Below are 144,179 nucleotides of genomic sequence, written 5' to 3' on the forward strand. Positions count from 1 at the left end.
CATACTTAATACCATGGGTAAGGCAGGATGTAAGAAAAAGCCCCCTACTTTTCATACACATGGACATCGTGATCACCAGTATAGTTGCCAGGGTGCCTGGAGTTGACTCACACACATCTGCTCTAAGAAGTGGACTTTGCCCATGGTTTCTAAGGCTTATGTGGATACTATAAGCCTCAGCTTTGCAGCAGCATTCTACATCTCTGGATGGGTGTTAGCCAGAACTACAGACGAGCTTCCAGCTGTTCCTTGCGTGCCCAGTCTTGGCCGCTGCAGTGGAAGAAGCCATACCGCCATGAACTGTACAGGCAAACAGTGTCAGCCTGTTTCCATGAACCAAAGGCTAACACCACCAGAATCCATCTTGTTTTCCTGACTCCATTACAGCAAAGCAAGAGACTCACGTATCCAACAGCTGCTTCAACTTCTGCATAAGGCAATCAAGCTTATCTTAGGCGTGGATCCTCCCAGACCGCCTAAGCCTTTGTCTAACGGAACTCAAGACAAAGACTGGTGCCAAGAAGAAGACTGAAGAGGAAGACCATCTTCAGCCAGAACCAAGTTCCTTTGTTTAAATTGGGTGTTACCTTAGGTAGCAATTTGGCCATCTATTGTCACCTTTTTAGACAAGTTTAATAGTCTTAAGCACACCTCCACTCAGTAATTTCCCACTACCATTCTTTTCCCCAACAGTCATCCTGGAGCCTCCCCCTTGGCCCATTGCTACCTGGACAGCCAATCAGGTAACTAAAGCCAAGTCCACTCATTGGCTAGCTAGGAGCGTCCAATCAGGGGTTGCCAACTAACTGGCTATTGGCTACTGCACTAGTCCAGCCCTTATGGTCACTGCAGAGCCTCCCCTTTTCTGAGGTCATGTACCAGCTGACCACCTGTCATCTACCCCTGTACCTCCCATCCCCTGAGGGTCCAAGGTAGTCTATTTAACCTCTGACCCAGCTGCACTCGTGTGTGCATCTAGCAGTATCCCAGTTCCACTGTCTAGATCCATCCCCGATTCTTGGCCAGTTGAGGGTCCCATTTCTTTCGTTGCCATTGGAGCCTTCCTTGAAGACTACGATCGGTAATTATCACCCTGTTTGTCTACCCATGTGCTGTCTTTATATCTCTCTTTATATCTCTCTATTTTTCTTAGGACTGTATGTATGATTTTATGAGTAGTTTATCTTGTATGTAAGCCTATATTTTTCTGGAATAAATTTTAATTGTTTTACTTAATTAGAGTCCCTATATTTTAAGCATTAATTTCTGGAAGTGGAATCCTGTATACACAGGTAAAAGATCCTGATTAAGCCAGGTGCCCACCTGACAATTCCCCATCCTCGTTTTGAGGGCATTTTGGCTTACAAGGAACATAACAAATCCTGGGGTACTGCTGAGCAAAGTAAAGCTTATTAAAATATTCTACCTTGTTACACCACCTTATACTACACCAAGATTTCTAAAGTAAAACTCTCATACTGTGCTAATTGTCACAGATTTGACCTACAGCCATTATAATGTGTATAATTTTGAGTGTGCGGAGGGGGCTGAAAAATTCAAGTAAAAAATTCAAGTCAAATCCAGGAACAATTTCCATTCCATTCTGTTACCAACAGAATTATCCTACTGCCCAAAGGACAAATCAGGACAGAATTAGCATAGAACTCCAAAAAGAGAATATGTGTTGGTTTCCAGTTAGTTATCTGCACATTAAGCTTCCCTCAACCATTACAAAAGGATGTCATTTTACAGCTTAGAAGCTGCAATAATATAATGGGATTGAGCTAATAATTGTATTACTATGCTTTATGTGTTATACTGAGCCGGTAGTGGGTAATGAACACCCTACCATCACCACTAATTCAATAATAATTCAAACCTTCTCCAACTTCGCTACCAGTGTTCCCTCTAAGCTGAGTTAGTGTGAGCTAGATCACAGATTTTTCGCCTCCAGCTCACACATTTTTGTCTTAGCTCAGGAAGGATGACCCCAGAGCACACTAATTTATGCAGTAACTCCCAAAGTTGAATTTTTGCTCACAAGACTCTGAAGCTTAGAGGGAACATTGTCCACTACCATTCAAAATAAATCCCATTAAAGATGAAACTGCTTCTTGGTGTTATGTTTTATGCCCATAATGGTGTTACTGATTACATGCCATATAGAAGGAAAAAATAAAACTGGGTTTTTAAAAATAAATATTGATCTATCACAGTTGTCAACTGGGTCTTTGCAAGGATGGGAGAGCGGAAGAGGCTCTCCCTCCAACATTGATTTGGATTTGGAAAGGACCGAGAACAGAATTCTGACAAGACTGTTGGACTCACACATATATAGAAATGGAACTAAATCAGACTTTGCTACTAGAAATTAAACTTCCAAAGTCCAGGAAGGCAGCATTCTAAATCTGGCAGTGAGGGTGGTAGCAGACCCAATCACAGAAGTATGAATCTTTGCAGAATGCTACCAAACACTAGCTGTTCTATGAGGATGAAAACTATACATCATCATCTTATGGGCTCAGGTAGACAACACAATCCCATATGTAGTTACGAAAATTAAGTTTCATTTTTCATGGCAATTACAAAGTATTTGCATCCTGATCAGTTCTCTACTTCAGTTATATATAGGAGTTAATGGACTGACTCCTATGCACTAATGAAAAGCAATTACAGATCTCTGTTAATTAAATCTTAGCATTCCACAATTAAGGATACATCTGCCCATCAATCTCCAATTTTGACATATTTATTTCCTTCATTATGTTTTCCCCTGGAATTAAATCCAAACAAATGGTAACCATATAAACTAAGCCTATTATTCTTTTTTGGTCCTTGAATCTGTTAAACAACTTCATTATGCTGTATGCTAATTACTGCTCACCCTCTACCTATACGTATGAACTGGTAACTTCCATTTCTTCGTATCTGAAGAAGTGTGAGTGCACATGAAAGCTTAATTCCTGGAATAAAAAATTGTTGTTCTTAAAGGTGCCACTGGACTCCAACTTGGATCTTTCCCACCTTTACCACCCCCAGCAACAGCTCAGAAAGCAATGCTAGAGGCTTGGGAACTTGTGGACTAAGAGATGTGCAACTGCAGATTGTTGCAGAGAGGACAGGAAACAGGCAAAAGTCACAACTCCTGCCTCTTATTGCAGTGGGGCCTTTTCCACAACAAGGTTCCTTGTGTCAGAGAAAAGCTTCTTACTCCAGAGGAATGGATTCATGAAAACCAATCTATTCAGTGGCACATCATTGTTGAATGGTTATTTGTTTGCCATTGGTGCTGATCTCTGGCAAGCACATATATACAATCAAAGAAATATTACCTGAAATGGGAGACTTCCCCCAGTTGTGACCCTGAAATCAAAATACTTAAGAGTGCTCTTTGGAAGTCATCTCTGAGGAAACCAACACTGTACACAAAACATTAAAATCACTTGAAACCTAGCAACAGAAGAACCAAATGGGAGTAGCAGCTTCTTCTCCAATGGCTGCAGTACAATGAGACAAAGTAGTTAACAGATGAAACTAGTCCCTCTCATTCTATATTAAATAACTGAGTGCTGTCTTCCAAACAGTTCAGAATAACTCAGGGCTTCACTATGTACCACTTGTCACTTGTCCTATGGTGCAAAAGGGCAATTCCCTTTGGGGCTTTGTTGGCATCATGGCTGGTTTCTCATATTCAGTAAGGGTGGCTGCATTCCCCTGTGGTATTTCTCATGTTCCTGCTTGTGTACTATATCATCAAATTAAACTTACACAATACCACACTGCCTGAAATGCACTAGTTAAAGAAGGCAAGAACAGCCCAGGGTAGAGGAACCCAGTCAAGGAAAACCTCTGAAAAAGTTTACCTCTCAAAAGAGAAGAGACAGATGAAGGATGCTGGAGTACTTGAATTTAGCAGCTTTGTACCATCTTTGAAAAATAAGCCACATAATCGAGGAGCCAACAAACATTTCAAAAGAGACTTTTAATCCAGTCCGATGGCAAGTAGATTCAGTTCCTAGCGTTTGAATTCTCCACTGTTCACAGCAGCATTTAGCAACCCACTGTTTTGATTAGTGCAGTTATTCTTCCTCTCCCAAGAGCTGTTTCAGTTGTGTAGCATTTTAGCAGACAGATGTGCAGCTAAGTTCTGAAGGTTCCTGCACAGTTGGTGTCCCCAGTCCTTCTGGTCCATCTGCAATGCTAGGCTCACTGGAACATTGCCTGTGATTTAAGCTGGGCTGCAGGACAAGGCATTTGTCACCATTATCAGGTTCTTCTACTACCATACCCGAGTGCATCATAGAAGCCATGGCCAATAGCTGGATATCTGAATGAGCATTGGCAACAGTATGCCGACGGATGCTTCCACATTTCTCAAGGTATGCCTCACCCTCTTGCTCTGTCAGGGGTGTCAAGGCAGTCTCACTGGTCTGACGAGCTGCCATTGTATGAGAAGACAAGCTCAGTCCATTGGGTCGAGATCTATAGTATCTTCTCTCTGCAGAATAAAAAAGGAAGACATGTGGATTAGTAGAACATGGACAAAGTGCAAATTTTCAGAGAATTTTCCGTGCTATCTCTGGCAATTTTGTTCCAGGTACAGTTTTTCACACTCTCGGTACCGCACACAAGAAAGAATGTTAGTTTCACTAAGCAAGAATGGTCATTTGGGCACGCACACACACCAATTGTGAAAAACAAATTAGATTTAGACCTCTATGCTAGAAAAAAATTGCATTCTGATTATGATGTACCACCTATACCCTTCTATTGTGCTATGTTATATATTTATACAGTTTTCCTAGTGGCTATTGTTCTACAGAAATTTTAGCTACCTGTGTAAGATATTATTGTTTCACTACTCTACCAAGGAATATTATGCAAGAAAATGGACAGAATAAAGAAGGGGCCACTTTCTACTTTTTCTAAAAATGTAATCTCATCTCCAAGTTACTTAGCTGCACAAGGACAGAACTGAAGTGCAGTTATCTATTCTGATATAATTCCAAGTCATTGTTATGTCATCAGACCATTAAATCTGTAGCATTTTCCACATTTCTTTAATGTTTCATTTTCATTCCCTGATGTTAGTGGGGGGGGGGGTCCTTGTGTCCAGACATCCCTATGCTGTCCCAGTCTATTTCCTCTCCCCTGTTCTTTCCTAAACTACTTTTTCCCATACTTTTTCTTTCCATTAAAGAATGAATTTGCAGGAATCAAACAAAAATATGCACTTAACTTGACCAATTGCAGTATGTCTACTATGATATGTTTCTTTTATTTCCATTATGGTCAACATTTCCCTGCAGTCATGCATGTATTTAAAGTTAAATCCAGAACCCATCTATTATATGGTTTTCCCATTTGCATCAGTGTATTTAATCAGTCTGTAGAGAAGATCAACAGCTACCTTTCTGCATTGTAACCTGGGTGGCCCAAACTGTGATGAATATGCAGCCATACATTTGGAAACAGAGCTGGGCCTTTTGGAAACTAAAGGCTTTGAAATTCTGGCTGCACCATTTTTTAAAATTTGATCATCCCAGCCATATGTACACTATATTATCAGACTCCTACTTAAGTAAATGGTCACACATGGTCCAGCAGAAAATTAAACCAACTGAAAATCCTTTTGACTTGATCCTTATGTTAGGGAAAGAACAGGCCTTTAGATTCCTGTGTCAGAGACTGCTGGATATTAAAAGACAAGTTTCGCACTCCCTAGCAAATAGAACATGTTCCCCTATTGCAAATGGTATAGTCCCAGTTTATGGAGTTCCTGCTCTCTACTTACTTCATATTAATTTTCCAAAAGTCCAGAGAGTTTCTATGCCTGCCAACATTCAACATTCTGTCTTCAGCTATCCTTTGAGGTAGTTTTTTGAGAATTTCTCATCATAAAATATATTGTTCATGTACAACTGGGGTCCTCAATTTTTACTACATGTCTTGTTATTGCGGCATGAACTAGAAAAATTTGGTTTGTGTGTGACTGAACAGGGAGGTTTGTTTGCAAAACTTAGCCAGTTTGTGGCCCCACAAGCCCCACTGAAAGGGACCGCAGTTTGTGACTGCAGGGTGACCTCAAATCACGAACCTTTGGATAACACACATTTCTTGGAAGCATGCTTCTACATTGGGCAACAGAAGATGTGCTGTGTTCTGTGACATCATCACTTCATGTTGAATAGTACCCTCAGTGATCCATGTGACACTGCAGCTGGTGTGTAGTGATGAATTGCTAGAGTCGTTTGGCTGTCAATGGTGTGTTGCTTTTTGTGTGTTTGCCATTGCCCTTGGGAAAGAAATCCCAGTTCTTTATGGAAGCATAAACTCCAACATAATAGCAGCCCATTTTAAGTGGACCACAGACTTATCTTGCTCAAGTTTTGAAAGGGCACATCTCCCTACCTCATATTTAAAAGTACCCCCATTACTGTGCATATAGCACAATAATTGCCTGTATATTCTAAAGCCTCTCTCTGTAACCATAAGGCATAGGCTGTCTTTGACCAAGGCCAGGGCCTTTTCAGCCCTGGCTCCTGACTGGTGGAAGTCTCTGCCAGAGAACATCCATGCCTTCAGGATCTGTTACCTTTCACAGGGCCTGTAAGGAAAAGATGTTCTGCCAGGCCTTTGGTTGAGGACATCAACAGGACAACTGGCACTCTCATGTTCCCAGCACCACCCCCTCCTCTTGCCTACCCTCAGAAGCTGGGAGTGGTGACATTTCATTTATTCACCATCTGAATTGTTTTAATTAGAATTTGGTTTTAATGCTATTTAATACTGGTTTAGATTGTATGTTGTTTTAGTGTTTTATCGTGATAAAAGCCACCCTGAGCCCTGCATGCAGGGAAGGGTGGCCTAAAAGCCTAAATAAATAGTAAAAAGAAAAGGTGGCAGCTAAGCCTGTCACAGGTCTAGCTCAGATTCCACATTCTGGCCAAGAGGCTTTTTTTTAAGACAGTAACTTTCAGTATACTAAATTATAGGGTTTCTAGAGACAAAGCCACAAAGTTTGATGTCTGACTGAAAGCCACTCTATATGTTCCAAAACAGGTTATTGAAGAGCCCTCCAGGAACTGCATGGCAATGCACTAACAGACTGGAACATGCAGCATTTTTAGCACTTTAACTATCTTGGCTTAAACACCTCAAAACAATACATTAAATTTGTCTGCATAAGTGGCTGCAACGATTCACAAAAGTAGAACATTTTTTCTAAGTTAATGTTTAACTTTCAGATCTGGGCTTGGAATTTTCTGGATAGAAGAATTTTCATTCACAAACTGTGATTTTCTCCCTCGTCCTTCTACTGCCCTAAATACCCTTTGAAGTGCTGCTCCTGGGGGGATACCCCCCTGCTCCAGAAACAGCTTGGAGGGGTGGTAGGACACCTGTGGAAAGGAGGAATTGGCAAAAATTGTCTCCCTTGTGTCAGAGGAAATTTAAGCAGGATCAACCTAGATACCTTAGGAGGCTATGTCCTGTTCTCCCCCAGCCAAACCTCAGCCAAATCATCCATCCCAAACGCCCCCCCTTTTTTTTTTTAATTTACAGTTTCCATGTTTCAGATTCTGGTAAAACTTGGAAACTGCAGTATAGTGACTCTTCTCTTGCCAGGTGTGTCAGAAAAGCTAGAATCTGCTTTTCTTCTAAAAGGATACTTCATGTTGTTGTAGCTTTCCCACACAGTCAGCACTGAGCTATAACCCTCATGCTAGGAACCCAAATGCACCAGTTATTAGGTCTTTTCCAAGACCATGATGGAACTTTAAGAGGGAAAATTGGAAAAGTTTCAGTGATGATCTGGAAAGGTGTCTCGGATAGGTCCCTCCAACACATAGTAAGTACCACCGATTCATTGGAGCAGTTATATCTAGGGCCAAAAGGCACATTCCTCAAGGGTATCAGAAAGAATATATTCCAGGATGGAGCAATCAGAGCAAGAAGCTATATCAAAATTTCCTTGACAGCAAAGACCCAGAAGTAGCAGATGAACTATTCCATGAACTCAACACTGCATGCAGACAAAAATGGACCAAAGCAACTGCGAATTTGGAGTTCAGACATTCCAGTGGAAAAGCCTGGAGCCTGTTGAAAAAACAGTAGCTGCTCACCTGGTGCACTGAGAAAATCTGAAAATAAGATCAAACCAGGTAGCTGCCCAGGCCTTACACACAACCAAACATCAAAGTACCCCTTAGCATTACCCTAGACAGAACCTTGAGCTATAAACACTATCTTACTAATGCAGCATAGAAAATACACACATGAAACAATTCTCCAAAATTTACGTAATACAACGTGGGGCATGTCTGCTTCAACATTCAGAAGCTCAGCTTCAGGGCTGCTGTATTGTACTGCAGAATATGGTGTTTCAATGTGGCTAAACAGCCCCCATGTCCACCTCAACACAACAATGAGAAACATCAGTGGATGTATTAAACCCACTCTGACCTATTGGCTACCTATGTTGTGCCACATTACTCCCCCATATCTCCAAAGACAAGGTGCTCTTCTTTGTGAATATAGTAAGATCTTTGAAAACAGAGAGTTGTCCATCCACAAAAACATGTGAGCCTATCCGGACTAAGGTCCCGACACCCAGCAATAAGATCTGCACAAATCCTTCAATCACAACATTTCAATCAAGGGAATGAAGAGTTGTGAACATGGATGCAATCAGTCGCACCCAATATCCGTAACCTGATAAAAACCAAAGAGAGGCCCACCGGATTTGACTTACCACATAAAGTATGGAAGACAGCTAATAGAATACAAACAGGTTTTAGCAGTTGTGCATACCTGTTGTTTAAATGTGGCAAAACACAAGACTCAACTACAACTGTAGTTGTCACAAAAACGTGTCATGCTTTCCAGGGAGATTTGATGGAGCTCTTTGAACCCCAGCTGCAACAGAGTGGATTAAAAAATTAGATATTAGTATTCAGGGGGATTGTCTAATTGGTCTGCATACCCACTGTATCAACCTGATTACATGTTTCATATTATTATACATGTGATTATGTGATGCTGGAGAAGAATCTTGAGAGTCCCTTGGACTGCAAGAAGATCAAATCAACACAGACTGTTCCCTGGAAGGCCAGATGCTGAAGCTCAAATACTTTGGCCACCAAATGAAAAGGGAGCGCTCACTGGAGAAGATCTTGATGCTGGGAAAGATAGAAGGCAAAAGAAGGGGACAGCAAAAGATGAGATGGCTGGACAGCATTACTGATGTAATTAACATAAATTTGAGCAGACTTCAGAGGATGGTGGAAGACAGGAGGGTCTGGCATGACTTGGTCCATGGGGTCGCAAAGAGTCGGACTCGATTGTGGGACTGAATGACAACAAAATTATTATACATATGGCTTTTTTTGAGGAGGAACACACAGGAACGCAGTTCTGGCTGGCTTGGTGTTGGGGGGTATGGCCTAATATGCAAATGAGTTACCTGCTGGGCTTTTTCTACAAAAGCCCTTTGTGAAACAATGGTGACATCAAGGGGTGTGGCCTAATATGCAAAGGAGTTCCTGCAGGGCTTTTTCTACAAAAAAATCCCTGATTATACGTTTCCTGTGTGTTAACTCTGCCATACAATAAATAAATAATAATGATCATGCAGGAGTAAATAGGTTAGAAATACAATGTTCGGTATTTAAAAAGCCATTTGAAATTCCAAGTAAGCAACAATGAAAGGCAAGAAGCACATCAAGAAAAAGTCACTGCCAAATATTCTTTTTGCTATGGCACCCACACTTTAGAAACTACATCCTGGAGGGCAGGGGTCATTTTGTAGAAAAATAGGTGGTGGAGCTCATCCAGGGATTGTTATGCAGCTGCGCCTACTATTCAATGGACAAGGTAGGTAGGTAGGGTTGCCAAGTCCAATTAAAGAAAAATCTGGGGACTTTGGGGGCGGAGCCAGGAGACTTTGGGGGTGGAGCCAGGAACAAGGGTGTTACATAACTGAACTCCAAGGGAGTTCTGGCCATCATATATAAAGGGACAGCACGCCTTTTTAAATGCCTTTCTTCCATAGGAAATAATTAAGGATGGGGCACCATCTTTTGGGGCTCATAGAATTGGACCCTCTGGTCCAATCATTTTGAAACTTGGGGGGTATTATGGGGAGAGGCACTAGATGCTATACTAAAAATCTGGTGTCTCTACCTCAAAAAATAGCCCCTCCCAGAGCCCCCAATACCCATGGATCAATTCTCTATTATTCTCTATGGGAATCGTTCTCCATAGGGAATAACAGAGTGCCTAGTAGACATTTCCCTCCCCCCCACACTTTCTAAAGGGGGGGAGGGCCTCCATACCAGGGAATCCCCCCTCCCTACCCCCTCCCTCTCTCTCTCTCACACACACACACACAAACACTTACCATACTTGCTGGGAAAACGAAAGCAAGGCTCCACAGGAAAAGAAAGAGAGGGGCCGTTCTCCATGGAAACTGTTACTTTCCCATGAAGCCCTTCCTGTTTCCTGTGCAGCCTTAAAGGGACACATTTTAAAACAGATCAGAAGCTCTACAACATGATGCCTAAAGGTATGTTCCCCCCCCCCGCCCCCAGATTTTTTGAGAGCGGGGAGGAGGATGCAATTTCGGGGGTCCCCCGCCAGGCGGGGGGGGGTTGGGAAGCCTATAGGTAGGTGGGGAGGAAAAGGGGGGAACCCTCAGAAAGGTTCAGGAGCTGTGCTCCTGTGAGCTCCTGCTGGATTCAAGCTGGAGGGGAGAAATAGTAAATGTGACCAGACAGAGAGAGAGAGGTGAGAGTAAATTGGAGGCAGTCAGGCTAGAGATTAAGACCTGTAAAGGGCTTGCACACCACACTGACTGGCAAGCTTCACCAGCCGTGATTTAGAATGTAGTCACCTTGAACCAGTTCACTCTGGCCCACATTAAACTAATTTAAGCTCAGTCTCACTGTAGTGTTACCACAAGTATGATGGGGCCTGGAAGATTCCCCTCCCCTCCCATCACCATCCCTTTCCACAAAAAGGAATTGGCAAAGCAGAGGCCTTATATTTGAGCTTCCGCACCAACAAACACCTCCACAAGTACAGGGATTAGGGCAATTAAATTCCCTTTGTATCCTTATGCTTGGATTGCTGCTGCCCATGCTCAAAATAGTATCCCATCCACAAAGATCCATACAAGAAGAAGTCTGCATGGACTCAGGCATCTCTGAGTCACCACGATCCTCTACAGCTCCCAGGTAAATTTGGATTGAAAAGCAAATTTGGCAAGCTTGCGAGGACAGGGTGGGCCCAGGCTAAGTCTCTGACCAGCTAAGCCCAAACTTAAATTGAGATAATACTGGGATGAGGATTTCTGGCCTATAAAAGTCAAATTCTGAACCCTACTTCCATCCCTACTTCTGAACTGTGGCACCATACAGTTACGGAAGGTTTGTTTTTTTAAAAACTGTATTTTGCCTCAATTTAATCCTACCTAACCCTACAGTGCAAATTATGGTCCCCTTTAACTCTGTAATAACTACTAAACTGTCAGTCAATTGCTCTGCACCCACAATTGTAAGCATCATGCAAAATCACACACAACATATTGGTCTGTACTTGAAAGGAAGATAATTCTGGCCCTTTACAATAATTTAAATTAACCTTGATTATGAATGCAAAATAATAGTGAAACTGATGAAGTGAACTGATCTGTTAAATCCCAAACATGAATTTGTCACTAAAAATGTTGTCAATATTATTTGAATGATTTAATACTGCCTGGTTGATATTTAGCATTAATTTTTACAGTAGCTATTGAATAAATTTTGCACAAATTTAATCCGAGCACCTGACCAGAAAACAGCCAAAAAATCCAGCAAATTTTCAAATTCTGCTGAACTGTGAAAGCTATCAAACTTTTACATTATTCTGAATGTCATCATATAAATTTGCCAAATGCTGCATTGGGAGGTGGAGGGAAAATTTTCATTGTTGCTTGAATTTTAAATAAGCAGTCTTATGGCTGCTAACAAATAGGTAGTTTGTTTTGAAGCTAATGAGTACACATGATAAACAATGAAAACCCCACAGGCACTAGAGCAGATTCCTAAGCATGGCTGCAAAATCCATATAGATTTTTCTTATTACGGCAGCATGTTATATTTAGATATACTACTCCATGTACTTGAAGGCTGTTTTGGAATTACTAACGGACTCTGAAACATGATCTCTAATATGCAAGCAGAGGATACTTATTTGTAAGCACTAGTACTTATCGGTGTGATACATGGATTGTGGGAAATTATGAACTATGCTTTTCAAGACAAGCAACTTGATCACTTCCTGCTGTTGTGTCATTTCTTTTCAGTGTGTTATATAACATTAGAAAAATAGAGAGAACTGCTTGTATTTCAGTCACCCCAATGGGCTAAGCTCATTACGCCAGCCCTTTAAAGCAGCAGGCCTCAAGTATGGCTTTCTCAAGGATACCTGAAATTATCAAAGATTTCAGGTTTTCATGGCTGGTAACATCATTAGGGTTTGTAGAACCTTTCAGGCTCAAGTGCCGTGTTCTACTGGAGAAAGTTTTCCTTCCAGACGTTTCGTTCTCAGCTGCGGAGAACATCCTCTGGCCACAGAAACGTCTGGAAGGAAAACTTTCTCCACCAGAACACGGCACTTGAGCCTGAAAGGTTCTACAAACCCTAATACCTGAGATTCATGCATGAATCAGGCTGATTTGTGGTTTGTTTCAAACTGGTCTGCACTTTGGTGCTTTGTTTGGCTCACTTTTGCAGGTTGTTTTCCCAGGCAATCAATTCCAAGCAATGCTGAGGGTGGACTTCTGGGAGCCCCAGAAACATTCATACAAGCATGACTGGCAGCTCCAGAACCCAGTCACAGAGCTCCCATTTCTGCAGCAGGAAAAGTTGTCATGAGAGCCTTTCACGCAACAGGGGATCAGGGAGGGCCTTCTACTGGCTGCCACCACTCGCAAGGGTCTGTATGGGAGGGCCCAGAGCACCCACCCAACCCCTATATCTTCCCTATTGGCTAGTGCCTTTTAGCTGTGACCAAGGAGACGTGAGTACCCAGGCAGTTTAGCAACAAGAAGTTGCTCTAGAACAAGTGGGTAGTAAACCATTTGGTGCACAGTAAATATAGAAACACAGTAAAGGTTGGTACAAAGAAATAAAAACTTTGATGCAACTACCTAAACGTTCCCTTCTTCTAACCTGAATAGATTCACTCGCCCTCCTTGGATGAGGGATTCCCTCCGGCTGCCTTCTCTCCTGCAGCCTTTTCCAGAGAGAACACACTCTGTGGCTTGTCCTTTTATGCTGTCCTCCCAGGTCCCACCTTCTTCGGGGCCAGTTTCCCTTTAAGAATGCTTTCACCCAATCAGAGAGACAGAAGGGATCCCAGGAGACGTAGGCCCATTAGCCACTCCTACACAGGCTTCTCTGCAGCCTGTAGGCCTCACTAGGTCTAGGATCATGACAGAGCTGAAGCTAAGCTTTCCTGGAGGCACCTGCTTTGGTGGGCTATAACTCAGACATTCCTAATCCAATCTTCACCAAACTTGGAAAGCAGATGAAATAGAGCCTGCTGAAGACTCCCAATGAGTGATATGCCTCCTGAACCAAATAAAACAATGAAACACAAACTGGATCAGAATGAAATGAACCACCATTTTTCCTGGTTCATGCCCTTCCCTATTCCTTAACTGTAGAGAATCACACATATAAGCTCCTCTGATGAAGTCAGAGGCCCTCCCACTTACATGTTAATGGGTACATTGGGGTATAAAACTCCAGGATTTCAAAGCTTACCTGGCTCAAATGAACACATCTATTTTTTGATATCTTTGGCTATTATGCCAGCCTCGAATTCAGTAGAAGCTCACAGGAGCACAGCTCTTGAAACTTTCTGAGGGTTCCCTCACCTCCTTCCCACCTTGCCCAATGAATAGTAGGTGCAGCTGCCTAACAATCCCTGGATGAACTCCACCACCTATTTTTCTACAAAACGACCCCTGTTAATACAAATCAACAGTACAAAAGGTCCTTCCAAGTAACACAGAGACTCTCTTTCATCCCCCATGCTTAAGATGTATAATGCTGTCAAGCAGAGAGAAATGATTAGCTTCTGAATTATCAAACTTACTGCTGCCTGCTTCAAATGTGATCATCTGGCAAAATCATACCTGTTTGCCATCTGGCAGTGAAGCAGAGAACACTGAGAGCAAGCAAGCCTGGAAATAGGGCTTCACAAGAAAAGTCTTGTTTCTAAAGAGTATGAAGTGAAATTCTCCCGACTATGTTTTCCAGCTTAGCTATAAATTCACTGTGATCGATACTGTGCCTTTGCACACAAAGTCACAGCAGGAAGCATCTCAGCCCACACAGAGGTTACTCATTGTTACTCTATAGTGAAGCTGATAGAATGCATTCCAAACAATAGGTCTTTTGCCATCATATTTTCAGTACCAAATGGAGAATGTCCCTATGGGAGTTGCAACACTGGACTCCTGGGCTCTTGGCTTGATTAATATTATGTTCATTGTTCATACTAAGAATGTTTACAAAATGTTGCCAGAGCAGCAGAGTTATTTCATTTCACTTCAGAAATTACTTTTAACTAACTGAACTAATGAAGCAGAAAACATTAAGAAATAAGGCATGACAGAACTCTGGGCATGAAGAATCCTCAGTCATGCTCTTAGGACAAAATGCAAAGGACAGCATCCTAAAATGTCTTGTAAATGGGTCAGAGAAAAGCAGTATTTCCAAGGCCACTCTCTTCCTTACCTATCATAGATATGGATGTGATACATCTGTGAATGGGGCTTCACTATTTATGGGCAAAAAGGCTTACAGGACATTAAGCAAGTGGTCCACTCTCGAAACCCAGAGCCAGCCCATACATTAGGCAGCCCTGGGCAGCTGCCTAGGGCATGGCACTGTTTTAGAGCCTCCCACCTACCTCACCTCCTTGGTGAGGGAAATACATGAGTGCAGCGGCACAGTTCCTGTGCCTCAGAGTGCACATGCCATCTGGCTACCATCACTCAGCCCAACTCCCATTGCTTCCAGAAGCTTCTGGAAGTGATGACAGCTGAGTGGCATGTGTGCTCTGAGGTGCAGGAGCTGCACCGCACCACCACGGGGTTACCCTTGCCATAACATAACACATAACACAAGAGAAGCCATGTTGGATCAGGCCAATGGCCCATCTAGTCCAACACTGTCACACAGGTGCCATCAGGAGATCCACTAGCAGGTCCAGGACACTAGAAGCCTTCCCACGCCCCCCTCACCCCCCAAGCACCAAAAATACAGAGCATCACTGCCCCAGAGAGAGAGTTCCATCTATACCCTGTGGCTAATATCCACTGATGGATCTCTGCACCATATGTTTATCCAGTTCCCTCTTGAAGCATTGAAGTTGGAGGGAGGAAGGCTGCAGGTAGTGGGGCAAGGCCTCGCCTTGGGCGCCAAATGCCCTGAAGCCAGTCCTGTCTAAGCCCATCAGAAACACACCAGGAATACTTAATGGATGGGCAGGGGATATTTTTGTATCAGGTGAGGAGGCTGAAGCTGGTCTGTGCATTCTGTGCATACACCCTAAGTAACAGGACCTACCATAACAGCTCATAGGATCAGGCTGGTTGTTGCAATGAACTGTGGGTATTCTATGTTGTTGCAATGAACTGTGGGTAGAAAAAAAAGTTTGGTGGAAATTGTGTGGGCCTGAGAAACAGAGAGAACAGGAGCTTCCAACACAGGTAACCAGGTTCTCCTGTGCTGTTAAGGCTTTCTGGGTCACAGGCTGTTTAAATTGCCAGGTTTATTTATTTCAATCAGATGAGATGAGGAGAGAGCTCAATAGCTACATTCTGCTAAGACAGCATATGATCCCGCTTTTCAAAATTAGATTTTGCAATGGTTTCTCATGTAACTCATTTGTTCAGAGGTCTCAACTCAGTGATTCCAATAGTCCCGTCCAACTTGGAGCCGAGGTAATAAAAACCATCTGGAAAAGCATATCTTGAAGGTGATGCATTCCAAGAAGATCTCTTCCAAAACCCTGTAATGGCCAGACTGAAGCAACAGAGTCAGGAGAAAGCAAAACATTGAAGGCTTTGTTCCACAACCCTGCACTAGTCTGGCCTTCAGCCTGCGCTATTCTTCCACAGCCAGGCATTCAGCAAATTGCTTCATTCCAAGTGGAGCAAGCAGAGGAAAGAGATTAACAGGTTCATCAGATAAGGGTAGACTAAGAATAGATAGCAGGTTGGAGCCTGGAACCATAATTTTGGCAGACACAGAAACTATTTCGACTTTTGACCCTAGAGTCATGTCAAGGCCAATTTCTCTCTGCACTGAGTTATTCCCTTATGCTACTACATCAAATTAAAGGTCTCCTAAGTAACAGTGAACTCCTGAACTCTACCTCCTCCAACTGGCCATTTAGATATTTATTAAGAAATTATATATCATACCTTCCTACCACAGAGTGACACTTTAGCCAGTTAATAGAATATTAGCATGAGGGAAAAGTTATGATCCACAGTGAGCCATTGCACAAAAAGAGCTGGCCATATACAGCAATTACAGCAACCTCCTCCCAAGAGATCCAGGGATTCTGATAAAATTAAGGCAAGGCTGAGATTAGTGAGAAGAACACTAGAAGAAGAAAGCAGAGCATAAAATAAGGAATGGTTAAATGTTTGAGACCTGATGCTCTTCTTCTTCCCATGTTTTACCTCTGATGTTCTTCCATATATCATTTCTCACATGAACAATCTGCACACATGAGCAATGCTAACAAACACTGGCACAACAAAGTCATGTAAGACCACAATTGCAGTTCTATGAACTAGAAAACTGCAAGTTGCATAAGAAGCAATTAGCAAAATTGAGCTATTAGAGTAATGTATGGATCAACTCAGAGAATACAAGGTGAGAGACAAAAATGTTCAAAGAAAAGCAAAAGAATCTAAAAGTCTGATAAATATAAAAATATCAGCTGCTTAGGGAGGTGGTGAGCTCCCTCTCACTGGCAGTCTTCAAGCAGCGGCTGGATGAATATATTCCAGGGATGCTTTAGGCCAATCCTGCATTGAGCATGGGTAGTGGAGCACCATGCAGAGTACCAATGGTCACCATCGAACTTTCAGAACGCTATACTGTACTGTATTAATACAGCACCATGAAATGTTTTAAATAATTTAAATATGTAATTATGTTTTATTGGTTTTTAATGGAAGTAATGTGATGTTGTGAGCCCCCCTGAGTCCGCTTGCGGAGAGGGCAGGATATAAGCTTAATGTAATAAATAAATAAAATGGTGGGGGGCAGGGGGAGGTTGGACTAGATGGCCTGTATGGTCCTTTCCTTTTCAAGTCTATGGCTCTAAATAATGTGGACATTGAAAAGCAACTGAAACTAACAGGACCCAGAATGGCAAGTCACAAGAGTGTAATACTAAAATATGGGAAGCAGGATATAACACAATGGCATTGAAAGACTCAGTGTAAACACAAAATATGGATATTGAGTATTGAAGACCAGCACTGGAAACAAGGAGGGCAAGAATATCTAGCAAGATAACAGGAATCAGCATGGTAATCAAAAGGATGAACCTCAAAAAATCACCTAAGGAAAAGTAGTGGGAGTATTAAGGCAGAGTGAGTGTGGTGTAGTGGTTAAGAGGGTCAGACTAATATCTGGGAGATCCGGGTTCAAATCCCCACTTGTGCCATGGAAGCTTACCAGGTGATCTTAAGCCACTCACACTCTCAGCCTAACCTACCTCACAGGGTTGCTATGAGAATAAAATGGCAGAGAGGAGGATACTGTAAGTAGGGAGGGAGAAAGGCAGGGTATAAATGAATGGATTAAATACTGATGTATTTAATACTGATTATTACACTGTATTTAATCCATCAGTATTTAATCAAATCACCAGGGCTTGTGGAGAAAAAGTTAGAAAAGCTAAAGCTCAGTATGAGCTTAGATGCTGGCCAAAGATGCTAAAAACAACACAAAAGGGTTCTTTTCTTATGTTCAGAGTAAGAAAAAGAGCAAGGACATGGTAGGCCCATTGCGAGGGCAAGAAAGTAAAATTGTAACAGGTAATGAAGAGGGGGCGGAACTGCTCAATTCCTACTTTTCCTCAGTCTTCTCTTCTGAGGAAAATGGTGCTCAACATGGCAAAAACAGAACACATCAGGAGGGTATGAAGTTCCAACCTAGGGGTAGTACATAAACACCTTGTTTCTTTAAATGAAACTAAGACCTCAGGGCCAGATGAATTGCATCCAAGGGTTCTGAAAGAGCTTGCATATGTAATTTCTGAGCCTCTGGCTATTATTTTTGAGAATTCTTGGAGAACAGGAGAGGTGCCGGAAGATTGGAGGCGAGTGAATGTTGTCCCCATCTTCAAGAAAGGGGGAAAAAGAGGATCCGGGTAACTACCGACCTGTCAAGCTTGACATCTATACCTGGAAAAGTTTTAGAACAAATAATCAAACAGTCGATCCTGGAACATTTAGAAAGAATGGATGTGATTACTAAGGCCGTTTTCGCACTAGCGTTTACTCCGGCGTAGCACCCCATTTACCTCCGGATCTTTTCCTGGTTTTCGCACCTGTTGCTCCGGCGCTGCGTCTTGCTCCGGTGCTGCAGGGGTTTCACGCCGGAGTATCTAGATCCACCTCCTTCCGGAGTTTTTGAAAACCTCCGGATCCACACCGGATCCACTCCTCGGAGTTTGCTGTGGGAAATCCATCCACGCCGGATCGACTGCTTTGTGGGCGTCACCCTCTCCCTTTCCGTCCTCCCACCCCATCCACCCCCTTGGCCAATCATCAGCCGTTCGCGGCGCTTCCCAAAAGTGCCCGCACGGCCATTTTTTTTAAAAAACTTCATCTTTCTTGCGTAATAGCGATATTTTGAAATTAACAAATAGAAAAAAAAAAACCTCCTGAAGCGGCGGGTATGTGAGGTTGCTTTTCCGCTGTTGCGTTATTTTGCAACTTCGAAATTGCATTATACATTATACATTGTTGGGGGGGGGGGGAAATCTAGTGCCGGCGTGGGCCAAAGCGTTCATGTGTGTGTGTTTTAAAAAGGCAATGCCTCCCTCAGCTGTGCCACCAGCATTTCTGGACCTGCACAAAATCGCCATGTATAAAATGGGAAGTTGGAGTCCTGCATTCTCCTCCCTGGCTACATTCCGCTCGATTAGAAAACAGACGCGAGCTCGCTCTTCACACGCGCCACAGAAGGGGAAGGAGAGAATGGGGCGGGGGGGGGAGCTCTGGCAGCAGGAGTCAGTCAGGTCCCCGTTGCAGCTGCAAGCGCCAGCCGGGGAGGAGGAAGAGCGCGGAGGAAATGCCAGCTTCGCCACCCGAGAGGGATCGAGGCTGGGAAGGGAAGAAGCTGCCACACACACACACACACAAAAACCCCTCCATTTCTCTCTCTTCGTTATTGCGATATTTCACAACTCCGGAAAATAGACGCAAGGTCGCTCTTCACACACGCCACAGAAGGGGAAGGAGAGAATGGGGCGGGGGGGGAGCTCTGGCAGCAGGAGTCAGTCAGGTCCCCGTTGCAGCTGCAAGCGCCAGCCGGGGAGGGGGAAGAGCGCGGAGGAAATGCCAGCTTCGCCACCTAAGAGGGATCGAGGCTGGGAAGGGAAGAAGCTGCCACACACACACACAAAAACCCCTCAATTTCTCTCTCTTCGTTATTGCGATATTTCGCAACTCCGGAAAATAGACGCAAGGTCGCTCTTCACACACGCCACAGAAGGGGAAGGAGAGAATGGGGCGGGGGGGGGAGCTCTGGCAGCAGGAGTCAGTCAGGTCCCCGTTGCGGCTGCAAGCGCCAGCCGGGGAGGGGGAAGAGCGCGGAGGAAATCCCAGCTTCACCACCCGGGGGGGAGCGAGGCTGGGAAAGGAAGAAGCTGCCACACACACACACACGCAACTCTGGAATTTGTGTTGGGGGGGGGGAATCTAGTGCTGGGATTCTCCACTGTGAATGCTTCTGTTAATACATAAAGGGCTGTGGAGGATACTACAGCTGCAGCCACTCCATAAGCAGAAGCGGCACACGTGATGCGGTTTACATTGTTACGTTGTTACGCAATTAGACTTGCGCTTAAAAAAAAATGATTGACAGGGCATCGAACTCAAGTCGATGCTAGTGCAAAAACGATTTGAGCCGGGGCTTCATGGAAAGCGACTCCACTAAAGAGGCAATGTGCGAAAACGAGGAAAATGATCCGGACATAATTGCGCCGAGGAATAAGGGGAGCAAACGCTAAGTGCGAAAACGACCTAAGAGTCAGCATGGGTTTCTCAAGAACAAGTCATATCAGACTAACCTGATCTCTTTTCTTGAGAAAGTGACTACCTTGCTGGATCAGGAGAATACTATCTTGATTTATCTTGATTTCAGTAAGGCTTTTGATAAGGTTCCACATACTATCCTTGTTGACACGTTGGTAAAATGTGGTTTGGATCCTGTTACCGTTAGGTGGATCTGTAACTGGTTCACAGATTGCACCCAAAGAGTGCTTGTGAATGGTTCCTCATCCTCTTGGAGAGGAGTGACAAGTGGAGTGCCTCAAGGATCTGTCCTGGGACCTGTTTTGTTCAACATCTTTATCAATGATTTGGATGAAGGAATAGAGGGAATGCTTATTAAATTTGCCGATGATACTAAATTGGGAGGGGTTGCAAACACAGAAGAAGACAGAAACAGGATACAGGATGACCTTGACAGGCTGGAAAACTGGGCTAAAATCAATAAAATGAATTTTAACAGGGATAAATGTAAAGTTCTGCATATAGATAGGAAAAATCCAATGCATGGTTATAGGATGGGGGAGACTCGTCTTAGCAGTAGTATGTGCAAAAAGGATCTGGGGGTCTTAGTGGATCATACGCTGAACATGAGTCAACAGTGTGATGCAGTAGCTAAAAAGGCAAATGCAATTTTCGGCTGTATCAACAGAAGTATAGTGTCCAGATCACATGAAGTTATGGTATCACTTTACTCTGCTCTGGTAAGACCTCACCTGGAGTATTGTGTTCATTTTTGGGCACCACATTTTAAGAAGGATATAGACAAGCTGGAACGGGTCCAGAGGAGGGCGACGAAGATGGTGAGGAGTCTAGAGACCAAGGGTGTTTTTATACTGGTGGTTTGCGACTCTCTATCTCTGCATTGTAAACTCACCTTTTACATTACATAATGTTTTCATAACTGTTTCACACTGTTGCTTCCCGAGGCATTTACATTTGTTTCAGAGAGATGGGTTTCGATGCTACTGCAAAAGCGTTTTTCTCGAGACTAGTTTTGATCTGGTCTTTTCTCTATGGGTGTTTCAAACTTGTATTGTAAAAGTTTTCCTGCATTTTAAAAGACTCCTTCAAAAGCCACCACAAGGTGCAGTAATTTGCATGAGAACTGACAGCACTTGAAATTTTTACATATCATTGCTTGCCTCATCTAGAGATTTAAATTTGTATTGTTTTTGCAGTGTTGACAAGATTTCCAAGCAATTGTATACATTTAACTAAGCACTGGTATTCCGGCTGCCCTCTGATCAGAGACACCCCACCCCAAATTGAAATGCTTAAATGTAAAAGGAAAATAATTAAAGCGGAACAGTGGCAGGCGATTTGAAGACTCACTCTGGATCAAACTGAATGTAAAAACACCCAAAGTCCTATGAGGAAAGGTTGAAGGAGCTGGAGATGTTTTGCCTGGAGAGGAGGCGGCTGAGAGGTAATATGATCACCATCTTCAAGTACTTGAAGGGCTGTCATATAGAGGATGGTGTGGAATTGTTTTCTGTGGCCCCAGAAGGTAGGACCAGAACCAATGGGTTGAAATTAAATCAAAAGAGTTTCTGGCTCAACATTAGGAAGAACTTCCTGACCGTTAGAGTGATTCTTCAGTGGAACAGGCTTCCTTGGGTGGGCTCTCCTTCCTTGGAGGTTTTTAAACAGAGGCTAGATGGCCATCTGACAGCAGTGAAGATCCTATGAATTTAGGGGGAGGTGTTTGTGAGTTTCCTACATAGTGCAGGGGCTTGGACTAGATGACCCTGGAGGTGCCTTCCAACTCTATGATTCTATGATTCTACGTAGATAATAAAAGATTTATACGATAGGATAAGCAAGAGGCTCTGCAAGAGCAAAAAAATTTGGAAAGACAACACAAATAAATGCAGATTAATTAGTTAGAGAACAACAGGGCAAAAAGACTGACAAGGAGACAAAACATGGAAAAACTAGCCAGGGGAGAATGGCTATGAAAATATATAGATAGATGGGAACCTAAAGGTTTCACCTAAAACGTATGAAAATAAAATGGTTTATCAATGGTATGCAGTGGTCTCACAGTTATCTGAAGAAAATATTTTGCCAAGAAATGCTATTTATGAAAAAAATGATTTATTTTTAATAATAAGATTGCCTAAATATAAGACTGTAAGTTAAGAATGTTACGAGAGCTAACAGTAATTGATGTTATGTTAAAGACTTTATTTTACTTTATATGGATATCCTGACATTTACCCACCATAGCAGATACTGGAATACCTCTGAACAATTGTATGTACATATAAATGGTTTTGGTTTTAAGTTTAAAAAAAGTTTTTAAAATATTTATATAGACAGAAAAAGCAACAGCTAAGCATCCTCTGAGGCAAAATGAAATTGATGCTGTTAGGAATCTATTACCAAATGTCTAAAGAATGTTGATTACTTTTAAGATGCCCACAAGATGAAGAATAGGTGGGACTTCTAAGGCCGGGCTTAGAATCTGATCAACAAGCCAGATGAAAGGTTCGTTTGGGCTGGCTCTTCAGTCACTGCTACTCACAGCCACCCAGGAATAATAAATTGACTTTCAGCCCAAACATTCCTTCAAGAGTTAAGACTCTTCAACAAGAAATATATGATTAGAAGAGACTGAAATGTTGCACTATTTACATATCACTATTTCCAGTGGTTTCATTCAAAATCCATTCACATTCACAGCAACAAAGTGTGCTGTATGTTTGTCTTCAGATTGCCAGTAGGTGGAAATATTGCTCAGCTCTGCAGTTAAGAATCCTACCGTTAAAGGAACAGAAATATTGAAAACTGTAAAGACTGGATGTCTTCCCCAATACTATCTAGTGAAAGAAACATGATGTGACAGTTCAAATGTCCCTGCCCCAATTTACTGGCTGCTGTTTACAAGGGGTAAGGAAATGCTAAATGCAATGAAGTTGCATTGTGTGCTTCTCTAAGTAAATATTACCAGGGATTGCCATGACCTGGATGGCCAGACTAGCCCAATCTCGTCAAATGTCAGAAGTTAAGCAGGGTTGACTCTAATTAGTATTTGGATGGGAGACCACCAAGGAGTTCCAGGGTCGCTACATAAAAGCAGAGAATGACAAACCACCTCTGAATATCTCTTGCCTTGAAAACCCTACAGGGACACTGTAAGTTGGCTGCAATTTGATAGCACTTTCCACCATCACCACCAGGTATATGCTGTGAGAGATGCAGAGGAGTAGCACCCACACATCTCATAGCAGCTGACTAGGAATACAGGAGAATTCCTACAATCCATTTCAGCAAGTAGGCCTGTTAACCAGGTGCCTTCTGTCATTAAATGTACATACAAATTGATTCTGAAGCAACAGCTGCATTTTATCCTTTTTACTCAGCGTTAGGAATGAGCACATATTTGCCATTTTGTATCTTTTTCCTATTTACTTATCTTTTCATCACTCATTTCTCTTCGCCACTGTTCGATCTCAGTTTTGTAGATTTCTTTGCATTGACCATGCATGCAGTACAAACATGATTTAATTTTCACAATGATAGCTGCATACTTTCATCAGGAAAAATATGGTGTAACGAGACAAAAGTGAATAAAGATATAATCAGTCACAGGTTTGATTCGTGCAAGGAAAACTGAAATGGGGGCTTTTGTGTTAATACTACAAGGACAACAAATCAAAAACTGCCATGCTCTGTATGTATAAGGCCTTGGGGAGGAGGTGTGGTTCAATGGTAGAGCACCTGCTTTGCACACAGGAAGTCCTCAATTCAATCCTCACAGACTCCTGTTAAAAGGAACAAGTGGCAGGTAATGTGAAAGACCTCTATCTTGGACATTGAAGAGCTGTTGCCAATCAAAGTACATAATACTGACCTTCGTAGACCAATGGTCTGACTCAATATAAGGCAGCTACATGGTGTTATTTATGATTCAAGGCCATTCAGTAACACAGCAATAGCCTGTCCTCAACACATCTCATTTTCTTTACAATTTCTTTACAAATTCCAAAGTGGTGAACCACTCTGGCTGAGTTGAGCAAACTAATCTTACTGGGTCATTTAACCCCTTGACTATGTTCCTGAAACATACATGGAATCCATCCATAATGGTGAGCATATACAAGAGGCCAGACATAACAAGAAGGATGTACAAGGTCATAGCTGTGTATGTGCTCTACAGCATCCAAGTACACTAGGAAGCACAAGGATTACAGTTTGGTGTAGTGGATAAGTGTGTGAACTCTTATCTGGGAGAATCGGGTTTGATTCCCCACTCCTCCATGCAGCTGCTGGGATGGCCTTGAGTTAGCCATAGCTCTGGCAGAGGTTGTCCTTGAAAGGGCAGCTGCTGTGAGAGCCCTCTCAGCCCCACCCACCTCACAGGGTGTCTGTTGTGAGAGGAGAAGATATAGGAGATTGTAAGTCGCTCTGAGTCTCTGATGCAGGGAGAAGGGTGGGGTATAAATCTGCAATTCTTCTTCTTCATGCTTATTATTAGTAAAGTTGAGCAAAGACGATGCATCTATGACTACATGCCATGGTATCTCCATAGGAGTAACAAGTTCAACTTTGACAATACTGCATAGGAAATTCCAGAAAATAAATGGATTTGTCACCATTGCTGTATAAATTAATTTTAAAAATATTCTCAGGAGTCTAAACATTTAGTTGTCCAGATAAAGGTTTGTGATAAGTGGGGGAACATGCTTTGAAGAATGATTTACAAATGAAAGAAACAATAGAATTCTTCCATCTCCCAGTCCACTTGAACAGAATGTTCTTGGGACTAAGAGGACAGCAGGCATTTAGGATTGATCTGCACTGTCATTTAGTTTATTGGACTTGTGTATGAAGCTGACCCCTCAACACACACAGGCATTTCCAAACAGGTGATTTCAGGCCATTTCCAATCTCACAGTTAGTGAGGCCAAGCTATTAAAGTACAGCTTCACATTATGGTCCCACTAAGAATTCCATCTGGAACAACCACTTTGCATGTGCACCTACAACTTAGCAGTGGGACTCGCATACAACTTCTGCATGGAAGCCTGATATGATTATTTTGAACAAACACTTTCAAGGCCATGGAGCATATAAAACAATGCTTTATTATACCAATGCTTGTTTTATTGGCAGACACAAAGATAGCTGAAGAGTTTCACAAGAATCACATGGCTATATTTCAAACAAACAATTTCAACATCGTGCAAGTCCCTGTGCTCTTTGTATCATTTTCCTTCTGTGGGATAAGGGGCATGAGTTTATTGACTGTGAACAACAAACTGTGCAGTGATTATGTTTCTTCTGTGAAAAGTACACCTAGTTGTTTTGAGATATGTACTGACAACTTATTGTCTAGTACCAATTTGCTTTTTTAGAAATTAGGCAGGGAACAGGAGGGCCAGGAGGTGACATTCAGAAAAATGCAGGAAAGAGAGGAGAGACTTTTTTGTAGCTCCCAGCAAACATTTCTTAAGGCAAAAGCAAAGGCAACAATTATGAATCAAAGACTGCAGCCATAAGCATATTTACTTAGAAGCAAGTTTTTTGTGAATTCAGTATAGCTTTATTCCAAGTAAATATGGTCTGAGGACTAGATGATGTGGCTTCATCTAGACAGAAGTGTCCAGCACAACTGATTTAGAAACATGCCACAAGTAGAAAAGAAAGGTATCTCAAGAGAGGGAACGCAGCTAGCATGGGAAAACAAAGTCCCTCATTTGGACAAACTGTGATCACCACAGGACCGTATCCATTCTACCCATGCAAAACACATCATAGTAATCCAGGCATTCTGAACTGACAATTTAAACATGTGACATATACAAGAAAATATCTATAATACCTGTCATTCTCTTTCTCAGCTGATTTGTATTTTTCCTTCCCCAAAGATAGCAGTGTATCTTCATACCTGAAAAGGACAGGGCATGCACGCATTTCCCCTCTTTGCCACAGCATGGGCTCAACGTCAAAGTGACACCTGGTGTGCAAAAGCAGCTTACTCATGTAGATTACACTCATGTAGCATACACATGTCATGTCATGGACTCCAGCCATTCTCACTGTATAGGCACAGCTGTTAGCACAAGATGTGTTCTATGTAAACTGGCACTGGCACAATTTTTTTAAGCTAGTAGTATCATTTCTTTGTATACAAAAGAACTCAGATCAAAACATTTCCAGTTAAACTGCAGGTTTAGAAAAGATCTCTTCCAGTGGCCCTGGAGAACTGTTGCTAAGCAGAGTAGATGATTCTGGGTTATATGAACATTTAATGGGATAGTTTCAGAGAGTAGCTGTATCTGCACAGTAGAATGGTTAGATCTGAGTCCAGTAGCACCTTTGAGACCAACAAGATCCCCTGGAAACCTTGTTGATCTCTAAACTGTCACTGGATTCAAGTCTAGCAGTTAATCTGGTGTATTCCTTACTGACATTTCCTTGCCCACAACATAACATGAAAGTGGCAAGTCCTCAAGAATGGTGACTTAAACAACCACTGCAAACCAATGATCAGCTTATTCAGTGATCTGCTGGGAGGGGGGGTGGTCTGATGAAGCAGCTGAAACAAGGGGCAAACCAGAAACAGTAAAGAATGTGGACTTTGGGCAGGAAAGTTCAATGCTCACACATCGAACAAAGGCAAACCAGGTAAGCAGTTTATATATTAAAATAAATAATGGGAAGTATTTTTCCCAATCAAATTTCAACCAACTGCGAACAAAGCAGCTTGCAACCGGTGAATATCTCATTACCAATCAATAAGACTTGGGGGGGGGGGGAGAGAAACCAAAGATTTTCATACACACAAATTATGTTTAAGACTAAATTGATTGGACTGTTCAGGGTCACTTTGAGCTTTGTTTCTCAGCCTGTCTTTTGCACAAAGCTATTGCTTACTTTTTCTAGCTGCAGACAAACTATAATACAAGAAATGAGGCATCACTGAGCGGTAGAACATATATGTGCCTTTTATCCTGCTGGGCTGCCTCTGGTCAAAGGCTTTCAAACAACCCAAACCCTGTGTAAACTGTTCATCAGAGACAGTGCTGGGATAAATATGCACACTGATACCCTTTCACACTCTAAAACAAACAACTACTCTCAGCTTCCAGCCCTATTCCCATTATTCAGGTGGGACACATTTCCAAAATACACTGATTAGAAGAAACGCTTGAATGACAGGATGAAGACCATCCTTCAGCACAGTGCATCTTACCCAGGGCACAGGTGCTGCCAGGAAAGCAGTGTTCTTCACAGAGACCAAGGTATGGAGAGACCACCTGCTTAACAAGCTCCTCCAACTGCATGAAGGCCTTACTGGGACCTGTGGGCTCATGGACTCCCTGAAACAAAAACACCAAACACACACAGTAACATCGATGTTAACATTTGTTACATCACTAGTTTCTGAAGAGCTAGATTCAAGACTTCTAGCACCTTAGAGGCCAACATTTTTAACAAGGGGAGCTTCAGCTCTCAAAAAGTTTATACGCCGAAACCCTTGTTGGTCTCTTAGGGGCTACTGGATTCAAGTCTAGCTTTTCTACAGCAGAACAACTAGGCTACCTTCCTGGAACTAGTTTCAGAAGAATTATTCAACTTTTTAAAAGAAAGAGTTTTATGGATTTTATATAATTCAGGTATTTATATGTCACTTTTCTCCCCAATGGAGACCCAAAGCAGCTTATAACATCATTTTCATTTCCCATCTTTTATCTTCAGAAGAAACTGCTGAAATAGAGTAACTGGCCCAAGGCCAGCCGGTGAGTTTCCATGACAGAGTGTGGATTTGAATGCGGGTCATCCAGATTCTAGTCTGACACTTTAACCACTATACAACACTGGTGCCCAACTACAAAATGGTAAATTTAATGTATAATAACCTACCAAATTTGACTGAACATTTGGAATGTATTCAATGCTATGCTATAGGGAGCTACAGGGATTTTAAAAAGACCCTATGAATCTTTTACTCAGGGTTGAAGAAGACCTTTCCAGTTGTGCCACTTACAAGTAAGCTGCTCCACTCACTTACTACCCTTTGTGTGGAATGAATGTATTACTACCAAGTAATTTGCTTAGTTCCACTGTTTATATAGGATTACTTTAAGCTGCTTACAACAAAACAAATATATCCCAATCATTAAATAAACCAAACATCCGTTATCAACTAAATAAATCACCGTAATCAGAACCACCCTAACACAGAACCATGTAATCACAGTCAATACAGGCAAGATTAGCCAAGTCTTAAATGAACAGCTCAGGTTTGACTTGACCATCAGTCTCCATACAAAATAGCCAGCAGGACTGAACCAAACGTGGAGCTAGAACTTTCATGGAACTCCATTGGAGATGGATGTGATGGACTTACATCACTGAGGTTGAAAGAAGTTCTCTATGACAACTGTACCCAAGGCAACTCAGATCTTTTAAAAAGGACAGTACAAGGTACATGAAGCAAGACAGAAAATAAACCCTTTCCAGTCGCTGCTATGATATTGGGTAATTGGACTAGAGGAATCACAGCTCAACATGAATTAACCAAAAACAAAAATCGGCTGTGATGTAGACGCTAAAATAATGTTTATTATTATTAACTATGTTATGTAATAACTAATAAAGTATTTCAAATAATATACCTTATTGATTTATTTAGTAGATTTCTGTCTCACTTTTTTCCCCAATGGGGACCTAAAGCAACTTAGAACATCATTTTCCTTTCCTCTTTTTTATCAGAAGAAACTGTTGTACGTATGTGAAAAATAGCTGTACAATGGTAATGTGTATTTTTTAAATACTTCACTGGATATTACATAATGTAGTTAATCATATTAAATATTTTATGCATCTACATTTTTGTTTTTGATTATACTGGGTTTAGGGTGGTTCTGATTACAGTGATTTTTATTTTTGGTTAACGATGCTGGGTAACATATGGCTCTGTGCTGACTAGAGGTCTGGAGGTTGTAAGCCTTAAGAACAGGGACCTGAAGAGATGGTAGAAAAAACATCTAGCAAGTAGGAACAAGAAGCATATTCAACCATATTTGCCCTGCATTCTTAGTTGCTATAAATATGGCGCATGCACATACAAATGCGTACATAGGAGACCTATGATAGTGTAAAGATGAATGAATAAATTTTGTGTGGTGAAGTTCATTTCATATCATGAAAAGTATCAGAGTTGCAATTTCATCCCTGGAGGCAAGAAAGCCTTGTGGACTTCAGGATGCTCCTTTCTGGTTTCCATGAGTCCTTCTGCTTCCTTAAGTATACATATAAACCTCTAGGTCTTCCCATCCATTCACTGAGCACCTAAACAACTGACAGAAAAGAGACAAGGAAATAGGTAACTTCCCACCTGTAAGATCAGTAGCATCTGGACAATGGAAGGAGGAACCTTGGTTTGAACCAGAGGAAGAAACTCATCCAGCTTCACTCTTAACAAGATTAAGTCTCTGAAGCCAAGCAGAGCAATTTGGCGAATAGTTAATTCTTGACCCTAGACATACAAGGCAATATGAAAAAGAGCATGCATTGGCATTGAGAAATATTCAATTGCATTTAGAAACTGCCAGATCTTGTGGGACAGTTACAAAATAACATCATGAGTTAATGCATGATATTGTAGAAGAACAAAGGGCCATACTGAATAGGAGACAGCATAAAGCAGATTACTGGTTACAAATTAAAAAGAAACTGCAGTTGTCTGCCCTGACCCTCTTGAGGAATTAAACCTGGCTACAAATATGTGAGTGGGGAGATATTTATAGCAACTAAGAATGCAGGGTGGGAGGAAGGAACTTCTAAGGGAGGCAGGGACCCTCTGCCCTGGAAACTGACAAAGATATCTACAAAGCCTCACATAAGACTCTGAACATCATCAAAACATCATGAGGAAAAGCCATAATGTTTCTTTAGTGTTCTGCTTACTTTTGTTCAATTTTAAGACTATTATAACATAAGAGTTTACAATGTTTTAGCATATTTACCAACAGTTGAAAGAGATCCAGTATTTGATTACTGAATTTTATGGGTAACAATGCAGAGTCCTCTAGTATTGCATTGAGCCAGTTCATGCCAATAAACCCAAATTTTCCTCTGAACTCTCCTCCCAAAACTTTTTTAAACCTCCTTACTTCACAACCAAGTTAAACTGTGCCCTATATTCTCCATGGGAATAATAAAACTAACCATACCATAAGCAGTGAAGCAAATCTCTAACTGGAGGGAATGTTTGTTAATCATCAATTCATAATGGGGTTAATGCTGCAATTAACAGCTTCATCAAAATGCAAATAAGAGCTAAAGCCAAGGGTTCTGAAATACAACCTGCTGTGGCAAAATGTTTTTACCTCTTTAACCATCAAAGGGTGTTTTTAATGGACAGAAAGGAAACCAGGACAAAACCAGAAGGTGGTGGGAAATGGATCTGGACTGTAGCTTTGTTTGATACAGCTTGGTTACTTTATGTTGCAAAATGAATGCTTTCATACAGTGCAAGCAAAAAAAAAACAGGCTTTACTCAAAATGAAGCTCATTATTATAATCTAGGCAAGCATATGACCCAATCTCACAATTGCTGAATAACTTGCTGTGGGTGACTGCATGTGGGAGGGAGTGATCACAGGCGGACATAACTCCTCCCACATCATCAATTCTTGTTTGAAAATACCTTTATTTCCCAGAAGCCATTATTTACTTCCATTTTTAGAGTCTGACTGAAGAACAAGAATATAAAACCACCTAGGGAAAAACGGGTACATGGCTGAAAGGGTAAGGAAAACATGGAGTTAAATGTCCCACTTGTACCTTGAAATGTTTAGTTCCTCATAACGTCTTGTTTTTTTCTGGCAGCTTCTGTTATTCTGTTATTTAAGTTTCATGATAAATTTGTAATAATTCTTAGACTCTCGTTTTGTGGGGTGCGGGTTTGCTGACTATGACTCTGGTTGTGAACACAGTAATCAAGAAGTAGAATCATAGAATCACAGAGTTGGAAGGTACTTCCTGGGTCATCTAGTCCAACCCCCTGCACAATGCAGAAAATCACAAGTACCTCTCCCACACACACATACATCCCCAGTGACCCCCTGCTCCATGCCCAGAAGATGGCAAAAACCTCCAGGATCCCTTGCCAAACTGGCCTGGAGGAAAATTGCTGACTTGACCTCAAAGTGTCAATCAGTATTTCCCTGGGTGTGTAAGAAGAGGCCACAAGAACTCAGGACTGATGCAACCCTTCCTGCCCTCCTCCTCATGATCTGCCTAATTCACAGAATCAGCACTGCTGTCAGATGGCCAACTATCCCCTGTTTAAAAACTCCAAGGAAGGAGAACTCACCACCTCCCGAGGAAGCCTGTTCCACTGAGGAACCACTCTGTCAGGACGTTCTTCCTATTGTTTAGCTGGAAACTCTTGATTTTATTTCTATCCGTTGGTTCTGGTCTCATCTTCTGGGACCACAGAAAACAACTCCACACCATCCTCATATAAACAGCCCTTCAAATACTTGAAGATGGTGATCATATCACCTCAGTCATCTCCTCTCCAGGCTAAACATACCCAGCTCCTTTAACCTTTCCTCATAGAACTTGGTCTCCAACCCCTCACCATCTGTGTTGCCCTCCTCTGAACATGTTCCAGTTTGTCTATATCCTTAAACTGTGGTGCCCAAAACTGAATGCTATACTCTAGGTGAGGTCTAACCAGAGCAGAGTAAAGCAATACCATCACTTCACGTGATCTGGACACTATACGTCTAGTGATACAGCCCAAAATTAAATTTGCCTTTTTAGCTATCATATCAAACTGCTGACTTATATTCAGTATATGGTCCACTAAGACCCCTAGATCTTTTTCGCACATACTACTGCCAAGAAAGTAATAACTTTTAGTTTAATACACAGCCAACAATTTCCCAATGAGACAATCTGTAATCATGTTTACCTGGCTAATCAAAACCAAAACTGCACAACTGTGCTTTCTACTGGCTTTATAAAGTGTAACAACATATGTAACCCAAAATAACCTTTGTTGTCATAAAAAAAATTATCTGTCTTGATTCTACAGTTATACTTCCCAGTTTTCATGACAATAAACTTGAAATGAATTTTGGAGGAATAAATCAATTTCCTAAATCTAAATTGAAGACTAATTTCCTTTTCAAGATTATGTAAATATCATAATCTAATGACAAGTTTTATGTTGACTGGCTGTGCAGTTTTATGGAAATTAAAACCTTATCCCAAATGAATTGTAAAGCAAGAAATCTCTTGAAATTAATAGGATTTATTTGCACAGACTGAGCTTATGACTGAGGTGTTAGTGTGTAATTTCCATTTATCTTTGCAGCCCAAAAGAATATACATATGGGATCAAATGTAAATGTCCATGTCGAGCCTATCATCAGTGTCTTGCTTGCAGAGCAGTATAGGCAAGAAAGAATACAATCAGAAACTAAGTAATGTATAAAGATCTGTCCTAGATCCACCATCTAACTACTCTACCACTAATTTGTGTACTGTAATACACTAAATACCTCAAACATTTTGACCAGTGGTTCTTTCTAGACAAAGAAGTGGGAGTAATGAGCATGGCATTACTGATTAAATTCCACAGCTCAAGCATGGCATATGTTTAAAGAAAAGATGGATGTAACATGTATTGTACAAATAGGGCCAGGCTGCAAGCATTAACTGGCTGGCACTTGTGATGTCAGTAGGGCACCTTCTCCCCATCAGAGCAATTCTGCACTTTCTTTTATAAAAGCTTGGGTTTAAAAAATTAAGGAGATGAAACAACAGATAAAATGAAGTAATATATGCAACACTTTGATAAATAAAACAGACAAACTGCCCAATTGTTGTACGGTAGAAAGACAAAATCAGGAACCTAGCCAGCATTTGCTTTTGATTTTGTGGGTGTACATGTCTGTTATTTCAGCCGCAATACCAGAAGAAAAACATGATCGCCTGGTGCTTGAGGGATGCATAGTAAACCCTTTCTAAAAATACATGTACCTTCTCCCTTATTGCTGCAGTTTCCTTGTTCAAAATAAAGTACCTGCTCTGACATATGGCTATTGCCACTGGTTCCCACAGCAATAAATTAAGCTATTCAACAAAGAAGCTACCTGCTTATTAAGTCATACTTCAGTTTCACTGTTTGAACAGCTGCTATTGGTACAGAAGTAACAGAAAGAAACAGATATGCATTGCAATACATCACTAGAATTTTGTCTGTGCACACATCACTCCCAAAACTGTGACATCAAAAATAATCCAATCCACCTACGTCAGCATTCCTGTATAGCACTAAATACTGAGTTTTAAATTGCTATTATTAAGTTATCTTGTTTTAAATTGCAACTGAAATTGCGGTTTTAACATGACTGTTAGCTGCCCTGAGTCCACTTGCAGAGTGAGTGGCATATTAATCCAAGGTAAATAAATAAATAACAATAACATGCATTTTAGAAACACATGACACTTTCCTTACTTGCCTTTGTAATTTCCAAATGTTTTGAATGAATAGTCCTTGAATTCTGTTGCTCAGGGCTATGTATTGGCTCCAGCCACTGGCCAGGAAGGGAAACCTCTTCATCTTTGCTCTATCCCCAACACCATCCATTTTCAGTAGCCTATCACCCTCACACTCTCCAACACCACATAGGCAGATCCTGGTCCACTACCAGGGAACCCACAATCCAAAATGTCTACATGGGGCAATTACATTGTTGCCAAATGTGCAGCCCAACCCCAAACACACTGGGTTCAATCTTACCATACTGTTCAGCTAAAGATGGAGCCTTTCTCCATTACAGTAAACGTTCTACCAGAGGAAGAGCTTCCACCCTGAGCTGAGCAGAGGGATTATATCAAACCAACTGAATGGCAGTACATACCACTAAGATAAGAACAGCAAAAGTCAAAACACTTCCATGTAAAGTACAAACTTTGAGATTAGGGTATAAAACTTGGTGGGTATGTGACAGATTTAAAATTTATTACAATGGTTTTGCCTTCCTGCATTCCCACACATACCTTCTAGCATCTGCAGCAAATACAGAGAGGACACAGAAGAATGAGGCAGAAGAAGATGGGAAAAAGCAAAACAAAAAAATCACAGGAGGTTAGTATACTGTAGTTAGACACAAGTTTGCATTTCCATTCTTACAACCTCGTTTGGGACATACTAATGTGAAAGCAGAACACAGGAGAATAGAAACAGTAAAGCTGCCCTATTGGCATTTGGAATCAGAAAAAAAGAATCAAGCTGTCAATCCTAAGTAGCCAAGGGGAGAAAACAAAAGCAGTGAAGAAACAAGTAACTTCCTTAAGTGTTCCATTCTGCAGGCAATTTCTGTTCAAATATGTTGTTTCATGTTTAGGTTTCTCAGCTTCGGGGTGGGGGACAGAGTATTATCTTTTAGGTCTTGCAGAGCCTAGCACAATGAATCCTAGAGCAACTTATTTACTTCATTTATACCCTCCCTTTCTCCCCAATGGGGACCCAAAGCAACCTAGTTCTCCCCCTCTCCATTCTGTAATCACGACAAGCCCATGAGGTAATTTAGGCTGAGACAGGTCACCCAGCAAGTTTCCACAGGCACAGCAGGGATTTGAACCTGGGTCTCCCAGATTCTACTTGAACAATCTAACCATCACATCATGCTGAACAATGACCAAGACCCTGAGTGATTTTTCCCATCATAAAAATAGTCTTAAAAGTTCTTTGCCATCTTCCTGAGATAAGAATATGGTTCTTTTGTAATGGCCACTTAAAAATCACACAATAATGACTGTTAGCCATAGCAACAAAAATATGCAGGGTTGTTGCCATTTACAGAAGGCAATTGACAGTTTGCCTATTCTTTTGCTTCTGAAGAATATAGTCCTGAAATCAGAAATTTACCGTAACTCCTGCAAATACACCACTGTAATGCATACTGAATCATCAATAGTCCAGTGTCGGCACTTCTGGCTCCCTGGAAACTATCATTCAAAAAGCAGAGCCAGCCTTGGTGACAAACCATGCCTCCTTCCCATCTTAGGCATAACTTTATTTCTCTTGCAGAATGTTGCCCTTTGCAGAATATTTGTTTTACACATTTATAATGAGTAGTCAGAGTAATAGGGCACAACAAATATTACAGAAGATTAAAGAAAACGAGGCAGTGGACAAAATACAAATTGCAGACCTAGAAAGGAATTCTGTATTCTGACCTTTGTACGGGGAACTTCATTTTACTAACATTTGATCAAGAAGCTTTAAACTTTGATTCCTCTTTTCCTTATGAACATGTACTATTACTGCCCATGTTTTAGCAACCAATTTCAAAGAGATATAAATTGGCATATGCTTGTGTGCCCTTATAGCAGTATTCATATATTTTCAAATCTGTTCTCACCTAGAAGTTCAATGGCATATATAATACCAGATTCAGGAACATCTCTTCTAGTATGTCCCCCCAGAGAGGTCTACGTTCAACAGATCAAAATCTTCTGCCAATCTCCAGCCCCAGAGATATCTGCTTAGCCTCAACCAGAGCCAGAGCCTTTTTGGCTCTGGCACCAGCATGGTGAACGCTCTCCCAAGCGAGATTTAGGCCCTGAGGGGCTTTTTCTGCAGGGCCTGCAAAACAGAGCTATTCTACCAGGCCTACAGTTGAGGCACTGGTAACCATCTAGTCTGGCCTCCCTCTGTGTTCTCTCTTCCTTGCTAGTTAGTTTTGTTCTGATACTTTCAACAAAACCCTCTTGGGTTGTATTAACCTGTATTGCTGTTTTGGCTGCCCATCTGATATTGTTTTAATTGTTAATCTATATTTATTGTGTTAAGTGTTTTACTGTTATTGTTGTTACCTACCCTGAGCTTGCTTGCAGGGGAGAAAGGGTTAAAAATCAAATAAACTAAACTAAACTGTTAGCTGCATTGCATCATGGAGATGCAAATCTGTAGCCATTTCCTACTCTTTCTTCTCCTCTGACCAGATCTTTTTCTAAGTAGCACTACCAAAGAAACTGTCTGTCCTTCCTAACCAATATTCTAATTGTTTGTGCGCATTTCAACTCAATTGTTAATTGTTTTAATGATGTGTGTTCAGACCAGTGTTCCCTTTAAGCTGAGTTAGTGTGAGCTAGCTCACAATTTTTTAGCCTCAGCTCAGGAAAAATGGCCCTAGAGCAAACTAATTTATGCAGTAGCTCACAACTTTAATGCCAGTAGCTCATAACTTTAATGCCAACTTCACAAAGTAGAATTTTTGCTCACAAGACTCCACAGCTTAGAGGGAATATTGGTTCAGATGTGTTTTTATGATTTATGTTTTAAACTGTTGGCTATGAAGGGGGACCCCTGAATAATTAATGAATACCCCTATAATAATAAATGAAAATATGCTTTTGCCTTCAAAAGCAAAAAGGGTGTCTGATGCAATGTGTTAGAAGCAGACAGCCTTCAGTGGGTGTGGATTCACAGATGTGTATTGGATAACAAAAAGGCCTCTCTGAGAAGCTTCTTGCTAAAGCTGATAACGCAGGGGGACAAGAGGAATGGAAAAATACTAGAAGGAAAGCAAGGAGGTGGGAGAATGTTGAATCAGATAATCTGTAGGGCCTGCCTGCTAAGCTTGCTTTGTGCTTAAAAAGACGGTCTGAGGATCAGGGGGATTGTTCAGTATTTTTGGAGCAATGATGCTCAACTGGACCCTGCTAATGGTAGCAGTAGTAAAATACCTCGTTTCATACCAGTAAGTGTGTGGCTCTGTTTTTTTCCTGCTACAGCTGCCTGGTGGCCCTTGTGAGGGCAGAAACGTGGGGTGCAAATTTTGTAAATAAATAAGAATAAACACAGATGGGAATTCTAATACCTCTGTATACATCTGTTTAGGATACGAGGCCTACAGTCTGCTCTACCAAAATTTGCTAGACAAACAAGTTTCAGAAAGCACCTGTGATTTAAAGTTGAATTCTCATTCTCTCTTTTAACTTAACTGGACAACTCAACAGCTTTATGGAAAAAGTACTAACTAGTGGAAAGCTTTAATTCATTTTCTTCCTCAATTAGTTTATATTTAACTAGACTTACCTGAACAGGATAAAATATAGCCTGGAGTGTGGGAAGAGTCTCTGTAAAGAAGTGATCCCAAATATCAGCTAATACAACGATCCAATTCTCTCCTAAAATATACAGGAAAGTGGAGTCTTTTAGTTGTCAATAATTAGATAGGGATCCCACATTATTTAGCTATTATCCATTAAGCAAGTCATAAAACTAGAGTCTTATTTTCCTTAAATGGAGAGCAACAAAAACTAAATTATTAACTAACACTTTTCTTCTTACAACAAAGTAAAAGATTTGTCCATTTCTGTACAAAACAGTTATGCATACTCACATAATTTAGGAGAGAATCAGAATCTACAAGAGGCTTAAATGGTATTTTCCCACACAGAGACAGGATTGTGTGGTGTCCCTGTTGTTGCTGAAACTGCTAATAGAGCAGAGCAGCAACAAGATTTCCACATGGCAGGTTCCCAGTCTTTCCCCTACAGCAGTTCGTTATGATGGCCGTTCTCCACATGGCTCCATGAAATTTGGATTGTTTTTTTCTTAAATCAGCAACTGAGATATCATTAATTTATATTCTACAAAACGTAAATTTTGCCATAAAGGCCATGAAAGGAGCTAACAAAACACATACATCATAAAACCATATCTGGAAAACCATTTCACCCAACAACAAAAATAATTAAAACTGGAACTAAAATACACATAAAAACAACAATTAAAACATTGGGCAGGAAGAAAGGATGATTGAGGGAATCAATCATCTGTTGTCACTGGCAAAAATGGCAACAGAAGGGGGCAGATGAGTCTCCCAAGGAGTAGAGTTGCCAGGTCTGTGTTGGAAAATACCTGGAGACTTTGGGGTGGATCCAGGAGAGGGTGGGGTTTGGGGAGGGGAGGGGAGGAGCCTCAGGCTCTCAGCATGATACAATACCATAGAACCCACCCTTCAAAACAGTCATTCCCTCCTGGGAAGCTGATCTCTGCCAGCTGGAGATCAGTTGTAAAAGTGGGAGATCTCCAAGCCCCACCTGGAGGTTGCCACTCATACCAGGGAGAGAATCCAAAGTTTCGGTGCCATGACTGAAAAGGCCGTCTCCAGGTTGCCACCCACCTAATCTTAGAAAATGGGGAAACTTGAAGCAGGGCCTCCAAAAATGACTTTAGTAGTTGAGTAGGTTTATAATGGAGAAGGCAGGCCATTAGGTATGTGGTCCCAAACTGTAGAGGGGATTATAGGTCAAAACCAGCACCTTGGATTGTGCCTGGAAACAGATTGGGAGCCAATGTAGATGGGCCAAGACTAGAGTGGTATGGTCTTTACAACCCCTACAGTCATTACAGCAATATGTTAGAATATCATAACATTGCTCCACCTGGAGGTTGGCAATCCTACCAGGGAGAGAGTTGCAGAGTTTCTTTGCCATGACTGAGAAGGCCTCCCCACCACAGCCACAGGGCCAGTCTTCAGGTTGCCTGACCCAGGTTGCCAACAATCAGCAATAGAGCCAGCTGTCAGCAGCACTGACCCAATACAAGAAGCCTTGGTAGCCAGGAAAAAGCCAGGAGTCATGATACAGGCAAGACACACACTGCAGGACTCCCAAAGACAGAAGGCAAGGTTGCCATAGGACACCCACATGGAACAGCCAAGTGCCCAGCATTCCTCAGATCCAGGCAGCCTCTGAGAGAGGCAGAAGGTAGCAGCAGGGTCTAGGTACCAGCAGGTTGACCTGACACCAGATGTCCAGCCCAAGGCCAGACAGGAAAGAAAGGAGTCAACATTCTTCAGCCTCCTTAGGCCCAGGTGGGAGTGTGGGCTTTTAAAAAGGATCAAGACAGAGAGGCGGTGGAAGCCACAGCAGATGCCCCATGGGTCCTAGTCCATACCGCTCATGGGGAGCCAAAGCATAGAGGGGGGGAAAGAAGAAGCCCAGGGAGGACCCTCCCCCAGGAAAACCTTTAAAAGGTGGGACATGGAGGAGTCAGGGAGGATGAGCCAGGCTACTCCCTAGGCTACAAGGGAGAGGACTGAGGCAACAAGGAGACACAGAGCAGAGTGTAAGTAAACCTGGGGTTATTCGGAAGGCAACTGAAATCAGCCAGTATTATAATGTCCCTGTACAAAACTATGCTGAGGCCTCATTTGGAACACTGTGTACAGTTCTGGTCACCGTACCTCAAAAAAAATATCATGGCAATGGAAAAGATGCAGAAAAGGGCAACTAAAACAAGTGGGTGGAACACTTTCCCTATGAAGAAAGTTAAAGAGATTAGGGCTCTTTAGCTTGGAGAAACAATTATTGAGGGGTGAGATGAAAGCAGTTTACAAAACTATGCAATAGATAGAGGAGGTAGAGAAAGAAGTATTTTTCTGTCTTTCTCACAGTACAAGAACTCATGGGTACTCAATGAAATTAATGACCAGTAGGTTTAGAACAGATAAAAGGAAGTACTTTTTCACCCAAAGAGTAATTAACACATGGAATTCATTGCTAATTAATACATGGAATTCATTGCTACAGGCATACAGATGGCACACTATGTCTGAGGCAGTGATGTTCTATATTCTTGGTGCTTTGGAAGCTACAGCAGGAGGGCTTCCGGAGTTCTGACCCCATTGATGGACCTCCTGATGGCACGTGAGCTTTAGCCACTGTGTGACACAGAGTGTTGGACTGGGAGGGCCATTGGCCTGATCCAACATGGCTTCTCATGTTCTTATGTTAATCCCCCTGAGACTCTTTGAGGGTACCACCAGAAAAAAGGAAATCCTGGAGAGCGATACAACCCCAGACTCCATCCCTGAACAGAAGGAGTCGGACACAGATATTCTGAATTTCTAGAGGATAAACTCATCCATGGTGGTGGGTAGGAAGGTTACTAAGGAGGCTTGGGGCAAAGAAAATTGTGCCAATGTGGGTGAGACTCAGCCACATTGGTAACACCCCAAATTTGCTGCTATACTTCTCAAGATACCATAGGAAGCAGATTTGAGAAAAATCAGGGAATGATGGGGGAAATAAGAAAATAATCATTTTTAAATGCCTTAAAGAGATAGCCCAGGGGTGTCAAACATGTGGCTCAGGGGCCGAATCAGGCTCCTAGAGGGCTCCTATCAGGCCCCCAAGCAACTGGCTGTCATCTGCTTCCTTCTTCCTCTCTCTTGCTTCCTTCTGCATCTCAACATGCTTTGCAAGGCTTGCTCAATCACACAGGAAATACAGAGCAAAACCTCAATTTTCTTCATTGGTTGAGGCTCCTCTCCCTCCTGGTCCCCTGGGGAGGGATTGGGGGTGGGGAGAGCCAGAGCTTCCTAGTTTCCTGGATCCCATGGGAGACATACAAAGAAAGCACCTTTAAGACCAACAAGTGCTAATGTTTTAATCATGTTTTATTTTAAGGGTTTTTAAAACAAAATCTTAAATTGTGTTTGTCTGTGTCCTTTAAAAAGTTTATATCTCTGCTATCTAATCTTAAATAGGTACACATATTGCCTGGCCCAACATGGCCCAGCCCAACAAGGTCTCATTTATGTCAGATCCGGCCCTCATAACAATTGAGTTTGACACTCCTGAAATAGCATTTCATACACAAGCAGTGGGAACAGCAATTGGGGTATGAAAGACTCCTCATTAAGGCCCAGTATCTTGCAACTTTGGCCACCTGGAAACATTGTTCATGCAAGTTAAAACCAAGGAAGCCTGCAGAGGCCAATTTATCATGCTAGCTACCCACACCACATGACTTTCAGTCGGGCATCCATTCAAATGTCCATCTTCATCTGGCACAATGAATCAGGTTTAAGTACATTTTCAAAAAGCAGAACTAGAGATGCATGTTTGGGACCTATTCTGCAAGCAAAATATTGTTTACAAGATTTATCACTAAAATGGCATATTGGAGGAGTGAATCCGATTGTCAACACAGAATGAGAAAAGCCAAGAGTGTCACAACGACACATTCATCAAAGCACCTCTCCTCTTCAGATGTCCACATGCACAGGCAAAACTAAAAAATCATCTGCGGGATATTTGCTGTAAATGGAACATAAGAATCATTCATTTCCCCACCAAAATAATGTCAGTAGCTGCAAACTGGCATCAAGTTGAATAGTTCAGAAATATACCACTACAAAGCTGCCAAAGTGAGCTTTTATTTCCAATCAGGAACCACCAAGTTCCAGCTGCTGGAAGTTCTTTAAGAGGGCACAGAGGTATATAGACAGAGCAATGCCTAGTGGAAAAACACATTTTATTTAATTTCAGAGGGTAGCAGTAGAACACTTGGTCTGAAGTCGAACACTTAGATTTTAGTCCGACAGCACTAAAGGAGCTTTGACTTTCAAAAGCTTATACCCCAAAGGTCTCTAAGATATTACTGGATTTGAATCCAACTTTTAATTTAAATTATTCATTTGCTGCCATTCCAAAGAAGTGGCTGATGAAACGCAGACACATTTTCTCAAAAGGAATCTTGTAAGTTACATTGCAGCACTCAAATGGTCACCGCAGGCGGAATGCTGGTGATTTATGCTACTGATTCCAAAGCAAGCCACATATATCCTATCCTATTTACTTCAAAGCAAACCACATAAGCTACATCCATGGCAAGGATTCTCCATTTCCTTGTCATTGTTTGAGTAAATGCAGAGGTATTCCCATATGTAATGGAACATCTATGCAAGAGCTTTATACTCCATGTTCCATCAGTTGTCATTTCATCTACATTATCTCCTACTACTCTATTGCAGCACTTTTAAAAAAGATAAATGCTACTACACTATAGTTAAATAACATAACTTTTTAAAAAAATCTCTAACCCTTTTTGTTGCAGAGATTTTTCTTTTCCCTTAGATCTCTGCAACAAAAAGGAATAAGAGATCCACTTGAAAAGTGAAAATTTCCACAATGAAAAGTGGAAATTCAGAGGAGCTAGTACAGGGGTGGCCAAACTGTGGCTCAGGAGCCACACGTGGCTCTTTCACACATATCATGTGGCTCTCAAAGCCTGCATCACCTGTCAGCAAGCTTGGAGAAGGCATTTGTCTCTTTAAATCATTTCTCCAAGACAAGCCAGCCAGTGGCTTGGAGAATGCATTTAAAGATAAAGTTGCTTTCTTTCCACCTCTCCTTCCCCCATCTACCTACTTTCTTTCCTTCCTTCCTTCCTTCCTTCCTTCCTTCCTTCCTTCCTTCCTTCCTTCCTTCCTTCCTTCCTTCCTTCCTTCCTTCCTTCCTTCCTGTCTTGCAGTTCTCAAACATCTGACCATTTTCTATGTGGCTCTTAAGTTAAACAAGCTGTTAGATTGTAGCAATAGACTAATATAACATTATTATGCTTACAACAATTACCTATATTTTAAAAACCTCTAAAAGCCTCCTGTGATACAACAGGAGAAACAGCAAATGTGAGGGGCTGATGGAAGGAAAGTGGAAATTATGTGAATGGGACTTTCTAAAATCTGCACTGTACTTTCCAGATGACTTGCTGTTACACTTGAACTGCAATCTTTATATATATATAAAAAATCATGCCAAACCAGGTTCAAGAAAGATTGTACCAAGGACAGGGAAAGCCTGGAAAGTGAACAATTAGAGGATGGGGTTGTGTGGACACATACAAAATAAAGCCAAAGTGGAGACAATTCTTGGACTCTAAGCAGTGCCCCTGAAGTCGTTGGACTCCATGAACATTGTGGTGGGCCAACAAAACAGCAGTTGAGGATTCAACCCAGGGATTGCAGTGGGGCTAGCAGCACAATCCTAAGAACAGTTCCTGGGAGTAAGTCCCACTGAATAAACCATGGTGAAGTTTTGAGTAGACCTGCTTAGGATTGCTCTTAATGGCCTATGTCCCATCAGTTTTTAACATAGACATATCATCTTTGCTTGGATTGTGAAATTCACCCTCAAAGGAAGTTTGTGTTTTTGAGATCTAAGTTCACAGGCCTTAGTTTTAGGACTAAGCCTGTAATAAAAGGAGCTGGTTATGTCCTAGAGCTGTTGTAGGCTTCCCAATCCCCAGGTCCCAGTGGGAGATCCCCCGGTTTTACAGGCTTCCCCCTACCCCCAGCCAGCTGGCTGGTGGGGGGAAGCCACGCCTCACAGCCACCAGTACCTCTAGATCTCCCGCAGGTTAAGAAACCTGCAAACAGGTCCCGTTTTAAAATGCCTCTTTGTGTGTGTGTGTGCCCCTTTAAAGTTGAGCAGGAAGCAGAAAGTACTTCATGGGGAAGGGTCAGAAGAAGAGCCTCCGTTTGTTTTGCTTTCCTTTCACAGCAAGTAAGAGTGTGTGCTTGTGTGTGTGAGAGAGAGCAGTGTAGCCCCTGTAATTGTCAGATGTTGAGGAACCAGACCCAGTGAGAGAGAAAGAGAGTACTTTTCAGAAGTCTTTGTAGGGGAGGCAGTAATGGTGTGTGTCTGTTTCTGTTCTTTTTTTGCATTGTTTTCAGAGTTTTTGTATAGGAGCCTGTTTATGGGACAGAGGAAAACTCCACCTCTCTCTCTTTTGTTTGCCTGTGTTAGGCTGAAGAACAGCAGTTCCTGTGAGTAAAGCCCCAGTGAGATCACAAAAACGTGAGCTTGCAAACTCTGTGCATTTTGGCTGCTTTTTGTGTCTTTACACTTTTATTTACTAGAATTGCAGCTATTGGGGGATGAGGAAATGATGACTATTCAGTTGCACTGCACTGCTGCATTTTTATGCATTTATTTTGGAAATGGGAAAGTCTGACTCCACCCCAAAGTCTCCTGGCTCCACCCCCAAAGTCTCTCGACTCCACCCCCAAAGTTCCCATATATTTTCTGAATTAGACTTGGCAACCCTAAGCTGTTGTATCACAAGATATATACCTGGTGATCACTAGCTATGAGGAGTTAGAGCCACTTTTAGTTTATAACAAAATAGTGTACAGCTGCAAGAGATAGCTATGAAGTTACTTGGAAGGGAGACCTCCTTGAAATATCAGGAGTGCAAGGCAGAGGCAGGTTGTAACAAGCCACTTCTCTGAACATGCTCTGGTAGGGGTTGCCAGAAATCACCAAGACTTTCAGGCATGCACATGTGTGCACACACACACAAATACAACAAATACCAAGGAAAAGGGAGGGTGGGAAAGAAATTTGGGACAGCAGTAAGTACCAAAACAGTACAAGTCTAAAGCAGACATGATGGCACAAGGGTGTTTTAAAGTTTTAAAACAGCTGACACTAAGACAAGTGGAGATCGACACTTTCTTCCTTGTGCTTTTCACTGATGCAAATCATACATGCATTCCCTATCTATGTAACACATAAAGTTAAACACACAGACAGCTGTAGGATGCCTTTATATTTTACCCGACAAGGTGAAAATACACAATAGGCTACACAGAGGAATGAAGTTGCAACCAAATAAAACCCTTAACAAAGCTTTTTGACCAACAGCTTCTCCCCTTTGTAGGGTCATGTCCTTCATATTTTAAGGACACAAAGGACCTAATTTGTAAACTTGAAAGTCTGTTCTTATAACCATGGATGTGGAATCATTATATAGTAACATTCCTCAAGCTGATGTTAGATTAGTGGTTGAACTGTATTTACATAAGAGAGCTGATCAAACCATTCCAACTTTTTTCTGATGGACATTTGTGATTTAATATTGGAGCATAATTACTTCAGGTATAAGGCCAGTTTTTATTTACAGACTATGGGCATTGCAATGGGCAGCCCAGTGGCACCGTCCCTGGCTAACCTCTTTATGGCAGATTTAGAGGATAGATATATTCTAAATACTGAAGCGAATCCTTTTTTATTATTATTAATTTCTTATCATCATTTCATAGATGATGTACTTGTGACCTTTGCAGTCCAAGAGGCAGGCCTAGACTTCCTACTATGGATGAACAATGTGCATCCTAACATCAGGGTTTCTAGCCATAGAAACTCTGATGTCCTTTTTAGACACTGTTCTCTTTAAGTCTTGTCAGAATACTATCTCTTTTAAACCTTACAAGAAAAAGATGTCTAGAAAGTTATTTAGAATTTCAATCTGCATATCTACATTCTTTTAAAACCAATTTGCCATATGGCCAGAATCTAAGAATTAGTTGTAACGCTACAGACATTAAGGATTTTGTTAGGGAAGCTGATGAAATGGATGAATGTTTTCTTAAAAGGGGCTACCTAAGGAAATTGTGTTCAGCAGCAGGCAGAGAGCTACAGCTATGAGTAGGAAACAATTGCTTGAAGAAAAGCAGAGACCTGTTATGTCTAGGCTGGTTCTTAGTTTGAATTACAGAAACGGGGCATCCAGAATTAAGCAGATTGTCACATGTCACTGGCATCTAATTGAAAATATACCAGGGTGCCAGCAAAAACCATAATATCATACAAAAGGGCTGTTAATCTTAGAGATAAACTGGTGAGGGCTGACAGCCTACCCAGGAAAGTGTCTAGTCATACTTTGAAAGGATTTTTTCGTTGCCACAAATGCCAAGCCTGTGCATATGCTGTAGAGGCCAAAGAATTTTCTTATAGCACAGGGGGCACTGTACACTTTAATTTCTTTGCAAATTGTCAAGCTAAAAAATGTTGCTATACAATCTGGTGCCCTTGCAAGCGGGTTTATTTTGGGTACTCTGTACATCCAATAAAGGTCAGAATCCTTGAACATATCTCAAGAATTAAACATTACATCAAAGATGTTCCTCTTGCTGAACATTTTTGAACCTTAGTGCATAAACCTGAAGATTTAAGAGTTATGGTAGTGTATAAATGGAATGCATATCCCGTTAATAGACAAGATGCCAAGAAGGTTCTCTTACAACAGGAGGCAAAGCTGATTTATAGGTTTGGAACTGTAGAGCCTTCAGGTCTTAATCATGAACTGGATCTTTCTTGTCTTCTGGGTTAAAAACTGTCTATATATTTTAACTTTGTAAAAACTGTTATGATAACTGACGTATATTTTCACTGTTAACTGCTTGCACCTGTTAATTGCTCACATCTGTGAATCGGTATTTATATTGTGGAAAGTTTTTCCTTTTCAGATGCAATTAACTTGCTGATCAAATGGAGGCAACAGCGTTCCAATTATGCATGAATTTGTGAAAGAACTGCTGAGCATTTTGTACCCTGCCACATTGTTATTTTTAATACTGTATACTGATAAATTTGTTATGAATCTATTTTTGTAATGGATATATCTTTCAGAACATTGTGAATATTTTCTACACATATACTGCAAGTTTTGCAAAACGCTCCCTGGAGGAAGGACCTGGCGGTCCGAAATGGGCTTTACTCTGATAATGGTCCATTGGAGCTCTTTTCTGGACTTAAGATGTTTTGGACTATTTGCCCAATGGTGTATATATGTGCATAAATATGCACATGCGACATGTAAAATTATGTTGCTGAAATGCACTCTTTTCCTTGTATGAATTATATTTTGTAATAGCATTTTATATTTTACCCAACAGCACACAGAAATTCTAAGAACATAATTTTCATTGTGGGAAAGAACATCCTCCCCTGCAATGTTGTGCCCCTGTTCTGAACAGGCCATTTTCTACAGTTGTTGTTAAGCATAGAACCTCAGCAGGAAATTCATGGGTTCCCCAGCCAGCTAGTTTGGCCCTTTAAAAAGTGCCAATAGTTCATGCAATAATTAGAAACAACCATTTACCAACTGATTGTTCAATGAATTCTATTTCACTTATCCAGGAAACAAAAAATTCAAAATGGATAACACATGTACATATTCACAGTTTTCAAAAAGGAAAGTCACTTCCTCCCTGCTCTAAATCATTTCAACTCTGTGGTGTCATTAAAATTCACTTGTATTCCTCACATATGACAGGATCTTGGAACATTCATCCATATGAATGATGCAGAGATGATGATTTTTCTACAAATTCACCTCAGCTACCCAAACTTCAAAAAAAAAAAAGACTCAGGAGCCCCCCAGGAGCCCGAAGGCCTTCTCCACCCACTCTCTATACTTGCCTTCACAAAGATTGAGCTTCTCCTCAATGAACAGCAAGCCCTTCGTGAGGAGCTGGTTCTGCCAAAGAGATAAGAAAAAAAAAATCTGAGTTTGTGGGAAAAGCCAAACATTCTTGAAGATTTCAGACTTAAGAACACCATTTATAATGGATTCATACAGCAATGTTTATCACAATGCAGTTACCATTTGGCCAATCACTAGTTTATTTATATGACCAAATGAACATTTGCAATGTGAATTTCATGAAGCCAAGCCATCAAAGGACAGCAACAGGAAAACGCTTTGTAATCGTTTGTTGACCTACTCAAACACATGGTTTAAAAGCAGACCAAGTCAAATATGTCACATATTTTCAATGTGAAACCTAGAGTCAGTTTTATGACAGTCAATTCACATGGACTAGATTTTGAGAGATACAGGCACACTAATTTTGCAACCTAAAAAGCCGTATTATGCAAGTTTAGCAAGTCCCTGAAAACATTTCATTAAGTCAATCACCATCTTGGATCAGGACTAACTTGCATAGAAACCTGTTTCTACACTTGATTTACAAAGCCTAGTGGTGGCCCTGGTCAGTATTTAGATGGGAGACCACCAGGCAATACCAAGGCCACTACACAGAGGCAGGCAATGGCAAACCACCTCTGAGTTTGTGGGAAAAGCCAAACATTTTTGAAGATTTCAGACTTAAGAACACCATTTATAATGGATTCATACAGCAATATGTTTATCACAATGCAGTTACCATCTAGCCAATCACTAGTTTATTTATATGACCAAACGAACATTTGCAATGTGAATTTTATGAATTGAGTTGAAACACAGAAGGAGTCACATAAGTCAGCTGCAACTTGACAGGGGGGAAAATGAGATAGAAGTTTGCCTGAAAACATCCAGCAATATCTTAAGGAGTGACACACATACCTGAGTAGCTAATGCCCTTATGTTTTTTAGAACAAGCTAATCACAATCATAGATTCAGAAGGAAAAAGACTGACACACTGAATGTTCAGCCTGAATGGAAGAGAAGCTATTCTCATTGAGAAACTTATTTGTTTGTAATAGCCTTCTTGTCAAATGTCTACATTTATTCTAGAAGGTCAGAAAGATTATGTCTGTCTAATTAAAAAGAAGTATTTGGAATGGGACTAAAGTAAGAAACTGCAGGAGTTAGACAGTGGTCTTATATAGAGGTCTTTGTCTCTTTTCATGTCATGGACATTCTTAAAAATACAACAAAGTAAGATGCCACAAGTATTTTCTTGATGAAATGATGTAAAAGTAACATTTATAGAAAGATTCTTTCCTTTATTATTTACTATGGTTCCCAGGTAATGATAACCTTTTTGGAATGCCCATGACAAATAAACATGGTCTGAAATGCATTTGTCCCCAAATTGCTTCACAATTCATTGAGGCAATATCATGAAGAAAGTGGTTTGGATGAAAATCTGTGGCAGAGAATAAAACAACAATGCAACCTTAAGAATAGGCAAGAGTAAGTTGAGAAAAATTACTATAACAGACAATAGTAGAGGGTGTGTGCAATGGATTTGTGTGTACATACAGCACATTGTCTCAGCCAGGCAACCAGTCAACCTCTCTTCAGATCAAACCCTTGTTTAAAGTTATGATTCAGACTTAATCCTAGTCACATACAGAACATTTTTTGATGGAAATCCAGGGCAGATGTATAAATGTGTGTGTTTTGTTTTTTTCTAAAAGTGAAGGAAGCCACCATACTTACTGTATGGCTTAGAACAGGGGTGTCAAACATGCAGCCTGGGGGCCGAATCAGGTTAGGCCCCTGGAGGGATCCTATCAGGCCCCCGAGCCACTGGCTGTCATCTGCTTCCTTCTCCCTCTCTCTTGCTTCCTTCTGCATCACAGCTTGCTCTGCCAGGCTTGCTCAATCGCACAGCAGCTACAAAACAAAGCCTCTGTTTTCTGCATTGGCTGAGACTCCTCCCTTAGGGAGGAAGGGGTGAGGGAGAGCTTGCTTTGCCAATCTTCTCTTCCTTCTATTGGCTGTGACACCTCCCCCTCTTGGTCCCCTAAGGAGGAAGGGAAAGAGCAAGACCTTCCTTTGCCCAGTTTCCTGGATTGCACAAGAGAGATATGAAGAAAGCACCTTTAAGACCAATGAGTACTACTGTTTTAAATATGTTTTAAGTTCTTTTTTTAAAAAAAAAATCTTTAATTGTATTTATGTCCTTTATAAAGTATATATATCCACTACCTGGCATTACATTTTATGACACACATGGCCCGGTCCAACAAGGTCTCATTTATGTCAGATCCAGCCCTCATAACAAATAAGTTCGACGCCCCTGATTTAGAAGATTACAGAAGTTTCTAACACCTATGTATATATGGTTGTACAATGTTCTGACCAGCTGAAAATACAGAAAGGGCAAACAATCAACTTTGCAAAAGTACCAATCAGCCAACATTCCTGAAAGACACTAATCAGTGAAATGTATAGAAGCTGATTCATTCCAACCTGCTGAAAAAGAAGAATGGAAGAAGACTATTGCACCTTCTTAGTGTGCTAAGTGCCAGTTTCTCGTGCTAGAACACTTTGGATTGGAGGGGCAAAATGTTATCAGTTGAGCTACATTGCAATAACACATGCACGTATAAAAACGGTAAGAATGGTTATGTGCTGTGTGGAACCATGAAACTTCCTCCATACCTCTTTGCAAGATGCCCTCTCATAAGGGAGGGATAGTATTTGGAGGAAACTGGAACTTTACTTGCTGACTAGCTGCACCTCAACAAATCCCTATATGAAACTATTTCCACAGAACTTTGATTTATGGTAACCAGAATGTAGCTACTTGGTAATCTTATTTGTAGTCTCTGACAGATACAGCACTCTGAGCGGTTTCACGATGCTGTATCTGTCCATTTTAATGAAAGCAATAGTGTGCATGCTTATCTTTCACATAAATATACCCACACACATTTTATCATTAAAGTGAATGGAAAAGTGTATGGAGACAGACACAATTCCTAGGTTTACAATCAATCACTAGATAAGAAAGTACTTAATTACATTACAAGACCTCCCACAGAATATTAGCACACAATCAATACCGGTTTGATTGTAAGAGTGTCAGTATATGTTATAAAGAGCACTGCATTGGTTCAACACACTGCAATGTTTCTACAACTGGAATCCCACTCTCGGGGGGGGGGAGAGTATCTAAGCATTTGAAAAGATCAAGGTGTGCTCTACAGGTAACTACAGCATAAAGTTATTTATAGCATGATACCTTTAAATATTAATTGGTTCAAAGCCTGTTTGGAATTTGCCTTTTTGTTCACTCTCTTTTCAACAGGTATCATTATCCCTCCACACACACACACATTAAAGTAATAACACAGAGTGTCTTCCTGGAGTTTTTCTACCAAGGGGCTTTTATCTTCTATAAAAGTGGGTGATTCCAAGTATTTGGTAAAAAAATAAACCTAATTTGATCCTCCAGAGTTACACAAATTATAAAAGTTTTCCTTTTTCTGTCCTATCCTGCTACAAGTACTCCAGTTCCCATTCCTCAGTGTTTGGATCATTCTTTACAGACGAACACAAACTTTTCATACTGTTTTGGCTGTTAGCAAATTTCTTAAAAGGAAAAGCTTAACTATTACATATAAAATGTCCCTGTTAAGCTAACCCTGTTAAGCAGTCCAGCCTTTTTTTGTAAATCTAATTTCTTTTAATTGAAAACAGCATCTGCTTTATTGTACAGGGAAATTTCATTATAGGAAAAGTTACTAGGTAAGACATGAGGAAACCCTAAGCCTCCAAGTCATATTTCCACCACCTACACAATGACATGTCTACTGGAAAACTGTGGCTTGCTTACTTTTAGAAGACTTTTAAAAAAAATTATTTTATCAAATTTATATTCCACCCTCCCCTAACGGGCTCAGGGCGGCTAACAACAGAAAAACCACATAGAATATTTCAAACAATATACAAAAATCAATTCCACACATTTTTAACCATGAAATTCAAGTTACATGTTGATGTTTCTGAACATCTGTATTTGTCCATTGGGATTGTCAGTGCTGTGAGACATTTGCTACTTAATGTTGAAGGCAAGGTTAAATAGTTTGGTCTTACAGGCCTGGCGGAACTGTGGCAGGTCCCACAGGACCCTGATGTTTTGGGGGAGGGCTATTGTCGAAAACACTGACTCTAGTGGTGGACAATCAAACTTCTTTCAGTCCGGGGATCTGAAGGGGCGTTTTCGCACTCACGTTCAGCCGGCGCGACCCCCCTCTTCACCGCGCAGGATCTGCGTGGATTTCGCACTAAATGCCGTGGAGCAGCCGGAAGAGCCGGAAACTCCCGTCGCAAAAGCCGCGCAAACAGAAACTGCTTTTTGGCGGTTTACGTTTGAGCGGCTTTTGCGCCGGGAGTTTCCGGCGCAAAAGGCTGCTCCGCGGCATTTAGTGCGAAATCCGCGCAGATCCTGCGCGGTGAAGAGGGGGGTCGCGCCAGCTGAAGGTGAGTGCGAAAACGCCCAAGGAGATTTTGGGACCCTGAACATAGTGCTCTCTGGGGCACATACGGAGAGAGGCGGTTCCAAAGGTAGACGGGTTCCAGGCCATATAGGGCTTTAAAGGTTATGACCAGCACCTTGAAATGATCCAGAATACCACAGGCAACCAGTGTTATTGTTTCCAGCACAGGTTGTATGTGCTTCCATACAGATAGCTCCAATAGCAACCTGGCTGTTGCATTTTGCACCAGTTGCAGCCTCCGGAGTTGAGTCAAAGGCAGCCCCATGTAGAGGGTGTTACAGCAGGCTGTTCTCGAGGTGACCATCGCACGGATCACTGTTGCCAAGTCGTTACGCTCCTGGTACAGAACCAACTGCCTTATCCACCTAAGATGATAAAATGCAGATTTGGCAGTGGCTGCTAACTGGGCCTCCAGGAGCACCCCTAAGCTCTTGATCCTCAATGCTGGCACCAGTGGCATCCCAAAAAAGGCTGGCAAAGGGATCTCTCTACCCAGACCGCCACGACTAAGGCACAGAACCTCTGTCTTTGCTGGATTCAATTTCAGTCGACTCTGCCTGAGCCATTTCCAGGTCTTTCGGGGCACAGCTGGACTGGCCTCCCATCAACAGATAGAGCTGGGTGTCATCTGCATACTGGTGACAACCCAGCCCATATCTCCAGACAATCTGAGCAGGAAGATGCACACAGCTCTTTTGCCTGAATTTAGGATCAGCTTCAAAATAGTTTTTGTGAAAAGATATCACTTGGAAGTGGAAAACAAATACATGTCCCACTAAGAAAACTGCTAAGTCTGGCTAAAATAAACTGAGAAAAACAAAAGGATATCCTTTAACTCAGTGATCCTCAACCTGGCTCCATGGAACCCACCAATGTGTTTTCTGGCACCCAAGCCCTTATTTGCCAAAGCAAATCCCTAATCCTGGCTTTCCATTGCATAATTGGAGTATTAAATGCTTCATAAGAACCCAGGAGGCATCACCTTTATATCTACAGACAGCACTATTTAGAAACAGCTGCCTCCATCATAAGAGGATGCCTGGCTTGGAATCTCCTGCATTTGATTGTTTTGGGTCTGAGGCTAGCCATGTGCTGATGCCTGATGCCCATTCTCAACACTCCAAAGGCATCTGGAAGTTTAATATGGTTGGAGATCTCTGCCAGTTTAATTTGCATTGCACACGTTTTTTAAATTGTTCTTCAAAGCATGGGTGTAAACTACACAGGGGCTCGGGGGCTTGAGCCCCCCCCCCCCCCAATTTTTCCAGCAGGGGCAACCAACACAGGATTTGGGGCTTCAAAGGCATGAATGGGGTGATAAAGGCTATGTGTGATTTTCCCTCTGAGCTGCAAACTTCAGCTTCTTAGAAACTGAGCTAAAACAGACACAAATGAATTAGAAGGATGGTGTCAATATGCATATTAACCAGTGTTGGTAAGCTCTAATTGGGTAAATCAATGCATTGGCAGATCTGAGTCAAGGGGGTGAGGAGATCTGGTAACTTTCTTTCCTGGTGTAGCTCTCGCAGCACACATGAGATACAGACCTCTGAGATCTAGAAAAGTGACTTTTTTTTTCATCCACCCAGCCGATCTAGAATGTTGAAGGACTCTTGATATTGTAAGGTAACTGAGATCTGCAAAAGTTTTCATTTGTATCTTTGGATTATCTGGATTAATTACTAAAGTATTGATATCCAGCACATATCAATCCTTATAAATTTGCTGTCTGTTGGAAAATAAAGCCTGGCTGGCTATACACACTTTTAATGTACCAACAGTCAGACTGCAAGCTCTCTTTGGTGGATTCAACATACTTGCTTGGTTCCAATTTACATTTGGGGGGAAAGTGAGATTGAGTGTGGGTGGACATGAAGATCACAGGCCTTTAAAAATTTTCCTAATAGATTCAGGTGGAGTAGCTATGTTGGTCTGCAACAGCAGAACAAAATTTGAGGCCAGTGGCACCTTTAAGAACCAACCAAGTTTTATTCTGGGCATCAGCTTTTGTGTGCATGTACACTGTTTCATTTAGATTGCACACACACTTATTTTATCTGACATGAGCCATTTTTTGCTATTAATCATTTATCTTATTTATTGTTTTGCTGCTGTTGGTTTTATGATGTGAGCCATCCTGAGCCCATTTTGTGGGTAGGGCAGGATATGTTGAATACATGAAATGAAATGAAAGTTTGATTTCTGAGCATGTAAAAACTGAATGATTTAGGTATCAACAGCAGCTGTAAATGGTAGCATATACTGAACCCAACATGTAGTTGGTGACAGCCAGTCTGGTGCAGTAGTTAAGTGCACGGACTCTTATCTGGGAGAACCAGGTTTGATTCCCCACTCCTCCACTTGCAGCTGCTGGAATGGCCTTGGGTCAATCATCATTTTCATAGGAGTTGTCCTTGAAAGCGCAGCTGCTGTAAGAGCTCTCTTAGCCCAACCTACCTCACAGGGTGTATGTTGAGGGTGGGTGGGGGGAGGTAAAGGAGATTGTGAGCCACTCTGATTCAGAGTATAGGACTGGATATAAATCCAATAATAATATCCTCCTCCTTTTTCCTCCTCATCTCAATTTATATCCCATCCTACCCCCTAGCAAAAAAAACCCCCCATGCCTCATGTCAAAGAAATATTTGCGTGTGTGTGTGTGTGTGTGTGTAACCTCAGAAACTCTAGTGTCTGAAAAAATATCAAAAAGTAAGAAGGCACTGTGAAGGGGGCTATAGACACCACTTTGTTGGTGTTAAAGGTGCCGATGGGCTCCAACTCAGTTCTCACATTTGTTGACTGCTTTATTATCTGTAAGAGCCCCGTGAAGCAGAGTGGTAAAGCTCCAGAACTGCAGTCTGAGCTCCCAGCTCACAACCTGAGTTCTATCCCGGCGGAAGCTGGGTTCAGGTAGCCGGCTCCAGGTTGACCCAGCCTTCCATCCTTCCGAGGTCAGTAAAACGAGTACCCAGCTTGCTGGGGGGAAAGTGTAGATGACTGGCGAAGGCAATGGCAAACCACCCCGTAAAAACATTGTGAAAGCAACGTCACCCCAGAGTCGGAAACAACTGGTGCTTGCACAGGGGACTACCTTTACCTCCCTTTACCTTATTATCTGTATATCAATTTATTGTGATTTACACATCTTACCCAATGTGTTATTCCAATCTTAGCTGGATTTATTCAGTTACTTACCCCTCCTTTCTTACCTATATGTAATACTTGAGGAAATCTGTTTCAGCTCTATTTCTTCTTAATAACTAAGCCAAGTGGGGTCTGTGAAAGTCCTGAATGGGGGTCTGAAGAAAATAATGGGATCGATAATAGCCAAAATACTGAAACTCAATCCAAACAAGACTGAGGTGCTCTTGGTCAATGAAAAAGCTGCTCAGGGACTGCAAAGCCAGCCTGTCCTGGAATGATTGCACTCCTCCTGAAGGAGCAAGATCATAATTTGGAGATGCTACTGGTTCTGGTCTCCAGTGTCCTCCATGACACACAGCATCTTTTATCAACTCTAGCTGGTTCTTCAGCTATGATCATTCCTTGAAAAAGGTGTTCTGGCCACAGTGATCCATGCTTTTTCACATCCAAGTTATATCACTATAGTGTGCTCTATGTGGGGCTGCCTTTTAAGATGGTCCAAAATGTGGTACCAAGTCTACTGTCAGAGCTTGGTTACGCAGATCATATTACCCCCTGTGCTGAAAGATCTGCTCCAGTTCAAAGGGTTGGTTCTTATCTTTAAGTGTCTAAATGGCTTGGAGCCAGGGTACTTGAAGGGTCATCTCCTTCCATACTATCCAACCTGCCAGTTAAGGTCTGCATCTCAGCCCTGCTTTCTATATCCCTGCCTTTGGAGGTGAGGTGGGTAGTGACTAGAGATAGGGCGTTTTCTGTGGTGGCACCCTGTCTCTGGAATGCCCTGCCCCAGAGCTCACGTTAGCACCTATTTTAGTTTCTTCTAGGTGCCAGACCAAAATTCATATTGTTACCAGGCTGTTAATTAAGGGGTTTATCCTACTGGCTTTGAAAATGGCCTACTGTTGTGTGGATTGTTTTTATGTTGCTTATGTCCAGTGGAAAGCTATTCTTTTTAATAGCTTAATTGTAAGTCACCTTGAGCAGGACTCTGAAGAGGCAGCATTGAAATATCTTAAATACGCATTACCCAAATCTAAAAAATACATGCTGTGATGAACAGCAGCAATATGCATGCTAAGGGCCGTTGAGTGACAGTTGATAGAACTCACTCTCATTGGTGGACTGCTTTGAACTGTCAAAGGAGAGTGGAAGTTAGGCAGATAAAAAGTCAGTTACGGAGCTGAAGGGAGTTGAAGACTGACTAGAGAAGAGAGCAGGTCTTTTGGAGATGCTCTTGAGAGAGTGACAAAAGTCACAAGGCAGAGTCTAATGCAGAGCCCATGAAGTGGGGTTTTACATCAGAGACTCTGGTGAGAGACTGCTCTTAGAAGTGAAGAACAGTCTCTGTGTTTGTCAATCAAATAAGCACATCTTGAGGGGGGTAAACAATCCCTTTATGAAGCTTAGCGTCTAAAGGGGGAGAAGTTTGAAAGGCTGGCAAATCAGGCCTTAGAAAAGTGACTTTGAGGCAACTGTACAAGGTCCTCAAAAGGAGCCAAATGCCCAGGTTACTAGCCTGATCAGGCAGATAGTAATGACTGTGTCACCAGGAGAAGGTCTAGTGCAGAGACCTTGACCTTACACCCATATGGACAAAGCTTAGCACACTTAAGTTTGTGTGAGATTGTGAAATGAAAATGTTAACCAGAAATATCGTCCAGTCGTAAAAAGCTAAACCAGTGACATTTGTGAAACCTTGAGAGAAAGTTAAATAACTTTAAGGGAAACACTGTATCATATAAAACCAGTTACCTCAGCAGAAGTTCTATGTGCAAGTTTAACCGTCAGCCTATATCTGTTCAATCCTAAACACCTATGTACATACCAATATCCTTCCCTGCCAGTTTGTTTTAATAAAACAACTTTTGTTTAATCCTTCCTTATGCCTACAAGAGCCCCGTGGTGCAGTGTTAAAGCTGCAGTACTGCAGTCCTAAACTCTGCTCACAACCAGAGTTCAATCCCTGGTGGAAGCTGGGTTTTCAGGTAGCTGGCTCGAGGTTGACTCAGCCTTCCATCCTTCCGAGGTTGGTAAAATGAGTACCCAGCTTGTTGGGGGGAAAGTGTTGATGACTGGGGAAGGCAATGGCAAACCACCCGGTAAAAAGTCTGCCGTGAAAACATTGTGAAAGCAACGTCACCCCAGAGTCAGAAATGACTGGTGCTTGCACAGGGGATGCCTACTCAGCCATTTTCTGAAAAGTACATTTTGAATACAAAAACAGTGGCAAGGTGTTTGATTTTAGTGGAGTGCTGGTTAAATCAATCACACCCATCTCATAATTGGCAGCAGTGGTCTGGATTCAAAATCCCCCCTTGTCATGCATGCCTTTTCAGATGCTTTGGAAAATATAAAGGAACTTATACATTGAACAGAAACATTTAGTTATAAACATCGTATTTCATATTACAGTTGCCTAATACATACCAGAACATGAGTACATCTTAAAAGACCTCAACTCACAGATCAATTAAAATTAGTCCTCTCTATTGAATCAACTTCCACTTATCTCTGCCTCCAGGACTCCAGTTTCAAGTGTCTGCTATGAGACACATTTTTTTAAGGCCATGTAATAAAGTATCTACTTTTGGTCAACTTTTGTTTCCTCTCTTTTTTACGATGAGAGAATAAAATCCAGTGAAGTCATATTGGTATGAGGTCTTGTTTCCCACTCTTGCAAGAGCTGCTGGTGTTGCACTGGTTTCTAAAACAAACATATGAAGTGTGGAAATAAGACACACACACACACACTCATCAGATGCATGCTCATTGGTATTGAATATACATACAAATTTTACTTGCATTTTTATAAGCTTGTCACACAAGACATGGCTGCAAAACTAATTATCTCCTGCCGCTATTGTGGTTACTACCTTGAGGATTTTCATGATCAAAAGCTACCTGAATCCTTTTAGGCTTACGTAACTAAGGAGAACCACAACATACTTCTAATTGAACTAAAAAAAAACTCTCTTATTTTCCAGTTTCTAGATTATTGTTCCTCTGCAGACTAGACAAATTCCATAAAGTGATAATACCAAGTCCTGAAATGACTTTTATTTAATGAAGTCTCAGTTCACCATTTCATGTCAACAAAACAGAATATGCATTTGCACATGTGCACACTAGCAATATAAGGGGGGATGTAACAATTTATCTAATTCTGAACAGGCCCCTCTGCCTGAGGATACTTATTTCTCTCCCCTCAAACAGGTTTTTCTACAGACTCAGGGGACTCTGTGGTTCTGTAGAAAAATCCAGAAAGTTTTTTTTTTTAAAAAAAAACCCCTCAGGGAGGGTTGAATTCCCCACCCCCCAGTCTTTTGATACCCTTTGCACTGGCTGCCACAGGAATCTACTCCAGGTCCTGCCACATTAGCAGTAAGGGATAAACGGGCTGATGATAGCCAGAGAGAGACACACATGGGGGGGAGAGAGGAAGAAAAGCAGAACTACAGCTAGGATTGGGAAGGATTCTTCCTACAGGGGGTCATATGTGATATCTCAGGATATCTGAGCTTCTCACCCCTAGCTCTACTGTCCTCTTAAAACTTTCCGGGGGGGGGGCTTTTAACTGCTTCTCGCCCTCCACCAACTCAAGAAGGACTGGTTGAGAGACACACAGAGAAAGACTATAATATAGTGGGTTCAATGCAAGGAGGAGACGCAGTTGCAGTGATCATAGCTCTCTTGATTAGTTACAGCATGGTAACAGCTGAACTATAAGACTGCTGAACTGGGCCAACAGGGCCAACTATATACACTTCAAGGTCCCCGCACTAGGATGCCATTGGATCATTCAAACCATTAGGGGGCTCATGATTGGAGCAGAGCAGCAGGGATTTGTATCCTATTGCCCATTGTTCCTTAGTCCCCAAACTCAGTCCTCAAGGCTCCAATGAGCCAGGCAAGAACACTACTAATGCATACACATTAGTCCATATAAGCAACAAAGACAGACAGAGACAATGGGTGGGAAAAGATGGAAGGAAGCAAAAGCAGAACTGGAGCTGAGATTGGGGAGGATTCTTCACTGCCACTCACCCATCTCCAACACTGTTTTTTCCACAGCATGAATGGCTAAATATTAGGGGGGAGTTTTAAAAGGACATCTGAGCCTGCAACTGAATAGCCTTGCAAGCAGAAGAGGATTGTTCTCACTCCCAATCACTGTAGCTGCAGGCTCTGCTGTCCTTTAAAAATATTCTTTCCAGTTCTGAACTGCTTCTCCCCACCCCCACCAGCATGGCCACTGCTTCTTTCCTTCTATCCTCCTGGCAGCCTCCCTCTGCCAACATTCTGCCTACACACTGCAGTTTTTTTAAAAAATGCAATTACAACATAAAACAAACTACAACATGTTACACATCATTTTGTTGTAGGTCCCCACTTGTCTAATATAATTTTCACGTATATGTGCCACTGGATTGTATTTCATAGCAGATTTCAATACTGTATAGTGGGTAAGTATCATCATAACATTATAAAATTATAATGATTATAAAAGTGTCTGAGGAAAACTTTCCAAAGGAATGCCCTCTTCTAGACATACATCCTTCAGAAAAGGTTCTTCTTCTTTCATCCTTCTTACAGCCAACCTATGCAATTACACTGAGTATCAAATATCTAGTTTGTAATTAAATATTTCATATGTTGATTTGCTGCATAAATGAAGTAACAAAATGCAGCCATGGCATGGATAGGACCATGGTGTAATGGAAAGGAAGATTTATCTCTCCCCTACCAAACACACACACAATCACTACATCATTTCTGGGACCAAAAGAATCTTTTTCTCCTACAGGTAGAAAAGAGGCAGTATGGGTACCAGTCTATACACTAATAATTGTACAAAAGCAGACTAATTCCTGTAGTCTTTTCATAGTTAAATCACAGGTCAGGTGATTAAAACACAGGTCTTTAGCACCCCTGATATATTTATTTTAATTTTATCAGATTTATACCCCACCCTCTCCTGATGGGCTCAGGGCAGCTATATAGAAGCATGGAACAGAATGCACCTAAAAGGGGACATATTTTTTGCACAGGAACTCTATTACAGCAACCTCCATTTTGACAGAATTTAAGCGTTTCTCTTCTTGCTAATCCTACTATTGTTTAGATCAACAGAAATTGGCCTGAATCATTAACTAATGTAATCTAGATTTTCATTTCCAGAGTTTGGCCCTGAACTATATGAAGTAAAAAGAAGAAAAGTCCTCTTTATTTAACTAACATTGTACAATCAGCAAGTAAGGTTTTTTAAAAGACTGGGCACAACAGATCATGAACCGCAATCCACACTGATCTGAATTAAATAGAATTGTCTACTTAATCATTATTACCACATGAATACTATTGTTCATATAATGTAACATAAAAAGACTGCAGCTGAATCAAACCAGTGATCCAGAAAGTGTAGCATTCTGTCTCACACTGTGGCCAAACAATTACTGTAGAGGACCAGTAACAGGCACAGAGGCTGAGGCCTTCCCGATGTTGCCTCCTGGCACTGAAATTCAGAGGTTTGGTGCCTCTTTATACAGAGGTTCCTGTAAGTCACCAAGGCAAACAGCCACTGATGAACCTATCCTCCACAAATCTGTCTAGTCCCCTTTAAAAGCCATCTTTGCCTGTGGCCATCACTACATCCTCTACATCCTCTGCCATGGTCAGTGATTATTACTCACTGTTGGACAAAATTCCTGGCCTCACAAGTAAAGCCAGGCTAGGCTACCTCCTATCTGACATAAACCCTAAAATCACCTATCAAGTTGCCAGGTTTTGTGTGTTGATTATGAGGCTGCGGAAGACGTACATTAACCAGGTTTGTATACTGGACTAGAATAATTGGTATATTTCATATCTCTCCTCTCTGCTTGTATACAAGAATGCATACTTTTCAACTTTTTAATTTTTAACTTTTGTTTTGTATTTTTTCTTCTGTACATGGATGGGCTAATGACTTTAATAAATATGACTGACTGACATCCTCTAGTAGTGAATTCCACATTTTAATAACTTGCTCAGTAAAGAAATATTTCCTTTGTTCTGTCCTGAATCTCCTGCCCATCAACTTCAATGGATGTCCTCAAGTTCTAGGATTTTGGGAGAAGGAAAAAATTCTGCCTGCCCATTCCCTCTACCCCATGGATAATTTTATAAGCCCCTATCTCCTCCCTTAATAATCTCTGATCTAAAATGAAATGTCCCAGACACTTCATCCTTTACTCATCTTCATTGCCTCTTCTGTAATTTTTCCAGCTCTGCAATATTTTTTTTTCAGCTACAATGATCAGAACTGTACACAGTATTCCAAATGCGGCCACTCCAGAAATCTAAAAGGAATTACAATATTGGCAGTTTTCTTTTCCATCTCTTTCCTAACTATCCCCAGCATAGAATTTGATTTTTTTTTCAATGCTGCAGTACTCTGGGTCTCTTCCACCCACCCCTCAGTCGCAGCAAGTTCAGAACCCATTGGCATATACTTAAAGCAGTGATTTCTTCCACTGTGCATCACTTTATCCTTATCTACACTGAATTTCATTTAACCCATTGTTGCCCATTCACACAATTTGTGGAGATCCTAAATAAATCTTAAATAAATATAAATCTTAGATAGATAGATAGATAGATAGATAGATAGATAGATAGATAGATAGATAGATAGATAGATAGATGATAGATAGATAGATAGATAGATAGATAGATAGATAGATAGATAGATGATAGATAGATAGATGATAGATAGATGATAGATAGATAGATGATAGATAGATAGATGATAGATAGATAGATGATAGATAGATAGATAGATAGATAGATAGATAGATAGATAGATAGATAGATAGATAGATAGATAGATAGATAGATAGATAGATAGAGTTTGTGACAGGTAGCCCTGGTTTTCATCATCCAGAATAATTTTCTGTTATCTGCAAACATGGTCAACTACACCTCTCCTCCCCAGTTCCAAATCATCTATGAACAAATCAAATAGCACTACCCCAACACTAACATAATGTGCCCACCCGCATAATATGTCTTCTTCTTTAGCTAAGAAGTCTGACTGCCCCACCCCTAGACAGTTCAGTATATCGGCTTTTTGGCACAGCCCAGGAACTCAAGGCAAGGATCAGATGCCCTCTTTAACTTAAACTACTGATAATGGCACTCGAAACATTTTCAAAATTCAAAAAGAACAAAACATTTTATCTGACATAGAGGGGAAAGGTCAAGTGAATTCAAGGGTTGAAATTTCTAAGGAAAAACCAGCTTTTGCAAAGACCTAAATTCTTATGTGAGCCCCATGGTCAGGGCCGGCTCACCCACTAGGCAAACTAGGCGGTTGCCTAGGGTGCCAGGAGGGTGGCGGCACTGAATTGGGCTTCCCCCCCCTCCTGGTGCCCCAGGCAAGCACCTAGTTTGCCTGCCTCCACTGCCTGCACACCCACCCACTGCCACCACTGCCGCCACCTGCCCCTCCTTTCCCTTCACTTCTTGTCCTTTCACCTCCCCCCGCACCATGCGGCACACCTGCTTCCTCCTCTGCCCATGTGCCACCCACCCCCTCCTCTGCCTGTGCACCGACCGCCCCCTCCTTCCCTTCCTGTCCGTCCTGGTCGCAGCATGCTTGCCTCGTCCTCCACTCATGTGCCTGTCGCTCCTTTCCCGTCCCGTCCCTTCACCTCCCCCCCACATCTGGGCCCTGCTGGCTGTGGTGCGCCTGCCTCCTCCTTCACCCCTCTTTCCCTTCCCTTCCCTTTGCCTCCCCCCCTCACCCAGCACAATCATAGTGTGCCATGCTGTGATCGTGCAGGGAAGGGAGGTGATAGGATGGGATAGGAAGGGAAGGAGGGGGCGGTCGAACGCCATGCCTTGGCATGGCACCTGGGGAGGTTGCAGTGCTGTGGGGGTGGTGGCAGGGGTGCCTGCCTGGGGCACCACACACCCTTGGGACAGCGCAGCCTGTAGTGCAGAGTGGTGCACCCCATCATGCAGAGTGGTAAGCTGCAGTATTGCAATCCAACCTCTGCTCATAACCTGAGTTCGATCCCGCTGGAAGCTGGGTTTAGGTAGTCAGCTCAAAGTTGACTCAGCCTTCCATCCTTCTGAGGTCAATAAAATGAGTACCCGGCTTGCTGGGGGTAAAGTGTAGATGACTGGGGAAGGCAATGGCAAACCACCCTGTAAAATGTCTGCTGTGAAAACATTGTGATGAAACATCACCCCGGAGTTGGAAACAACTGGTGCTTGCACAGGGGACTATCTTTACCTTTTAAAGTTCTTATGTACAGACGAATGAGAGTTTCTTAAGCTTTTTTCACAGTTTCTTGAAACTTTATTTTGAGAGGATATGACTGGTGCTTGCACAGGGGAATGCCTTTACCTTTTTAAGTTCTTATGTACAGACTAATGAGTTTCTTAAGCTTTTTTTTTTTTTGCAGTTTTTTGAAACTTTATATCAAGAGGCTTTTGTTCCAGTTTTTTTCTTAACATTACAGCACACTCTCTTTAATATCCCTCGCTCTTTTGGTTTCCCAGAAGGTTGGTACACACTTTTCAGTACCCAGACCTCTTCTCTTGAAACACCAGTTTTGTGACTGATTCTTCAGATCTCTATGGGCTGTTTCTGTTCACCAGGGATCTCTGTACTCTTCAGAGCTATAGTATTTTTCCTGTTCAACAGGTTGAGAATCTTTTCTCCCTAGATCTTTCCCTTGGCCTGAATGAGAGTCTCCACACATTTCTCAAACTTCCTAGCCACTTTCCTCCATTTTTCCTACCTGTGTTCAAACTGCTCTCAACTAAGTCTGAAATCAGACTTTATTTACTCAAGGCAGAATTCTGACTTTCTCCAGTCAAGGCACAAATCTGACTTTACTCAGCCTCTAGCTCTCTCAAGACCATGTCTGCTTAACTGATGCTGTCCAATCAGATTTCCCAGAGCACCTGTCACTCAAGGCTCTCTAGCTTGGTGAAGAATTAACCTTTCACATGAATTTACCCTTCACTGTACTGTTTGTACAGTACTCTGAGGTTTTTTAAAAGGTACAGTTTGTCACACTATAAGCAAGGTGACTTGTTTTCACAAGTCACCCTGCATATATTGGGTTAGTTCATACAAGACAATGGATTTTGAACAAAGAACTGTATTGGCAATCTACTCACTGGAATCTACTCTTACCGAGCAAAAAGAGCAGAATTATGCTTCCAAGACATGATATTCAACATCATATTCAAAACACAAACAGCTAAATTGATTTAGTGTAACTATTTACTGAAAGGAAGTGAAATTACCTGGAAGTAGTCTGTGATGAAGGAACCAAGTTCACTCTTCAACAGCCGTCTGAAAAGAAATGGACCACATGTCATGGAACTGTTTATTGGCAAAGTCTTTAAAGGCTTTTTAATAACTCTACAAAACACATAGAGAGATAAGTAGAGCAGCACAAAGTTCAAGTGACCATAGTTTCCCCCTAATGCTTGTGTCCCTATGGTGTGTCTGGTAGCAGTAATACTAGGCAGAAAAATAACACTAAATTAGGTGGATCACTGCCTTAGCTCAGTCCACATTTCTTACAGGAGCACAAGAGAACAGCTATCCAAAGCAGATGTCTTTTCTTAACTTGACTTTAATCAGTTTGTCATCTGAACCAATTTCTGTAGTGCACTTCCATGTTGCCTGGATTGTACTTGTAGTAGCTAAAACTGCTGGGAACAGGAAGCACTTTTAACCCTTTTGCAATCAGCTTATAAAGGACATGATTCTGCAATGTTCTACTTGAGCTGCAGTAATTTGTCTGGATGCTGAGATCACACTCAAATGTCACTTTACTGTGGTTTATTTACTCATGGCACACAATGATTTATAGCAGAAAGGTTGATCTAACACAAAAAGGTTTTTGGAACTAAATCTGAATACTGTAGTTCCATGACAAATGATAAGCAGTCAGCCCTGAACAGCTGTCACTGCTATTCTGTTTGGCCTTTGTGGTTGTCATCCTACTAGGTCTGTAATGCAGAATTCCTGTATGGTCATTCACTAGCCCATATGCCCATTCTAGAAGATTCCTGTTGGTCTGGGCCTTCCAGCCTTTTGTTGTTGTTGTTGTCCATATTACACAAAAACCTGCTTGGCAAACTCATTAAAAGTGCTGGGAAAAACGTGTTGCCAGCTGCATAAGATTTCAGCTGTGTTCTTCTCTGCTTCCTGCCTACAGATATAAGGACTGGTTGTGACCAGAAGCACAAACCCTTTGGAAGGAGCCAAACAGCTCTTGGCTCACAGCCTGGGGGTCTACAGTACCCAGCCTAATGAAGTAGGACGTGCCTAGGATGTACCCACTATAACACCCTTGTGACCCCCTGCAAAAGGCAAATTGGGTTAAAAACATCCCTTATCATCCTTCAGCCCCAGTTCTCTCAAAATATAAGTGCCAGTTATGCTTGGTTCAGGAGTGGGCCAGAGTGGGGCCTAGAAATATACAATAAAAACTAAGATGGAGTAGGGCTAAACAAAATGGTTCCTGGCAGCTAAGCACAAGTCTGACTTGCTATTTTGGGAAGTGTCTTTAGGGCATCACCAGGCTGTTCCCATCAAAAAACAAAGAGGTATTCTTCTGCGTCATGGAGCCCACAGGAAAGAAGAGAGTCCTCCTTATCACAATGCCCCAACACCTAGTTCCTCCCTTCCTGAGGCTATCACCTCAATCAATGGCCCATCCCCCAACTGGGTAGCCTTTTCTCTTTAGCAATCAAGGATCATCAGTGGATCATTAAGTTCTCACATTCTTAGGCACATTCAAACAGAAACATTAACAGTTCCTGTTTACAGCTGGAAACCCATCCCCACACATAGATGCAAATATGACAATATCTTTGCCTTTCCTGGGAGCCCCATTCAGCATTTCCCAAAACATTGTTTTACTCCCAGCTAATCCCATCACTACATTGTTCCACAGTTTTCAAAAGTTTTTATTAGTTTCAAAAAAGTTTAGAAAATAGGGAACAGAAAGAAAGGGTATATATATATATATATATTCCATTTTAAAGTTGTATGATATAAATCTTTAGTTATATTCTAGTAGTTTGCCAGTTTTTTCCAAAATGAATTTAAAAGTTCGCTTAAAGATAAATATTATAATATAAACACAGGAAAAAAGAAAAAGAAATCAGATCACACCAAAAAATCTTAAAAGTTCTGAGTGTCCAATCAAACATAAAATTTCATTCATTTTTTTCTCGCTTCTTCTTTAGATTTCCCAGCTATCAGTTGGGATAGAAAGTCAAGCTCTGCAGTCTCCAAAACTTTCCCCACCAAGTCCATTTTCGAAGGGATTTCCTGACATTTCCATCTGTGCACCAAAAGGATTTTAGCTGCAGTGTTGAAGTGTGCCAACATGTGTCTAATTTCTTTAGAATAATCCTCTGGAAATATATTCAATAAAAAAAGTTCTGGTTTAAAATGTATCTGGGTTTTCATGATCTTCTGTAACATTTCATGTACCATTTTCCAGTAGCCTTTCGCCATCTCACACGTCCACCACATATGGTAAAAAGTACCAATTTGGTGCATTTCCAACATTTATTAGACACGTTAGTATAAATCTTGCACAGTTTCTGTGGGGTCAAGTACCATCTATAAAAAATTTTTATAGAGATTTTCTTTGAAAGTCACTGACCTAGTTAGTTTAACATTAAGTTTCAACAATCTTTCCCACTGTTCTAGTGTAATGTTATAACCAATTTTTTTCGCCCCTTGGACTATACAATCCTTTACAACTTCATCTTGTGTCTTCATTTGAAGTAGATATGCATACAGTTTGGAAATTAACTTTTTTTGTGGTCCCAAAAGAATTTTATAAAATAAGTATTGTTCACTAGTGAAACCTATTGCCTAGGTCTTTAACATATCTGGATTCAACTTGCATTCTCATCCACCAGTTCATTTTAATATCCATGTTTTCTAGTTCTTTAGTTTTCAGTTGATTTTCTTTTCCCAACAAATCCTCATATCTGTAATTCTTGTTTGCTTTTAAAAGATTTGGGTGAGTAAATGCTTCTACTGCCGAAACCCATCTTGGAACTTTTGAGTAGATTTTAGGCTTTAACCATGACCAGGTATGATATAGAGATTTCCGAAACCAATGATTCTTAAAGTAAGAGTGGCCTTCAAGTCTTTGATACCACAAATAAAGCATGCCATCCCATAGTCAAATCATGTCCTTCTAACAACAGTTGTTTCTTATCTTTCAACAACATCCAGTCTCTTATCCACAACAGTACAGATGCTTTATAGTACAACTGCCAGTCTGGGAGACCCATACCTGCTCTTAATTTGGAATCCTGCAAGGTCTTGAATTTAATTCTGGATTTTTTGCCTTGCCACACATACTTAACAACCATCTTATTTAACTCTTGAAAAAATCCACTGTTTAGGAATATTGGAATAGTTTGAAAGAGAAATAGTAGCCTTGGTAAAACATTCATTTTTATCAAAGCTATTCTTCCATTAAAGATAGGTTCAAGTCATGCCATTTTTCCAAGTCTTTTTGAATTTCTTTAAGTAATTTATCATAGTTGTCTGCTTTTAGATTGCTACATCTACTTGAAATCACAACACCTAAATATTTGATTCTTTTTTCATGAAGAAATCCTGATTTTTGCTGAAAAGCCTGAATTTGTTCTGCTGTCATGTTCTTGGTCAGAAATTTTGTTTTATAATAATTGATCTTTAATCCTGCCCAACAACCAAATTATTTAATCTTGTTTATGAGACAGTCTATGGAGTCCATTGGTTGTTCTAATATAAAAACTAGGTCGTCAGCAAATGCTCTAAGTTTGTATTGTTCATTTTTTATCACAGCTCCCTTTATACTTGTGTCTTCTCTTATGATAAAATGAAGAGTAGAGGTGACAGTGGGCAGCCTTGTCTTGTACCTTTTTGTATATTAATTGTTTCTGTTAGTTCGCCATTCACTGTCACCCTAGCCTTTTGCAGGAAGTATATTGCTTTTACTGTTCTCAAAAAGTTTTCCCCACGTTCCATACTTTTCAGTTGCTGTAACATAAACTGCCAACAAAGATTGTCGAATGCCTTCTCAGCATCTAGGCAAATTAAAGTCAATTGTTTCTCTGGATGGCCTTCATAATATTCTAAAATGTCACAAACTGTTCTGACATTATGTTTCAAGTATCTTTTAGCAAAAATCCTGCTTGGTCATAATGTATTGTAGAATGCAAAACTTTCTTCAAACGTTGCACTAGTATCACAGCAAAAATTTTATAATCCACATTTAAAAGGGAAATTGGACGATAATTTTTAATATCTTTCAAGTCATTATCTTCTTTCGGAATCAAAGATATTGTAGCTTCTTGCCATGAGTTTGGAATTTGGCCTTCTTCCTGTATCTTTTCAATGAGGTGTTTAAATGGTGAAAGTAAGGATTCTCCATAGGCTTTGTAGAACTCTGCCGGAAATCCATCTGGTCCTGGTGACTTGCCATTCTTTTGGGCAGTTAATGCCTCTCCAAGCTCCCTTATCGTTATAGGTTCATTCAAAAAATTTTGTTGTTCTTCTGTAAATTTGTTAAGGTTATTTTGTTTAACATATTCTTCTAAGTTTGTTTTATCAACTTGCTTGTCTTCATATAGTTTTTTAATAAAATTGTTCTACAGTTTCTCGTATTTCTTGTTTTTGAGATTTCTCTTTATTATTCTCATCTCTCAATGTTGTAATTATTCTTTTAGCCTTCTCTTTTCTTGTCCTATAGGCCAACCACCATCCAGGTTTATTGGCATGCTCAAAAAAGTTTTATTAATATACCTTAATTTAATCTCCACCTTTTCCATAAGAATTAAATTTTGTGCTGCATTTCACCTTTTTTTGAAATTCATACTTTGTTTGACGCTTTTTAAGATTCTTCTCAGATTCTCTCATTTGCGACATTAAATTTTGATAACTTTCAGCTCTTTCTTTCTTCTTTTTAATGCAGTATCTAATTGCAAGGCCCCTGTAGAAAGCTTTTGCAGTATCCCAAACTGTTTGCATCTTCACTTCTTGCGTTATATTTTGTTTAAAGAAAGATTCCATTTCTAAGCTTAGTTTCTTTAAGAAAGTCTTTGTCTTTCAAAATTGCTATATTTAATTTCCATGGTCTTCTTATCCATGCACCTTTTAGTTTTATCATTACAGGGCTATGGTCTGATATAACTCTTGTTTGAATCTCTGTGCCCACTAGAGAACCAGCACATATCAATTAACATAAGAACATAAGAAAAGTCATGTTGGATCAGGCCAATGGCCCATCTAGTCCAACACTCTGTGTCACACAGTGGCCAATATATATATATATATACACACACACACTGTGGCTAATAGCCACTGATGGACCTCTGCTCCATATTTTAATCTAACCCCCTCTTGACGCTGGCTATGCTTGAAGCCGCCACCACCTCCTGTGGCAGTGAATTCCACATGTTAATCACCCTTTGGGTGAAGAAGTACTTCCTTTTATCCATTTTAACCTGACTGCTTAGCAATTTCATCGAATGCCCACAAGTTCTTGTATTGTGACAAAGGGAGAAAAGGACTACTTTCTTTACTTTCTCCATCCCTTGCATAATCTTGTAAACCTCTACCATGTCACCCTGAAGTCGACGTTTCTCCAAGCTAAAGAGCCAAAAGCATTTACCATTTCTTCATAGGGAAAGTGTTCCAATCCTTTAATCATTCTAGTTGCCCTTTTCTGCACTTTTTCCAATGCTATAATATACTTTTTGAGGCGCGGTGACCAAAACTGTACACAGTATTCCAAATGAGATCACACCATCGATTTATACAGGGGAATTATGATACTGATTTGTTTTCAGTTCCCTTCCTAATAATTCCCAGCATGGCGTTGGCCTCTTCTATTGCAATCACACACTGTCTTGACATTTTCAGTGAGCTATCTACCACGACCACAAGATCTCTCTCTTGGTCAGTCTCTGCCAGTTCACAACCCATCAACTTGTATTTGTAGCTGGGATTTTTGGCCCCAATGTGCATTACTTTGCACTTGGCCACATTGAACCTCATCTGTAACACTAACGCCCACTCACCCAGCCTCAACAGATCCCTTTGGAGTGCCTCACAATCCTCTCTGCTTCTCACCACCCTGAACAATTTAGTGTCATCTGCAAACTTGGCCATTTCACTGCTTACTCCCAACTCCAAATCATTTATGAACAAGTTAAAGAGCATGGGACCCAGTACTGAGCCCTGCGGCAACCCACTGCTTACCGTCCTCCACTGCGAAGACTGCCCGTTTATACTCACTATCTGCTTCCTATTAATTAGCCAGTTTTTGATCCACCAGAGGACATGTCCTTTTACTCCATGACTCTCAAGCTTACTAAGGAGCCTTTGATGAGGAACTTTATCAAAAGCTTTCTGGAAGTCAAGGTAAATAACATCTATTGGATCCCCTTTGTCCACATGTTTATTCACCCCCTCAAAGAACTGTAACAGGTTGCAGAACCCATGCTGAGTCTTCCTCAATAACTTGTGTTCATCTATGTGGCTACTCATTCTGTCCTTGATAATGCTTTCTACCAACTTTCCTGGTATTGAAGTCAGACTGACTGGCCTGTAATTTCCCGGATCTCCTCTGGAACCATTTTTAAAGATGGGGGTGACATTTGCTACCTTCCAGTTCTCAGGAACGGAGGCAGATTTCAATGAAAGATTACATATTTTTGTCAGGAGACCCACAAGTTCAACTTTGAGTTCCTTCAGAACTCTTGGATATATGCCATCCGGACCTGGTGACTTATTAGATTTTAATTCGTCAATCAGTTGTAGGACCTCCTCTCTTGTCACCTCAATTTGACTCAGGTCTTTCAACACCCCTTCCAAAATTAGTGGTTCTGGAGCGGGCAAACACTTCTCATCTTGCACAGTGAAGACGAAGCAAAAAATGCATTCAGCTTCTTAACCATTTCCCTATACTCCTTCAATAATTCTTTTAACCTGTGTTTCCTTTTATTAATCTCACTTGGACTAGCTTTCCACCGCTTAAAGGAGTCCTTCTTACCTTTTACATCTTCCATCACCTTGTTTGTTAACCATGCAGGCCTTTTCTTATACCTGTTTGTGCCTTTCCTAACTTGTGGTATATATTTTATCTTTGCTTCTAGGATTGTAGTTTTAAATAGCCTCCAAGCTTCCCCAAGGGTTTTGACTGTATTTATCTTTCCTTTCAGTTTCCTCTTCACATGCCTCCTCATTTTAGAGAATTTACCCTTTTTAAAGTTAAACGTGGTTGTGCTGGTCTTTTGGGGCAACTTTCTATTTATACAAATGGTGAAATCAATAACGTTATGGTCACTGCTCCCAAGCGGTGCGATCACTTTTACATCTCTCATCAAGTCTTGGGCATTACTTAGGACCAAATCCAGGATCGCCCCACCCCTGGTAGGTTCTGAGACCATCTCGGAGCATCTAGAAACTCAATCTCTTTCTCTCGACCTGAACACCTATTGACCCAATCAATCTGCGGGTAGTTAAAAACACCTATTACGACACAGTTTTTACATTTAGCCACTATCTTTAATCGTTCCATCATATTATAATCATCCCCTAACTTTTGATTTGGTGGGTGATAACAAACTCCCATAGTTAAATTTCCTTTTGGGCCCTCTATTTCAACCAAAAGCATTTCTAGAAGGGAATCTAATTTGCTGATCTCAGTCTTATTGGACTGTATACCCTCTCTGACATACAGAGCCACCCCACTTCCAACGCTTCCCTCCCTATCCTTCCAATATAACATATCCAGCAATCACCATGTCCCACTGATTAACCTCATTCCATCAAGTTTCTGAAATTCCCACAATGTCTATGTTTTCTCCCAACACTAAACATTCCAACTCACCAAGTTTACTTTGAACACTTCTAGCGTTTGTATACAAATCTATAATTTCTCAGGCAAGCTAGGCCTGCAACCTTCCTCCTGCTGCCTCGAGACTTTGGCAGACACTCCATACTGTTTGTCACCATCTCAGTGGACAACTCTGATCCATTACCTGGTAGAAAAATAACAGCTAACCCTTCATCTCTTTGAGATGAGTCCTCCTGAACCAGAGACATTTCATCTCCTGTCGGCTTTCCCCCAAGATTTAGTTTAAAAACTGCTCTGCCACCTTTTTGATTTTAAGCGCTAGCAGCCTGGTTCCATCTGGGGAAAAGTGAAGACCATCTCCTTTGTACAGCTCCCGCTTGTTCCAGAAAGCATCCCAGTGCCTAACAAACTTAAACCCTTCCTCCTTACACCATCGTCTCATCCACACATTGAGACTTCTAATTTGTGCCTTTCTCTCCAGCCCTGCATGTGGAACAGGTAGCACTTCTGAGAAGGCTACTTTGGAGGTCCTGGCCTTAAGTCTCCTGCCTAGCAGCCTAAATTTTTCCTCCAAGTCCTCACGACTGCATTTCCCCACATCATTGGTGCCAGCATGCACCACGACCATTGGCTCCTCCCCAGCACTATCAGTCTATCTACTACATGTGTAGTCCACTACCTTCGCACCAGGCAGGCAAGTCACCATACGGTCAGTATGCGGTTTTGCCACCCAGCTGTCTACTTGCCTAAGGATCGAATCACCAACTACCAAGACCGCCCCCTCTCTCCCTGCCCAGGGATGGTTCCTTGGTGCAAAAGGATATCCACTCACCAACTGAAGAAGAGGTCCCTTCTGAGGGCGCATTCCCCTTATCCTCAGCACGGTGCCCTGTTCCCTCTTGACCCTCATGCTCCCTAGCAGCAACGAGGCTGCCACATTCAGAGTGGGGCTCATCTAATATGTCCCCGAGAGTCTTCTCCAAGTGCCTAACTGACTGTCTCTGCTTCTCCAGGTAAGTCACCTCGGCCTCAAGGGTACTAACTCGTTCCCTGAGGACCGGGAGCTCCTTGCATTGAGCACACACCCAAGACTTCTGTCCTGTGGGCAGATAGTCATACATGTGTCACTCAGTGCAAAACACTGGAAAGCCCCCACCCCCTGCTGGCATTCTACCTTCATGATAGCTTCTTTAAAAGATACAGTCCCCTTTTAAATCCCGTTTGTTTATGTGGCTCTCCTTCTGGAGGGTCTACTTACCTTATTGGAAACACAAGGAATCTGGGTTCCTGGTCCTTACAGAGCCCCCAGGCCAAGAGCCACTGGCCAAGAGCCCCTTAGCTCTTGCCCTTCAGTTCGCATCAAAGGCTCGCACCTCTGCCAAGGCGCAACTTAATAATGAAAAGAGGGTGGGGAACACAGTCACTCCTAATCAATCAGCAACAATCACCTTCAGCCCACTCAAACCAAACAGACAGCAGTTCCCCAGCAACCACAAACTCAGAATTTTCAGCAATCACACAGTCACACAAACTCAGAAATTCTCAGCAACTTCCCCAGCTGCTTAGCTAAACTTCACCCTTATATCACTTCTTCACTGCTCTCTCTCAGAGCTCTCTGAAATGTGCTCAGCCTCTGGCAAGGCGCAGCTTAATCAGCTTAATTCTTGACCAGGTTTGGTGACTAGGAGAGTAATAAGTAAAATCTCTAGAAACGTGGTATCTTATTCTCCAAACGTCCACCAACTCTATTTCTTCAGCTAATTTTCAGAAGCTTATTGGAAGCTGAGGACTTTCAGTTTTAATCTGTTTATGTGTTTTCTTATCCAACTGTCTGTCAGACACTGCATTGAAATCTCCTATTAGACAATATTCCACATACTCCAGGTTTGATAATTTAAGTCGCAAATCTTGAAAAAATTATTCTTGATGATCATTTGGAGCATGTTTGCAAGCAGGATTTTCTTATTGTCCACAGTGATTTCTACTAGTAAAACTCTACCATCCTCAGAAGCAAACTGCAGTTGTGGATTAAATTTGTCTTTAATATAAATGCCACTCCTCTTTTCTTTTTGTATAAGTCTGTAGCTGTAAATAGATTGCCAAGTTTTTTGTTCTTCAAGAAATTTTGATCTTTAGTTAGGATATGAGTTTTCTGTAAACAAATTATATCCATTTCCATTTTTGCCAAATATCTAAATGTCTTTCTCCTTTTAGCAGGAGAATTAAGTCCATTTACATTAATTGAAATGAGGCCATTATGGTTTTTGTTTATCACTATCTTTCTTATTTTTTTTTAATTGTAGTCTTGTATGATATCTCCGTGTTTGGTTTGGATCTTCGTCACCAGAACCTTCTTCTTCTTGCTCCTCCTCCTCATTCTTTTCTTTGCTTTCTTTCTTCTTTATACTTTCCAAAAAATTCTGGGTTTTAAAAGTGGAGTTGATCCTATATCTATTCTCCTGGTACATAAAAAGAAGGCCTTCTGGCATTAGTCACATGTAGGGTATCTCTCTTCCTCTCAGGAACTCTGCTAATGCTTGGTATTCTCTTCTTTTTTGTCTCACTGGCCAAGGGACCTCTCTTAAAATTTTCACCGTATTTCCAGCTATCACCATGGGTCTGTCTCTTGCTTGTTTCAGGATGTCATCTTTAATCTTTTTTCTTGCCAGCCTCAAATGAACTTCACTAGATAGTTTGTTTCATCTTGCATAGCTCGATGGCACCCTTCTAACTTGGTCAAACTCATCCTCCATACTCTGAGGAGTCACCTGTAAAATTTCAGCCAATATTTTCTGTAAATCTTCATTTTTCTCTTCTGGTATGTTTTGAAACCTCAACATGTAAGCTGCTTTGTCTACTTCCAACTGTAGGAGTCTAGAATCTTGTAAGGTCTGTTCTTTTTCCAAATATTCCACTTTTTGAATATTCTCTGTTACCTAACCCTCTAGTGCTTTTAAGGCCTTGTTGGTCTCCGCTGTCTGTCTACTATTTTCCTTCAGTTCTTGTTTGAGCTCTGTCATCTGTTACTCTATATTGTCTATTTTACTTGCCATCCGTGTTATAGTAGTCATTAAAGTGGTTTGCCATTCTTTCGTGTCTCCTTGCATAGGTGTGAATTTCCCTGGGCCGGATTGGCCACCAGGTGAATAAGATAGTTTCCCTTCTTGAATACCTTTTTTTAAGCGGTTCCTCGGGAATGGCCCCCACCCTACTATCCATTATTATTGATATAAGCACACTCAGAAACACCATTTCAAAAAGAGAAACAAACGTCTTCAGCGTTTGTTTTAAATTTCTATGTTCTGTTTTGAGCTAAAGAATGCTCTTCTCCCAAGAGCTCTCTTATTGCCAAATAGTTCTATAAAAAAACAGGCTTCTAGCTTCTCTCAACAGTTTATGCTAGTCAAAACACCACCATTGATATTGACAAACACAACGTGTTCCAGAATAGATGTTCAGTAGACAAAACAACAGACCACAATTCACAGTCCAATAGTATCCATACACATTAATTCAAAGACAAGCCAACTCTCCACCTCAGCTTTCAGATATCTTCTATGCAGCACAATAGACCAGTATAATTTTGTAATCCAGGGCTGAATGCCCTATTTATAATCCCAAAAATAAGAACCAAAGTTGATTGCAGAACCATACAAACTGAAACACCTCCAGCAAACCAGAAGGGAAAAAACCCCCAGCAGATCCAAAAGGGGAGGGAAAAAACCCAAAAGTAATCCAGCCACAAATAATAAGGGAAGAAGAAAAAATAAAACCACAGGTAAAAGATAATCCACAGATAAAAATAATTCAATCACAAGTAGACCACGGGCAAAAAAGGGCAAAAAAAGAAAGAAAAATCCAAAAGAAAATAATTACATCCTTGACGTCCACAGAGACAGAATATAATAACAAAATAAAAGTAGGAGTAAAAGATCTTCTACAGCCAAAAAAACCCTAAAATAAAATAACAGGTAGCCGGTTGGCATAAGAAATAATGCCGGTAAGAGATGAGGCATTGCTACTGATCTGACAGCTACTGACAGATAGATAACTCAGGAAGATCTGGCAGAGGAGAACTGGTTCTAGCCAGTAGAATGATGTAATCAGGTGAGGAGTGCAGAGTGACTCAGCACGGTCTTCTCATTGGTGCAGCAATTAGCAGCAACTGTATAATAATGAAGCTATGCTGTACGTACTATCCTCTTACTGTTCTATGATTGATTGGTGGAGCATTATGATGGAGAATCTGTATATATGTAAAATTAAACATTGTATACAGTTTAAGAACACAGTGTGGTGTTGGCTGTGTTAAACTATTGCTCATCGGAGTGGATGAGCAGTGGCAGACAAAGGCAGTCACAAATCTGCTAATTTATACATCGACACTGTTATGGGCCCAGTCTGACTGGTTTGGACCTGTCTGCAGTGTTCGGTGAGGTTGGCCTTCTGTGGAGTGTCGAGCCGGAATGGACGTCTGCTGCTGTGGTTGGTGTGCAGGAGTGTAGACTTGCTCAGAGAGGCTTGGAACAGCGGTGCTGAAGGTTTTCATCATGGCTCTAATTGCAACAGCTCAGATTGTAGGAAAGCTCATCTCCACTAATTACAGTGTGTGGGCTCACCGCATGGAGCATTATCTCAAACGCGAAGGTTTGTGGACTGTGGTCGAGATGCCTCCAGACCGGCTGAATGAGGAGGACACTGTCAAGGATGAAAAGGCATTAGCAACTATAGTCCTGAGTGTGGGAGACGACCAATTCATCCACCTGACCAGTAAGTACGCGTCGAAAGCTGCTTGGGACTGACTGAGAGCAGTGTATGTGCAAGTAACAGCCAGTTCACTTATTGCAACTACCCGGCAGCTTTACAGGACTGTGATGAAGCTGGGGGAGTCCGTTAGAGTACATCTAAATACTCTGGCTCAGTGCTGCAATTAATTGGCAGAGAGGGGGAAAACAGTATCGGATGAAGATAAGGTGTATCTCATCCTGAGCTCGCTGTCAGCGGAGTTTAACATGCTTGTGATGGTGCTGGAGACAGTTGAGGCCAGCAAACTAACGTTGGAGTATGTTACGGGACGTCTGCTCGAGGAAGAACGTTATCTGCAAGAGTCTGGTCGTTTATCAGCTTGTCAGCATACCATACTGGGGGAGACAGCGATGGAGGAGGCCAGCAGGGAAGCGTCAGCCGGGAATCGACTTGGAGCAGAGTCGGAGGTTGCCCTGAGAGTAAAAAAATGTCTTCGTTGTGGCTCAGCAAAACATCTGAGGCGTGAGTGTCCAGAGGGGAGAGCCAGACGGAAGTGTGGAGGCCAGTCTGCAGGAGCTGAGGGCTATTTCAATGCATCCCTTGTGGTGACTGACAACGCTGCTTCGTCAGGAGTGTGGATTATTGACTCCGGAGTGTCGCAGATTTTTTTACAAGGATGAACAGTTGCTGCAAAATAAACAGTCACCCCGACGGCAAAATATCAGCTTGGATGATGGCAGCAATTCAAAGGTACTTTGGCAGGGAAGTGTGACTTTTCCCACCTTGTGTCACACATTTGCTGATGTTTTATGTGTACCAGCTCTGGAGAACAACTTGTTGAGTGTGTCTGTGTGTGACAAGGCAGGATTTTTGGTGACATTCACTGATAAGCTGGAAACGGCTAAATTACAGAACAACGTTTATGTGTTAGACACTAATACTATAACAGAAGAAGAAAAAGATATTGGATTTATATCCTGCCCTCCACTCCGAAGAGTCTCAGAGCGGCTCACAATCTCCTTTACCTTCCTCCCCCACAACAGACACCCTGTGAGGTGGGTGGGGCTGAGAGGGCTCTCACAGCAGCTGCCCTTTCAAGGACAACCTCTGCCAGAGCTATGGCTGACCCAAGGCCATGCCAGCAAGTGCAAGTGGAGGAGTGGGGAATCAAACCCAGTTCTCCCAGATAAGAGTCCGCACACTTAACACTTAACCACTACACTAAACTGGCTCTCCAGCCAAAACTGTGTTAAATGTACCTCCACACGATAACTGTGTGCACCTATTGCATAGACGGTTAGGGCATGCTAGCTTTCATGCAATTAATAAGACACTGGCAGTTGTGGGGAAGAATTGTGTAAAGGAATGCAATAAATATTTAGACTGTGAAGTGTGTAAATGTGCCAAGTCACAGGCATTCCCGGTAGCACAGAGAAGTGAAAGAGTGACAAAGAAGCCCCTAGAATTAGTTCATGCTGATGTTATAGGGCCATTTGCTAAGACTCACTCAAACAACAAATTTGCATTGTTACTGACAGACGATAATTCAAGATTTTCGTTGGTATTTGTGTTAAAGCAAAAGTCAGAAGTATGCAACACTATCAAATATTGGCACAGGAGAGTGAAAAAAGCAGCTAGGAAGTCTGTGTGCCATACAGACTGATATGGGCGGTGAATTCATGTCTACAGCATTTAAACACTGGCTACATACTCAAGGCATTAAGCATAGGGTAGCCAACACAGCAACACCCCAAGAGAATGGTATTGCTGAACGCAGGGGTGGTGTGTAGCAAAACATGATGCATGCAATGCTTAAAGATGCTGATTTACCAATAAGTTACTGGGCAGAAGCCTTGAAGGCTGCCTGTTACATTAAAAATAGACTTTGGACAAAGCCTATTGACAATACTCCCTATAGGATGTTGTATAACAAAACCCCTTCTCTGGATCACCTGAGAGTATTTGGCACAAAGGCTTGGATGAATATTCCCTTGAGTCAGAGAAGGAAGGGGGGCAATAGATCAAAGAAGCTTGTGTTCCTTGGGTATCAGACAGGCATAAAAGCCTACAGGTTTGCCAATGAGAACCTGAGCATAAGCTTCAGTAGATCTGCCAATTTCTGTGAGAATCTGGGGTGGAACTCAATACACGCTAACGATGTGCCTGAGCAGATAGCATTACCTATGATGGTGGGAGGTGACAGCACTACCATAAAACAGGAGATGAAAACTCCAAGTGTGTCTGAGAGTGTGCAGAGTACTGAAAGACCGAGGAGGTCAGCACGTAGTACTAAAGGAATACCACCAGAGATTTGGTTATCAAAATAACTCTGTGAACCATGTATTCATTAAGGAGCTATGAGGCAATCTTATCTATGCCGAAGCCTGAAAGAGTCGCTTGGCAGCAAGCCATGAAAAAGAATATGACTCTGGAAATGAAGTGTAAACTACCAGTGCGAGTATACTGTGATAACACTGCAGCTATGCAACTGACTGATCCACAGGGGATAAGGCCAAGAAGTAGACATATCAATATACAATATCAAAATGTAAAGGATGCTGTAAACAAAAGTTTGATAACATTGCAGGATTGCACTTCCAAAACAAATGTTGCAGATATGTTTACCAAGAACTTAAATGTGGAACAGTATACCAGATTGAGATGTAATTTAGGATTCATTGCCTAATGTCTTAGGGGGAGCGTTGACATAAGAAATAATGCTGGTAAGACATGAGGCAAGGCTACTGATCTGACAGCTACTGACAGATAAATAACTCAGGAAGATCTGGCAGAGGAGAACTGGTTCTAGCCAGTAGAATGATGTAATCAGGTGAGGAGTGCAGAGTGACTCAGCACTGTCTTCTCATTGGTGCAGCAATTAGCAGCAACTGTATAATAATGAAGCAATGCTGTACGTACTATCCTCTTACTATTCTATGATTGATTGGCGGAGCATTATGATGGAGAGTCTGTATATATGTAAAATAAAACCTTGTATATTGTTTAAGAACACAGTGTGGTGTTGGCTGTGTTAAACTATTGCTCATCGGAGTGGACGAGCAGTGGCAGACAAAGGCAGCCACAAATCTGCTAACTTCGACATCGACATAGCCACCAACTTATCAGTGCAGTTTAAACACTTCAGTGCTTCAGCTGCTGCCTCAAACAAAAACTTTACAGTCAAGCCTGTTAACTTCCATATACACTTGTCAATGGGAATCTTTCTCCAAAGCCAAAGCCTTTTCTTCCTTCCTCCAAATGCAATAAATCAGTTAGGTTCAGGCACCCAGTCTCATGTAAAGTACAGATTAATGTAGTCTCCTGCAAATAATTTCAGTGTTCAGAATAGGCAGGAACTTTTACAAGCCTTGACAGAGAAAAGGGGAGAGTCCCCCCCCCCTTTCTCAATCTATTGCCTCACTCAAAATCTGCAGTTTCTTTGATCCTGTATCTCTGCCACACATCCAGAACAAATGTAATAGACAAAACTTACAGTAGTAGAAGAATCCATGTCATTTATCTTGAAATTGATTGAAGATCCAGAATGCAGAGTGTTGAAAAAAGAGGGAAAAAAGTAAAACCGGTGGCTGACTTTTTGGCCATTTAAAAATGGCGATCAGATCGCCGAGGCTTGAGAAGAGCAGGATCAGGAAGCAGCCGCCTCCGCTGGCATTCCTGATCTACAGCTCGGATTCCCTTGCCTTCTGTGACCCTCCCTGAGTCACAGAATCAGGTCTACCTGTGAGGGGCGACCCCTCAACGGACCAATTTGAAGGCGGCTCAGGAAGCGACGGTCCGAGCTGCTTTCAATAGCAAGCTACCGTGGCCAGAAACCTTGTCACCCATCACTACATTGTTCCAAGAGGCAATCATGTCACTCCACCTCAGGACACATTTTTCTCTATAAACATAGCACTCAAAGCTTAGTCTGTGTGTGTTTTCATGGATTCTAAACTGCACACCCAAGATGCCGATCATCTTGCCCTGTTCCTGGGACCTGAGGCCTCTTATGGATTAGATATAATTCCCCCAAATCCCTGCTATAAACCTTCTCATCCCTGTCTTCTCTGCCACTGGTGTGTTTGTCTGTGTGCATTATCCTCAGTACGTGTGCATTATCTTATTATTTTCTATTATTAAAACTACCTCCCTTGGTTAAGCAACAGTCTGCTTACTTCTGAGCGTTCCTTAAGGGAAAATCCTACTGTGCTCACTTCAGCAGCACATATACTAAAATTGGAATTGGGAAAAATCCTGTTATACAGTTTGTGTAAAGATCTCCTTGTTACCACCTCTTGCCAGCCTAAAGGTATCCTTTAAGAGCTAATATTTCCCCAAAATATTAAGAGACCCCCTGCACACACTACTGGTAACACCACTTCATTTTGATTATTTAAATCAGGCCTTGTATTCAGCAGGAGCTCACAGGAGCGCAGCTCCTGAACCTTTCTGCGAGTTCCACCTCCTCCTTCCCACCTTGTCCATTGAATAGTAGGTGCAGCTGCATAACAATCCCTGGATGAGCTCCACCATCTATTTTTCTACAAAATGACCCCCGATTTAAATTATATAGTTAATTTGGCCCGGACATTTCTGTAAGGTCCTTTGGGGTTCCTCAGGAGAAAGGTGACACTGGAATGCCCAAATAAAATTGACCCTAACAGTCAAAATCCCAAAGTAACATCTTAACATAGTTCTTTTTTACCAACTGAACAAGCAGTCAAATACCTAATATTTATAGTTTGGCACCAAAGATCTGCAAGCTGACTTCTGTTCAAGGAACAGCCTTCCTAACCTCTCATTACAATAGTTCACAGGGGCTCAGAACCCTCATGAACAACATGATGTGCAACTGAGAGGATTTGCAGTGGGAACAAGGAAAAGTGGCCAAACTCCCCCACATCCCTTTCTCTAGCAGAAGTGTCCTTCTAGCCACTAAAGAATTTCTTTGATCTAATCCAAAGTTTGAGTCCAGTGGCACCTTTACGACCAACAAAGCTGTATTCAAGGTATGAGTTTTTGTGTGTTACACACACACTTCTTCTGATATATCTGAAGCATGCATGCATAACAAAGCTCATACCTTGTATTATATTTGGAAAAAGCATATTATATGCTAATGCTACAAGCTACTAAAAGCACCACTATTTACCTTCATAGATCAAATTTCTCCTTTCCAATTCTAAATCTGAAGAACATATTTTTTTAAAAAAAAAAAAAGCTTTGGAGGAGTTCCAGTTCCAGAGACAGCTGATAAAACAATTTGTCAAAGCACATAGAAGTTGTCTCATGCAGTAAATATAAAAAGCACTAAAAAAAGTATATAATGGTTTGTTTTCTAAATTAAGATCTTGTGGGAGAAATTTCATGCCTTACGGGTTTGTTTTCAAGTAGAATAAAATAGGTACAAAAAAGGTTTTATGCTACTTAGAGAATGTTAAGAGTTTCTCCTCATTTATCTTGCATACCAGCCAGTTGCAAGACACTGATAACCTTTTGTTGACACAGCTTGACTTACCCTTTAGTGACAACACTGAAGTCACAGCTTGACTTACCCTTTAGTGACAACACTGAAGTCAAGTTCATTCAGTAGCAGAGGAGAGGCCATACAGAAGGAAAAGGAGACCATACTTAATTATTATCTAATGGATTGGCTGGGGAGGGGGGTATTAAAAGCATAATTTCTACAAAACAGCTAAATGAATTTGCTTCCATTATCCAGAGCAAAGTATTGCTTCTTCTTCAGTGTCTATAGGACATCAGTCTAGTTACATAAATATGTCTGATGAATTCTTTAACTAATTTACCATTACTCCCAAAGGTCTCTCTCTCTCAACAAATACCCTGTCAGTGAGGTACTAACCTGGTACAGTTGACCATCAGCACATGCATTCACCACATGGGGAGGGATAGCAGACATCAGCACACTATTCTCAGCCCTCCCCTCATAGCCTGGTCATCTGCATATTTGGAATGCAGCACTGATGATCACAGGGAGAGGGCATATGCATGGCCACTTCCAGGCAATCATGCAGAGGTGACGCCAGCACACTTATGCTTGCTCTCTCCCACACACATACATGTTCAGTTGACACATGGGGCAGTCATGTGTAGCAGGCTAGATGCTTGTATCATAATCAACAGTGGCATGGTTCAGATGAATAAATCAATTTGGTGAGTGAGCCTAAGCAAGCTTTGGGTTTATGCACTCTCTCTCACCATGAGCTACTTAGTTCATCTTTTTGCCAAACTACAGCAATTATGTCCCAAGATGCCAAACTGTGGCATGAGCTTTTCTGGAAAATCAGGAAAACATTATGGCTTCCTGGGCATGCATTCACCATGTTGCATTAGTTTGAGAAATAACATAAAACTATGGAAGCAAGATAGGATGCAAGCCTCAAGTTCATTCATTTATGTCAATCTATAGCATGTCTCAACCACTGAGACATGTAGCAAAGTCAAGTCTTTATTAATATGGTCATAGATCAGTGCAAATCTCAGCAAAATTCCCAACAGCCACAACAGGTAAGAGGAATAATTTAAAATAACTCCTATGCATAAAATAGGTTATAACTCAAAAGGAAGTATAAGTTAAAGAGGATGACAGATAAAATTATTAAAACTCTGTAATACATATATGTAAAAACTTAAGGCATCAGTATCTGGCAAATTTTACAAACTGCAACAAAAACACCGCAGTATGTGTTGAAAACCAGTGGTTTTTCATCTGTAAGTAGCATTTGCGCATATACCAAATCTGATCTACATGGATACCTACTAAGTAAGAGAAGGATAAACTTAGAGTGAACCTCTTTATATAAAGGACAATGAAGTAAAACATGTTCCATAGTTTCAGTCACCCCTGTACCACAGGGACATCACCCGTCTGCCTTTGGAACCTTTTTGTATTACTCATCTATAACCACAGAAGGGAGTGCTTGTCATCTAGCAAGGGAAAATGCTTTCTTGTGACTGATAATCTCCAATACAGACAGATAAGTGACTGGGAGAACTAGATATCTAGAGTTTTCCGAAGACAGAAAAGTTGGTGGCCTGTTGAAGTTTGCCTGCCACTCAGTAGCCATCACTCTTTGCTTTTAAACTTGTTTCGCCTGCTTGTACCCCATTTCCAAGACAGAGTCCAGACTAGCCAGCTTGATTCTAACCATCTTTAAACACATCGATTGATAACTATCTCAAAGAATCAAGGGAGTTAAGCCTTGAGGATTGAAATTTAGCTTTAGCTAGGCCTGACCTGGATAGCCCTGGCCAGCCCAATCTCATCAGATCTCAGAAGCTAAGCAGGGTTGCCTCTGGCATGTACTCAGCCGCCCTGAGCCTGCTTCGGCAGGGAGGGCGGGATATAAATTAAAAATTATTATTATTATTATTATTATTACTTGGATGGGAGGCCTCCTTGGAATACCAGAGCTGGAGACAGGGGCAGGCTTTATTCAGCCACCTCTCTGAATTATCTTCCATGTAGGGGTCAGTCACCAGCAGTCACCATGACTTCCAGGTGCACACACACATGCACTCACATAAAGGTACAAAAATACAAAAAAAACCCAAACTTAGCTTTAGCCAAAGGTTAATGGAGGCAAGGCACACCGTCACCTCAACTTTTACCATGCCTGACTCCAGACACAAATTTGTATTTGAAATACAGCAGGGTAGTTGAAAAGCTGCTCTCAGGAATTTTGACTGTACCTACTCCAAAGGGATAAAACAGGAGATTGTGGCCCAGTCATGGTCCCATATAAGAGCCGAGCCAATGATTTACCTTGAAATAGTTTAAGGGCAGCTGGAATGTATTGATCACCCTTAGTATATATGAATACAATTATGGGAAGATTTTTGTTCAGCTTCAGCTACATAGTCACAATGGGCTTTCCTCAAGCCAGAGGCATGTAGCAAGATCTTTCATACTACAGATGTCAAACTCAAATAAGGTAGACACCAACACCCTATGCTGCAGAAGCCCAGCAGTTTTATCAAATATTCATCAACTGCACCTGTGTTCATAATCAGAGCGTCCACATCCATGAAACTTCCAAGAGCAAGCACTCATCACAAAATATTAGCCAATACAACAAGCACCTTTCACAATATCAATGACTACAGGTGCAGAAGAACAGAGGGAAAGGAAAGGAAAGGTCCCCTGTGCAAGCACCAGTCGTTTCCGACTCTGGGGTGACATTGCTTTTACAACGTTTTCACAGCAGACTTTTTACGGGGTGGTTTGCCATTGCCTTCCCCAGTCTTTTACACTTCCCCCCCCAGCAAACTGGGTACTCATTTTACTGACCTCGGAAGGATGGAAGGCTGAGTCAACCTTGGGCCGGCTACCTGAATCCAGCTTCCGCTGGAATCGAACTCAGGTTGTGAGCAGAGAGTTCAGACTGCAGTACTGCTGCCTTACCACTCTGTGCCACGGGGCAGAAGATGACCCTAAATTCAAGCCTCTTCTCCCCTTTGGAAATCTTCCATAACTGCAACTAGTTACGTTTTTGTCTGTTGACTGAGACTGTTGTGGGTGCCAGTGACTTTTTTTTATAGATGTTATGATTCTGCAAGTCATACAGATCTATGTTTTGGTGAAAGAACACAGAATAAGTAACTGGTTAAATCAAAGCTTGAAAATTCATACATCTCATAGACAGAAAGTGAAAGCAGAGATCAAAAATAACCATCCTCTCAAAAATCCAGCATCAAAGCAGAAACCCAAGTGGGAATCCTGCCCTGCCCTGTATCATGCAAAAACAACACTAGAGAACTGTAACTCTGACCATGAACAGATAACAAAACTCTTCAAGCAAGTGCTCTTATAAGGGCCAGTGACATTAGCAGCGATTTGGTTCTTAAAATATTTGAATGATTTATAAGGAGTGTGGTTAGGGTGCAACACTGAGGGGCTGGATGAGGGACTCCTCAGACCTCACATTCAACAATTGTGTCCTAAATATTACAAGTGACCAGGCGGATAATGCTTCCAGCAGCAGAGCAAAGGGCCAACACCAGCTTCTCATGCCCAAATAAAATCATTCTGTATTGAGTGGTGGAGGAGAGAGAGAGACTCTCATGTTTGCTATGTTTTGTTCTGCTTTGTTGCCACTTGTAAGAGCTAGCATGTCAGTGGCTCTGAGCATGCCAGTAAAAATGCGGCATATAAATATAATAAAGTGCAGCAAGGACAACGCTTTCAGTCAAATCACATATTCTGCAATAGGCATGCCATAGAGCAGTGTCCAAACAACCTACCTGACATGTTCATTGAGGGTGTAGAGTTCATTGTTTTGCAAGCCTCCCCCTTTGAACACATTGATCACTGCCGTTTGAACACTGCCAAATAAAAGGGAGACAGTTAGGGCAGCCATAAACAATGCATGTCAGTGTGATTTACACTAGGCAATGAACCTGCAATCAAGAGCCATGTAAATATATCAGCAAGGGGAGAGCGAGATTAATTGTTCTTAAATTGCTTCTGCTTCCCCAGCATTAGATTTGTTTGCCTATGTGCCAATCAGTCCCAAAGCAGAAAATACTGACTTACCCACATGACAGGGGACTATATACATACACACAGGAGCAAGTGTTGTGACATTAAAGCATGTATTGTCATTATTAGCTGTCTGCAGGGATAACAAATGTATTCATCAAGAATACCACTGGAATTTTTTGCCATCAGTGTCAAGCTTATCCCAGTAAATATGAGGGCTGGAGAATATGTATCACAGAGAACTATCAATCACAAGAAGAAAAAGAGGAAATCAAGAGCTGTGCATTACACAAAACTCACCATGTTTTCTGTTTCTGTTGTATTGCATAGCCAGTTAAGAAAGTCATGCCATCCATGGTGAAAAGCAGAGGCTCACCAGCCTATCAGGTTATTATATATTTATGCTCCATTTTCTGCTCAATAAGAGCCCAAAGTGGCTTCTGACCTTGTTTGTCCTCACTCCATTTTATCCTCACAACAACCACACTGTGTGGTAGGTTAGGTTCAGGGAGTGACAGGCCCAAAGTCACCCAGGAAACTCCATAACACAGTGGGATTCAAACCCTCAAATCTCAGTTCAACACCCTGCTAGCACTTTTATTCCCCAAGAAAAGATATTTCACATATATAGCATTATAGGGGCGGGATCCTAGACTGATAGGATCCATTCCAGTTACATTATACCAATATATAAAGATGGTCAGAGTTACTAGTTAGCACATTACCAGGTTGGAAGAAGAGGTGACTGCATTAAATTTCTCCTGTTTTTAAATGGGGACTATAAAGGAAAGGCCCCATTGTATGAGAATAAATTGGCCAATGTGTGACTCAGCCAAAGGAAGTTTCATATGATTCTATTCACCTGTTCCATGCAGAATTTGAACTGAGATTCAGAGACTGCCGAGCTGCCAGAAAACGTGGCAAGTCTGTCAGCACTGGTGAACTCATGAAGCGTGGCCGAGGTCTCCGGAATGAGCCCATCTTCTGAAACTGGAAGACAAGAGGTGAGGCTATGGTAGAACCTTTAGTCATAAATGGAGAAGGGCCAGGAAATAGTTTCTTGAAAGATGCCAAAAAGATTTAAATGAACTGGTTCAGATGTCTTTCTTCTTTTCTTTGAAGTCAGAATGAAACCTTGTAGGGGGGGGGGAGGAAAGAGAGAGAAAGAGAGAGAGAGAGAGGCTTAAAACTGAGGTCTGACAAATACATAGTACACATGAAGCACCTAAGTTCTAGAGCACTGTTTCCCATTTGCAGGGTTGGGACCCGGTACCAGGCCACGGAAGCCTCACTACCGGGTCACAAGAAAAGGCAAAGCTAGCCCCGCCCCCAGCAAAGCATGACCTCTGCTCTGCTTCCTTCCCCCCATCTCTGTGTTGTGCAGAGAAAAGCTAGCCTTGAAGACTGACACAGGCTGCAAAGCCTGAGCTCTGCTTGGCTTCCTTCCTTCCCCCATCTGTGTTGTGCAGGGAGGAGCTGGGCTGCCTCTCCTACCTTCTCCTCCTATCCCAGTGTTCTGAAAATGAAGTTACTTCAGAAAAAGAGGCAAGTTTGGGGAAGTGCCCTGGAAGTGGCATCACAGGCAAAGGTGGAGTTTTGGTTTTGGTGGAGTTTTGGTTCAGTGTGCCCTGGAAGTGACATCACTTGGCCTTGACCTGGAAGCGACACCACAGGAAATGACATAATTCCTGGCTCCACTCCCAAAGTCTCCTGGCTCCACCCTCGAATTTTAGTGGGCCATGAAGGAGAAGTGTAAAAATAACTGGGCCATGGGAAAGAAAAGTTTGGGAAACCCTGTTTAGAGCACCTGGATTCTGTTGCAGGGAGCAACTTATTGGCACAATACAGCTATAACTAACCCCCCTTGTCTAAACTGTTATGCTCACTTCCATCTGCATGGTCCACCAAGTGCCGAGCCAAACAGTTATTTCCATAAAATATAGTTTCAGTTCAAACATGTTGCTTGTAGAAATTCATAACCACTGTGAGAAAAGTATCACTGCTTTTTTTTAAAAAAAATGTTCATACTATTAAGGAAACGACATATAAAGAAGATGTAGAGATATAAATTTCACTCACAAACTGAAGTATATAATCTATATTGCTTGAAGAATCTGCTTACCTTCTCAAATCAAAAAGATTCTTAAAGTAGACATGCATCCATAAAATATCAATAGAAAACATTTATTCAAACAAACCATTGTTTAAAACTAGGCTTCCCAAATCCCCCGCTTTGCCTGGTGACCCCCGATTTGAAGCCTTCTTCTCCCGCTAGCCAAAACTCTGGAAAGCGGGGGGGAATGGCGGCCCTTCCCACCCAGCCCCGATCACAGCAGTCTTTCTTCAGTTTTCCCAGGCTGCTTCCGGTCCCAATCAGCTGGCTGGCGGGAGAGGGGGGGAGAGAGGGAGCCCCGCCTGCAAAGGACCATGTGCCTTTGCACCTCCAGAGGCTTGACTTGAAAGGCTTCCATTTAGGATGGTGTGTCTGTGTGTGTTTCTGTGAAGAAGCTGGCAGCAAATGGTGAGTTGAGAGGCTGATCCGCTGCTTCAGACTGGCCAGAAAGGGGGGGGGGGGAGAGAGAGAGGGAAACGTCTTCATTATTTCCTATGTGATCGATTCTCATAGGGTATAATGGGGAATTGTTCTGGAGGTTTCGGGGGCTCTGGGGGAGCTGTTTTTTGAGGTAGAGGCACCAAATTATCAATATAGTATCTAGTGCCTCTTCCCAAAGTACCCCCCAAGTTTCAAAACGATTGGACCAGGGGGTCCAATTCTATGAGCCCCAAAAGAAGGTGCCCCTATCCTTCATTATTTCCTATGGAAGGAAGACATTTAAAAAGGTGTGCTGTCCCTTTAAATGTGATGGCCAGAACTCTCTTGGAGTTCAATTATGCTTGTCACACCCTTGTTCCTGGCTCCGCCCCCAGTGTCTCCTGGCTCCACCCCCAAAGTCTCCTGGCTCCACCCCCAAAGTCCCCAGATATTTCTTGAATTGGACTTGGCAACCCTATTTAAAACTAGATTTTTCTAATCAACTGGCTGAACATGTAAGAATAGCACATCATTTCATGTTCAATTTCTGGGTGATTTTACAACCTCTACCTGAGTAAAAAAGCAACCCTCTGAAACCTAAGAGAATGCTTCAGCCTGGCAGTATCAAGGCTATGCTGCACTGTTATTTGTCAGTGGAAATTTCCTTTAAAGTTCAGCAGAGACAAGCCTCAGGCCTACAACTGTTACTTGACCAGAGGGAAATTATTTTGTCACCAGCCTAATTCTCTTGCTTTGTTTAGCTCTGAGTCAGGATTAAACAAATGGGCACTATGGAATTTAAAATTAACTATGCCAAGTTGAACCTAATAGGCAGCAAATTTGCTCCAATGTTCATTTGTTGTGTGATTAAGAATGTGCACAAAAAGCAGCAGACCATATATTAGCCCAGCCATAAACATAGCATAACCTCAGGGGTCTCCAATTGGTATCTTTTGAGTTACCAGAAGCTTGCAAGCAGCCACCAAATGACTTGTGCATCCCCTAGAAGACCCAAAAAATGATATGGGGGGGGGACCCATGCTCAATCTTTTTTTTAAAGTTTTTTTTTTTAAGCTTTTATTTTCTTTGTTCTGCTAAACTGATGCTCTTTGTATTTTGAGAATAGAACAAAAACTAGTAACATGGCAGGGCAGAGACTACAGCTTGTTAAAGAAAAGGCTGATTCCCCAACTACTGTAATGCAGCAGGCACCTTTGGAATTCTGACACAGTGTGGTAGGTACTACCATAAAATGGTTCCTGCATGAGGTGCAGCCAGCTATAAAATGGTTACACCTGCTTACTTTCAGTCACACAATAAAGATCCTTGTGCTGTGGTTGCAGTGGCCACCAAAGTGACATTTTTAAAAACTTGCACAGCCAATCATATATCCAGTGACCAACCAGAAGCCCTCCTGGGCAAACAACAACAACAACAAAAAACCTGGACATGTCTACTTTCTAAAAACACTTGCTGGGTTCCAGAAAAGATATCAGTAGGTGTCATGGCACCCAAGGAGACCACATTGCAGAACCCTGCCTCAGGCAAACCACCCTCTCTTAACTTCAGCCCTACCTCTACATAGATCTGCAGCCTGGAAATAGTACTAACTGGCCCTACATGCTTGTCATAAATATTACAGTTTATAACTATATTCATGTGAGCTTTTGCCTCAATGTTTTTATTATCAACTTCACTCAATGATTGTCTTGTGGAAACCAAAACTGCATCTCCACTGGAATTGTATATTTCTGAATGCAGAGGGTAAATTGGTAGCTTCTGAAAACCAAATCCTACAAGCAATGATCAACTGCCAAAACAGATCTATACCACTGTTTTCTTTAACTGTTCTTACTTTGGCTCTCCTTAAGGACAAGAACTTGTTGAACTATCCAGAAAACTGATTCAACACACTTCTAAAGAGCCAGCTAACTCTACACAGTTTTGGACTATGGAATCTGAAATATTACTTTCTGTCATACAAAACCAGCCTCCACTGTCAGAAGCAAGGTGGATGAGCAGATAGGGTGGCCAGACCGTCCCGGTCTCCCAGGACATTCCCGGTTCTGGCCACCCAATCCCGGCTCCCGGGCTGCCTATACCGGGACCATTAAAGGTCCCGGTTTAGCCAGCCCCGGAGGCGGTGGGCCGCGGGCGCCGGCGGGGAAGGCGGCGAGTGAGGGAGGGAGCGTCCCTGCGCCTGCGCAGGGACGCTCTCTCCCTCACTCGCCGCCTTCCCCGCCCGCGCGCGGGGCCCGGCGGCGGTGGCGGAGGCCTCCCCGCAGCCTCCGCTGGTCCCTGGAGGCCCTCCAGAGTCTCTGGAGGGCCTCCAGGGACCAGCGGAGGCCGCGGGGACGCCGCAGAGCACCCGGCGCTGGTCCCGGAAGGCCTTCCAGAGCCTCTGGAAGGCCTTCCGGGGCCAGCGCCGGCCAGCGAAGGCCTCCCCGCGGCCTCCGCTGGTCCCTGGAGGCCCTCCAGAATCTCTGGAGGGCCTCCAGGGACCAGCGGAGGCCGCGGGGAAGCCGCGGAGCACCCGGCGCTGGTCCCGGAAGGCCTTCCAGAGCCTCTGGAAGGCCTTCCGGGGCCAGCGCCGGCCAGCAAAGGCCTCCCCGCGGCCTCCGCTGGTCCCTGGAGGCCCTCCAGAGTCTCTGGAGGGCCTCCAGGGACCAGCGGAGGCCGCGGGGACGCCGCGGAGCACCCGGCACTGGTCCCGGAAGGCCTTCCAGAGCCTCTGGAAGGCCATCCGGGGCCAGCGCGGCCAGCGAAGGCCTCCCCGCGGCCTCCGCTGGTCCCTGGAGGCCCTCCAGAATCTCTGGAGGGCCTCCAGGGACCAGCGGAGGCCGCGGGGAAGCCGCGGAGCACCCAGCGCTGGTCCCGGAAGGCCTTCCAGAGCCTCTGGAAGGCCTTCCGGGGCCAGCGCCGGCCAGCGAAGGCCTCCCCGCGGCCTCCGCTGGTCCCTGGAGGCCCTCCAGAGTCTCTGGAGGGCCTCCAGGGACCAGCGGAGGCCGCAGGGACGCCGCGGAGCACCCGGCGCTGGTCCCGGAAGGCCTTCCAGAGCCTCTGGAAGGCCTTCCGGGGCCAGCGTCGGCCAGCGAAGGCCTCCCCGCGGCCTCCGCTGGTCCCTGGAGGCCCTCCAGAGTCTCTGGAGGGCCTCCAGGGACCAGAGGAGGCCGCGGGGAAGCCGCGGAGCACCCGGCGCTGGTCTCGGAAGGCCTTCCAGAGCCTCTGGAAGGCCTTCCGGGACCAGCGCTGGCCAGCGAAGGCCTCCCCGCGGCCTCCGCTGGTCCCTGGAGGCCCTCCAGAGTCTCTGGAGGGCCTCCAGGGACCAGCGGAGGCCGCGGGAAAGCTGCGGAGCAGCCGGCGCTGGTCCCTGGAGGCCTCCAGAGGCCAGCGCCGGTAGCGGAGAGGCCCGGCGCTGGTCCCTGGAGGCCTCCAGAGGCCAGCGCCGGCAGCTCCCTCCCTCCCTCGCCGCGAGGCCGCCGCCGCAGGCCCGCAGGACTCGCCGCCGCCGCTGGACTCTCCGCCGCCCTGGAATCAGGTAAGGGGGCCGAAAGCGCGGGGGGGCGGGGGGCGGCCTTCCTTTCTTCCCTCCCTCCTCCCTCCCTCCCTTCCTTCCTTCCTTCCTTCCTTCCTTCCTTCCTTCCTTCCTTCCTTCCTTCCTTCCTTCCTTCCTTCCTTCCCTCCCTTCCTTCCTTCCCTCCCTCCTCCCTTCCTTCCTTTCTTCCTTCCTTCCTTCCCTCCCTTCCTTCCCTCACTCCCTTCCCTTCCTTCCTTCCCTCCCTCCTCCCTTCCTTCCTTCCTTCCTTCCTTCCTTCCCTCCCTCCCTCCCTCCCCCCTTCCTTCCTTCCTTCCTTCCCTCCCTCCCTCCCTCCCCCTTCCTTCCTTCCTTCCTTCCTTCCTTCCTTCCTTCCTTCCTTCCTTCCTTCCTCCCTCCCTCCCTTCCCTTCCCTTCCCTTCCCTTCCCTCCCTCCTTATGTTCTTATGTGACACAGAGTGTTGGACTGGAGGGGCCACTGGCCTGATCCAACAGGGCTTCTCTTATGTTCTTATGTGACACAGAGTGTTGGACTGGAGGGGCCACTGGCCTGATGCAACAGCGCTTCGCTTATATTTTTATGTGACACAGAGTGTTGGACTGGAGGGGCCACTGGCCTGATCCAACAGGGCTTCTGTTATGTTCTTATGTGACGCAGAGTGTTGGACTGGATGGGCCACTGGCCTGATCCAACAGGGCTTCTCTTATGTTCTTATGTGACGCAGAGTGTTGGACTGGATGGGCCACTGGCCTGATCCAACAGGGCTTCTCTTATGTTCTTATGTGACGCAGAGTGTTGGACTGGATGGGCCACTGGCCTGATCCAACAGGGCTTCTCTTATGTTCTTATGTGACGCAGAGTGTTGGACTGGATGGGCCACTGGCCTGATCCAACAGGGCTTCTCTTATGTTCTTATGTGATGCAGAGTGTTGGACTGGATGGGCCACTGGCCTGATCCAACAGGGCTTCTGTTATGTTCTTATGTGACGCAGAGTGTTGGACTGGATGGGCCATTGGCCTGATCCAACATGGCTTCTCTTATGTTCTTATGTGACAATACTGACTTTGGTGGACCCAAGCACTGATTCAGTGTAAGGGAGCTTTGTGTTTGTGACTGGAGTGGACAATACTGACTTTGGTGGACCCAAGCACTGATTCAGTGTAAGGGAGCTTTGTGTTTGTGTCTTCTGGTGCAATTTTGTTCTCAGATCCTGTATTTACTTCATCAGTATATGGGATAAGGCACTTTCTCAACTGTGCTGCATAATGCAGCCTATTTATTTTGTCCTGTTTGCTCTGTTGGCTCTATCTGCGCCACCTTCATCACTTTCGGGGTGCGGATCCCCCAGTGGGGTGGTCTCCCGACTCCCTCCGCCAGCTGTTTCTGATAGCCCTGCGCCCCCTCTTTCATTTGATATGTGTCCCGTGCGGGTGCCACCCTCCCGCCGGGAGATGCCGCAAAATGAGCCCCCTTGAGGCTTATGGCGGCAGGGCTCGGGGGAAGCGAGCTAGACTGCTGTTCTTTTGAGGGGTTATAGAGTGTTTCGAGCCCGTCCCTGTGGCATCGGTCCCATCGTTGTAGGGCCCAGGGGGCCGGCGCAGCGGCCTGCTGAAGCAGCCTGTCGGTCACTTCCGGGTTCCTGTCCTGCATCTCGACCTGTGTTATTAGTGACAGGCTGCTTCGGCGGGCCGCTGCGCCGGCCCCCTGGGTCCCACAACGATGAGACCGATGCCACAGGGACGTCACTTCCTGTTTCCGGCGGCGCGCGCGCGCGCACACCCCTACCTTCCCCCCCCCCCCAGGTGTCCCTGGCTGGCCTTCAGACATTATGGTCACCCTATGAGCAGAAGACATACAGAACTTTTCCTACTGTATCACAACAGAAACCTTGGAACTCCCTTCAGAGGTCTGTTTGGCATCAGATTTGCAGTCTTTTAGGCACCCAGGAAGATACATTCTTTTTCTATGCTTTTTTTTTTTTTTTTGCATACCTGTCTTCCCATAGAAAACCTCTCAGCTCTAGTTTTACCTCCTGTCCTTCATCTCTGGCTCACTGGTGGTTTTGACTTGATTGAACATATGAACATTTGAACATATGAAGCTGCCTTATATTGAATCAGACCTTTGGTCCATCAAAGTCAGTATTGTCTTCTCAGACTGGCAGCGGCTCTCCGGGGTCTCAAGCTGAGGTTTTTCATACCTATTTGCCTGGACCCTTTTTTGGAGATGCCAGGGATTGAACCTGGGACCTTCTGCTTCCCAAGCAGATGCTCTACCACTGAGCCACCGTCCCTCCCCTGATTTTATGATTATGGCTCTAGGCATGGAGTTCTAGATTTTCAGGATTCACCCACTTGATGCTGCTTTTAAGAGTTTTATTTCTATTTCTTTTTATGCTGTAGTCCTTCATATGGTTTCCCCGTCTTTCCAATGCTGTAAGCTTCCCTAAACACATTTTCTTGGGAGACAGTGGAGTATTAACTATTTTAAAACAACAAAATAGAGCAGCATACTGAATATTAGATTTCAATATGGGAGACCAATTTTCAAACTGCCGAGATATTAGATCTAAAAGGATGTTTAAAAACACTGATTGCCATCCTTAAACTGTATGGAAATTAGCACCAAATTGTTTTAAAACTGTTTTAATCTAATATTTAATTTAACTGTTTTTATTGTTACGCTATTATGTGTTGTGAGCCGCCCTGAGCCTGCTTTGGCGGGAAGGGTGGGATATAAATCAAATCAACTAAACTAAACTCCAACTGAACACTGCAGTAGTAACCATCTCTCACCCTAACCAGTGGTTGTTGGGAGAATACCTAAACTCTACAACATACTTGATACTAAAATGTGCTACTGTAAGCACTACGGTGATTCCCTTGAAGTAATGTATCATAGTGACATTCTTCTACAACTACAGCCAAGTTCAAAAGAATGATTAAAGGCATGGGGAGTATAGGCATCATTTTTTAAACACAAACCACCTATGGAGAAGCAGCCACAATACTCCCATGCTCTTATGTGAACATTTAGCTTATGGTTAGCCTGGCATAATTTAGAAAACAGATATGCTCTGAAAGAGCTAACACAGACCCAGTTCTAGAATGTTTCATTTCCCACACTTGAATGACAACAGTGTTTCCTTACACAGTTCCAAAGTTCCCGGGCTTCCTTTGGAAAGCTCTCCATCTACCAAAGGCAGCACTTAGTCATTTGCTGGCCACACCCATGCCACATACTATTTAATGAGAATGTGATATTATCCTTGTGGGTAAGAGTTATGTGTATAGCAATAAGGCTTTTAGGAGCCTTCTTGGCATTCTATTACCTCTGGGTACCAGAAACATACAATGTGTAACAGGCACAATATGTACCTAACAGTTTGCTGTAAAACACAAAGAACCAATGTTCTTATACAAACATTCACACACATTAGCCAAAAGGTAATTTCTACCATTTGACATTTTTCAATGTTCCCTTATTCAGCTGAACTGTATTCTACAACAACACCAACACTAATTAAAATAGTCAAGCAGTGAAGCCTAATATCTATTTATCGACAGAATTGCAATGAAGATTAGCCATGGCAGCATTAGCTTCTCTTACTAGCAAAGTTGCCAGCAACCATGGAGAAAAAAGGATGGACCCCTTAATGTAGGCTTAATGGGATGTTATTTACCCAGTGATGTTATTTGCCACCATGCCATGAAAAGCTTCAGCTGCCCATTTTTGCATATTAGACATCTATTCAATGGGCAAAGCATTTTTTTTTCCTCTCCAGGTTGCTGGCAACCCTACTAACTGGCATATCATTCAGTGTGTAAGGCCACATCCAAGGGCAAAAGAACTTTTGAGGTTAAAATTTAACTGATCAATGTGCTGAACATGTTCCATGTTCTTATTCACCCAGGTTGCTTCTACTGTTTTGCACTGAACACCAGATTAGAGTATGGATATGCTACATGGGAGCTTTAAAAAAAAAAAAAAAAGTCAGTGACTTTGTCAGTTTATGGAAGCCATACAGCAAGGATGGCAGTTTTCATAAACATAATGCCTTGGTGGAAGAAGAATATATACATTTCTTGTTACAGCATGGTGGTTGCATCAAACAGGGCCGGATTAACAATTAGGCCAAGTAGGCACTGGCCTACCCCGCTTGCAGCCCTCATAGTCTGGATGCGCAGCCAGCAACTGAGCCGCTCTTTGCCCAACTTGCCCGGTGCTGATCCTTCTGGTGTCATCACTAAGTTTGCCTCTCTCTGCCTCTCCCAGCAGGGGCTGTGGATGGCAGGGTCGGTGCTATGACTCTGCGATAATCTGCAACACCCCCCCACACAAGATTTTGACTGCCTAAGGGCCCCCACAGGGTTTAATCCAGCCCTGGCATCAAAGTATCAACATGTGAGTGCAGGCTTTCCTTTGTCACCCCCACAGACAGAAGAAACAGGATGGGAGGGTGGGTGGTCTGACTCTGAGATAATCTGCAAGGGGAACCCCAAGATTTTGACTGCCTAGGGGGCCCCACAGGGTTTAATCTGGCCCTGGCATCAAAGTGTCAACATGTGAGTGCAGGCTTTCCTTTGTCACCCCCACAGACAGAAGAAACAGACAGACACAAAGGGTTGGGTAAACTAAGGGGCTACTTTATTTATTTATTTAACATTTAAATGACAAAGGCAAGAATTCAACAAGCAGCTGTGAACAGGGCCAGGGGTCAAAATACCCCCTCCCTGACAATAATGGGCAAGCCACCCTTGCCCCTAGGTAGAGTCATCTGCAAATGACTCATCCCCACCAGCACAGCAAACAGGCTCTATCCTGAAGTTCCAACTCCAGCCCCACACGGCTGAAAGGGAGGATCAATCCAGGCAATCCCAAGGCAGTCTGCATTCCACATCCAACAGGGCCACATGGCCCAAGAATGATTCCGCAAGATCCCTGTGCTCCTAAACAGGGGTGCTAATGGTGCTCACCGAGCTGCGTAGGCTTCCCAACCCCCCCGCCCTGGCGGGGGACCCCTGAATTTGCAGCCTCCTCCCCCGCTCTCAAAAAATCTGGAAGGGGGAGGGGGCTCGGGGGGGAGAGAAAACAAACCTGTAGGCATCATGTTGTTGTAGAGCTTCTGATCCGTTTTTAAAATGTGTGCCCCTTTAAGGCTGCACAGGAAACAGGAAGGGCTTCATGGGAAATGGTCAGTAACAGTTTCCATGGAGAACGGCCCCTCCCTTTCTTTTCCTGTGCAGCATTGCTTTCATTTTCACAGTAAGCAAAGTTCTGCTGGAAGAAGACCAAGTACGTATTTGTGTGTGTGAGAGAGAGGGAGGGGGCAGGGAGGGGGGATTCCCTGGTATGGAGGCCCTCCCCCCCCTTTAGAAAGCATGGGGGGGAGGGAAATGTCTACTAGGCACTCTATTATTCCCTAAGGAGAACGATTCCCATAGGGAATAATAGGGAATTGATCCGTGGGCATTGGGGGCTCTGGGGGGGCTATTTTTTTTTAGGTAGAGGCACCAGATTTTTAGTATAGCATCTAGTGCCTCTCCCCAAAATACCCCCAAGTTTCAAAACGATTGGACTAGAGGGTCCAATTCTATGAGCCCCAAAAGATGGTGCCCCTATCCTTAATTATTTCTTATGGAAGAAAGGCATTTAAAAAGGCGTGCTGTCCCTTTAAATGTGATGGCCAGAACTCCCTTGGAGTTCACATCCTTGTTCCTGGCTCCGCCCCCAAAGTCCCCAGATTTTTCTTTAATTGGATTTGGCAACCCTAGAGCTGCGTAACACTAACTCAATGTATACCTTTCTTGTTACAGCATTGGGGTTACATCAAAGTGTCAGCATGTGAGTGCAGGAAGATTCAAGGCTTTCCTTTATTGTTGCTGCTCCCACTTGTATCAAAAATTCTGACAAGGCTGCCTCTTTGCACTTATAGTATGGGCCCATCCATAACAAAAACTGGGGTACAAAGCATCCAGCATTGGTGCAGAAGGCTGAAAGAAATAACCACTAGACTTCTTACAATCCCAATTAAGAAAGAGGAGCTACTACAAAAAAGAATGTGAGGAACTGGGTGGGAGAGTGAAAGTTTTTCACACCAAAAACAGTTATAAACAGTCTCACTCCCTGGACTTGGATGTGTGTGTGTTTTTAAACTTTCATGTCCTGTTATACTTCTACTTACCTTTCCCCCCCTTATAGCAACACCAGAACATAGAGTATTAGCACAATCTCATAAACAGAGTTTACAGTTTACAATACCTGATTCTCTTATTATTCCAACAATAAATTAAACAACAAACATTTATACAACAATAAGAATTTAAATAAGCATTTAAACAACAAATCAACCCCTTATCTTGGCTATTCTTTACTACTTAAAAAGAATCAAAGAGCTCCTGATCATGCATGAAGTAGTATATTATGTTCAAGTCAAGAGAATTTTACTCTTTTCACACTCCAAAAAACTGTGCAAACAATTTTGGGGGTTTTTTTAAAAAAATAATCTCAATCTTTTTGCAAAGATGTGTGCAAGGCGGGAGACCTAGTTCCTTTACAAAAGAAGCACAGGAGCTGGGAGAGCAGACAGTGGAGACTGCAGAACTAGAGTATCCGAGACCAGGAAAAGGTTTCCAAAGACCAAATACATGCAAAACAAGAAGATGCACAGCCCACCCCTATTCAGGTTTACTTAGAAAAAAATCCCACCAAGGTCAACCCAAGTTACTCCCAGGTAAGAGTAAACAGACTTGTAAACTTAAACTGAAAGTTAATTTTTAAAATCAGATGTGGTATCAAAGCAAGGAGTTGTGAAGGAAAATTTCACAGATCCTCACAAATTTTGTCACATAGTCTGGGAATTTCTAGAGGCAGCTCCAACACTGGTTTCAGAAAAGCCACCTTTTTTTCTCTCTCCCTGTATATCCGAAATAGTAGCATTCTTATAATCTCAGTAGGAAATTCCACTTCCTCTTTTTATCAACAATTTACCAATCCTTTCTTTTGCATTCAACTTTTCTCCAAATATTTATTATAACAAATCTGCATTCAGCTTTAGCATACTGGCAGACCAAGATCTGATCTAGATTACACCTCAGTACAAAGAAGCTGAAGTTGATACATCTTGCAAACATTTAGAACTCTAACCTGAAAAAAAAAACAGGCCATTGGAACACAATATGCAGAAAGCTCAAAGAGATCAAAAACAGTCCTCCACAAAGAAGCATATATATTTGGTCTGCATTAAACAACACCCCTTTATAGAATCATAGAGATGGAAGGGTCCATACAGGTCATCTAGTCCAACCCCCTGCTCAATGCAGGATCACCCTTAAGCACGTCTGACAAGTGTTTGTCCAGCTGCAGCTTAGGGTTGCCAAGTCCAATTCAAGAAATATCTGGGGACTTTGGGGGTGGAGCCAGGAGACATCAGGGTGGAACCAGGAACAAGGGTGTGACAAGCATAATTGAACTCCAAGGGAGTTCTGGCCATCACATTTAAAGGGACCGCACACGTTTTTAAATGTCTTCCTTCCATAGGAAATAATGAAGGATAGGGGCACCTTCTTTTGGGGCTCATGGAATTGGACCCCATGGTCCAATTGTTTTGAAACTTGGAGGATACTTTGGGGAGAGTCACTAGATACTATACTGAAAATTTGGTGCCTCTACCTCAAAAAACAGCACCCTCGAGCCCCCAAAACCTCAAGATCAATTCCTCATTATACCCTATGAGAATCGATCTCCACATAGAGAATAATGAAGTACTCAGCAGACTTCCCCCCCCCCCATTTCTGGCAACACTGAAGGGGGATTGGCCTCTCTACTCACGAGTTGCTGCCAACTTCTTCAAAGTAACACAGACACCCCATCCCAAGAGGAAGCCTTTCAATCAGCGACTGAAGCCTCCGGAGGTAGAAATGCCAATGGTCCTCTGGGGGCAGAGCTCCCCACCCCCTCCGCCGGCCAGACTCCCCGAGGAGATGCCTGTAGCAGCCGGAGAGGACGCAAGGACTACGAGTCCCAGCATGCACCTCGTGAAGGGAGGCTGCGCCGTCCCCCCCTCCCGCTTCCACGTTTTTGGAGATCGGGGGGAAAGGCTGCTAATCTAGGGGTCCCCCGGCAGGGCGGGGGGGTTGGGAAGCCTACTGCAGCTTGAAGACTGCCATTGAGAGGGAGCTCACCACTTCCCTAGGCAGTTGATTCCACTGCTGATCTATTCTTATCATTTAAAAAATCCTAATATCCAGCCGCTATCTTTCCTCCCTTAATTTAAATCCATTATTGCAAGGCCTATCCTCTGCTGCCAACAGAAATAGCTCCCTGAACTCCTCTAAGTGACCGTCTTTCAAATATTTGGAAAGTGCAATCATGCCCCGCCCCATCTCCTCTTCTCCAGACTAAACATTCCCAAGTCCCTCAGACTTTCCTCATAGGGCTTGGTCTCCAGTCCCTTAATCATCTTCATTGCTGTCTTCTACACCCACTCCATTCTGTCCACATACTTTTTGAAGTGAGGCCTCCACAATACTCCAGGGGCAACTTGACCAATGCAATGTACAGCAGGACTATGACCAGTGTTCCCTCTAAGCTGAATGAGTGTGAGCCATCTTACAGTTTTTTAGCCTCCAGCTCATACATTTTTGTCTTAGCTGAGGAAAAATGGGCCCAGAGCAAACTAATTTATGTTGTAGCTCACAGCTTTAATGCCAGTAGCTCACAAAGTAGAATTTTTACTCTCAAGACACCATGGCTTAGAGGGAGTATTGACCTCTAAATCACCTTGTGATTTGGATGTTATGCCTCTGTTGATCTGTTGATGTTATATCTTTTTTGCTGCTGCATCACAGACTGCTCTTATTTAGTTTACAATCCATCCCTACCCCAGGATCTTGTTCACACACACTTCTACCCAGAAGTTGATCCCTCATCCAGTATGTGTGCTTCTCATTTTTGTTACTCAGATGTAGAACTCTGCATTTATCCTTGTTGAATTGCATCTTATTCACAGGGCTTTTTTTGAGCAGGAATCCACAGGGACACAGTTCCGGCTGGCTTGGCATCAGGGGGTGTGGCCTAATATGCAAATAAGTTCCTGCTGTGCTTTTTCTACAAAAAAAGCCCTGCTTATTCACATTCAGCCACTTTATCAGTGTGTTCAGATCTTGCTGAATTCTACATCTTCCAGTATGTTTGATATTCATCCCAATTGTTAAATTGCATCTTATTCATATCCATCCACTTTTCCAGTGTGTTCAGAACTTGTTGAACTCTATATCTTCTGGTGCATCTGCTACTTCTCCCAATTTGGTGCCATCTGCAAATTTAATAAGTCTTTTCTCCACCCAATCATCCAGTATTGGGCCTAGAACCAAGCCATGTGGCACCCCATTGGCTACCTCCCTCCAGTCAGATGAAATGCCATTGACAACTACTCTTAATGTTCAGTTCTCCAACCAGTTTCCTATTCACCTAACTATCCTAGGCCGCTAACAGACAGGCACTTTGGGCTGACCCAGAGACGCCTCAGGCGACTGAAAAAAACCTTCCACACACTAACATCTGGCAGCCGTCCCAATCTCATACTCACCCCGTCCTCAAAAGTGGTGCCTTTTTGCTGGGGCACCTCTGAGACGGCTCCTGGCCATCTGGAAGGTTGGGAAGCACCTGAAAAGCGCCTGGGGAGTCATGAACAGGACATATGAGTATTCCAGACGCTCCCTGGGTGCCCACGGCCTGCCCCTTTTTCAAGCGCCATCCAGAAGCTCCGGGGTGCTCTATTTCCAGCAGGCTTTATTTGGGGTGGCTGCAAGCTGCCCCAAACTGGCCATCTAATATCACCCCTAGAGTCCATTCTGCAGGCCTCCAGTTAACCCACGAGAAAAAATGGGGAATCCTGCCAAAGGTTTTACTGGAATCCAGGTAAACAATGTCAATGAAATTTCCACAATCCATTGAGCTCATCACTCAATCAAAGAAGAAAAAAAGGTTAGTCTGACAGGACTTGTTGAGGACATGCTGACTTCCCCAGATCACCAAGTTGTCCCTCAGATGCTCACAGACTGACCCCTTTACAATTTGCTCCAGTGTCTTCCCTGGAACAGAGATCAGATTGACTGCCACATGGTAAGTCATTTTTTTTTTCAAAGTAAGAGGACTTTCAAAAGTTGTTTCCAATATGGCCAGGCAATGGGAACTCTGAGGCATTTGGAAAGAAAGAACTCAAAACTCCAATTTGGCTTATAGAACTTGGTCATTCTCTTTGGTCATGTTCTTTGGCTAGCTAGAAATTTAAAGGCTCAAATGTCCCTAAAGCATCACACGTACTGAATCCCCAATGGTTAAAATAAATGATTAATTCTGAAACTGTAAAGCTGATGCAAAATTAACAAATCTACAACAGCAATGAAAATAAATATTCAAAAGTGACTGGCTCACAAACATTTTAATAGTTTGTTTGCTCACTCTTACCTTCAGAGAACAATCTCAAGGCCTTTTACTCAATGTTAAAATAACAGAAGTCTAGTGGAACCGTAAAAACTAATAAGAGTTTATTCTAACATAAACTTTTGTGGACTAGAGCCTACTTCTTCAGATGCATTTGAAGAAATGGGCTCTAGCTCATGAAAGTTTATGCCAGAATAAAATCTTGTTTATTTTTAAACTGAAGATGATATTGTATTTATATCCCACCTCTACTCTGAATCTCAGAGTTTCAGAGCAGCTTACAATCTCCTTTACCTTCCTCCCCCACAAAAGACACCCTGTAAGGTAGGTGGAGCTGAGAGAGCTCTCATAGAAGCTGCCCTTTCAAGGGCAACTCTGTGAGAGCTATGGCTGACCCAAGGCCATTCCAGCAGCTGCAAGTGGAGGAGTGGAGAATCAAACTTTGTTCACCCAGATAAGAGTCCACACACTTCACCACTACACCAAATGGGCTTTCCACCAGTCTGCCACCAGTCTCCTGATTATTCGTAAACAGTCTTGTGCCACATAAGTTTTCATGAACCAGAATCATTTGACAAACTTTCTCAAGATTCCTGCATTGTGCAGGGAGTTGGACTAGATGACCCTGGAGGTCCTTTCCAACTGTATGATTCTAAGATACAGTATTTTTTGCACCATAAGACTCACTTTTCCCCCCCAAAAAAGTGGAGGGAAAAGTGTGTGCGTCTTAAGGAGCGAATACTGCAAAAAATTCACACAAATGCCTCTAAATTCACACAAACGGCTCTAAAAACTAGGTGCCTCTTATGTTCAGGTGCGTCTTATGGAGCGAAAAATACGGTAGTTTATACCACATTGATTGTGTTGATCTTCAAGGATGCCACAATACTATGTTACCATGGGTGCAACAGACCCACCAGGGCTATCTGAAGAACAAACTGACCATATAGAGGCAATTCTACTCCTGCAGCAAATCAGTATTTATTTACCTAATTGCTATGACGTTTTTGTCAATCCTAAATACCCCACAAATAAGTATGTACCTGCAATGTTCAGATATTTTCGTCAAGGTAACCAATAACAGGAATCACTCCAAGAAGGGATGATGAATTCTTTCAATTTCTAAAATACCACACAGTTCTTTTTCATCAATTTGGATGGCACTGATAAAGACTAGCCTGGAATCTAAAGTTGCTTACTTGAATACACCTGAAGCTGCCTTATACTGAGTCAGAACCTTAGAATATAAAAAGAGCCCTGCTGGATCAGACCAATGGACCATCTAGTTCAGCATCCTGTTTCACACACTTGCCAACCCGTTGCCCTGGAGGTACACAAATGGTACACAGATACAAGGCCTTCCCCTGATATTGCCTCCTAGCACTGGTATTCCACATACTTTTTGAAGTGAGGCCTCTATGCATGGAGGTTGCCTTAATCACCGTGGCAAGTAGCCAATGATGGACCTATCCTTTAATAATCTGCTTAACCCTCTTTTAAAACCATCAATGCTCATGGCCATCACTACCTTCTAACAGTGAATGCCACAATGTAGTTAGTCAATGAGTGAAAAGTGCTTCCTTTGTCCTATATCTATTCCCCGTCAACTTCATTTGGTGCCCATATCCTAGTATTATGAGAAAGGGAGAAAAAGCTCCCTCTACCCACAGGTGTTCCCAATGTCTATTGCATCCACTGACACCTTTCCTGACCCCTTTTTGTTGTTAAGTTGCACAGTCGAGTCCGACTCTTTGCAACCCCATGGACAAAGTCATGCCAGGCCCTCCTGTCTTCAACCATCCTCCAAAGTCTGCTCAAATTCGTGTTTGTTACATCAGTAATGCTGTCCAGCCATCTCACCTTTTGCTGTTGTTACCTTCTTCTTTTGCCTTCTGTCTTTCCCAGCATCAGGATCTTCTCCAGTGAGTGCTCCCTTCTCATTTGGTGGCCAAAGTATTTGAGCTTCAGCATCTGGCTTTCCAGGGAACAGTCTGGGTTGATTTCCTTTAGGACTGACTGATTTGATCTTCTTGCAGTCCAAGGGATTCTCAAGATTCTTCTCCTCAAGATTCTGAACCCTACCAAGTGTTTTTTAGAAAATTGGCAAGGCCAGGATCTTAGGTAGAGGCATTTTTTATCACTTACTACTGATCCTTTTAACTGGAGATGCTGGAGACTGAACCTGAGCTATTTGCATGAAAAATAGATACTCTGCCACTCAGCCCCTCCTCACCATGTATGATTCCACCAGTCGCATACTTTCCTTGAACACTAAGTAAGTGATTAGTGGAATCCTCCATACAAGGTGAGACAGAGTCCAGATACATGCTAATTTCCTAAACACACCATCAAACTTCTTTTCTCTCCCAGCAGATGCAGCTCACAAAAAATCTTATTGATCTCTTCCATCAGCATTTGTGAGCAGTCATATACACTGCAAACCTAGAGTTTACATATTATCAGGCACTCTTGAACAGAGGCCAGACTTGGGAGACAACTTTCAGTTGCTTTCCTCTCCCTCACATGAGTATTTCTAGTCAAACAGCCATTGCTTCTTTGGCCACAAAAGGAGGAAATGGGGCAGCAAAGGCCTAACGAGTATAATATAGGTCTTGATGTTCTCATAGGGTGGTCAAAACTTAGAGAAACCACTCAAGCAAGCTGGAGGCAACAGTTGCTACTTAAATATAACCCCAAAAGCAGATAGAAACAGGCACTTGCGACTACAAAACACATTTTACTAAATTATGACAAACAGCACATAAACGCCTATATTTTGTAAACACACTTTACTAAGAAATGAAACTGTTACTCTAGTTTGTATTCTACTTCATTTATTAATATTTAGCTTATCTACTTCTCAGATTATATTGCATATAGGATTCAACTACAGAAAGGATGGAAATATGAAACCATAATAATTTAGTCCCACATCACATTTCATTAATTTCTACTGTACATTAGTGATGTTCCAGTGTTGCCACTGAACAACTGGAAACTCACAGCTATCTTCAATTACCATTAATAAAAGAGCATAAAAAGAAAAGCTCTACAGAATCTACCTAAGCACACTGTCCCATTGCTCACACTGCCTCTGGAAGGTCTAATGAAACCCCACAACCCTCAAGATTTGTAAATAGTGTAGCAAAATAAACCCAGTTAAAAACACAATCAGAATGTACACCCAAAAAAGCAGAATATTGGTAAAAAGTGGCAATTCCAATCATTTTTTAAAGTAACATTACCAACCACCCTATGAAAAAATGGTACCGGTAAGAAATTCAAGTTACTTTCACCCCAACTATATTCAAGCAAAAGAGAAGGAATACAATTAAGAAAACAAAAGTTTGTTAAATTCAACATTATCCATGATTGTACCTACTAGTCAAAGGGTAGAATCTTCCAAAAAGGACTAAAAGGAGGGTACATAATCCAAAAGCCATTTTATTCCTAGCACATTCATTTAAACTATGCTTTTGTAGATCCCTTACCTTTAGACCATACTGGAGAATAACCATCTGCCTCTCAAACAGTCAGAGCAAAAACTGCAATGCACACATAGCTGAAAGTGAAAAAGGACTAAGCGGGATGCCTCTTTCCTTAGCTCCTCCCCTTAGCTGCCCATTATAGGCAGACTGGACTTTCTGTCTCACTATCTGTTTCACTATCCTGGTATCCCCTGAGCTATTCTAATCTGCCTCTTAGAGGCCAAGATGAGAGAACTAGAGTCAGTAGACCACTGGAATAGCTAGCCATGAAACACAATGTGATGCATTCCATGACCTGGACAAGGCACAGCGACTATAATTAAACCACAAACAATTAAGAAGACTGTGAAAGAGAGTCATATTACAATGGGCACCAGAAGTCTTCAGACTAGAATGTCATTATTCTGAATCAACAGCCATATGATAGGCAAAAACTTAGCAAGTGAAACTCTTCTCATCACAGCCTTCCTGTTTGCTAGTAACTACACCTGCTGGATTTCAGCTTCTCAGTGTACTGCTAAAGGGTCAGGGCTGCTATTCCTGATCTTACTGAACACCCCCAAAAATAGCAGTTTTGGGGGAATGCAGCAATGGCATGATAACAGTTACAAGGTTCCTGGCAAAGCCTTTTAAAAACAGTATTAGGTTAAGTGTGTTAGCAGTTATATGGCATTCACAGTATTGTCCCAAGTTGGCCCTGACATAATTCCACATGAAGGGACAGTGCTTGTTTAATGTAGAAAGGTTCTCATTTGCTGAGATTCCATCATGGGTCAGTCAGGAGAGCAGAACTTTTGGCTCGCCCGCGGAGCCTGATGGACCCGGAACGGTTCCTGACGGCCCTGCGGGATACCTGGCCCACTGGCGACTCCCTGGATGATCTGGTAGAATCCTGGAACGATGGACTCTCCAGGGCCATCGAGGAGATCGCGCCTAGGCGTCCTCTGCGCTCCCGCCTTAAGCCGTCTCCCTGGTTTAACCAGGAATTGCAGCAATTGAAGCGGGACCTCAGACGACTAGAGAGGCAATGGCGGTGTACTCGAGACGAAGTGATCCGAACATCTTATAGAGAGAGTTTGAAGACCTATGAGATGGCAATCAAATCCGCAAAGAAAACATACTTTGCGGCTAAGATTGCGTCCGCAACTTCGCGCCCGGCACAATTTTTCGATATAATTCGGGATCTTACTACGCTGCCCCAGGGCAGACCAAATTCTATTGAATTGGAGATAGGCTGTGAGGCTTTTGCGAACTATTTTGTGGACAAGATCGCATCACTCCGCCTCGACCTCCCCGTCAACTTTGAGACAGTTAACGCAACCAAGGCCCCGAGCATGTCTTCGGATCATATTCTGGACGGTTTCAGCCCCCTCAGCCTGGAGGAAGTTGACAGGATCCTCTTATCTGCCCGCCCAACAACTTGTAAATTGGACCCATGCCCTTCCTGGCTTATTAAATCCTGCCAGGGGGATCTCAGATATCCTATACGGGATATCATAAACAGATCCCTGATGGAAGGGCTTTTTCCAGCGCCGCTTAAAGAGGCTGTGGTCCGTCCCCTCCTAAAAAAACCATCTTTAGACCCGGCCCAATTGGCACACTATAGGCCGGTCTCAAATTTGCCCTTTCTGGGCAAACTTATTGAGAGGGCAGTGGCGAGGCAGCTACAGACTTTCCTGGAGGACGCTTCCATCCTTGACCCACTCCAGTCCGGCTTTCGCCCAGGTCACGGGACGGAGACGGTGTTGGTTGCCCTGGTAGATGACCTTCAACGGCATCTGGATCGAGGTGGCTCGGCAGTGCTGATGCTGTTGGACCTATCGGGGGCGTTCGATAAGGTCGACCATCGGTTACTGACTTGCTGCCTCGCCGACGCGGGGATTCAGGGGCTGGCCTTGCAGTGGCTTTCCTCCTTCCTTGAATGTTGGGGACAAAGGGTCGCGATTGGGGGGGAACTATCCCGGAGGCACACACTTAATTGTGGAGTGCCCCAGGGAGTGGTTCTCTCCCCGATGTTATTTAACATCTATATGCGACCTCTTGCCCAGATTGCCCGAAAGTATGGGCTGGGGTGTCACCAATATGCTGATGACACCCAGCTCTATCTACTTATGGACGGCCGACTGGTCTGCACCCCAGAAAATCTAGACCGGGCACTACAGGCCGTGGCTGAGTGGCTCAGACTGAGTGGACTGAGACTGAATCCTGCGAAGACAGAGGTCCTTTGTTTGGGCCGTCGAGGACCGGGGAGGGGGGGAAATCCCCCTGCCAGCTTTTGACGGTGCGCCGCTGATGGCGGCGGACAGGGTCAAGAGCCTGGGGGTGCTACTAGAGCTGTCCCTAAAGATGGAGGCTCAGATAGCGACCACTGCCAAGTCCACGTTTTTTCATCTTAGACGGGCAAGGCAATTGGCCCCCTTCCTGGACCGCAACGACCTAGCAACAGTGATCCACGCTACGGTCACCTCGAGGTTGGATTACTGTAATGCCCTCTACATGGGGCTGCCCCTGTGCCGGACCCGGAAATTGCAGCTGGTGCAGAATGCCGCGGCCCGGCTGTTATTGGGCCTCCCAAGGTGGGGGCACATTCGGCCGGGTCTTCAGGCTTTGCACTGGCTTCCAATAACATGCTGAGTCCGGTACAAGGTGCTGGTTTACCTTTAAAGCCTTATATGGCCTGGGACCTGCCTACCTGAGGGACCGTTTCTCCCCACATGTTCCCCAGAGAGTACTGAGGTCTGGGACTCAAAACCTTCTCACCATCCCCGGGCCTAAGGAAGTCCGTCTCAAGACAACCAGAGACAGGGCCTTTTCTACAATGGCCCCTACATGGTGGAACCAGCTACCAGAAGAGGTGAGGGCCCTGCGGGATCTTACTCAGTTCCGCAGGGCCTGTAAGACAACCCTCTTCTGGCTAGCCTACGCCTGACTGGATAAATGTAGCTTATTAGACTTCTGTGAGTTATACTGTATAGTTTTAATGTTAAGAATTTAAGGTTTTTAGGTTTTTAAATGCTTCGACTTTTTTAAATGTAATAACTCTGTACTTTGTTTTATTGTTTTAGCGTTTGCTGTGAGCCGCCCTGAGCCATTTTATGGGAAGGGCGGGGTATAAGTTATAGAATAAATAAATAAATAAACTCCTCAAGAGACATCATGTTATGAATCAGCAGAAGCCAGCAAACAAGAAGATGAACTGCAAGTTTGTCAGAGTTCACAGCTGATACAGAGATACCAGCACCTTTCAGCCCCCTTCCAACATATGAAATTCAGGTGGTCTTTACCAGCCCTCCAGTTTCACCCAACCCTTTCAGATTTAGGCTGCAGTCACACACATTAAATAATAAGTAGATTATTTAGTGTGTGTGACCACTGCCCCAGAGATGAAGGCTTAGAATGGAGCTCCAGGAGAGAAGACAAAGTGCACATCTCCTGCCCAATTCCAGCTGCTTGCTGATGAGTAGCTGCAGAAAAGACCTTCCAGCAGATGTCTATAAAAGCCAATCAAGAGAGAGCAACAAGTTATCACCCAGCAAACTCTGCAACCACAGCTCCAGTGATTTTTGGACCAGCTTTGAATTTGGATTTCAGACCTACTTGCTTTTGTGTATGACTCTGGACTGAACAACTCTGTCTTGCCTGACTTGTGGAACCCTGACTCTAGACTGAACAACCCTGCCTCGCCTGACTTTTGGACTGACATTGACATCGACTTTGGACTCTGACTGTATCTGTACCTAGCACTCGACAGATTCAATTCATGCACAACAAAATACCATAACCTGTAATAAGAAAACATTCCTTCAGGGGGAAAACTGTGGTAGTAGTTTGTAGTGTAGTCGAGGTCACCTGGCTCTTACAATCCTATTTACTGATCTCCATAGGAACAGATAATAAAACATCTCTCAAGCAAGCTTGTAATCAGGAGCCAGAAGATTAAAAATGTCCATCCTATTTTACTGATGATCAAGTTTTTGCTTTGAGTTGCCAAGACCAAACCAAGGCATAAAAAGGAATGTATGGGAAAGGAAACCACAGAAAAGAACTTGTGTGCCACTGAGAAAAGTAGTATCTGAGTTCCATTAAAATAAGGCCCTTTCCATTTTAATCACAGTCTTGCTGGAAGTAGATCCTATTGATTTCAATGAAACATCTTTCCAAGTGAGATATGAACTCCACCACACAAGTTACCATACCCACTTTTTAAAAGGCAGTGTTTATATTAAACCACTTAAAAGCAGCCCCAAGTACAACAAATTACAGTAATCAGAAAATGAATCACTGTTGCCAGATCAAGCTTTTTGAGGAATGGCCATAGCTGGCATATTATCCAAAGCTGATTAAAAAAAAACACAGCATGCCACAGAAAAGATCTGGGCCTCCAAATGTAGGCCAGGATCCAGCAGTACCTTCAAGCTATGGATCTGCTCCTTCATGGGGAGTGTAACTTTTTGCAGGACAAGCTGACACCTCAAGCAGCATTGTCATTGACCATTACTTTTACCTGGTATCTAAAACCAAAGGCCCTAATTTTCTTCCACCTCATTCAAGACAGAAGGTTTTAAAATCCACAGTCTTTTCAGTTGGGGAATACCCTCCCTCATGTCAGTTCACCTGGGACTAAGCAGGACCAAGTCATGAGCCAAATGGCTCTTAGCCTGCCTGGGAAGATCTTTCATCAGTACCAGCCTAGAATCTGTTTCCTTTTTGTTGTTTTATTGTATTTTGAAGAGTTTTTGTGAGCCAGTTTGGGTCCCTTTTGGGAGAAATAATATAAATGCCTTAAACAAACAACAATACTGCATTGGAACGTGGAATGTAAGATCTATGAATCAAGGTAAGCTGGATGTGATCAAACAAGAGATGGCAAGACTGAACATCGACATCTTGGGAATCAGTGAACTAAAATGGACAGGAATGGGTGAATTTAACTCAGAGGATCACTACATCTGATACTGTGGGCAAGAGTCCAGTAGACGAAATGGTGTGGCCTTTATAGTTAACAAGAGAGTGAGGAAGGCAGTAATGGGATATAGTCTCAAAATGACAGAATGATCTCGGTCCGTATTCAAGGCAAACCATTCAATATCACAGTAATCCAAGTCTATGCCCCAATCACTGATGCAGAAGAGGCTGAAGTGGACCAGTTCAATGAAGATCTACAACATCTTCTGGAATTAACATCCAAAAAAGATGTCATCATAGGGGACTGGAATGCCAAAGTAGGAAGTCAAAAGGTAACTGAAACAACGGACAAGTTTGGCCTTGGAGAACAAAATGAAGCCAGGCAAAGACTAATAGATTTTTGTCAAGAGAACAAGCTGGTCATAGCAAACACCCTCTTCCAGCAACCTAAAAGGGGACTCTACACATGGACATCGCCTGATGGGCAACACAGAAATCAGATTATATACTCTGCAGTCAAAGAAGGAGAAGCTCTTTACAGTCAGCAAAAACAAGACCTGGAGCTGACTGTGGCTCAGATCATGAGCTACTCATTGCAAAATTCAGGCTTAAACTGAAGAAAACTGAGGAAACCATTTGGCCATTCAGGTTTGACCTTGATCTCATCCCTTATGAATATACAGTGGAGGTGAAGAATAGGTTTAAGGCTATGGGCTTTTTCACACAGTCTATGTATTCCGGTATGGAAGCTGGTCAGTTACTGAACAGTAACGGGTTTCTGCTGGCATTTCAGACAGACCCGATTCAGTAACTGGCTGCTACCGGAATACTCTCACCTTTTCACACACTCCCGCGGCTGTCCCGGTAGTGAGGCGTGCCTGAGTCGTTACAAACAAAGAGCAGCTTCTTCCACTTTTCAACCCCTCCTCCCGGGTTGAAATCGCTATGGGGTGCTGTGTGAAATGTCCAGTATCTAACCCGAGAGCAGTTTTCGCGCCCTTTTTCGCCCGCCGGCGCGCGGGATCTCCGGCTTTTTTTTTTTGAACGTCGGGCTAAGATCGCTATAGCGCTATAGCAACGTATCACAATAGCATCACCATAGGGATGCCTGGGCTCCATTAAGATGCCAGATATCGCCACCGCTGAAACCTGGTAACTTATGTCAAAAGAGCCAGCCATCTCTATGGTGTTGCTGTTGTGATACGTCGCTATAGCGCTATAGCGATCTTAGCCGACGTTCAAAAAAAAAAAATAAGCTGGAGATCGCGAGCCGGCAGGCAAAAACGGCTGGCGCTGGTGGAAGCGACATAAGAGCGGAACAGTGTGAAATGGCTCGCTTCAATCACGGAACCCTACCGGAAAAAAAAAAACATGTGTCTGAAAACGCCCATCCCTGTCTCGGATTACTGCAAGCGGCACAATACCGACTCCCTTCCGGTTTCCACTGGTAAGTGTGAAAAGGGCCTATATATACTATAGTACTTTATGCACAGTAGACAGGGGTCATTTTGTAGAAAAATAGGTGGTGGAACACACTAGCATAGCATATGCCACCGCCCCTCACCAGCCAAAAGCAACCCAATGCAAGAAAGGAGAGCCCCACGTGAGCGAAGCCTGCTTGGGCTGGCTAGAGATCCAGCCAGCCCAAGCAGGCCTTGCTCACCTGGGACTCTCCTTGGCTGCCACCCTCCACAGTCAAAAGGCCAGCAAGCCACCTGCCACCCAAAATCAGATAAGAAGTGGAGAAAGTGTGGTGCAGGCTTCTCCAGAGGTTAATGACGGCTGCTGGGGGTGTGGGGGTGCTGGGGGTGTGGCTCCTGGTGGCTGGCTGGCTGCCTGCTCTCCTAATCCAAGGATTGTTATGCAGCTATACCTACTATTCAATGGACAAGGTAGGTAGGTGGAGAGGAAGAGGGGGAACCCTCAGAAAGGTTCAGGAGCTGCAGGCTCCTGCTGAATTCAAGGCCTGACAGTAGAATTTTGTTATGTATGGAAATAATCTGCTTTTTTAAATTAACCTACTTGATATTACTTTATTCAACGAATTCTGTATAACTTGGAATTTTCAATAAACCTATCATATGTTAAAAAAGAAGAAAAGAATAAGTTTAAGGAACTAGAGTTGACAGAGTGCCTGAAGAACTATGGACAGAGGTTTGTGACACTTTGCAGAAGGCAACAATCAGCACCGTCCCAAAGAAAAAGAAATGCAAGAAAGCAAAGTGGTTGTCTGATGAGGCTTTACAAATAGCTGAGGAAAGAAAGCAAAAGGCAATAGTGAATGCAGATTTCCAGAGAGAAACAAGGAGAGATAAGGAAGCCTTCCTGAAGGAACAATGCAAAGCAATAGAGGAAAATAATAGAATGGGAAGGACAAGAGATCTCTTCATGAAAATTGGTGAAATCAAGGGAATGTTTTGTGCAAAGATGGCCATGATAAAGAACAAAAACGGTAGGACCTAACAGAGGCAGAAGAGATTAGGAAGAGGTGGCAAAAAAACACAGAAAAATTATACAAGAAGGATCTCAATGTCCTTGACAACCATGACAGTGAAATCGCTGATCTAAAGCCAGACATCCTGGAGTGGGAAGTGAAATGGACCTTAGAAAGCATTACTAATAACAAAGCTAGTGGAGATGATAGTATCCCAGTTGAGTTATTCAAAGTCCTAAAAGATGATGCTGTTGAAAGTGATGCACTCATTATGTCAGCAAATTTAGAAAACACAACAGTGGCCATAGGACTGGAAAAGGTCAGTTTATATTCCAATCCCAAAGAAGGGTGATGCCAAGGAATTTGCAAACTATCGCATCATTGCACTCATTTCACAAGCCAGCAAAGTCATGTTAAAGATCCTACAAGTTAGGCTTCAGCAGTATGGGGATCGGGAACTACCAGAAGTACACGCTGGGTTTCGGAAAGCTAGAGGAACTAGAGATCAAATTGCCAACATTCACTGGCTTATGAAGAAAGCATGGGAGTACCAGAAAAACATCTATTTCTGCTTCATTGACTAAGCTAAGGAAGGCCAAGTGCAGAAGAATGGATGCGTTCAAGTTGTGGTGCTGGAGAAGACTCTTGTGAGTTCCCTTGGACTACAAGATCAAATCAGTCAGTCCTAAGGGAAATCAACCCTGACTGTTCCCTGGAAGGTCAGATGCTGAAGCTGAAGCTCAAATACTTTGGCCCCCAAATGGGAAGGGAGAACTCACTGGAGAAGATCCTGATGCTGGGAAAGACAGAAGGCAAAAGAAGAAGGGGACAGCAAAAGATGAGATGGCTGGACAGTGTTACTGATGTAACAGACATGAATTTGTACGAACTTCAGAGGATGGTTGAAGACAGGAGGGCCTGGTGTGACTGGGTCCATGGGGTCGCAAAGAGTCAGACTTGATTGCGTGACTGAACAAAAAAAAAGTGTCTAAAGAGCCACTTAACTCTTGTTTTGTTTTGATTCTACAGAATAAATATAGACCCATTTGGAATCAGCAGATGATGGTTTCATGGCATGGAGATAATTTCACCAGATCAAACATCTGTTTAAGAGCATGGAAACAAAAGCTAAATTCCACATCTGGCAGGGTATCAAGGGCACAAGTTTTTATTATCCCCTGCTCTTGTGCTTTTAACAGAAGCTTCAAATGCAGGCAGATTAATTTTGTAATAAAGTTGCAAAGGATTGGCTGAAACAACCCTATGTTTTCAACACCACTCTAGCACTAAGAAACAGATTTTGTGCGGCATTCACTACTAGAACTTGAGGGTGGGAACATCACCATTCCAGCACAAATCAGTATTTCTTCTTCTACTGAGGTTTTTAAAAGATTGCTAACTGAACTGATATGGTAGAGTTCACAAAATCAATACAGGAAATACAAAGAGACACTGGAATTTACAGTGCAGGAAATAGCATCTCACTTGCCGAGATTCTATTAAGATAAAATAAGTGCTAGAATTTGTAATTAAACTATCCAATAAACAAGCATATCTGCTTTTTGTTGTGCAAGGTTTAGACTGCAATCACAAGCTAAACTTTCCAGTTACCTGGATCAATCCAAAAGTGATCAGTGTACATCTTGCCATCACTATACTCAAGAGTGTTTCTCTCTATTTCCTGCCCAGACATCCTTTCTGCTGAACAGGTAATGGGGCATTCATTTGCATCATTAGATCCATTTATTCTAGAAAAAATAACTGCCAGTTATTGTCTCTGGGACTATATTCTACTGTATGCCTTTACTGTTCAACATTCTTCCTTTTGTATCTAAGAAAAACTATGGAGAAAACCTGAAAGATATTTGCCTGATTCAGTCTTAAAATATTTGCTAGTCATGAGTAATTCACTAATGCCTGGTCATAACTTGGAACAACAGAAACAAAGCAAAGCTCACGGCTATATTTACTGACAAATTGATTATATTATAAAGTCCATAAATGTGAACATAAAATCCTTTATCATTCACAAAGTGTGGCACACACAAAAGTTAATTAAACCCAGACTCGTCAGTGGTCTGCGCTAGGCAGCAGAAAAATCTTCATTCCATCAGAGTACATTGAGTATTTGTAGATTTCTCCTTGGGGCATAGCCCTCTTCTTACTGAAGCGAGTGGAAACAAATCAAATACAGAGCACCCCACAAATTTTAATAACGGGGCCACAGGCTGGAATCAGCCATTTCACAAAGAATAGCTTCATCGAATATTCCGATTGGGGTATGAAGACTATAAGCATAAAAGAGAAATAAATTTTTCAGTAGATACGAACATGAAAATTCTCTAAAAGCTTATACAAAAACTATTCTTATCTCCATAACTTTTATATGACGAGTCAAGACTTGCTGGCTCCTTCCAGATGTCCAGACCAAACATCAGAAGGGCTCCCATTCTAATAGACTTAATTCTCACTCTTTGCTTCCTGTCATTTAACCATTTTTTAATCCATAAGACAACCCATCCTCTTATCCCGTTACTGATAAGTTTACTCAGGAGTCTTTGGTGAGGTACCTTGTCAAAAGCCTTTTGGAAGTCCAACTATTTAATGTCTACCAGGTCACAATTGTCTACATGCTTGTTTACCTTCTCAAAGAACTCCAAAAGGATGGCGAGCCAGGACTTCCCTTTGAAGAAGTCATGCTGATTTTCCTTTTAGCATTTCCTTTACTAATTTGCCTGGGACAGACATTAGGCTGACTAGCCTGTAATTTCCTTGTTCACTTCTGGATCCCTTTTTAAAAATTGGTGAAACATTTGCTATTCTCCAGTCTTCTGGTAGAGCAGCTGCAGTTAGTGATAGGTTACATTTAGTTAGTAGATCAACTATCCCACATTTGAGTTCCTTAAAAACTCTCAGGTATATGTCATCAAGACCTGGAGACTTATCTGTTTTTAATTTCACCAGTAGGTCTAGAACTCCACTGCTTCTCTGGCTGATTTCCTGCTCTGAATATATTTTTTAAAATGTTTATTGTTTGTCTTCAATGTTTTTGACAATCTACTCCTCAAAATCTCTTTCTGCATGCAGAAAGATAGGTTTATATTTCTTTTGCTAGAGTCTGTGTTCCTTCTTGTTCAATTAATTGGTGCAGATCCTTCCACTTTTTAAAGGTAGCTTCCTTGATTCTTGTTAGCAGGGCTTTTTTGAGCAGGAATGCACAGGAATGCAGTTCCGGCTATCTTGGTGCCAGGGGGTTTGGCCCAATATGCAAATGAATTCCTGCTGGGCTTTTTCTACAGAAAAACCCTATGTGAAACAATGGTGATATCAGAGGGTGTGGTCTAATATGCAAATGAATTCCTGGTAGAATTTTGGTAGAATTTTTCTACCAAAAAAGCCCTGGTTGTTAGCCATGCAGGACTTCTTCTAGACTTGACAGTAGAAACTGTGGAATGCATTCTATTTGGGTTTCAATTAGTGTGGTTTCAAATAGCTTCTAAGCATCCTCTCTTCTGTTTCCCCTTCAGGTTTCTTTTTGCTACTCCGTTCATTTTTGTAAAGTTCCATCTTTTGAAATTAAACATTACAATTTTGAACTTTAGGGGTAATTTTCCATTGACCGGAATGCTGAGCTTAACAGCATTGCTTGTTCGCTGTATCACCTTCCTCTATAGCTTTCACCAAGTCCTGAGACCCACTCTGAACCAAGATCGCTACCCTTCTGGTTGGCTCTGTGACCAACTGTTCCAGTATACAGACACAATATCTTGGAATCTCATTTCTACAGCACAACTCGAGCATATGTTTACCCAGTCAATATGAGGGTAGTTGAAGTCTGCCAGTATAATAACATTATCTACTTTAGTCACCTCCTTTATTTTCTTCTCCATCTCAAGATCAGCCACAAGCATTTGATCAGGTGGGAGATAGTTGCCACATATGGCCCCCAGCCACCATCCTATCCTCATACCAAGCACTCCAGCTCCCCCATCCTGCCTCTTCCAGTAATCCTCACCTCCCTTGGCCCCTTAGTTGCCACATATGGCCCCCAGTCACCATCCTATCCTCATTCCCAAGTTCTACAATGCTCCTATCAATATCACCTTGAGTGTTTACACAATCATCCCTTTGGACTGATTTGCCTCAAACCAGAGGTTCCCCTGCTCCTCTCAGCTTTCCCTCCAGGATTAATTTAAAAGCAGCTCTGACTCCTTTTTTATATCAATTGCAGCAGTCTGATTCCTTTTTGGTTCAAGAGAAGCCTGTCTTTTTTGTACAGGTTTGGCTTGTTTCAGCAAGTTCCCCAGTGCCTAATAAATCTAAGCCCTTTCTCTTGGCACACTTTCTCATCCATGCATGGAGACCCCTGATCCATTCCTGTCAAGGTGGCCCTGTGCATGGATGAGACTTTTGTGACCTTTGAGGTCTGGGCCTTTAACTTTCTTCCTAGTAACCTAAATTTTTCCTCCAGGACCATATAATTACATTTCCTAATGTCATTGGAAATTACATTTCCTAATGTCATTGGTTTCCTAATGTCACAACCCTCGCACCAGGCAGGCAAGCCAAAACTGTCACAGGCCCCGCTCTATGTGTTTCTAGGGATCCAATTGCCATCTTTTCATCTGGACTTATTTTCTAAGCTAATTCTGCTAACTCCCTGGAAAATCTTGGACTTTTTCAAAGCATTCTCCAAAAACTCAGAAAGACCAGGCCCTCACTGTCTCCAGCCTTCCCTATTGCAAGTTCCCCTTCTTTCCAAAGTCGCTTGGGAAGGAGATAAGAGGCAAACCCACAGCAGGTAATGCTGGAGGCAAGCTAATTATGAGAGGGCTTTCCAAGGAGGTGGGTGACCAGGACACCTTTCTTCCTGCTGCTAGGCAGCAAATAAGGAGGCCCACACAATGAAGTGCAGCAATGCTCCTAACAATAAATGAATCTAGTGTTGTCAAATTTTCAACTGGTCACCATTTTCAACTGGCTTTAACAACAGCTGGAATCCAGCTGCCGGATGTATATTAAGCAGTTGGCAGATAGTTATGCTTTTTGCCAAAAGCAAAAAAGGATCAACCAGGCAAATCCACCCCTCCCCCCCCCCCCCCCCCCGTCAGATGGTAATCCTAGGATCCAAGGATACCCTCCAAGCACACCAGCCCCTACAACACTTGTGTGCCTGCATCAGGTGACCAAAAGACCTGGGCCTCCTGAATATGGCAGAAGCAGAGTGCACAGCCACCCCGTCCCGCCCCCCAGAGCAGAACACCTGCACAAGCGGTGAACAGCTTAAACCATTCTTCCTCTTGGTGCCCAAGGCTGCCTCAGAAACGTGGGCTGCGCAGGCTAGCTGGCACCAGCGGCCCAGGGAGAAGATCGCTAAACAGTCGCCTCTTCCCCTTATTTGTCACTCGGGGATCCCGCCGGGAGCTGCTATGGATCAACACTGCATTGTCTTCGTTCTTACGTCAATCGTCGCTGTTCGTTCTGTAAAATGTACCCTGCGCAAACCCCGAAGCGATACTATGCCTGCAACTGTAGCATGTTGCTCGCTGAACAAAATTGAAACCTTCCACGCCACAAAATTACACAGCCACTATAAATACGCTTCTCGCTTGTTGCTGATAAACAAAGATGCATCAGCAGAGGTTTTTCGTGTTTAGTCATTTCAGGACTCGGCAGCATTGCAAGGGGAAAACCCACCAAGTTTCAGGAGCCTCTCGCCCAAGGCCCGCTCTAGAGACACCAGCCGCAGAATCTGCATAGAGAGCTTTTCATTCTACCTGCCTCGAGCCAAGCTGCAACGTGCAAATGCTCAAGCCTTTTCAAAAAGGGGAATCAAAGAAACCGAGGCTATAGATTGTTCAAACTATTTTTTGTTAAAGATTCTATTAAGGACTAAAACCCTCCTACTATCGGTATCTCTCGAGCGCTGAAACCTGAAGCAGTTCATTAGTTAACAAAAAACGTTCCACTTTTCATTCACCAAATCAGTCAGCCAAGCGAACTCACACAACAGTGACTGAGGAAAGATTTAAAAAAAAAAAAATCGGGAAAGCCTGCCAGACTCGTCTGCTATCTGCAGTCTCAGCACTGGCTACGCTCTTAATTAAAATCATTTAGCAAAATGAAAAAGAAGTGGGGGGGAGTCTCTCTTCGGCGTCCCCACCCACTCAAGTTTCCGGGGTCAGGACTAAAACTGAAACGAGCCTGCAGATTGCTCAGGCAGAAGAAAACGAATAAAAGGTAGCGAAACCGACCATTCCTGGTTGGGGGTGGCTGTAATCCTCCCTGCGACAGAAGTCAGTAGGGCATTACTCATTAAACAAGCAGTGAACTGGGCTGCAATCCTGGGTACATTTAGGACGAAGTATTCGCCACTTAATTCAGAGGAGCTTACTTATGAGGAAACCTGCTGAGATGATCGGGCTGCACAAAAGAATGGAGAAGCTGCTCTTGTTTTGTTTTGACTGGGCAGCCGATGCGTGTCTAGGTCTCCCGCCACAATAAAAAGAAATGAAAACAGCTTTTACCTACGAAGGGACTTTTTTTCTCTCTGTCTCTCCTACGGCACAATCAATCTTCTCCTTTTGTGCGAATCACTCTGCTGCTCGAGATCAACTTCTGGTCAGCACAGCCCATTCAGACCGTTTGTAACGCGCCAACCTTGCAATTATCTCCTCCTTCAAACAAGACGAGCGCTGACAGCCTGATTTGGAATCATTAGGCAGCCGTTGTCGTGGGGACAGCAGCGGCTCCAAGATCTCACAACTCCTCCCACTCCCTTTCAACTTTAGGGAAGTTACTACCACGCATCCTATCCGTTTACTTTTCTGACTTAAATGTCCATGTCAGTCAGTGGAAGAGCCATTCACCCTTTCAAAACAGAGCTACAGCGCCACTTTTGGAAGAGTGGAAAATAGGACGCTGCAATTGTGGGAGACAGGTCCTACCTCTCTGCTCATTGTTCTTAGGAATTTTCACAGGGACTCATGCGGGGATTTTGAGCAACAATTATACAGACTTCAGCACAAATGTTATTACCATCGCCCAGAAAGGGGGGGGGGGGGACAGACAAACTCCGGAAAACACCTAGGGAAAGTTGGTAGTGTGAACATTTCCCTTCTTTCCAAAACTGGCAGTCAACCTAGCTGTGTTTACTCAGAAGTAATAATAATAATAATAATAATACCTTTTATTTATATCCCGCCCTCCCCGCCGAGGCAGGCTCAGGGCGGCTAACAACATTAATCAATATAACAAATGATACAGTACTTTAACAGTAGATAAAAATTAATTAAAATTCTAAAAGCAGTAAAACAATACAATTAACGTCTTGGTGCTATTCTGACAGATAACAAAATCATTTAAGCAGTCTCTCAGTGTTTAGTCGGTGAAGGCTTCACTAAAGAGGAAGGTCTTGCAGGCCCTGAGGAAACGGTCAAAGTCCCGCAGGGCCTGTACTTCCTCTGGGAGCTGGTTCCACAGGTGTGGGGCCACAACAGAGAAGGCCCGAGTGCGGGTACTCTGCAGTCTTGCTTCCTTCGGCCCTGGGATAGTCAACAGGTCTTTCACTGCTGACCTCAGTGCTCTCTGGGGTTCGTATGGGGAAAGACGGTCCCTCAGGTAGGCAGGTCCTCGGCCATATAGGGCTTTAAAGGTAATAACCAGCACTTTGTAACAAATCTGGTGTATAACTGGCAGCCAGTGCAGTCCGCGCAGCCCTGGCTGTATGTGCTCCCATTTGGGGAGCCCCAATAACAGCCTAGCCGCTGCGTTCTGCACCAGCTGCAGCTTCCGGATTTGGCACAGAGACAGCCCCATGTAGAGGGCATTACAGTAATCTAGTCTTGAGGTGACCGTTGCATGAATCACTGTTGCTAGGTCCCGGCGCTCTAGGAAGGGGGCCAGCTGCCTTGCCCGCCTCAAATGGAAAAAGGCTGACTTAGCAGTGGCAGCTATCTGGGCCTCCATTGATAGTGAGGGCTCCAGTAGAACTCCCAAGCTCTTGACCCGGCGCGCCGCTATCATCGGCGCCCCATCAAAAGCCGGGAGAGGTATTTCCCTCCCCAGAGCACCTCGGCCCACGCAAAGGACTTCTGTCTTCACTGGATTTAGCTTCAGCCCACTCAGCCTTAACCAGGTTGCCACAGCCTGCAATGCCAGGTCCAAGTTCCCTGGGACGCAGCCAGGCCAGCCATCCATTAACAGATAGAGCTGGGTGTCATCCGCATATTGATGGCACCCAAGCCCATACCCCCGGGCAATCTGGGCAAGGGGGCACATGTAGATATTAAATAGCATCGGTGAGAGAACCGCTCCCTGAGGCACCCCACAATCTAGTGTGCGCCTCTGGGACAGCTCACCCCCGATTGCCACCTTTTGTCCCCGATCTTCGATGAAGGAGGAGAGCCATTGTAAAGCCAACCCCCTAACCCCTATGTCGGCGAGGCGGCGGGTAAGTAGCCGGTGGTCGACCGTGTCAAACGCGGCCGACAGATCTAACAGCATCAGCACCGCCACGCCACCTCAATCTTGGGGATTTTGGTTGAGGCTGTGTGATTGTAAACCTATGCACATCTGTCTGAAAGTTAGCTTTGTAGACTTCAATGGAGATTACTGCACAATTATCAAGCAGGGGACCGGGTTGTTTTTCCAAACAAGAATACCTATACTTCAGCCACAGTCAGTACTAAACTGAGATCTTTTTGCTCCAGTCAACAATTAAAGTACCCATATCCTATGTGTTCTTGCATGAGAAGAAGCATAACAATAGCACATGAAATGATCAGGACTAAGATATTATTTTCATTTGCAATCAATCACTAATGGCAGCTGTCATGTGCTCAGTTAAGAAAGGACGAGACATATAAAATAATTGCTTGCTGACATTCACCCTTCTTGAAAAGGGCAAGAACAGCCCCCACTCCATGCACTTTTTGTGTGGTTATTTAGCAGCAGACATCTCTGTTGTGGTCAACTTATGATCAGACAGCTGAATTCCACTTCAGCAGATTTTTGTTAAATTTTGAAGTGGGAGAATTGAGTGGGAGAGCACAGCAAGATGAAGCAAATACTGATAAAAATGAAGCAATCCATGATTTATATTCTGGCAGACGACTGCAGGGAGGTTCATCAGTTGGATTATGTAGGTCTTTGGTGACATAATGAAATAACCATTAACAATTACTTTTTCACTGAAAAGTTCTTGAGAACCAGGTAAAACTGATCTTTACCTTCCTCCTTTATTCTTGGGGCCTAGTCTGAGCTGCTACACATGAAGGAACTCAGAATGGGTGTTGTGCAGGACAGCTTGCCAAAACCAAGTCACATATCTTCATACAGCCATAATCTAAAAGCAATTTAAAGATAAACAACCAAAACAGTACTGGAGTAGTTCTAGATCTAACCATAGAAGAGACAAGATGTGCCTAATGTGAGCGAAAACCCCCTATTTTTATTCATATATGGACATTGTGATCACTGGCTTGGTTGCCAAGGTGCCTGGAGTTTCAACTTGCACACATCTGCATTAGGACTTGGGTTTTGGCCTGCCATTTCCTAACAGACTTATGTGAATACTAAAGGCCTCATCTTTACAGCAGCACTCTCTTTCTCTGAATGGGTGCTAGCCAGAAGCCAAGCAATCTCCCAGCCTCTGCGTGCCTGCACAATCTCAGCTGTTGCAGTGGAAGAAGTTGCGCTGCCATGAGCTGTCCAGTCAAGCGGTTTTCAGCCCTTTTCGATGGAAGCCATTTCCAAGGCTAACACCACCAGCAACCATCTTCCTGCACATCCAGACTCTATGAGGGAGAAGCAGGAGCCCCACATATCCAGCAGTTGCTTCAGACATCTGCATAAGGCCAATATGCTTATCTTAGGCATGTATCTTGCCAGACTGCCCAAGCCTTTGTCAAATGGAACATTCAACAAACGACAATGCCAACCAGGGAAGGAAGAAGAGGAAGACCAGTCTTAACCCAGAGCCAGAACTATTGCGTAAATCGGGTGTCACCTTAGATATCAATTCGGCCCTCTATTGTCATGTTAGATAAGTTTGTGTAGCTTGTTTAATCCCCTCAACCCATGCCTTGCCCAAGTGTCATATTGGAGCCTCCCTTTTTCTGAGGTAATGTACCACATGTCACAGCATCATGACCCACCTGACACCGTGTCACAGGTCCTTGGACCTCCCTCACCCTAAGGGCTCAAGGTAGTCCTTCTAACCTGTGTCCCAACATCCCCCAAGTGTGCATCTGACAGTACCCCTACCCTGCTGTTTAGATACGCCCCCAATATCTGATCAGTTGAGGGTCCCTTCCCCCATCTCCTTCTTTGTCGCCATTGGAGCCTTCCTTGAAGATTATGATAGGTAATTGTATTGCCCTGTTTGTCCATCCCCATGTTACCCCTGTATATTTAATGCTGTTTTCCTAGGTCTGTATGTGTGTTGAATGATTTTATTCCCTTGTATGATTGCCTTTATTTTATAATAAATACCACTGGTTATTAGACAACATCTCCTCATTACTGGGTGGCTTCCAAAGGAGAAATCTTCTGTATGCATAGATTCTGATCTCACTAGAGCCTAGTTGCCCACCAAACTAATTCCCAAAACCTATTTTTAGGGCAATTTGGCTAACACTGTGTTAAATTTCAAGATCCAGACAACAGACCTTATATCTATTCTTAAGCTTTATTTACAATAGTGGTTGAGCACCCCAAACAATTTACCATCTTTCCCCCACAATAGACATGGCTAGAATTGTTTTCAGTGGAACTATGTAATGGATGGTGAATACTCATATTTATCATCCTAAAAGGCTCAGAAATTAGGAAGGAGAAACCCAGGGGGGAAAGGTGATAAAGTCTGGTCAGGTGCAGATTTCTCTACTGAAAATGGAGAAAGTGCATGGGAGGACAATAGAGGGCTTGTGGTTCCATCATTTTAGATTTATTTTCTCCTTTGGTCTTCAGATATACTATCCTCTCCTGTTTTGCTCTTGAAGGCACTACTAATATGCTACTGGTCTGATTAATTACAATCCAGATATATAGGTGACATTCATTCCATGTTATTCCCAAAATGAACTGTTAAGAAAACATTTACTTTTTTAAAAATCTCGTAAGAGATTTCTGACCAATTAAGAATATCTTTTGAGATAGTCCTCCAGCTTTACCCATTATCTAATGTCAGGTGGAGGTCTTTTCTGTGGTAGTGTGTTATAGAATGACTTCCCTAGACTTATTTTCCTGGCATCTTCATTTCCAGGGTGTCTGTCCTTCTTGCCTTTAAATACCAAATAGTATTTATTGGTTCAGACTGGTACTTTATAACTTTTTCAAACTACTACTTTAGTAGGGCTTTGCCTTGTTTTATCAGTGTCATGGATTCTGGTACCAGCTTAGATCTATCAGAGATTTCCATTGACAATCCACAGAATGTGACTTTCCACCTCCCCTCTTGCTGCATCCCCAAATGCCCCCATCCAAATGCTGCTGCTGGGGGAAGTGGACCCACAGGAACAGCATGGGAGGGAGAAACTGGAGGGCTGTGACAGGAGGAAGAAGCAGTGAAAATTGCCTCTTCCTTTGAGATATAGAAATTCCTCCCTGCATCTAAGGCCTATTATGCACACGCAGCTTACTACAGAGAATCCAAGCAGAAGCCTTTTAGCTTCTGTGCCTGCCATACGCACCATCTTTTTTGTTCTCCTATGTATTTATTCTGCAGCTACAACCAAAAGGCTTGCCCACTCAGATTCTATGCAATAAGCTGTGCATGCAGCCCAGATGGAATCATTGTGCCTGCAGGGAAACAATGGCTCCCTGCAGGCACAGATCTGCACTGCCTCCTTCCACGACCCAGTTTAAACTGGATGGCAAAAGAGGGCAGCCCAGCCAGGCTCAATATGCCTATGGGGAGCTAATGTCTCCCCACATGTGCAGTTCTGAGACACACTGGTAAATGGTGAAAGGAAGGTACAGCATGGGTGAAACAACCTGGATGTGGGATTAACCCACAAGGGGAAAGAAAGGGGCAGGAAAAATCTGAGGGAATCTGTATGCTTTTGAATTACCTTTGGTTTAGAAGTGAAACAAGAGAGGAAACCAGCGCAAAAGCACTCACAGGAAACCTGGAGGAACAGAGAATGGAAAGTGATTTGAGAGCTGAAGAGAGTAAAAACAATTCAGAACAAAAAAAGAAAACCCAACAGATATGCACAGTAAAAGCGAGGCAAAACACCCATGCATAATAGGCTTAAGCCTTTCTGTTCAAGTATAAGCTCCCTAGAGAGCTTTTCACAGTGGAATGGCAAGATCATTTAAATTGGTCATTTAAAGAAATGCTTGAAAACTACTATTTTCGATTATATACTAACTCCTGAATTTGTCACGTAATTAGGATTGCCAACAAGCCTAGAGAAAAAATGTCCCATTCTTTTAGTAAAGGCTACATGTAGAAGAAGATAGAAGATATTGGATTTATATCCCACCCTCCACTCTGAAGAGTCTCAGAGCGGCTCACAATCTCCTTTACCTTCCTCCCCCACAACAGACACTCTGTGAGGTGGGTGGGGCTGGAGAGGGCTGTCACAGCAGCTGCCCTTTCAAGGACAACCTCTGCCAGAGCTATGGCTGACACAAGGCCATGCCAGCAGGTGCAAGTGGAGGAGTGGGGAATCAAACCCGGTTCTCCCAGATAAGAGTCCGCACACTTAACCACTACACCAAACTGGCTCACCAAACTGTGTGGAAACAGGCAGCTGAAGACTGCCAGGCTGCTGGCAATCCTACCCATAGTGGGGGTACACATGAACCCCTATCCATGTGAAAATGAGGTCACTGTGAAAGGGCTATATCATCACAAAAATAAATGTCTACACTGGACCACCATCTAACTTTTGCTTCTTTTGTCCTGTGGTACATTTTGGCTGCAGGCAACTGGCCAGTTAACAATGGTAATAAAAGCCTTGACTCATTTTACAAGGAAGAAAGTGTATCTTGGATACAATAGTACTTTTCTTTGCAAATGAGTGCCACAAGTGAATCACCAGAAATGAAATTATTTTGATTAATACATAAATATCAGCTAGGGGGATCTGAAACACAGACTCCTTTATTACACCCTTTTTTTTGACACATCTTCTCTGGCTCATTTTGTGACTTAGCAGCAATCATTTCTTTTTCTTATTTGTCCACAGGTCTGAACAAGTCTTTCTTTTCTTTTTTTAACTTTCCCCAGATGCTATGGTATATTTGAGTATAAAGTACCTCCTCTTGTTCATGACATTGAATTATTTGAAAACCATCTAAGTTCTTCTCTTGATGTCATTAAAGATCTTTTATTCATCTCCAATACTCCCAGTCCTATTTTTTTTTTCCTGCTGTGGAAATCATAAGGTTGTGACAGGCCTGGAGAATAACACCCTGTCCCTTTAATCAAGGCATAATGTGTGAAAATAGGCAGATGAAGCTTTTGATGACATGGATGTAAGTAACTTAACCTGACCAGTAACTTCCCATTGAGCCTCTGTTAAAGAAATCAGGATGAGGAACAGTGGCACAATATAACTCAATCTTATCAGATCATGGAAGCTACACAGGGTCAGTATTTGGATGGGAGACTGACCAGGAAGGCTTTGTACAGGAAGGTGATAGTGAACCACCTCTAGTGCTGACTTGCCTTGATGGTCCTTTGTTGCACCTTGATGACACATATGCACAAACATAAATGATTGGGACCTTTATTCTTCCAAGCAGTAATTACTCAAGTTACCATCATCATCAGATATAAATCCATCTTGGAATATATATAACTAAATTCTGTGTTTCAAAATAAGAACATTGCTGGAGTTAAGTCTTGGATTAGAACAGCTTTTGGAGGTTTTGTGTATGATCCCAGTAGAAATTGATGAACTTTATACATTGAACTAAATTATGAATTTGCACAGAATATTTATTAGCATCATATAGAATATATATGTATATTTTGTACACAGTTGTTTTTTTCTGTATCTTGGTGAGTAGCAAGTCCAGTTGTTGCTGCTGGGCATGGCCCAGTGAGCCCCCCACCCCCACCGGGGGAGCAGGGGTGAACTGGAAGCAGCCCTCGAGTGACAGAACCCCATGCCACACCCCCCCACCACCACGCAAGCTCCCTTAAGGGAAATCCTCTCACTTGCATGCAAAGCGTGCGTGCGTGGCATGATGATGCCACTGAAAATGACATCATCACACAGGGCAGGGAGAGGGAGCGACGGGCGGTGCACAAGAGTGCTGCCATGCCACCAGTTTCCCTACAGTACACTCTTTGGAGGCTTCCTTGGAAGCCTCCGAAGAATGCACTTTTTAAGTGGTGACCAGCTGCTTTCAACCCAAAAGTGGCCGGGCTCCACTAAAACATTGCGCTCTTTGGAGGCTTCCTTGGAAGCCTCCGCAGAGCATAGTGTGCTGTGTAGCTCAGAGGAGCGCTCTGCAGGGGCAAGGGGTAGTGCTCTAGGCAGCCTAAGATGGGGTAGTATTCTAGGCAGCCACTGACCCCACCTACTCCCACATGCCAGCTCTGACTGGGAGGCCAAAATAGCCTTAGAAAGTGGCCTGCCCCCTGCCTTTTACTGGCAGAAATGAAGGTTTGAAGGCTGTCAATATTGTTGTAATTGCCTTGCAACCCCTACAATTACCACTGAGATTTCAGATGTCATTTCATTGCTTAAAGGTGTAGGAGCTGTTTCTTTTATTTTGGGAGGTTAACCACCTAATTTTTGTTGTTGTTTTTTAGATTTCAGATTTTTCTGGAAACCTGGGGTTTTTCTTAGGTTTGCAGAAAGATCTATCTTGTCTGTTTATGAATCCAATCTCTGGGTTTAGTATCCACACTATTTCCTCTTTGTCTCCTCCTAGCAACCCCCATAACCCCAACCTTTCTCTGCTTCCTTCTCTCCTTTCCACTAATCTACCCACCTATCTTTTATCTGACCGCCATCTCCAGGTATATTGTTTATACATTTACTTCATTTATACCACCACCTTTCTCCCCAGCGGGTACCCAAAGCAGTTTACATAATTCTCCTCTCTTCCATTTTATCTTCACAACAACCTTGTGAGGTAGGGTAGGCTAAGAATGTGTAATTGGTCCAAGGTCACCCAGTGAGCTTCCACAGAAGAGTAGGGATTTAAACCTCAGTTTCCCAGATCCTAGTCTGAAACTCTATACCACACTGGCTATTTGTGGGGTGGATGCAGTTGAATAGGATCAAGCAGCCAGTACTGGGTGAGTCAAGCAAGTTGTGTGATAGCAAGTTATCCAATGATTGCTACCAGACCTGGCCCCACAGACTTCTCCTTCAAAGGTCAAAACAACCCAGGAAAGGGTTTTACTGATAGAAATGAAGCTTGGAGGCTGTCAGTACTTTTGTGGCTTCCTAGTAATGGCCACTTAAAGGAATGTATTTCTTAAAGCCACAGGGGCTGTTTTTATTTTTGAGAGGGTTAACTCCCACTCACCTTTGTTTTTTATTTCAGATTTTGAAGCTTGGAGGCTATCAGTACTTTTGTGGCTTCCTAGTAATGGCCACTTAAAGGAATGTATTTCTTAAAGCCACAGGGGCTGTTTTTATTTTTGAGAGGGTTAACTCCCACTCACCTTTGTTTTTTATTTCAGATTTTACTGCATATGTAGGGCATTTTTTAGGTTTCTAGAAAGATCCATAGTATCTGTTCATGGCTCCCAGCTCCAGATTTAGCTATGTTTAGAATTAGATATATAATATTGATGACTATGTAGACAACCAAATAGCAAAGCTGTAAGTAAATAGTGTAATTTAATTGTGCAAATATTTTTTTCATGGAAGGTATAAAAATTCTGTGTTGAGAGCATAAGGTATTCATCATCATCATTATCTAGAAAAGTGCCTACAATATGCTTTGCTTATACATAAAAGTTACAAACTTCTAGAGATAGATGGAATGATTTGTGGTAGGCCATTGAAAGGACACAGTCACCAAAGGAGCAGCTGTTAAAAGTGTGATAGGTAATCGAATGTAGCTGACGTGGCCTATAAACACACAACTACAATAGTGAAATGTGGAAGTCAATTATTACATGTTTGTGAAGAATACCTAATTCAACAGAAATATGTGCTGACCTGAAATGTTCTGAAACATCCCTTGTGATTAAGAAATAAGGGGGTGACTATGTTTTTTTACCCCTCTCATGGATTGCTGCCTTATCGTGGCGAGAGGGCTTGCGCGGTTCAATGAGGCTGTGGGCTATGCCATGCAGGGCCACCCAAGATTGACAGGCCACAGCTGAGAATCCAGACAAAATGTGATCCACTGGAGAAGGAAATGGCAAACCACTCTAGTATCCTTGCCAAGAAAACCCCATGAGCAGAAACAAAAGGCTAAAAGATATGGTGCTGGAAGATGAGCCCCTCAGGTCAGAAGGTGCCCAATATGCTACTGAGGAAGAGCATTCAAGTAACCACAGAAAGAGTGAAGCAGCTGGGCCAAAGCCAAAAGGACGCTCAGCTGTGGATGTGTCTGATGGTGAAAGAACAGTCTGATGCTGCAAGGAACAATACTGCACCGGAATGTGGAATGTAAGATCTATGAATCAAGGTAAGCTAGATGTGGTCAAACAAGAGATGGCAAGACTGAACATCGACATCTTGAGAATCAATGAACTAAAATGGACGGGAATGGGTAAATTTAACTCAGAGGATCACTACATCTATTATTGTGTCCAAGAGTCCCATAGAAGAAATGGTGTGGCCTTTATAGTTAACAAGAGAGTGAGGAAGGCAGTAATGGGATACAATCTCAAAATGACAGAATGATCTCAGTCCATATCCAAGGCAAACCACTCAATATCACAGTAATACAAGTCTATGCCCCAACCACTGATGCAGAAGAGGCTGAAGTGGACCAGTTCTATGAAGATCTACAACATCTTCTGGAATTAACATCCAAAAAAGATGTCCTCCTCATCATAGGGAACTGGAATGCCAAAGTAGGAAGTCAAAAGGTGACTGGAACAATTGACAAGTTTGGCCTTGGAGAACAAAATGAAGCCAGGCAAAGGCTAATAGAGTTTTGTCAAGAAAACAAGTTGGTCATAGCGAACACCCTCTTCCAGCAACCTAAAAGGGGACTCTACACATGGACATCACCTGATGGGCAACACAGAAATCAGATTGATTATATACTCTGCAGTCAAAGATGGAGAAGCTGCTTACAGTCAGCAAAAACAAGACCTGGAGCTGACTACGACTTAGATCATGAGCTACTCATTGCAAAATTCAGGCTTAAACTGAAGAAAACTGGGGAAGCCATTAGGTCATTCAGGATTGACCTTGATCACATCCCTTATGAATATACAGTGGACGTGAATAGGTTTAAGGAACTAGAGTTGATAGACAGAGTGCCTGAAGAACTATGGATGGAGGTTCATGACATTGTACAGAAGGCAGCAATCAGCACCATCCCAAAGAAAAAGAAATGCAAGAAAGCAAAGTGGCTGTCTGATGAGGCTTTACAAATAGCTGAGGAAAGAAGAAAAGCAAAAGGCAAAGGTGAAAAGGAAAGATTCACCCAACTGAATGCAGATTTCCAGAGAACAACAAGGAGAAATAAGGAGGCCTTCCTGAAGGAACAATGCAAAGCAATAGAGGAAAATAATAGAATGGGAAGGACAAGATATCTCTTCAAGAAAACTAGAGAAATCAAGGGAAAGTTTTGTGCAAAGATGGCCATGATAATGGACAAAAATGATAGAGATCTAACAGAAGCAGAAGAGATCAGGAAGAGGTGGCAAGAATACACAGAAGAATTATACAAGAGGGATCTCAATGTCTCGGACAACCGTGACAGTGAAATCAATGACCTTGAGCCAAACATCCTGGAGGGTGAAGTCAAATGGGCTTTAGAAAGCATTACTAACAACAAAGTGAGCGGAGATGATGGTATCCCAATTGAGCTATTCAAAGTCCTAAAAGATGATGCTGTGAAAGCAATGCACACCTTATGTCAACAAATTTGGAAAACACAACAGTGGCCCCAGGATTGGAAAAGATCGGTTTATATTCCAATTCCAAAGAAGGGTAATGCCCAGGAATGTTCAAACTATCGCACCATTGTACTCATTTCAAATGCCAGCAAGGTCATGTTAAAAATCCTATGAGCTAGACTTCAGCAGTATGTAGATCGGGAACTACCAGAAGTTCAAGCTGAGTTTCGAGAGGTAGAGGAACTAGAGATCAAATTGCCAACATTCGATGGATTATGGAGTAACCACGAGAGTACCAGAAAAACGTCTATTTCTGCTATGCTAAAGCCTTTGATTGTGTGGATCACAACAAATTGTGGCAAGTCCTTAAAGAGATGGGAGTACCAGACCACCTCACATGTCTCCTGAGAAACCTGTATAAGGGTCAAGAAGCAACTGTTAGAATGGGATATGGAACAACTGACTGGTTTAGAATAGGAAAAGGAGTTCGACAAGGGCGTATATTGTCACCCTGCTTATTTAATTTATATGCAGAGTACATCATGCGGAATGCTGGCCTGGATGAAGCACAAACCGTCATTAGGATTGCCGGGAAAAACATCAACAACCTCAGATATGCAAATGACAGTACTGTAATGGCAGAAAGTGAGGAGGACCTAAAGAACCTCTTGTTGAGGGTGAAAGAGGAGAGAACAAAAGTAGGCTTGAAACTCAACATCAAAAAAACTAAGATCATGGCATCTGCCCCATCACACCTTGGCAAATAGAAGGGGAAGACATGGAAGTAGTGACAGACTTCACATTTCTGGGATCCAAGATCACTTCAGATGGTGACTATAGCCATGAAATTAAAAGATGTTTGCTCCTTGGGAGGACAGCTATGGTGAACCTGGGCAATATAATAAAAAGTAGAGACATCACCCTGCCAACAAAAGTCCGTATAGTCAAAGTGATGGTATTCCCAGTAGTAATGTATGGCTGTGAGAGCTGGATCATAAGGAAGGCCGAGCGCGGAAGAATAGATGCTTTTGAGCTGTGGTGCTGGAGAAGAATCTTGAGAGTCCCTTGCACTGCAAGAAGATCAAATCAGTCAGTCCTAAGGGAAATCAGCCCAGACTGTTCCCTGGAAGGTCAGATGCTGAAACTGAAGCTCAAATACTTTGGCCACCAAATGAGAAGGGAGCACTCCCTGCAGAAGATCCTGATACTAGGAAAAACAGAAGGCAAAAGAAGAAGGGGACGGCAAAAGATGAGATGACTGGACAGTGTTACTGATGTAACAAACACGAATTTGATCAGACTTTGGAGGATGGTGGAAGACAGGAGGGCCTGGCGTGACTTTGTCCAGAGTCAGACTCGACTGTGCGACTGAACAACAAAATGTTTTGTTACAAATGTTGATTGTTGCATGCTTTATGATGTTTAGATGTTTTGTTTTTTAAAGATTCAAAACTCTATTTGTAGAATTAACAAACTAGAGGTATTCTCTTACTTTACAATTTGGAACACACAAATATTATTATACAGAATTTATAATGTAGGGATATTTCTTTGTTAAGGAAGTATCATGGAAATTTTCAGTTGATCAGAATTTACTAGTAAGTGGGGGTCAAAGGAGGAGACCATTGCAGGAACTTTCCACTTGCTTTTGTCTTCTTTCATCGGTGAAACTTGTTTAATTCTTTTGACCGTATAGCTGCCTTTTCGTATGGTGTAGCCCATGTTTTCTGATTTTGGTACATCTCACAGTGGACATAGTATTTGTGTTGCCATGGGTCAGCCAGGGCTCGGTGACAGTGAGGACTCCCCAGAAGAGACGAAACTCTATGTAGCCAGCCTAGGTTCAATAGAAGCTAACCAACAGGACAGTGAGGAGCAGCTATGTCAAGGTTTACAACTAGAAGCTGATGCAGAATAATCTCTACCCTCTTGCTCTGCCCCAGCAGGTAAAAGTCAGTTAATCATCCCAATGCCTCCAAGATCACCTGTACAGTTGGAACAACACAGGAAAAGACTGAGGAAGGAGTTACAAGTAAACATGAGCACAAACTGAACCACAAATCACAATTTGTGCACAAAGAGGGCTGATTCATGGTTCATTGCAAACCAGTTCATTTGCTTGCACCATGCCAAAATGGAAAACGAAACTTCTTTTTTCATTGTTTCATTTTTTGATTCATTTTCCCAGAGAGCCTGGCAACAATTCAATCAATTTGTAGGCAACACTTGCTAAAGGGGAAGATGTGTCTTCGCAGGATGAGGATTGAAAACTGGAAGTTTGGTTTTAAAAGCCTCCTGGGGAATGCTGTAGGACTATAATGAGTGGCTATAATGTGGCTATAATGAGTACAGCACTTTGCCTATTTCTTAGGTGCTTGATGAAGAACCAGACAACCTTGCCTCACTGAACCTATGAAAACCTGAGCTTTGGACTGAATGACTTTGCTTTTGGAAGCTCCTCTTGCCTGATACCTTTGAGAAACAGATGCTACAACCTGAGACCAGAAATCTGTGTGTCAGTACACATATAAACTAATGCTAAAACTTAAGAATTCAGTTGGATGTCATATCTATTGTTTTTAATCTTTCCTGTTAATTGTCAAAACATCCCCTCCTTAGGATAATATTGTGTTTCCTTCTCTTCCCTGAGAAGTGAAAAGTTCAAAGCAGACAATACAGGTCAAACAGAACAGCCTAACAGTCTTGAGATTGTGTGTGTGTGTGAAAATCTGTTGAATTCATAATCAGAGGAGTGGCAATTATGCAGGCATTGCTAGTCTCAAAGTAGGGTGAATATAAATCCCACAGCCAGCAAACTCAGAATCGCTTCCTGACCTCTATTCCCTGTATCTGAGAAAAATTTCAAAATCTTTTCCCTAGCTGCTTAGCTTCAGCCAGTCTTCTGTACTCTGTGTGGCCAGCCAGGCAGGTAGGTCTGGAGGATCCCTTACTGTCTAACAACTCCTTTTTATCCCAGTCTTTCTGTTTATATAATAAAGTGCCTTGGTCAAATCAGGTGTTATGTTTTTCCATCTATCCCTTTCCTTTCACCTATACCCAGATGTTCAGATATATGACAAAGTTATATTCTCTAAATAGACAAATCTTCACAGGGCAGATCTATTATTGACCAGGACAACTTTGTTGGAGTGGGTGACTTAGCATGTCTGGGCATTTGGGGAGGGGGGGCACAACATCCCTCTAAGTGTGTATAAGGGTTATTTTCGTGAATGGGTGCCTCTGTGTCTTAACCTGGGAGCTGCTCTCTGACCTCTCCTCTCTCTGACTTTGTCCTCTCATTTGCTTTACATGGCCTTCCATGGAGACACATGTCTCTCCTGTAAATACAATGACCTCATACTCCCATACACATGATGCCGGACAAGCTAGCCATTTGTAACAGGGAAAGTTCTCCTTAAGTTAGGCTACTTTCTCTTATTTTGCCTGCACCCTGAATATGAATTGGATCTACTTGAATAAATATAAATTTACCTTTTTTACAATATATTTCTTGGGAGATTTATTTACTGCACTCAGTATCACACTTCTGTGACTGGACAAAACTCTGCTATATTAAGCAAATATCCCAATAAGCTTATCCTTTGTTTATCTATTACCTATGCAGTTTATTTTACTGCTTATGTTATTCACCAGAGACACAGAGAATGAAGCAGAATAACAAGTTTAGTTAACAAGTTGTAGTGTAACTGTTATGCCCACACAAGGGGGCAGAGAATTAATGCAGTAAGAAGAAGAAGATGCTGTACCTTTAAAATCATTGGGAATCATGGGATTTGTAGTTTATAGGTACTTCACACCAGGTGAGTTCATTCAACTCTCCTAGTTGGCTATTGTTTACTACTTCTGGATGTCTTTAGCCCGGGAAACTTGTTTATTATCGTCTTCCAGTGTTTTACAACGCATTGTTCAATTGCCCACCGATCAAGAGATGTGCCGCAGCACCCTTTTTCATCACAAGCACCTAGATAAATAGACTCAGGTACAAAGATGCTCTGTATTCTACACCCTGGATGACCGTGAGTCTTTGATTCGTGTTGCTTACTTCAGTAGAATAAATAGTCTTTTATTAAAAGTCTATTGTCTTGGTCTGTGAGTTGAACACTCTCTGGAAACAGTGATTTAAAGGCTCAGCTAAGCTGCTGGCCCTCCAGAACAGTGAAAAAAGGACAGTACTTGCTGGCATCTCTAACCTCAAGCTTGAAAGAAACCGCTAAAGGTGAATACATGAAGTGGAAAGAGAGGGATAATCCTCCAGGTTACCTCTCAGAAAAGGAAATAAATTTGTGATGTAAATGCAACTTTAATGCATGCAATAAAAGAAAGAGACTGTTTTCTAAAGTGAAGACTCACTTAGTGTACGAAAGCAAAGACTGTAAAGAACAATGAACATTTCTGTATGTTGAAGGATGTTAATGGAGCTTGCCTCAGATGCGACACCTTCGCCTCTCCCCCTTTCACTCCTCAGTGTATGCCATTGCTACTCATCCGTGAATGTTTTGAGAGAACAGAACTGCATTTAAGCATGCGTGTAACCATACGCCTTTAGTGCAAAGGGAGACAAGTAATCAAGGAAAAAACGCATCTTTCCCCTCGCAACCCCATCATCCTTGTTAAGCAAGTCCAAGCTCCCTTTGCATTTCCAAAGCCCCCCCCCACACACACACACACAAGACTAGCCTCATTGCCATAGCAACTTATTACTCTTCATTTACAAGAGAAAGCGGCACACCAGCTAGCTAGCGTAGGGTATGAAAATTCAGGGAAGTTTGAGTCAAGACGAAGCCCCCCCCCCTTTTTTTTCATTTGCCTTGCTCCTGCCTCTGCAAACAAGCCAGCTAACAGTTACTCAGCTAGGTGAAATCTCTACAGGGATTCAGACGCAGCCTGACAGATATGAGCCTTTTCAATGCCAGAGGGGTGGACAGAAATTGCTCAGCCAGAAGTCTCTCTCTCCCTCCATGAGGAACAGCCGCTATCTGAGCTAAGCAACAGCTGATTTTTGAAGGCAACAAGCAGTGAACCAGTTTCCCCAAGGAGTCCCAACCCAGCAGAGAAGCTGAGAGAGGCACTCCAGCCAGTCAGCCCACCCCAACAAACGCAGCCAGTTGCTAGAGTTGGGATAAGGCAAGTGGCAGTCTGCCCACGCACCATGGGAGTACCACAAATAGGGCAAACCCCCCAGAATACTGCATTGCTTAGCTAACCTAAAAGTAGCTAGGAGCTTTCAATCAGTGTCAAGGGGCTTGGGAGCCACAAACAGTAGCCCATAAGGGTGGGGCCTAACAGGCGCAGCAAGTCCTCAAGGCACCACCTGCCTGCAGCAACCCCTAGTGGGCAGGATGGGAACTGCAGCCTCACACCTGAAGATTGCTTACTCAAGCCCTATCTAGTGGAAGAGCACTAGTACTGCAAGCAGATTCCAAAACTGAAGCCAGTAGCCTAAGTCCATGTGGGATGCCACCGAAAATGCTTGGCAGCCCAGCTTAGGCGCAACTGCCAGTCCTCATGAGATGGGAAAAGCAATGTCTAGCGACACATGTGACACAGCCCTACCAGACAGCACAGAAACAGGGAGAGCCCACAATATGTCACTGAGAAAGGTTAGGCCACTGACGGATAGGCTGGTTGATCGCTTACTCACCTAGAAAGCAAAGGCAATTAAGGCCCTGCGTAGGTCAGAGAGACAGCTCCAGGAGACCTGCACAAAGGCAACCCATTAGGCCATCCTGGAGAATATGCATAAAATACAAAAGAGTCTCATTACTTGCTATGTAGAATAAGGAAACTGCAAGGAAGGCGCTGAGGCCATCCTAGAAAGACTCGGCACAGGTGAAGCCCAAGAGGAGTTGCACCTGCAGGCAAATGCAGAAGAAAAGGATGCTGCATGGAAAGTTGTGCTCGATGACTTCAAAAAATGCCTTGATGAGAAAAAGGAGGAAAGGCTCTACCTAGACGAGGACACCCATAGCAGCAAACACCTCAACCTCAAGGCTTCGCCCAATGAGAAGGCTGCAGCAGACAATGCTTGGTCCGTAAGCCGTGCCTCTGCCATAACTGCCTCATCCAACCAATCCTCCCACAGGTCTGAAGCATCCAAGACCTTATCAAAAATCTCAGAAGCAAAACTCAAAGCCATGGCCATAACCAAGGAAGCAGAATTTGCCAAAAGGTTAAAAAACCTAGAGCTGGCTAATATACAAATTAAATAAGCTGCCCTGGAAGATAAAAGGAAGCTAGAGAAAGCTACCCTAGAAGAGAAGAAGTGACTAGAACTAGCCAAGCTTCAAGCAGAAATGTACAGTCTATGAAAGCAGGCCAAGGCTGAAACAAGCACAGCAATGCTACAGGTCCTGGAAAACGAAGTGCAGGATCAGGACTTTGGCTCTAACCTGGGAGAGTTAGAAGACAAAGACCCATCCCAGAGGGTAATAGCCTATGCTGAGCAGCAAGACCCCATGAGGGCAACGAAGCAGTGGTTGACCTGCCACTAGGGACCCTTCAGACATCCAACATCAGCACTCAGGGGCTCCAGCCTTCTCACCTTGCCCTGGTACACACAGCTACGGTGCCGATTCATCGTTACTACACGCCTGCAAACGTGCCTGTGAACACGCAAGCAGCAGTTCCAGTCTCTATGTCACTGCAGCTATCTGCACCAGCCCCATGGACAGAGCATCAACAGGCTTCTGCAGTTACAGTGGCCATGGAGCACGTACCTGCAGCTCTACATCCACGACAGCTGTGGCCTACACACCGGTGACCTCTACATTGAGGTTGACTGCACCAGTTTTTGCACAAGCAAGCTATGGAACCTGGCAGACCTCCTGACAGTTGCAAGCGGCTAAGGAGGTGCAGAACCTTTCAGGACTTGTATGCCTTGACCTCCTCGAAACACAGCGAGAAATTAAGGAGAAACTGCCACCTACGCTCCAAGACAAGTGGGGTGAGGCAGTCTACAATTACCAGGAAAAGAATGGTGGTGTGCTCCCTCCATTCCCATAGCTTGTAAGCTTTGTCAATCAGCTGGCCAAGGTGCGCAGCAACCCACTGAGTTTTTTCTCGACATGTCCCCAGAGAAGAGACCACCTCCCCAACAACCTCAAGGGCTAAGACGATGGTGGCCATGAGGAAAACAGGGGTGGGAAAGGTTCCTGCAAGACCCAAGGCAGCTAAGCCAGCGGAACGCAAGCCGAAGCAGTCAAATGAGTCACCAGAGGCCTTTTGTCCATATCACAAGTGACCTCACCCCCTGAACAACTGAAGAGAGTTCAGAGGGAAGCCACTGGAAGAAAGAAAGACCCTGATTAAGGAATACAAGGTATGCTTCAAGTGTTGTGAATCAAAGGAACACATGGCTAGAGACTGTGAAGCAAATGTCAAGTGTCATAATAATAATAATAATAATTTTTTATTTCTATCCCGCCCTCCCCGCCGGAGCAGGCTCAGGGCGGCTCACAACATAAAATACACAGTACATCAGTTATGCTTATAAAAACATGGTTAAAATAAATTATAGATTATTAAAATTAACATTAACAATATGGCGTTATAAACATTAGATCTTCAATGGAATTCAGTAAATAAAAGGCATTTTCAGCAGTATTCCTAGCTTTATCACTAGTTGAAGGCCATCTTGAAGAGGTGAGTCTTACAGGCCCTACGGAATTGATCTAAGCATCATAGGGCCCTCACCTCCTCAGGGAGTTGATTCCACAGTAGTGGAGCTGCGAAAGAGAAGGCCCGATCCCGGGTGGCCTTCAATCTGGCCTCCCTTGGCCCAGGGACATTCAGCTGGTTTTTTCCAGATGACCTCAGTGCTCTCTGGGGCTCATATGGGGAGAGACGGTCCCTCAGGTAGGTAGGTCCTCGGCCATATAGGGCTTTAAAGGTAATAACCAGCACTTTGTAGCGAACTCGGTATGCCACTGGCAGCCAGTGCAGCTCGCGCAGCCCCGGCTGTATGTGCTCCCACCTTGGGAGCCCCAGCAACAGCCTAGCCGCCGCATTCTGCACCAGCTGCAGCCGCCGAGTTCGGCACAAGGGCAGCCCCATGTAGAGGGCGTTGCAGTAGTCCAGTCTCGAGGTGACCGTAGCATGGATCACCATTGCTAGGTCACGGCGCTCCAGGAAGGGGGCCAACTGCTTCGCCCGTCGAAGATGAAAGAACGCGGACTTGGCAGTGGCCACTATCTGTGCCTCCATTGATAATGAAGGCTCCAGAAGAACCCCCAGGCTCTTGACCTTATGTGCCGCTTTCAGCTGGACACCGTCAAGGACCGGCAAGGGGATTTCCCTTCCCAGGGCACCGCAACCCAAGCAAAGGACCTCTGTCTTCGTTGGATTCAACTTCAGCCCGCTCAGTCTGAGCCAACCTGCCACGGCTTGCAATGCTAGGTCCAGGCTTTCTGGGATGGAGTCAGGCCATCCATCCATTAGTAGATAGAGCTGGGTGTCAACAGCGTATTGATGGCACCCAAGCCCAAACCTCCAGGCAATCTGGGCAAGGGGGCGCATGTAGATGTTAAACAACATCGGGGAGAGAACTGCCCCTTGTGGCACCCCACACACTAGTGGGTGCCTCCGGGATCGCTCTCCCCCAATGGCCACCCTTTGTCCCCGTCCATCGAGGAAGGAGGAAAGCCACTGTGAGGCCAGTCCCCCAATCCCCGCGTCGGCGAGCCGGCGGGCCAGTAGCTGATGATCGACCGTATCAAATGCTGCCGACAGATCCAACAGTATCAGCACCGCCGCGCCGCCTCGGTCCAGATGCCGCTGGAGGTCATCCACCAAGGCGACCAGCACTGTCTCCGTCCCATAACCTGGACGAAAGCCAGACTGGTGAGGGTCTAAAGCGGAAGTGTCATCCAAAAAACTCTGCAACTGTGACGTCACTGCCCTCTCTATAACCTTACCTAAAAATGGTAGGTTCGAGACCGGTCGATAATTTGCCAATTCGGCCGGATCTGCTGTACTTTTTTTTAGGAGAGGGCGGACCATGGCCTCTTTCAAAGATGTTGGAAATTGCCCTTCCAAGAGGGCTCTATTTATGATATCCCGCACAGGATATCTAAGCTCCCTCTGGCAAGATTTAATTAGCCAGGAGGGGCATGGGTCAAGGTCACAAGTTGTAGGGCGTACAGTTGAGAGGATTTCGTCGACTTTCCCAAGACTAAGCGCGTCGAAGTGAGTTGTGAGGAAAAGCCCCCTTTTCCCCGAACATCTTAGTCACCAGTATGGTTGCCAGGGTGCCTGGAGAAGTGAGCTCGCACACGTCTGGCCAGAGAGTGTGGGCAAAGCCATCCAGGAACCTAAAGGGACTTATGTGTACAAGCAGTCCCAAGTTTGCAGGCATTCTAAACCGGTACAGAGTGCTTGCTAACGCGCACGGACGTTTCCCCGTCACTGCGTGGGTCCGCCATGGAACGGAAGAAGCTGCGCCGCCAAGGAGCTATCCAGGTGACCAGTTGTGAAGTGCTGAACATGGAATCCACCGTGTAATGCCAACACCACTCGTAGCCATCTTCCTGCCAGGCTGGACTCCATTCCTTCTTAGTGGGAAGCTCACGTACACACCCTGTGTCACCCTTGGCCCGCAAGCAACCCATCTGCCCCATGAATGGATTAACAGCTCAACTGATGTTCCTGATTGTCTGGCAAAGCCCTAGACAAAGGCCCCTGCTCAGAAGATGATGGGAAAAGAGGAAGAACATCTCCTGTCACAGCCAAGTCTTTTGTCTACACCGGGATACCTAGGTCAATATTTGATTCCCTATTGTCACCTTCCCAGATAAGCCCATTTAATCTTAAGTACCTAGCCATTCCTATTCTTCTCCCAGACTGACACCTTTGGAGCCGCCTCAGGCACTGTTGCAACTTGGAAATTTCCAGGTTCACGGGACCAAGGCAAAGTTCATTGGTCAAAAGCAGACACCCAATTAGGTGTCACCAAGGGACTCGCCATTGGCTCTGCTAATGTCCAGCCTTCATGGTCATCACAGAGCCTCCCCTTTCTCCTCCCTGATACCTCCCATTCCCTGAGGGCTCAAGAGAGTCCTTATAACCTGTGGACTAGCTACCCACAGGTGTGCTTCTATCAGCAACCCACCTTCCGCTGCATAGATCCATCCCCGATTCCTGATCAGTTTCGGGTCCTTTCCCATTCCCTCAATTGTCGCCACCGGAGCCTTCCTTGAAGACTACGAGAGGTAATATAACCCTGTCTGTCTACCCTTATATGTTCCCCTATCGATCTATCTGTATTTCTTAGGACTGTGTGAATGTGTGATTGTATTGTATTTTTATCTTGTATGAAAGAACTATATTTTTCTCAATAAATCACAATTGGTTTTATTAAATTAGAATCCTTTTATTGAGCATCACTCTCTGGCTGGTTGAGCCTTGTATACATTTGGTAAAAAGATTCCTAGTGAGCCAGGTGCCCACCTAACTAATTCCCCAACCTCGTTTTGAGGGCATTTCGGCTTACAGAGTGTGACAGCAGTAGATACCCCACGGCCTTACATCTGGACTCCAGCTCATCACAGTCACGCACAGCCAGTCCTCCTGCAACTGACAGCCAGGAGGAGATAATGGACCAGAATGAGAATGGTGCAGACCGAAATGAGGCCATCAGCACTTGCTGCACCCAGACACATGAGCCCAAAACGGCCAAAAAACCTGCCACCCGATATGCCTGGCAAAGGTTTTCCCCACAGGCAAACCAGAAAAGGCCACAAAGATGTATGTTGTCTTAGACGGACAAAGCAATAGGTCCCTGGCTATCCCAGGATTCTTTGATCTCTTCAGCCTACGAGCAGAAGAGATACAATATAACTTTGAGACATGCACCAGGGCTCAGTGCACGGCAGGGACGAGAGCCACCAGATTACAGATCAAATCCCTCGATGGAGAAGTCCAGTGCTCTCTGCCACCATTGCTGGAGTGCAACACCCTACCTCAGCCAAATACTCACACCAGATGTGGCGCTACAGTATCCGCACCTAGCACCTGTGGTAAATCTAATCCCTCTGCTGGATCCAGATGCAGATATCATGCTTCTGTTGAGAGCAGACGTTTCTGATGCAATGATAGTCCATGAGACTGTTAGAGGACCTCCTGGGGCACCACATGCTCAGAAACTAGACCTTGGACTGGTCTTAATGGGAAAAGTGCAGAGTCCACAGAACGCCAACTTAGCACAAGCTCCATTTCAACCCAAGTCCAAGAACCTCACCAATGCCAGGCCCCTGGCTCCAGTGACTCTAGATCCAGAGAACTCAATAGCTCTTACACTGACAACCTTGCCAAAGCAAGGGTCCAGCGACCAGACAGCACCCCAGAATGACTTTGTTGCCAGAGACTTGTGCAAGAAGCAGCAGGGATGACTGCACCCCCCCCCTGCAAACACCCTTTGGAAGCGATGGAATCAAAGATCGTTTCCAACCTGCCAAAGCCAACATCGACGAGAAAGGGCCGAGTTCACCCCAAAGAAAGAAGATGCTGACCAACTTAAGGCCAAAGAGACTCCTGGAGACTCTTGGCCCAAGAGACTTGTGAACTCGATCCTGCCCAGCATGAACAGACTTGTTTGTAAGACTGAAGCCTGTGACATCAGTCATGAGAAGGCTAAGAAGATCAACCACGGCTGACAGAGATTTTCATCAAGCTAATTGTTGACATGGTGCAACTCTGTACCAAAGAAGAATGAAGTTCAAGTTTTGCATGCCTTGAAGGTTTACCTAGATAATTAGTAGTGTAGCATATTGAGTATGCATGACTGTAAGAAAAAGCCCCCTACTTTTCATACACATGGACATCGTGATCACCAGTATGGTTGCCAGGGTGCCTGGAGTTTTGACTCACACACATCTCTTCTAAGAAGTGGACTTTGCCACGGTTTCTAAGGCTTATGTGGATACTATAAGCCTCAGCTTTGCAGCAGCATTCTACATCTCTGGATGGGTGTTAGCCAGAACTACAGATGAGCTTCCAGCTGCTCCTTGTGTGCCCAGTCTTGGCCGCTGCAGTGGACGAAGCCATGCCACCATGAACTGTACAGGCAAACAGTTTCCAGCCTGTTTCCATGAACCAAAGGCTAACACCACCAGAATCCATCTCATTTTCCTGACTCCATATCCAACAGCTGCTTCAACTTCTGCATAAGGCAATCAAGCATATCTTAGGCGTGGATCCTGCCAGACCACTCAAGCCTTTGTCCAACAGAACTCAGGACAAAGACTGGTGCCAGGAAGAAGACTAAAGAAGAGGAAGACCATCTTCAGCCAGAGCCAAGTTCCTTTGTGTAAACCGGGTGTTACCTAGGCAATGATTTGGCTCTCTATGTCACCTTTTTAGATAAGTTTAATAGTCTTAAGCATCTTCCCACCCAGTAATCTCTCCCATTCTTCTCCCCAACTGTCATTTTGGAGCCTCACCCTAGTCCATTGCAACCTGAAAGTTTAACCAGGTATCCATGGACCATGCTTGTTCATTGGTCAGTCATGGGCACCCAATTAGGTGCCACCAATTAACTTGCTATTGGCTACTGCAGAAGTCCAGCTCTTATGGTCACTGCAGAGCCTCCCCT

General features: G+C 43.2%; 1 protein-coding gene across 1 annotated transcript; it reads right to left on the reverse strand.

Annotated features, from left to right (window-relative positions):
- Positions 1-3,963: 3,963 nt before the first annotated feature.
- Positions 3,964-98,195, reverse strand: PRR5L (proline rich 5 like). Its single transcript, XM_060261847.1, has 9 exons — positions 98,098-98,195; positions 87,088-87,359; positions 85,988-86,068; positions 64,392-64,440; positions 47,408-47,465; positions 37,443-37,534; positions 29,712-29,852; positions 27,564-27,690; positions 3,964-4,498 (listed from the first exon to the last, which is right to left on the reverse strand). The coding sequence occupies exons 2-9, from the start codon at positions 87,255-87,257 to the stop codon at positions 4,122-4,124; spliced, it is 1,095 nt and encodes a 364-aa protein (XP_060117830.1). The 5' UTR covers positions 87,258-87,359; positions 98,098-98,195; the 3' UTR covers positions 3,964-4,121.
- Between the last annotated feature and the right edge of the window lie 45,984 nt (positions 98,196-144,179).

This window comes from Heteronotia binoei, chromosome 21 (assembly GCF_032191835.1).
Source record: "Heteronotia binoei isolate CCM8104 ecotype False Entrance Well chromosome 21, APGP_CSIRO_Hbin_v1, whole genome shotgun sequence".
NCBI lineage: Eukaryota > Metazoa > Chordata > Lepidosauria > Squamata > Gekkonidae > Heteronotia > Heteronotia binoei.

Excerpts from the sequence above, each read along its gene's own strand:
- PRR5L (XM_060261847.1), bottom strand. The coding sequence starts at position 87,257 with ATGACTAAAGGTTCTACCATAGCCTCACCTCTTGTCTTCCAGTTTCAG. Across the intron at positions 86,069-87,087 it reads TCAAATTCTGCATGGAACAG|TGTTCAAACGGCAGTGATCA; the intron begins GTGAATAGAATC and ends TTTATTTGGCAG. Across the intron at positions 27,691-29,711 it reads AGATGCTACTGATCTTACAG|GGAGTCCATGAGCCCACAGG; the intron begins GTGGGAAGTTAC and ends TTTTTGTTTCAG.